Source organism: Lactuca sativa, chromosome 5 (assembly GCF_002870075.4).
Source record: "Lactuca sativa cultivar Salinas chromosome 5, Lsat_Salinas_v11, whole genome shotgun sequence".
Classification (NCBI taxonomy): Eukaryota; Viridiplantae; Streptophyta; class Magnoliopsida; order Asterales; family Asteraceae; genus Lactuca; species Lactuca sativa.
The window spans coordinates 341,171,462-341,314,605 of NC_056627.2; the positions used below are offsets into that span (position 1 = coordinate 341,171,462).

Consider the following 143,144-nt stretch of genomic DNA (forward strand, 5'->3'; position numbering starts at 1 on the left):
GGTTGATTGAATTATTCTGGTCTTTGTTGTTGGAAGTAGTTTGGTTGGTATGTAATGTTGGTAAATAGAGGTTGTTGTTGGATTAAGGATGTTAGCATTTGAATGTAGCTTTGATATTGATCATTTGGAGTGGTTGGGGTTGTCGGGGTGTTTGGAGTGGTTGGGGTATTTTGATTTTGCTTCATACTTTTGAGAAAAAATGAGAGAATAGAGAGATATGTGAATGATTTTGTGGTGTGAAATGTTGTAAAAATGTTTAGTATTTATATGAGTTTTAGTAAGGTTAAAAAGTTAATATATATATATATATATATATATATATATATATATATATATATATATATATATATATATATATCTAACAGGTCAAAAATTGACCGTTTGCCACAATTGAATTTGATTGGTCGTAACAACATGTAATTGGCCTCACTTCACCTCACGATTACGGACCCGGACCCGGACCATGGGGCGGAGTGGTTGGGGTTGTCGGGGTGTTTGGAGTGGTTGGGGTATTTTGATTTTGCTTCATACTTTTGAGAAAAAATGAGAGAATAGAGAGATATGTGAATGATTTTGTGGTGTGAAATGTTGTAAAAATGTTTAGTATTTATATGAGTTTTAGTAAGGTTAAAAAGTTAAAAAAAATTATTTCTAACAGGTCAAAAATTGACCGTTTGCCACAATTGAATTTGATTGGTCGCAACAACACATAATTGGCCTCACTTCACCTCACGATTACGGACCCGGACCATGGGGCAGTGTGCACGTGTAAACACCCCCACCACGTCACCCTTTATGTGTAATTAACCCTATCATACCCTTCGGCCTGATATGGTTTGCCTTATCTATTCTAATAAAAAAAATAGTTTTATTCTCATTTTGTAATGTGTCATCCTATTAAGGCTTCTAATTAATATCATAATACTTGTCAACCTATTGATTCTTCATTTTAGATTTCAAATTTTAAATTTTTCACTATAATTACATTAAATTAATAATATTAGAATAAAATTAAAACAAAACTAATTTAAATTATAAGATAACATAATTTCACGTATTTATTTAAATCAACGATTATAATATTATATAATTAAAAAATCTTTTAAATAATAATTTATTTAAAATAATCTATTTTAGTTTTAAATTTTTATTATGAAAATTTAACTAATTTTATAACCGTAGATTCCAAGGTTATAAACTAATTATAAGATAAATTCCTTTTCTACACAAATCTTCTGCATTGCTACCAACATTCTTTGTGCTTTTGTTTCCCATGGCAAAAGATGGTGTTTAAATACGTGTCACACACAACAAACATTATTCAGTAATTATTAAATCATAATATTATATATAATAGTATGTATCGTAATAAGAGAATAAAACATTAAAATTACATATTGTTAAAAATAATAAACAAGCCAAATTTTTACAATATTTTTTTACAAGGCTTTCATCTTATAAAAACTATTCTTTACAAAATTATAGAAAGAAAAAACAATATGAGAAGAAACAAAATAAACCTCATAGTACTTTATAGGATTATAACAAAAATTAACCTTATACAGTCTATTATAATTTAAAATGAAAAAAAAAAAAGCAAATAAAAAATTAAACAAATTGATTTTGCCGTACCAAACTACCAATTATAAACCAAAAAAAAAACATACTTTCTATTTCAGCTAAAAAAACAATAATATTTATCTTTAGCAAATCTAAAAAAAATAACAATATTAATCAATAAACATATAGAACGGATGAAATTTTCAAAGATAAATAAATAAATTGATACTTGCCGACCAAAATTTTAAATTACAGACGGATAAAAGTAATTTAGTTCATTCATATCAATATAATGATATTGGTCTTGTAAATACGTTAATCAATTTTTATAATTATATGTATATCAATACAATATAAACATTTTATTAAAAGTGTCTTTTATTGATCACACATTAATTATCACTTTATATTTTGTTAAACATATATATTTGATATTTATTGTTATATAAAATTAACATTGTTATAATACGTCATTACGACAAAATAATTGGAATAATTGGGGCATCTCGCTGTAAAATAAGATGATAAGAAGAAGATTTTTATTAACGATAATATCTTATATTCTTGAAATCGAGACGTGTGAGTTGTAATTTACAAGTCGGTTGCACATTCATAAGATGTAAACGCACCAGTAACTTGGTGTTATAAAACATATTGTTGTGTGTGATTTGATGAGTAGGTACAAGCGAGCATTTGAGTCGAATTTTATCCATTCATTTTACCCAAAGTGGGATAAAAGCGATATATGTGGGCCCCTCGATGATTTAGTGATGACACCCTAAGCGCTTGTCCAAGCCGAGACTAAGTTGATGTGTTCAATTGTAGTCTGTTGTCAGTCGTCATAAATCGGAAATCGGGAAACAACACATGAACAGAGAGTATGATTAAAATCCATGTCTCAGTTCATACAATATCTAAAATGGAGGAATATATGATCCTTTATCTAAAGGACGCGTTACTGATAAGATTAGAGTTGACAGCGGCTTTTGAAAGCTACGATTGCCAATCAGGTTCTAAAGTCGTACTTGCAAAATAGTTATTAGACTTATCCAAGTGGGAGACTGTTGGATTATGTAACACCCAGGATTTTGAAAGCCAAGAAAGTAAAGGAAACCCTAAATTTAAGAGGGACTCGACGAGTCAAAGGAAGGACTCGGCGAGTCGGAGCGGGATCCGGGTCGATAAGAAAGTGACCAACTCGACGAGTCGGCCAAGTGGACTCGGCGAGTCTGGTCTGTTGGAGGAAAACCCTAAATCCGGGGCTTGGAGCCTATTTAAGCATCTTAATCTTCTTCCTAGGGCTCCTTTACAGCCTCTTGCACCCAGAACGCCGCACCTTAAGCCCCCATTGTGTTCATTCAAGCTTTTAGCCATTTTTGAGTGGGCTTAAGGAAGAAGAAGGAGTGGGAATCCTTGAAGCATCAGGGAGGGGCTTTGAATCTGAAGTTTGGGAAGCATTTCAGAGCATTGGAAGGTATCAATTCGTTTCTCTCCTCCAGATTTTCCTTGGTTATGAGTTTTGGGGCTTTTAAGCCATGTTTAAGACCAATCTTGAGCTTGAGGTCCAGATCTGAGGTTGCTACCTCAGATCCATGTTTATTTTGGTATGTAATCCCATAAAGTATCAGCCATTGGGTGGAAATTGGAGTCTCTTGGTCCAAAACCCTAGCTATGGGTGTATTTTGCTTAGATCTCACTCTCTACACGTAAAGTTTGCAACTTTACGTGGGAAATAGGCTTGGGGAGGGTAGATCTATAGTTTGGAGCTCATGCATGACTCGGAAGTCCTCTGCATGTAAGTGGATCTTAGTGGACTCGACGAGTCCTTCGAGTGGACTCGGCGAGTACCTTGAAGATGAGGAGGAACTCGACGAGTGGGATGAACAGCTCGTCGAGTCGGATGAAGATGGGCATGAACTCGGCGAGTTGGATGAACAACTCGTCGAGTTGGATGAAGTTTGTCGTGTGCTCGGCGAGTCTGTTCTTAGACTCGGCGAGTCAGGTCGAGTGGTCCCAAACCCTTCGAGTTAAGACTCGAGTCAGCGAGTCGAGCCAGGACTCAGTGAGTTGGTCAGGACAGGAATCGGGAATCAGTAGACTCGGCGAGTCAGGGGCTGACTCGGCGAGTAGAGTCGCGAGTGGAAGGACTCTGGAATTATGAACTCGGCGAGTCAGTAGGGTGACTCGACGAGTAGGGTTGACCTGGAAGGTTGACTTTGACCAGGACGTTGACTTTGACCAGAGTTGACTTGGTTGACCTTAGAAGGTCAGTTAGACTAAGTGTTGGGTTGTTGATACTGGTAGCCCGGGGAGCTAGCGGAGCAGCAGTTCGGAGTCAGTGGTCAGGTAGCGGTCAAAGGGGTTAGCAGCAGCAGTTCAGCAGTATCAGGTGAGTTTCCCTTTGTATGAATGGGTCTACGGCCACAATGCCGGCCCATGTAGTTATGAGTAGAAGACCCGGGGGTTAGCCCTAGGCATAGTATGCTAGTATGATATTCGGACGAGGTCCAATGATAGAGGGCGGGTGCCCAAGGAGTAGTTTATGTGATAGTTTATACTTGTCGTCTGTGTGATACTTGTATGTGCCTGGTAGGGAGGTGAGTGTGGGCGAGGTCCTGTATCTCACCAATAGCAGAGTGTGGATGGTGTTCCACATCTCAGTAGCAGCAGAGCAGGGGCGAGGCCCAAGTTAGGAAAGGAGTGAGGGTGGGCTGGGCCCGTACCTCACTATCAGCAGGAGTATGGACGAGGTTCCATGACTCATCAGTAGCAGGACACGGGCGGGGCCCAGAGATAGGCGAGGCCTTAGAGCAAGAATTGTTAGTATATGTTTAGTTTATGTAATGTTATGTGATATGTTTATGTGCTATTATATGTTAGAGGGCGAGGCCCTGTGACAGGCGAGGCCTAAGTTAAACAGATCTGTATCCGAGCGGGGCTCGAAGCCAGGCGGGGCCTGGAGCGGCGGGGCCGTTGTAGCGGGCAAGGCCCGAAGTAGAGGGCGAGGCCCAGGATAGCGGGCGTGGCCCAGTATGTGCAGTATGTGGTTTGGCATGGTATGTGGTAAGGTGGGGAACTCACTAAGCTTCGTGCTTACGGTTTCAGTTTTGGTTTCAGGTACTTCCGGTAGCGGAGGGAGGAGCTCGGGGTGATCGCATGGCACACACCATAGATTAGTCAACCTCGGAATGTATACTCTGATAATAAGCATGTGTTTTGAAAACCTATACTCAGATTATGTTTTGGAATGATGTCTTTGGTTAAAGTAATATTTTATTAAAAAGAAATTTTGGTCTTAAATTTTGGGATGTTACAAGTTGGTATCAGAGCCTTGGTTTGAGGGATTCGGGCATACTCTCGGGTGTGCCTGAACTCAAACTGAGGGGTCGGATGAAAAGTTTTCAAAATGTGAAAAGACAGTTTTGTAAAAAGAATTTTGAGAATGAAAAACAGTTTTAGAAAAGCAAAAAGAATCCAGAAAGAAAAGAACTTTGAAAAGAGAAAAGAGGTGTGGTGCATGCAATCAACCGAGCTCAAGTAAGTACCCCAAAATACCCATACAAATTTATGTTATGATTATCAGTTGATAGAACAGCATGCTAGAATAGGACTAAGGATCTAGGGATGATGCCTTATGTGCCTGTTATTTGTGCCTTTGAGTTGCATGATAGTGCTGAATAGACAGTAGTAGGATAGCCTGTTTAGGTTATGCCTGAGTTTATGAGTTTGTGTTGCATGCTAGTTCAGATTCTTGCTATGTGGATATGATTGTTTGAGTATGTTGTGGTTAGATTTTCCCCTTGTCTGAATGCTGCTTGCTTTGTGCATTATGGGATTTTGAGTGATGGGAGTTAGCCATTAAGTGGATACGTCACGTCACATGTGATCAGGGTTGAATAATCTCAGAGTGCTGGATTTGGCCCTATTGCGCAGCTCTCGTTTGAGTCCAACCGTTGTAGGGACGAGTCTTTTACTTGAAGGATTATCTGAGCCTCGTCGCATGTGATGGTATCCAGGTGAGGGCTGATTGGCATCACGAGGAGACCTTCAGCAGCTGAGGACTGGTTTGAGTTGAGTTAGAGGTTTCCCTAGGGTAAGCCTAGGATGAGATAGAGTTGGGAGCAGTATTAGTGGATAAGGGACCTGGTGGAGTCAAAGCAACTCCTGAGGAAAGTACGGATAGATGTGGAAGGTAGTATGGGCCCGTACTACTGAAAGCAGAGGATCCGTACTTGATTCAGGAAGGGCTAAGACAAGACCGGGAACCTAGTAAGGGGTGTGTTTGGTCTCGCATCAGTGATGAGTATTCTGATTGTGGTTGTGGTATATTTTCAGCATGGTGACATTGCGAGAGAGACCAGCGGGCGGATCAGGCGCCGGAGAGGGATCAGGCTCGGGTTCAGGGACCGAGCAGCTCGAGGAGCGGATGAGGGAGTTGATATCAGCTGAGGTTACGCGCAGTATTCTAGCTCAGACTCCTGTGATCTTTGGCACGGTCAAGGAGGGCATACTGGAGATCTTGGAGGAGAGGCTGGGAGCCTTCCGTACTGAGATGATGGCATTGATGGGAGCGCGTACCTTGACATTTCGAGAGTTCAGAGCTTGCGGGGCACCAGATTATCATGGGGCTAGGGACCCCATTGCTAGTAGCAGATGGTTGGCTGATGTTGCCAACGCTTTTCGTTCGAGCAAGTGTCCCGAGGGGGACAAGGTTAGACTCGCCTCCTGTCTTCTGAAGGACAGAGCGAGGGATTGGTGGGAGGAGATCGGTCATGCATTGGGGGATGATGCCGCGTTGGACGCGATGACTTGGAGCGATTTCTCAGCCAGGTTCAGGGCGGAGTTTTCGCCGATTATTGAGGTGCAGCAGCTGGCACGAGAGTTTCAGGATTTGACGCAGACTACTGAGACTGTGGCGGAGATCACCGCCAAGTTCAGGGAGAGGGCTCTTCTTGTACCGCAGTATGTAGCGGATGAGGAGATGAAGAAGGCTCGGTACCATGAGATGTTGAGGGACGACATCAGGGAGTTCGTGAGCAGGTCCAGCTGTAAGACGTTGGAAGATATGATTTCTCGGGCTAGGGAAAGGGAAATTGATTTGGAGCAGATCCGGAAGAGGAAGCCGGATGAGGTTCAGGTATCAGCGGGTTCGGGCAAAAGGCCCAAGGGATCGGAGTCGAGATCGAGGGATCATCAGGACCGCAGCCGGTGCGGAAAGTGTGGCAGGGCGCACGGGGGCGTGTGCAGGAGTGGTAGCGGTGGTGATTCTGGCTGCTTCAAGTGCGGTCGGACTGGTCATTTTAGCAGGGATTGTACTGCTACCGCCGCGCAGGGATCAGACATGATATGTTTTCACTGCAACCAGCGGGGCCACAAGAAGGCCCAGTGCCCCAGTTTGTCTTCAGCAGGACGGGTGATGGCACCCGCCCCTACAACCTTGAGGATCGCAGATGGCCGTCAGGGCCGGGTAGAGGCACCTGCAGCAGGGAGCAGGGCTTTTCAGATGACGACCTTGGAGGCGCGAGCATCGCCGGACGTTGCAGGTATGCAATTTCCATTCTCAGTTCTTTTATTTTGTGCATGATTTCATTGTTATGGTTCTGCATCATTATCGGTATAAGTGTTTTATTTTGATTGGTTGATTGTGATCGAGTTATATGCCATTTGCATACCTTGGATAATTGTATGGGAGTTAGGGGGGGTGTGCTCTATTGAAGAAGGTTTCGAAGGATGCAGTAACTGTAGCATGCTTGGGAGGGATTTGGTTCGTTTCGCTAGTTCAGAGTGGTGCAGTGATTGTGATGGATTGTCTAAATCCCTAGCTATGGCAGGCTTGGGTTCCTCAGTAGATGGGCTATGGAATGGTAGCAAAGATCGGGATCTCTTTGAGTATTGAGCAGCAAGGGGTAAGCAGGATCGAAGTGGGGGAGAATTCTCCGGGTGTGCCCAGGGAGGAGCACACAGACCCAGAATGAGTGCGTGACCTCCGAGAGGGAAGAGAGAGGTAGTTCAGCGTTTGTTGGATTGAGGATTTCAGGGTTGGGAGTTTGAGAAACTCCACATCAGCTAGTGCGTGAGATGGTAATGGTTAGTTATGGTTGCGAATTCAGATTGTGGATCGCCTGAAGGACTCGCGGGAGTCGGAATAAGGATCTTGAGAAGCTGATGTCATGTGGGTGCCTTCGTATTAGCAGTCGGCAATGGTTGGTGATGTAAGACTACGGGTAAGCCGTAGCATTCCTTGGTAGCTCCGTTAGTGGAGTTGGGGCGAGGCCCTTATCTCCTAGTGATCAGGTAGGGATCCAAATTGGGTAGTGGATGAGAATGTTAGGGAGTTGCCTGTATAGCTCTAGAGAGGTGAGACCTTGGGAGAGGCCGCTCCAGGATATAGTGGGGTGAGACCCGTGGGCGAGGCCCGAGCGAGGGTGACTAGACTAGTGAGACTAGAAGGATAGAGGCGGGTGGGACCCGTGGGCGAGGCCCGTGAGTTTTAACAGCGCAGGTGGGACCTGGTAAGGACCTTAGTGTCAAGTTAGGGGATCGGGGATCCTGAGTTTGTAGTGCCTGGATGGCAGGATGGATTGAGCAGTTATAGATGGTCGAGGTTTCCTCGGTAGTCGCTGGGAACGACCAGGGATGGTGTTGGGTTTAGCTACCGGTGGAGCCGGTAATCCAGTCATTGATAGGTTGGTAAGGACCAGGGCGGTCCCGGTTTGTCAGGAAGTCAGTCGAGGAATAATTGAATTGCCAGTCGGTGGCAGTGTGAGTATGCAGCGTATGGTGGAGTTCAGTTAGTTGAGTCAAGGGGTGCTCGACACCAAGTGTTGGCAGGAAGGAGTGTCCGTGAGTGCTGGCGGTGATGACCCGTTCTGGGAATAGCAGGGGGGTGATGGAGTTAGTGAAGGATAGGACCTTCACAGTGTCAAGGGAAAAGTTGGTGATGAGGCTATGCCTTGGGAATGCAAGAGAGTTGTGCAAGGAAAGAAGTGGAGAACCTCTGCGGATTCAGTGCAGTATTGGTGGAAGACCAGCGCAGGTAGGCGGCTGGTGTTGAGTATTGGAGGCAGACCGTTGGCGGTGGGCCATGGTAAACTTCGAGGACGAAGTTCAGTTTAAGTGGGGGAGAGTTGTAACACCCAGGATTTTGAAAGCCAAGAAAGTAAAGGAAACCCTAAATTTAAGAGGGACTCGACGAGTCAAAGGAAGGACTCGGCGAGTCGGAGCGGGATCCGGGTCGATAAGAAAGTGACCAACTCGACGAGTCGGCCAAGTGGACTCGGCGAGTCTGGTCTGTTGGAGGAAAACCCTAAATCCGGGGCTTGGAGCCTATTTAAGCATCTTAATCTTCTTCCTAGGGCTCCTTTACAGCCTCTTGCACCCAGAACGCCGCACCTTAAGCCCCCATTGTGTTCATTCAAGCTTTTAGCCATTTTTGAGTGGGCTTAAGGAAGAAGAAGGAGTGGGAATCCTTGAAGCATCAGGGAGGGGCTTTGAATCTGAAGTTTGGGAAGCATTTCAGAGCATTGGAAGGTATCAATTCGTTTCTCTCCTCCAGATTTTCCTTGGTTATGAGTTTTGGGGCTTTTAAGCCATGTTTAAGACCAATCTTGAGCTTGAGGTCCAGATCTGAGGTTGCTACCTCAGATCCATGTTTATTTTGGTATGTAATCCCATAAAGTATCAGCCATTGGGTGGAAATTGGAGTCTCTTGGTCCAAAACCCTAGCTATGGGTGTATTTTGCTTAGATCTCACTCTCTACACGTAAAGTTTGCAACTTTACGTGGGAAATAGGCTTGGGGAGGGTAGATCTATAGTTTGGAGCTCATGCATGACTCGGAAGTCCTCTGCATGTAAGTGGATCTTAGTGGACTCGACGAGTCCTTCGAGTGGACTCGGCGAGTACCTTGAAGATGAGGAGGAACTCGACGAGTGGGATGAACAGCTCGTCGAGTCGGATGAAGATGGGCATGAACTCGGCGAGTTGGATGAACAACTCGTCGAGTTGGATGAAGTTTGTCGTGTGCTCGGCGAGTCTGTTCTTAGACTCGGCGAGTCAGGTCGAGTGGTCCCAAACCCTTCGAGTTAAGACTCGAGTCAGCGAGTCGAGCCAGGACTCAGTGAGTTGGTCAGGACAGGAATCGGGAATCAGTAGACTCGGCGAGTCAGGGGCTGACTCGGCGAGTAGAGTCGCGAGTGGAAGGACTCTGGAATTATGAACTCGGCGAGTCAGTAGGGTGACTCGACGAGTAGGGTTGACCTGGAAGGTTGACTTTGACCAGGACGTTGACTTTGACCAGAGTTGACTTGGTTGACCTTAGAAGGTCAGTTAGACTAAGTGTTGGGTTGTTGATACTGGTAGCCCGGGGAGCTAGCGGAGCAGCAGTTCGGAGTCAGTGGTCAGGTAGCGGTCAAAGGGGTTAGCAGCAGCAGTTCAGCAGTATCAGGTGAGTTTCCCTTTGTATGAATGGGTCTACGGCCACAATGCCGGCCCATGTAGTTATGAGTAGAAGACCCGGGGGTTAGCCCTAGGCATAGTATGCTAGTATGATATTCGGACGAGGTCCAATGATAGAGGGCGGGTGCCCAAGGAGTAGTTTATGTGATAGTTTATACTTGTCGTCTGTGTGATACTTGTATGTGCCTGGTAGGGAGGTGAGTGTGGGCGAGGTCCTGTATCTCACCAATAGCAGAGTGTGGATGGTGTTCCACATCTCAGTAGCAGCAGAGCAGGGGCGAGGCCCAAGTTAGGAAAGGAGTGAGGGTGGGCTGGGCCCGTACCTCACTATCAGCAGGAGTATGGACGAGGTTCCATGACTCATCAGTAGCAGGACACGGGCGGGGCCCAGAGATAGGCGAGGCCTTAGAGCAAGAATTGTTAGTATATGTTTAGTTTATGTAATGTTATGTGATATGTTTATGTGCTATTATATGTTAGAGGGCGAGGCCCTGTGACAGGCGAGGCCTAAGTTAAACAGATCTGTATCCGAGCGGGGCTCGAAGCCAGGCGGGGCCTGGAGCGGCGGGGCCGTTGTAGCGGGCGAGGCCCGAAGTAGAGGGCGAGGCCCAGGATAGCGGGCGTGGCCCAGTATGTGCAGTATGTGGTTTGGCATGGTATGTGGTAAGGTGGGGAACTCACTAAGCTTCGTGCTTACGGTTTCAGTTTTGGTTTCAGGTACTTCCGGTAGCGGAGGGAGGAGCTCGGGGTGATCGCATGGCACACACCATAGATTAGTCAACCTGGGAATGTATACTCTGATAATAAGCATGTGTTTTGAAAACCTATACTCAGATTATGTTTTGGAATGATGTCTTTGGTTAAAGTAATATTTTATTAAAAAGAAATTTTGGTCTTAAATTTTGGGATGTTACAGATTAGGTGTCTAAGCTCATAACTATGTCGGTATGTACTTGACCCGATTATGAGCATGGTCCTTTTGGGTTGTCATCATCATAACAACTGACAGGATGAATTATCGAGAGAAATAGTAGAATTTATTATATGAATAATAAATTGGTACTCGAAAGTGGTTTTATTAATATATTACAAGTTTTATATATTATTTGGAAATCATGTTATTTAATTAGTATTGATCAGAAATTAATTTGGTGATCAAAAGAGACTGATTAAATAAAGGGGACTGATATTGCAATTAACCGTTAATTGCTAGTTGGGTTGTTGGACTCCATAGAGTGGAGTGGACGAAATTTATGGGGAAGCCCATAAGATTTCGTCTATGGGCTCTAAGGAAGGAGTTCATGGGCTGCTTAAGGATTAAGTTGTCATATTAGGGTTTCCACCTGAAAACTCTAGCAGCCACAAGTATAAATAGACCTCCTAACATAAGGATTTTGGCCTCTATGCTTCCTGGTGTTGCCCTGGCCGATTTCCTCCCCTCTCCTAAGTCATCTTGTTGCTAGTGGTGTTTGTGACTCCATTAGAGGTGCAACATTTGAGGCACTAAGCTTTCAAAGGTCAAGGATATTCAAGGAGAACTTGTTATTACTACATAACAAGAAAGGTAAGATCTAATATGTCAATTTGATTGTTATATGCTAGTTCATAGGATCATTGCTTTGGTATTCAATGTTGTGTTCATAGTAGAAAAACCTAAATCAAAGCAATTAGGGTTGCATGAACACCATATGAATGATGTTATGCTCATAACCCATCAAAGTAGTGTTCTAAAAGGTGTGTCATGGTGTGCGCTAAGGCATGCCATGGCGTGAGGTGTGGTGTTGTCGTTACGAAAAGCCCCATAAGGTGGTTGTTAGGCGTGGCGTGTGGCAAGGTATGATATGGTCTTCCATGGCGCGTTATGGCGTGTTATGGTGCGTGTTTTTTTTGTTTAAGACACGGTTTTTTTGTTCTTTGTTATGTACTTTCTAATCGGGGATACAAGTATTATGTTTTTTGTTAACTTTTTGTTATTAGTTATTGATATAAGACTTCTAAAAAGTAGTTATATTTAATATAAATTTATATCTATGTCGTAATATAATTATAAATTAATACAAAATCATTGTCTTACATCACGCCTTGAAAAACATCATGGTTCGCCATGACTCATTAAGCTTAAGGCTTGCCTTGCCGCCACGCCACGTCTCACGCCATTTAGAACCTTGATAGTAAGATTGATAAATCTTGTCAGTTACCATTAATTATGTCATTAATTTCGAGATTTATCTAACTAATTTATAAGATTAAACCCTGATTTGTCATGCATATATATATATATATATATATATATATATAGGTTCAAATGTGGATTGAAATCTATTGTGTGGAAGTGTGGATAATGATATTCTGTGAGAATTACAAAGAAAATATGTTGTTTGATAATATGAATACGTTCAATCTTATATAATTATTTTAATTATTAAACATTTTCACTAATTAAATCGTCTATAAGGTTATTATACACTTTTTTTAATTATTCTTATTCTGTCAGAATGTTATCAGGATGTTTATTGAGTCGTATTCTGTAAGAATTAAAATAAATAAAAAACGATGAATGAATACAAAAATGAATTATAATTGGTGAGAATCCATTAAAATAACAACAGTTCTGTGAGATTGAACGTATTCACATTACTAAACAACATATTCTCTTAGTAATTTTTATAAAATAACATTATCCACACGTCCATGCAATAGTTGTACATCCACATTATAACATAGCCCATATATATATATATATATATATATATATATATATATATATATATATATATATATGTGTGTGTGTGTGTGTGTGTGTGTGTGTGTGTGTGTGTGTGTGTGTGTGGCTTCTCTTTGAGCCGTAGGGGAGCCCTTCTTAACTCTCATTCTTCTTGAACGAACTTAGAATTCTCTGGCGACTTGGCTTGTGTTTCTACGTATAGATACACAAGTTTCATTTTGGATTATCCTAGACTGGACATACCCAGGCATAGGGTGGAAATATCAGTTCGAAAAGTGAACATACACGATACATCAGGAATCCGGTATTCCACCAATACCCTACTCATATATCCCCCCAAAACCCTCTTTTGGCCAACACCTAGTTGAAACCTCCAAGACTTAAACACTATAAGAGGCAATTAACTTATACGGTAGGCCACTAGGTAGTTGGTTATAATTTTGATATGTATAACCTACTCATTATTATGTTAAAATTATGATTATTTAAAACTTATAATTAACTTAACCATATGAAAAAAAAAATAATAAATAACTTATATAAAAAAAAAATAAAAAAAAAAATAAAAAACTAATGTTAGAAAAACACATGTTATATAGATGTTTTCACTATCATTGGTTTATAATAGGTTGTATTTTTTTAATATTTTAACTTTTTTTTCCATTATAGCTTAATTGCATTTTTCCATTTATAACAACTTGCTTAAATTCTTAGGAAACAAATGTAATGATGCTTGATAGACAAGAAATTGGAAGTACTTATCATCTATAAATAAGTGTAAGTTTACTATTACGAATTACATATTGCTAACTTATTATTTGTACTTTGTTCTTAGGAGAAAAAATACATTTCTTAATTCTTACATCAATAAATTCGTATAAAGCACATAACTATGTCCCAACATTTGCCTATTTTCATAACAAACTGTGTCCCAAATTCCCCCCATGATTATTGCCGCATAATGCTTGCATCGAACACAAGATATTGAGATTCATGATATCATGTCAGAAACAATGGCAATGATATGGTTTGCCTTATATAGCATAAATTCCTAGCTTTTCTTCACAAGTCTTGCACAGTGCATGCAACATTCTTTGTGTTTTTGCTGCCCATGAAAAAGGCAAAAGATGGTGTTTAAATACGTGTCACACACAACAAACATTATTCAACAATTATTAAATCAGAATATTATATATAATAGTATGTATCGTAATAAGAGAATAAAACATTAAAATCACATATTGTTAAAAATAATAAACAAGCCAAATTTTTACAATATTTTTTTACAAGGCTTTCATCTTATAAAAACTATTCTTTACAAAATTATAGATAGAAAAACTAATATGAAAAGAAACAAAAAAAACCTCATAGTACTTTATAGGATTATAACAAAAATTAACCTTATACAGTTTATTATAATTACAAAAATAAATAAATAAATAAAAATAAAAATAAAAATAAAAAATTAAACAAATTGATTTTGCCGTACCAACCTATCGATTATAAACCAAAAAAAAAAAATCATACTTTCTATTTCAGCTAAAAAACAATAATATTTATCTTTAGCAAATCTAAAAAATATAATAATTTTAATCAATAAACATATACAACGGATTGACATATAAAAGATCAACAATTATTTACGCATAATTTATAAGATTTATCCGGATGAAATTTTCAAAAAAGTAAGTAGGAGGAAACCAGATAGATAACTACACGCCAGTTAATTTTATCTTTTGCAATGTTTTAAAAACCGGTTTGAACCGGCCGGTTGAACCGGTTGGACCGGGAACCGGAGGAGGAAGCGGTTCAATTATCACCTGTTTTATATTGATTTCTGAACCGGATTGAACCGACCGGTTTTTCGAAAAACCCGGTTGAACCGTTTAAATATTAAAACTTATGGTTATGTGTTATTTTAATGTATTTGGATTTATTTACAACTTATTTTTATGTGTATTTTTAATGTTTGAATTTATAAACATTAAATTCATATTTTATATATGTATATATGTGTAGCAAAAAAAAACATACAAACCGGTCTCAATCGGCGATCGAACCGGTTGAACCGGAAACCGGTCATCATACCGGTTCAATTAAAAAACCGGTTTTTAAAACATTGATCTTTTGTCACACACCCATAACCCTCCCACCTCCACCCCACCCCACCCCACCCCCCCCCCCCCCACAAAAAAAAAAACTAATAATAATAATAATAATGAGAATTAAATAAATTGATACTTACCGACCAAAATTTTAAATTAGAGACGGATAAAGGTAATTTAGTTCATTCATATCAATACAATGTTATTGGTCTTGTAAATACCTTGATCAATTTTTATAATTATATGTATATTAATACAATATAAACACTTTATTAAAAGTGTCTTTTATTGATCACACATTAATTATCACTTTATATTTTGTTAAAAATATATTTGATATTTATTATTATATAAAATTAACATTGTTATAATACGTCCTTACGACAAAATAATTGGAATAATTGGGGCATCTCGATGTAAAATAAGATGATAAGAAGAAGATTTTCATTAACAAAGAGCACTTGACAAAGTTAGAAGCCATAATGAAATCATTCTAGCAGGACTTTTAGGTTGATCTGAATAATATTAAACTTTTGTTTTTATTGAGTTTTATATACCAAACAGATCAGGATGATGGTGGTTGTATACGATTCATTACACATATGATTCACTTGATTCATCATAATTCATAAAATGCTTTGTTATGTATTCTAGATAGTAAAGTAATGCATAAGTTTGGTTAAATATGATTCATTCTACATGTGAATCATTATACATTTTGTTAGTAAAAAATGTATTACATTCTACATGATAGTGAATGACAAGTTTTTTATTACTCGTTGAAACATTGAAAAACTACAATTATTGAAAGTGTTTTAATTTTTTTTTCTTAAAAATCCGTTTTAGTCTACAGACTTTAAAAAATATAAAAATAAAAATAAAAATAAAAATAAAAATAAAAATAAAATAAAATAAATAACTTTGCCTCTTAAAAAACAAAGAGAACCTTAAATCACTAGATGCCAAAAACTATAGTCTAACGTTTTCCAAGCCTCGCTAGAGAAATTTGGTGTAATTTATAATCAGAAAGGGTGCCTTTCAAAAAAAATCACAGCATAAAATATCACATGATGATAAAAAAAAAAAATTCTTATGGGTTACATGTGAAACAAAATATATAAAACCCAAAACAATTTGAATGAAAATTTGTAAACAATCAACAACCATCTGAATCTAAATGATATTCTAATTTCTAAGCGATAACTACTATATAAATCAGTTTAAAATAGACAGCTTATATAAGTCAAATATATCGGTAGTGGTTAGACTTAGTGGTTGGACTTTGCTTAAACTCCCCTCAAATGTCTAGTAATATCCTATTATTTCTGACACAAAAAAGACCGAATCTTAACTTTAATCCATGGAGTCAACTAAACTTGTATCCAATCCATAGCTTCAGATCTGCTTCACCCCCATGTGCACAAAGTCTCCCCTTGTCATTTTATACCCACCCCATTTGGATCTTGAAGAACTCTTGATCCTCGTAAAAAAATCTTATCCTCAATTGTACAGAAATGATCAATACCGAAACTTGATCTTGATTAAAGATTGATCCATGGTTTCTGGTTTTCGAGGTTTCTGCTCCATTCTAGTCCTCCTCTCGGTTCTCTCAACTATCTCATTACTCTACCGTGCTTCCTTCTACTCTCATGAACAGAGTCTGGAACTCGGACTGGGATTGGGACTGGGACTAAGACAAAACCAGAACCGTCAAATCGATCTCCTAACCTTTCCATCGGCATGGAACCATCTTTCGTTCCCTCCAAACCCACCTCAAAAGCTCCTCAAAATTGCACTTTTTGTCAAGAAATGGCCCGACAGGCGCCACGCTGGCGGGCTGGAGCGTCACGCTCTGACGCTCCACCTCGCTCTGGCCAAACGTGGCCATGAGCTTCACATCTTCACCGCCTCCTCTCCCAACTTTTCATTCCCGAATTACCCTTTCGAAAATTTACATTTCCATCTCTCGAAACCTACCGATGCCGGGTACCTCAACCAAGCTCTCATTTGGAAACAATTCCAAGATCAAAACTCGTCCGGAAAACCATTTGACGTTGTCCACACCGAGAGTGTAAGCTTAATGCATACGCGGTCAAAATACGTTTCAAATTTAGCGGTTTCTTGGCACGGAATCGCGTATGAGACGTTACATTCCAACATCATTCAAGAACTCCTACGTGCACCCAATGAAAACCAGACGAATCACTTGACCGAAAGAGCGGGAAAAGTGGTCAACGAGATAAAATTCTTTCAAAATTACGCGCACCATGTTGCCACAAGTGATCATGTTGGGGACGTATTGAAAAGGATCTACATGATACCAGAAGATCGAGTTCATATCATACTCAACGGTGTAGACGAAGATGTTTTCAAACCGGATTACAACACCGGAATCGAATTTTGGTCGCATTTCGGTATTCCAGAGACGAAAACACTGATTCTAGGAATGGCGGGTAGGTTGGTTAAGGACAAAGGACACCCGTTAATGTTCGAAGCTCTAAAGCAAATCTTTACTGAAAACTCGACTTTCCGGGAAACTGTGGTGGTTTTGGTCGCCGGAGATGGTCCGTGGGGCGTTCGATATAAAGAACTCGGGGACAATTTACTTGCTTTGGGCCCACTACAACCGGTTCAAATGGCTAGATTTTACAATGCGATTGATATATTCGTGAACCCGACTCTTCGAGCTCAAGGTTTGGATCATACTTTGTTGGAAGCGGTTCTTTCCGGGAAGCCATTGATGGCTACAAAGCTTGCGAGCATTACCGGGTCGGTGATTATCGGGAAGGAATACGGGTACACGTTTTCACCAACTGTTGATTCGCTCAAGAAATGTCTTTATGAGGTTTGGGAAGATGGGAGAGGTGTGTTGGAAGAGAAAGGGAAGGTGGGTAGAGAAAGAGGCATCAAGCTTTTTACTGCAACAAAAATGGCTGCGGCATATGAAAGACTATTTCTATGCATCTCAAACGGGAAAAACAATCAAGAATATTGTAAATATTAGTCTACAAAATGTTACATGAGGAAGAAAGATAGTATCCGGGTTCAAGTCTCAAGATCCAAATCCATTGTGGATCGAGGTATTATTATGTCAGCCACCTAACAACAGGTATTTGTATCTGATTTACATCTTGTGGAAAAACAGTGTGTCATAGATTTGTTTGTACCATTTTTGCATAGACATGACAACATATCAGTATGATTATTTTTTTTTTTAACAAAGTAGCATAATATATTTTTGGCACAGGAATTGTACTATTTTTGATAAGATGTATAGCAAGAAAGCTTTTTATTTATACTGAAACCTCGAAAATATCATATATCTAAAGCAACAAAAATGTCGATATGCATTGAAAGGAGAAGAAACAAAGAAAAAGTTAAGGTAATAGAGGTGAGATGACGAAGTACATGACGCGACATCTTTCATATATATCAACAAAAACTTCAAACTTCTATAAAGGCTTCATGAATTTCCTGCACAATCACATCACAAAAAGTGCAATTTATACTGTACAAACATAAATGTAACTGTGATTTCAGATCTACTATATAAGAAAATGAGTCAAATTTGTAAAAGTTATGACTAAATAGGGAAAGTTCCCTTTCTCTACATTTCCCTATTAAGTCTCCATCTGAATTAGATAAGTAAAAAACGAAAAATCCACTAAAAGATACCTTGGTTAATAGGCGGAAAATCCATGTTGTTGCCTAAAAGGGACATGGTCTTAATAATAAAGGGACCCTGTATCAAAAACAATAATTACAATGTTATATCACGGTTTTCAATTTCAAACAGTGAAACATCACAATTCACAACTAACCTTGCCACCAATTTCCTCTAGAAGCACTATGCAAATGATTAGGATCATCTTTTCCATCGAATTTCTTGAACTAAAACACACAGAAGAAAGAAATTCATCAAACGGGAGCGTTTTAGATTTCTTGATAATAGCTAAATGGAAGATTATGCTTACTTTGGAATATGATTGTGATGTTGGATCACTTGAAGAACAGACATACATATCTTCTTGCCCACCATAGTATAAAGATGAACTTAATGGAGAAGGTTCCACTCGTTCTTGAAAGATTGACCTTCTCTCCATGTTCATTACGCCATTTGCAATTGCAGTATTCTTAGCTACAGCTGCTCAATTTACATTAACAATGGCGTTAATATGCATTTCAATTACCATATTGTTCATTGATTATAGTAATATGGGAAACTTGCTTTGCATTGAATTCTGTAGCAAATTACATTAAAAGGGATCAATCGTAATTAGTAAAACTACCATATAACATGCAGTTTTTGGATTCTGAAACTTAATAAAGAAAGAGATGCGAACCTGAAGTTCCATGGGTGGCTGTCCACAACTGGCTCTCCGAGGTCTTCTTTTGTGTAGCTCCGGTGAACTGTGGACAATTAGGGTTTCTTGCTAATACCTAAACAGATTGAACATTGTTGAACCTGATCAATTACAGTTTTGAGTTTTAACAGAGTAGCTAATTAGCAGTAATAAGATCAATAAACCTAGGTTAATGTATCTTAAAAACTAATAGGTAATACTCAGTCTTGGTGTTCGAGAAACTAATAAGAAAAAAAGCCCTACAAGGGTTTTAACTCGAACTTTAATCACTGCAACTTACTTTAAATTAGCCCTAAAAAATAACAAGATCAGGAAGAACAGACGAATAGATCAATAAGAAAAGTCCAGAGAAAGAACAAACGCTTTCCCTACGGAAGCTTAATTTCATAACATCAAATCGAAACGAATAAAAATCGTAATTCGTTTCATGATTGTAAGATAGAATCTACCCTTAATTTCAGACCCGAATTAAAATTAGCAATCACCCGAATAAATACTAAATAAAAAATTGATTTATAAGAATCGAACCGACTCACGAAAAAGGATAATACCGTGGACGGAGGAGGAAAAATTGAAGAGAAAACTCCGGCGGAGGACGGCTGTGAGTCATTGTTACCGAAAAGTTCAGCAGTGAATGAAGAGGAGGTGGATGACCGGGGCGGAGACGGAGGCGGCGGCGGCGGCGACGACGGGGAGGAAGTAGATTGATTCTTGTTTTCCATTAATGTGTGTAGATTTGTTGTTTGTTTGTTGAATCAAAATAGAGAAAAACAGAGGAATCGGTGGATAAGATTTGCATATAGAGCCAAAACAGAAGTACCAAAAGGAGTGAGAACAGAGCACGTGGATATGATTCACATGAAGAAATCGAGCTATCGACATATCTTTCATTTATCGACATTACATTCTCGTGCCCAGCACGTGTTACGTAAAAGTATGGATGGCCATTTTAACCGAAAATCCGAACCCAAAACCCGGATCGACCTGAACTAAATTAGGACAGAATAAGTTATACGGGTCGGTTTTCAGATATTTATTTTAGCCTTATTCGGTTTTTGGGTTATTCAGTTCATGTTACCCGAATAATGGTTTAATCAGACCAAAAAGACCAACCCGGAAAATGATGGATTTAGAATATGAATTATTAATATTTAATATATTTTTTTCTTGAACTAGATTATTCGGGTCAATTCGATTTATTTGGCTTATTCTGATCATTTAGTTCAAAAGCATAGTGTACATGTTATTTCGGTCTTTTCGGATTAATAACCGAACCGAAATTTGTATTACCCGAACTGAACCAGTCTCGTATTAGTATAATCGGTTCAGGTTTCAATTCCAACTTTTCATCCAATCTGGGTTTCGGATTACTCGGGTCCGGTCTGGTTCGGGTCGGTTCCAACCTGAAGCACATCCCTACATAAAAGCACTCTTGAAAAACATATATAAAGTAAAGACTAAGGGGTTGTTTGTTTTTTCCTACGGATCTGCAAAATCATTTTTGTCTGCGCCGCACAGATCAAGCGCAGACATATGTCATCGCGGTGTGTTTGTTTTTTCGAAGTGGGCAGATCTAAAAACGTTTGCGCGAGGTCTTCACCACACAGACATGAACTACCCTCCTCTCATATTTGTTAAGTGTTTAAACCTAAAAAACCACGCCCTTCTTTTCTTTCTATATGTCGCCTCCGTTCTTCCCAACATCCCACCCACCATCGACGCTCTCTGTCTCGCTCCAGCATCGTCTTCATCATCCATCATGTGAGATCAGTATGGTCGCCCTCTGCTTCGATCGCAAGCGAACAGGAAACACCTCTCCCATCGTAGCAACTCTTCTACGCATTAAGACGTTTTCTTTTTTCTTCGTTTTTTTTTTCAGTTCTAACATGAAATTGATGATTAATCTTGCTTGAAAACTCTATAATATACTGAAATATATGGTTTAATTTTGCTGAAACTGTTTCTTGTTGCTTGAATTTGTTGTTGGATGTTGGAAACCCGAAAATATGATTGAAAATAGTTTTTTGTTTAAAATTCTTGTTAAATGTTGCTAAAAATCAATATTCCTTATGTATTTTGCTGGAAATTTCATAATATTGCTGAAAATCAAGTTTTTTTTGCTGAAAATATGAAAATAGTGTTGAAAATGTAAAAAAAAATGTTGGAAATTCCATAACATTGCTGAAAATCAAGCTTTTTCTTGCTGAAAATATAAAACTAGTGCTGAAAATATGAAAATAATGCTGAAAATTCCATAATGTTGCTCAAAATAGTCATTATATGCTGATTTTTTTGCTAAAATGTGTATGATATGCATGTTGTTTCTTGCTGAAAATAGTCAAGATATTTTGCTTTTCTTGCTGAAATTAATTTTTTGTTGCAATACCTTATGAAACCAGATTTGTGAATAATGCAATACCTTATGAAATCTAATTTGTCTATGATATATTAGAAATGGGAGAGAAACAACCATGGACCAATAAGCATTTAAAATGCTTGTTGGATACTTGTATTAAAGAAATAGATAATGTGGGTAGAAAAGGATTGAGTTTACACAAAGATTCATGGATTAGGCTTGGAAGAGTTCTTAAGGAAAAATGTGACGTGGATTTGTCTCAAAAACAAATGAAAAATGCATATGACAATCCGAAAGCCAGACACACAGGATGGCTATATTTTAAAAACAAAACCGGCAATATATACAATTCTCAAACAAACACTTTTAACTTAACAACCGAGGAGTGGGATGATTTTAAGAAGGTACATATATATAGTTTAAACATTTATGTTTGACATTGTTGGTGATTTTAGTGTCACTATGTCATTTTATGTAACTGGAATTAACATGTAAGTTAAGGGGCTTCATAATTTGTATTCTAATATATGTTCGGGTTTGTGCAGAGTGTATGCATGTATAAAACCAAATTAGAAGTCAGTTCGACGACAAGTCGGGGGGTCTGGGGCAGCGCCCCTTTGGCGAGGTCTAGGGGCAGCGCCCCTAGCGGGGTCCAAGGGGCAGAGTCTCTGGCTTGGGTCCCACTATGCCTGGGTTGCAAGAAATTCAGTCTGGGAGAACACTTTCCGAACTTCATGAAAACACTTTCCGAACTTGGATCGTGAGAACACTTTCCGAACTGATATTTCTACCCTATGTCTGGGTTGCAAGAAATTTAGCCTAGGATAATCCTAGTGGACACTTACGATACTAGGCACAGAAAACGTAAGCCAAATTGCAAAAAAGATTTTGTGAAAGTTTGAAGAATATGAGAGCTACATTCTGCGTCCCTCTTCTAAGAATGAAGAACCTTTTACATAATAAACGAGATTAGGGTTTCATTAGGGTTGGGCCGTCATGAGTTGCTTTGTAAGCAAGTCACGGTAATCCAGATTTTAATGAGGATTTAGGGTTACCAAAACTAACGAGTTTCGTTAGTTTTACCATAATCACCCTCAAGAATCCTAATTTCCCACTATGATCCCATATATAAAATCCGGAAAGGTTGCCAAGGGCTCTGCCCCTTGGACCCCGCTTGGGGCACTGCCCCGTTGGAAACCCCAGACCCAGAGGCGTTGTCCCCGGACACCCGACTTGTCGTCGAACCGGCTTCTAATTTGATCGTATACATGCATGCACTCCGCACAAACCCGGACATATATTAGAATACAAAATATGAATCCCCTTAGCTCACATGTTAACTTCGATTACATAAAATGACATGGTGACACTAAAATCACCAACATTGCCAAATATCCTTATACTAGTTTTTGTTACATTTAGGTTTAGGGGCATCCGAAGGCTGCTTCACTGAAAACTATTCCATTACTCCTTCAATATCTAGTGCTTCACCCTCAAGTAATCCCAACAAAAGGGCTAAACCCTCAACTCCTAGAGCTCGTAGTGCCTCACCTGATGAACCTTCTATTACTGCTACCGATTTAGCATTTGAAATGAAAAAGATCTACAACATTTGACTAAAGGGTATATAATTCCTCAGTGTTTAAAAAAGTTAGAAGTTCTTGAGTTAGGCCCTACAAATCCTCTACGTTTTATTGCATATCACATTTTTGGAGGGGCGATGAATATGAGAGAGATGTGGATGAATTTTCCCGATGTTCCCGAGATATTACGAGGATGGATCGAGATGATGGGTACAAGTTTAGGAGTTTTAAAGTACGGGAAGATTGTTTGATTATTTTTTCTTGTGTTGAAACCATTGTTAAAGGTTTTTTTTGCTCACGTTGGAACTATTTGTTAGGTTGTTTTGCTTGTGTTGGAAATATTTGTTAGGGTTTTTTTGCTTTTGTTGGAACTATTTGGTTAATGTATTGTTTTTTTGCTAAATATGGTTAATATAATGTTTTTTTGCTACTTGGAATATGGTTATGTGTTGTTTTTTTTTTTGCTACTTGAAATTTGAAATATGGTTAATGTAATGTTTTTTTTGCTACTTGGGATATGGTTAAGTGTTGTTTTTTTGCTACTTGAAATTTGAAATATGGTTAATATAATTGTTTTTTGCTACTTGAAATATGGTTAAATGTTGTTTTTTGCTACGAGAATTTGGTTAATGTTGTTTTTTATGTAACATCTGGATTCTTGGAGGTATTTAAATTAATGTATTTTGGATTTTGGACGGTACCATGTCGTGGTGAAGGCATCCCACGACGTGGTGATGGTCAATGTGTAGCGAATTTTAAAACGACATGGTAGTTGTTTAATAAGAAACCATAATATTCAGGGCTTACGCCCTATTTAAGAGAATGTGATGGCTAGGGTTGCTCACCCTCCACCTCTATCACAATCTCTCAGCCTCCAAGCAAACCTTAAACTCCATTGTTGCTCACTAAGCTTTTTGTGTTGATTTTTGGGATTAGAAGAAGAAGGAGGTGACTTTTAGACTTGGATTCAGCAAGCAACTCTTCTTGCCATCTTATTGTGCATCTTCTGGACTCTTTTAAGTCCCCAAGTTCCATGTTTTTTTATTATAAAAACCTAGATCTTGTATTTTGTCTCATTTTTTTCTTGAACTTGTTAGATGGGATGGAGAGATTTCAAAAAGGTTGCAACTTTATGAGTGTCTGAATCATTTGGAGTAGTTCATGGTTTGGATATCATGAAGTTTGGTGGTTGGTTTGTGTCATGCATAAGATTTTGGTCATAAAATCCCATTTTGACATAAGTTGAGTCCAAGACTTACATTGGACATGCAAGTCTAAAAAGCATCGATCTTTAGGACGCTTTTGGTGTTATAAGCTCTTCTGGAGCAAATGAGATTGATACTTAAGGGATTAAATGTTTTTTGATTAAGTCCTTGCCATTTTTAGCCATGTTGGATCTAAGACTTGAGATCTAGACCTCTCGGTGGATTTCAAGGGATAAAGATGGAAACTTTACCCGTTTGGAAATTAGAAATGATCAGATCTGGACTTTTGAACCTTTGGAATTAGAGGATTCGACTTAACTCATTATGATGTTTTGGATCCAGTTCCCACGGCGTGGCCTAGACTGCCACCACGTGGCGACTAAGGGAAACGTGTATTTTGTCGTTTGAATGCCACGACATGGAGGGTCAACCTTGACCGTTAAATATGACTTTTGACTTTTATTTGACTAAGTTTTACCTGCGGGTATTTTGGGTATTTTGAACTATAGTCGATTTTGGTCAGTTTTCATTGAATATGTGTTCGGTTGAGCTGATTTTCGGAACAGAGTCTCGTCAGCTACTTTTTTTGTCTGTCTGAGAGGTGAGTCTTCTTACCACCTTAGTAGGTCGAAGGCACCAAGGTCGACCCATTATATTGTATGAGTAGAATGTATGTTATTATATGACTTTGACTGATGTGATTGCGTGATTTATGTATAGAGCTAATTTGGGATTGGAGTCATTATGGACTCAAGGTTGATATGGACCCGGGGTTGATACAGACCCAACACAACTAATTGGTGTATTTGGGGTTGATACGGACCTAACACAGCCACGTGCTATTATATTATGTATATGATGTATGTGGTATTTTGGGGAAGCTCACTAAGCTTTGTGTTTACAGTTATGTTTGTGGTTTCAGGTACTTCTGGTACAAATGGGAAGGGTCCGACATGATCGCAGCGTATCCACCCATGTTCCATATTTTCTCTAGGATTTAGATTTGTACTCTGATGATTTCTCTGATTTGACATACTTTGTTTGGGGTTGTTATGAACACTTGATGGTTTCCAATTAAATTATAAATGAAAATTTTATCCATGTTTTTGGGACGTTATATTTTAAAGTTCTGCTTTTTTTTATTAACAGGTGCATAATGGAGCACTATCAAAAGATACTTCACGTAATTCTTATGTATTTGTAAATACATTATTTTTGGAAGAGGGGTGTGAAACGAGTACGTGACAATGATTCGGAAATGATGGGACACAAATACACGTTAGAGTTAATGCAACGTAATCCTTTACAATGTGTTTAAGTACTACACGTATCTCTTGAATCTTTTGCCAGACTATGTACTCATTTTAGAGTAAACTACTCGTTAAGGGATATCAAACATGTATCATTTGAGGAAAAGATGGCTATGCTTTTGATGATGATCGGTCATAATCAACTTTACATGATTATCAAGCGGAGATTTCAACACTCAAAGCAAGCAATTCATAATTTTTTTTATGAAGTGTTGGACAAAATGATGTTTTTCGCAAAAGACATTATAGTTCCAACTTCTTTTAATCTGAATCCAAACATTCTAGGATATAAAGGAGGTTATGACGGGTTTCGAAAATAGCGGTTGGTGCACTTGATGACACTTTGATACATGTTGTTGTCCCTGCTAAGAAACAAGATTTATATAGAAGTAGGGGAAAGGGCGATTGTTACAAAAACGTATTGGAAATTTGTAACTTCAACATGATTTTTACGTTTGTTGTAGCCGATTGGAAAGAGGTAGCACATGATTCTAGAATAGGGAAAATGACTTAGGAGGGTAACTACCTCTTATCCGTGTTCACATATTAGCAACTTCTTCTTTTTTGTACATAATAAAGCAACCAACTTGTTTTAACTGTTTAAATTACACCAATATTATCGGCTAATACATGTTTTAACCGGTAACTCAAAGGGAAAATGACTTCGGAGGGTAACTACCTCTTATCCGTGTTCACATATTGGCAACTTCTTATTTTTTGTACATAAGAAAGGAACTAACTTGTTGTAACTGTGTAACCTCCCAAAAATCATGACCAAAAAAATTTGTTTTTAATTTAATACTAAAACCATAATTGTCAAACCATTAATTTAATACTCCGGCATCGGACCCCGATCGGCATTAGGCCCCGCCTGGCATCAAGCCCCGCTCGGTATACAAATCTGTCTCTTTTAGGCCCCGCCCGCTAAACACATACAATCATATAACATGCTAACACATAAAGAAACATACTCTATTGTATCATTGTCCTAAGAAACATACTCTGCTAATAATGAGATATGAAACATCGTCCGTACTCAGCTAGTGATGGGATACGGGATCTCGCCCACACTCACCTCTTTACCAAGCACATACAAGTATCACACAGACAACAAGTATAATCTAACATGCAAACATTCATCGGGCACCCGCCCGACATCAGACCTTGGTCTGGAATAACATACTAGCATACAATGCCTAGGGCTAACCCCCGAGTCTTCTTACTTATAGACTACATGGGCTGGCATTGTGACCTTAGACCCATTCACATAGTGAGGAGACTCACCCTGCACTACTGAAGCTCTGGCTAGAACTAGCTGAGTACGGACGAAGTTCTGTATCTCATTATTAGCAGAGTATGTTTCTTAGGACACGAATATAGTAGAGTATGTTTCTTTACATGTTAACATGTTATATGATTGTATGGGTTTAGCGGGCGGGGCCCGGAGACAGGCGGGGCCTAAGAGAGACATATATGTATACCGAGCGGGGCTCGATGTCAGGCGGGGCCTGATGCCGAGCGAGGCCCGATGCCGGAGTATTAAATTAATGGTTTGACAATTATGGTTTTAGTATTAAATTAAAAACGAAATTTTTGGTCATGATTTTTGGGATGTTACACAATTAAAACAAGTTAGTTGCTTTCTTATGTACAAAAAATAAGAAGTTACCAATATGTGAACACAGATAAGAGGTAGTTACTCTCCTAAGTCATTTTCCCTTTGAGTTACCGGTTAAAACAGGTATTAGCCGGTAATGGTGTAATTTAAACAGTTAAAACAAGTTAGTTGCTTTTTTATGTACAAAAAATAAGAAGTTGCCAATATGTGAACACGGCTAAAAGGTAGTTACCCTCCTAAGTCATTTTCCCTTCTAGGATATTATCAGAAGCATTAGTCGATCGACATGCATCATCCCCGTTTCCACCACCAAGTAAGTTTTTGGTTTCTTAAATATTTATATCTTAGTTAGAAAATTGATTAGTGTTTTGCATTTTTACAGAGAACTATTATCTTTGTGATGCCATGTATGCACATACTCGAGGATTTATGGTCGTGTAATGTAATTTGAGGTATTGGCTTGGGGATTTTCGTTAAAGACGTACATTAACCAATAAAGAAAAATTTAACCATCGACATGTAAAACTTTGAAACATTATTGAGTGTGTTTTTGGTGTTTTGAAAGCACGATTCCCTATATTAAAGAGGATGACATCATTCCTATTTGTTACAAAAAGAAACATTGTCTTGGCATATTTCGCGCTTCATAACTTAATAAGGAAAGAAAGAAAGAGTGATGAGTATTCTTCACGATACGATGAACCAACTGTCTTGTTTCGAAATAACAATGTGTTTGTTGATGATGATGATAAAGACGAGATTCCAACACATGGTACGACAGCAGACCGTGAATATATGACTAAGTTACGAGATGAAATTATTGAGCAGTAGATGCAAAATATGGAATGAATTATTTTAAATGAAATTGTTAGAATTTTATTTCATTGTTGTAAGACTATTATTATTAGAATTTTGGTGTTTAAAAACCATTTTAAGATTGTAAAATTAATTTATTTGAAATTCAGTTTATTTCATCAGCATGCAGACGTTAAAAAACAAACAAACTTTTTATTGCAGACGGCACACATTTGGTCTACATTTTCTGTTGCAAAGGCTTGCAGATGTGGTACGCCGACTGCAAATATTTTGGCATCAGAAAAACAAACATCACCTAAATTACATAATGGTCCTTTTTGTTTGTTAAATCGAACAGTTTGAGTCTGGCTTTTAATTTTTCCACCAGAAATCCTTAAGATGGGTTCTTTCTAGCAAAAATGGTATGTTAACCATCAACACATGGTCTGTATGTGAGGACATGGTTGTCCAATATTTTGTGATTATGGCTTTTGAAAGTTTGAATCAATGTATTTATAAATAGAACTATTCCCTCTTTTTATATTGTATTTCTTCTTCCGATACTCATACGTATTAGCTATCTATGATTGAAAAATGCAAAAGAAAAAAAAATGGCATTTTACACTTATGCCCAACCAAAGATGGTACTAACCTCATGGATGATCACCAATCATGGTATGGTCTTGTTCAAAACTCAAGTCGAGATGCCCCTTCCATCTTCATAAGTTGGATTGATCCACCCATATGCTCTAGGTTCATATTCCATGGTAATCATACAAAGTTTGTTGAGGGCAATAAATAAGGTATAAAGATTTTTGGAATGATATTAGTGGGAATGATATCAATCGTCTCTAATACAATGATAATATTTGTAAATCAACCCAATGTCTTGATGTTGCATTCAAAGCCCTATCTAACATAGAATATCCTACCCTAATAATAAGACTTCTCTAATAATATTTAATGTTAAATATAAACAAGAATGTAATAATAAAATATTCAATATAAACATATCAGATATAAAGGTTTAGTCGTATTTCCCATGTAGGGACCGGATATACACTTCAATGCTCATGATAAAATGTAGCTAAGGGTTGAGTAAGTTTGTAACAACCTCATGATGGTACTTTTTTGTCGTTATGGAGATAAAAGGTAGTGGGATTGTACCATACCCAACAAGCGGTAGGCCAAAGTTGATATGTATCGACTATAGTTGTCACTTGCGATAAAGTTGGCATTTATGCCTAATTCGAAGCTTTTAACAGTGGGATGAGATGTTTGGAATTCAATTTGGATAAATGGGACTTATTTTTCGGATCAATAGGTTATACGTGTATCGAGATCCCTTTTTTTGTTGCAATTTTTTTCTTTTAAGTGTTTTTAATCATTTATGAATACAATTCATGTGTTGTATTCATTACAATGTTCATTGTTTTATTGATACAACTAAAGCATTTCAATATTTTACGATTACAACTGTGTTGGATTTTTTTATTTCCAAATTTTGTTTTATTTATTTATGATTATAATTGTATTCATTTATGAATATAACTATATAAAAATAAAATTAAAAAAACATTGTATTCTTTTATGCTATAAACAAGGCTTTAAAAAATTTGTCATAGCACATCATGACTTCAAATCTTGTACTTTATGTCATGCTTTAACAAAATGTCGTCTTAAGTCGTATATGTATATAAAAAATGAATAATGGTATATATATATATATATATATATATATATATATATATATATATATATATATATATATATATATATATTGTCGCCTTAAGTTATGACTGACAAACGATGTGGTTCGACATCGGTCGTAAAAACTTGAGGTTTAACATTACCACCAAATACTCGTCTAGTGTTATTCAGAACTTTTGAGTATAAATATATTTTATTCATATATATGATTACAAATATTCTAATAAAATGATATATAAGAAAAATAACGTTGATTTTTTTTTTAATTTTGAGTGAAAAAATAATAAAAATTATTTATATTTACCATTAAAAAATATATGTTAATTTCTTTATATAGGTAAGTACATTTAGGAAATTTTAAATTAATTTTATTTTGTTATATTTTAAATTAAATACACAACTTCTTATATATCTTTATAAAATGATTAATCCAAAATTGTTTTTACTTCTTGATTTAACCTTTTATATATATATATATATATATATATATATATATATATATATATATATATATATATATATATATATATATATATATATATATATATATATATATATATATAATACAGAAACCAGAAAACAAACAAAAAAAGCTATGAGACAGTACACTTATATGCCTAAACAAATAAACCTTTTTTTACAAAACATATCAAATGAATGTACTCCTTATTGTATTTAAGTATATTTTATCACAATTTATTTCCTAAAAGTGCATGCTTCAAATTCCAAATACTCAAAATAGAACAGACAAATTTAATTGGCGACTTTAAAATTTGAGACAATGGCCAAGGGTCAAGATTCAAGAATAGTATGTCTCTTTATTATTGGGTCTGCTCTTAACTAGGTCCTTAATCGGTCCTGCACCCAACCAAAATATTCCTTAACTGGTTTGGACGTTAACCATGCATGATTCTACAAAAATAGAATGGAGTTTTTTTTGTTTGTATTCATTTTTTTTGTATTTTACTTAAATAACTTATAAGTTAGATATAAGACATTTGGTTGATCAAAATATAAAATATGTATTTTTTCCCCCTCATTTACAGGAAATGGTTTTCTAAAACCTCTCTGTTTATTTGTAAAATGACCATATCGAACAACTTCTTGAAATTCTAAAATTGTTTATTAGATGTCAAAGTTGTTTTCATATTCCGGAATACTTTTTTCTATCCGAAATGTTTTATTATTGTCATAAAAATATTTTTAATGTGACATAACTTTTGTCCAAAATGACTCTTTCATTCTAGGCAAAAGATCATTTTTTTCAAAACACACAAAAATTCAAAAAAAAAGTTCTTTGGATAAATCTTTCATTCCAAATGGTCATTTTTATGAATATCTCATATTCATTTAATGGTTTCTAGCTCTGGCTTTTTAACTGGTTTTTTCAAAATATAATTAATAAATTTATACACATCTAAAAAAAAGGTAAAATTGTTAAAAATAATGCCAAAAACTTATTAAAACGGCTACATTACCATTTTTCATTTCCAAATTCTATATCAAAAAAGCACTAAAAGACGAAAAACAGCTAGAAAGCACGACGGGCCTTCAACCGGGCCTTGCATTGGGCCCACACCTATAAACACAATGTACTAGTACTACTTCTGTGTTATTCAACAATTCATTATTTAGTATTTACAAGCACAATAACAATTACACATATAACCAAGATTCAAACAAACATATTGTTCCTATGTTTTTATGGATATGCAATTCCTAACACATGTCTTACAACTACAATAAAAAAACATCTGCCACTTTGGTCATAACTCCTTCCACCTACACACGTGCTGATTTTCACAAACCATCCTCAAGCATTCTTGATCTAACAACAATAACCAAAAAAAGTACAACAAGATTCACAAATACGTTGTCATGTCACAAATATTGTAGTTTTAGTAGAGGAAGGGAAGGGTACCCATGGTCAAGAACAAGATGCTTCCAATCAGGAGATTTGTCAAGTGTGCAGATAATTAGCAGCCATCATCAATTCCAGTGTCAATTCAGGTTCAATGTGGAATTCAGTCTCCTTCCCACTGCCATGTTACAAAAGGGTAGAAATGTCAATTGTCACGCTCACACCTACTAGATAAATCAAATGGCAAGTATGATAATACATTATCACATATACAAGTTTGCTCTCTGATGATGATCACATCCACCAATGTTTACCAAATATACAGTAAATTTATTCCTCGATAAAGGAACAAATGAATTTTAAGTTGGATGAAGGGATATATGATACTCAGTTTTGATCTTGTTTGTTGATAATGCCCTTTTCTTCATTATTTTCAATCTATTGGACGCTCATATATCTGTGTGCTTCGTATAATGGGTCTTAATTGTTAAATCAGAATCCCAATTCTGAATTCTATACCCTTTATGATTTACATGTTTTCAGAAAACAATAATGACACATGATAGATAGATACGAAGCGAACCTAGCATATTGAAGAGACCAGTAAAAGTACTGGCAAATTTTCTCCAGAATGGTGGTGCTTATTTCCGGAAAAGTCACTTCTTGATGCTCGGTTTCCGCAAAATCGCCTGAACAAGATATCAACAGATAATAAATCTCAGATTGAAATCAAGACATACACCAATCCAATTTAAGACTTAGACTTTTAATTAACATCGCTGATTTTAGAAACTGAAAATGATGGGATTAGGGTTAGGGTTAGGGTTAGGAAAAGGATATAACGAACCTGGAGAAGTGAGCATGTTACGGATGGTTTGAGAAACCATGGCGGCATTCTTATCGATGACGAATTCGAAACCCTCTGCACTGATGAGCTTTACGGTGTCTTCTTTCTTCATCTTTTCTATATCTTTCTCCCACAACTTTCCGATGCTTTTGCAATCGACAAAACCTCCTCGATGAGGAAATCATAAATGTTAGACAAAACTTCATAATGTCCTTGTGGTTTTTCAAAATGTGGGTTTTAGTCCTTAATTTTGTTTGTCTTTAAAGAAGGTCAATGTGGTTTAAAAAGATTTCATACACAGTCCTTTTTGTTTCCCTCTGTCACTTTTGGTTCGTTTAGTCGCAACAAATGCAAGGCTTGAGGAAAAAATGTCTTTTACAAACCACAGGATCCTTCATAAAGTTTTGTCTTTTTTAAATATAAAATGTTTTCCATTTGACCAAATTAGAGACCTAAACTGTAACTTGCTATTAAAATATACAAAACCAAAGATTTTCCCTTTCCTCATGGTCGCTTTCCTGAAAACCCTCATCCATCAACATCGTTCCCACCAAGAGAGTCTAACATCGATAGTTTCAACGTTGGTAGCTTCAATGCCATTCTTCGTTGCTAATCAGATCTTCACCAAAATGCATTCCTCGTATGTAGTATAATCATGACTCGAATCCCTAAAAATAGAGAGACCCCATTGTGTGTGGCACCTTCAACGGCGCCTTCGAGAACACCTAGTTGGACTCCACCCTTGGTTGTCGTTACACACTCCTTCCATGAAATCGTCTTCACTATCCCCATATATATTTGTGCGACCCCGTCTTTTCTATTAATTTGTCGTCGACAACTAGACCATCGTCCATGTACGACCACGTATTTGATGTTTTTTTTAGGTTATAAAAATTTCTTGTGGCGGAAAAACTATTAAACCTTTAAGTTCGCATGCAACCTAGGAAGGATTTGTGTTTCCCTTGTTGATTGCAACTAACTATGAACATCAAGAAACCCTAGTATAATCGAAATTACACGAAGGTTTAGGGATACATACCTTTTGATTAATGTATCAATTAATCAACCAAAATCTCATTTTACTTCCTCGTAAAGCAGACACCAAAATCTTGGATGCCTCTAATGGCTTGTACCCAAAACCCTAGCAACTAGAAGACTTTAAGAGGGGGGAGAGGAGAGCAAAATTTCGACTCTTTTATGAGGGAATAAAGGGACGAAAATAGAGAACCCCTAAAGGGGGTATTTACATGTGAATAATGAAGCTTAAGTAAGTCAGGTAGCCCTAGAGGTGAGATTAACATATTTGTCATGGATAGTTGAGAGTTATTGACCCGATGTGGTCGGGTCTAGGTCCCAATTTCTGGTGGGGTCATACAGATTGTGTTAGAAGAGGCTCATAAGTCTCGATTTTCTATACGCCCGGGAGCCACCAAGATGTATCAGGATTTGAGATTGAGCTATTGGTGGTCGTGTATGAAGAGGGAGATAGATTGGTATGTCGAGAGATACTTGACCTATAGGATGGTCAAGGTTGAGCATCATAGCCCGTATCTCTCCGAGGTTGGAGTGTGGGCTAGGCCCGTATCTCCCAGATAGCGAAGTGTGGGCAGGGCCCGTATCTTCACAAGTGTGGGCGAGGCCCGTATCTCCCGGCTAGCGAAGTGTGGGCAGGGCCCGTATCTTCCCGAGTGTGGGCAAGGCCCGTAACTCCTAACTGAACAATGGTTATTATATGTTGCATGGTATGTGGTATTATGGGGGAACTCACTAAGCTTTGTGCTTACAGTTTTCAGTTTTGGTTTCAGGTACCTCCTCAGCTAGGGGAAAGGGGCCGGCGCGGTAGCGACACGTCACACACACACTCTCCGGTTTCCGCATTTACGAGCTTCACTGGGATTTGTACTCTGATATTTTGATCGAATGTATGAGTTGGCTTTTAGACATGGTTCACTTGTGTGATAACTTGATCAGACAATGTTTTAGCTTTTAATATTTTCTAAAAGTAATGTTTTTAAAACGAAATTTTTGGTCATGAAAATTGGGTCGTTCCAAATTGGTATCAGAGCCCTGGTTTGAGGGATTCGGACACACCTTTGGGAGTGTCTGAACTCAAATCGAGGGATTAAAAGATTTTCTAAAAGAAAATGTTTTCTAAAATTTAGAAAAGAGTTTTGAGAAAGAACGAAGTGTGTGATGTGCGCGACCGGCCGAGCTCCAGTAAGTATCCCCAAAGTACCCATACAAGTTTATGTTATGTTTATAAGCTTTTGTAGAACAGCATGCTAGAATAGGACTAAGGATCTAGGAGTGATGCCTTATGTGCCTGCTTTATGTGTTCCAGTTGTATGAGAACTTGCATGCTAATTGTTGAATAAACAGTAAGTAGGATAGCCTGCTTAGGTTATGCCTGGTAGTATGAGTTAGTACTTTATGCTAGCTCAGTTCCTGAAAGTAGATAGAGTTAATTGAGATTGTTACCCTTATCTGAATGCTGCTTGCTTCGTGCTTCGTGGGACTCTGAATAATGGGAGTTAGCCATTAGGCGAATGCGTCACGTCATGTGTGACCAGGGTTGAATAATCTTAGAGTGCCGGATTTGATCCTACTGCGCAGCTCTTGTTTGAGTCCAACTGTCGTAGGGACGAGTCGGGTACTCGAAGGATTATTTGAGCCTCGTCACATGTGATGGTATTCGGCTAATGGCTAACTGGCATTACAAGGAGGCCTATAGCAGTTAAGGATTGGTTAGAGTGAAACTAGAGATTTCCCTAGGTCAAGCCTAGGATGAGTATAGCAGTGATCAGCAGTAGTGAAAGGGATCTGGTGGAGTCGAGGCAATCCTTGAAGAAGGTACGGATAGATGTGGAAGGTAGTATGGGCCCGTACTACTGAAAGCAGAGGATCCGTACCCGAACCAAGGATGGCCAAGATAAGACCAGGGAACTTGTAGTAGATGTGATCCCTCAGGGAGTATCAGTATCACTAATGATTGTTGTGATGTATCGCAGAATGGTGGTGCTTCGATCGAGGCCGGTAGATGGCGGTTCAGGAGAGGGGTCAGGTTCCGAGCCAATTGATGAGGGGCTACGCGAGTTCATCGCGTAAGAGATCACCAGGGGTATCCTTGAGTCGACTCCCATTATCTTTGGGTCGATCAAGGAAGGGATCATGGAGTTGATGAAGGATCTCCTTCGGGCATTCAGGAGTGATATGGCATCTAGCCAGTCAGGATCTCGCACGCTGTCCTTCAAGGACTTCAGGGGCAGCGGTGCACCGGATTTCCATGGGGTGAAAGACCCCATTGTTGCCAGGCGATGGATTGCAGACATCGAGTCTGCCCAGTTGACTAGCTTCTGCCCCGAGGGGTCGAAGGTGAGGTATGCAGCAGGATGTTTACAGGACCGAGCCCGGGATTGGTGGGAGTCAGTGGGTGACTCGTTGGGAGCCTCAGCTATCGAGGCTATGACCTGGTCGGACTTTGTGACCAGGTTCAGGGCAGAGTTCGCGCCGGCGGTCGAGCTTCAGCAGCTGGCCAGGGAGTTTCTTGACATGAGGCAGACGACGGAGACTGTGGCGAAGATCACCGCCAAGTTCCGGGAGAGGGCTTTGTTGGTGCCCCAGTATGCCGGTGACGAGGACATGAGGAGGACTCGTTACCATGATATGCTACGAGCTGACATCCGGGAGCATGTTAGCTTTTCGGCTTGCCCTACCCTGGACTCCATGATTTCCAGGGCGAGGGAAAGAGAGATAGATTTGGAGCACATCCGGAAACGGAAGCTAGAGGAGGGTCAGGCAGGAGGGGCTTCGGGGAAGAAGCCCAAGGGATCAGATGGTAGGCCGAAAGGCCAGTCAGGACCGAGCCGCTGCGGGAAATGCGGCAGGACGCATGTGGGGGCATGTAGGATGGGTTCAGTAGGCTGCTACAAGTGCGGCAAGGCAGGGCACTTTAGCAGGGATTGTACTGCTCCAGTTTCAGCTATTCAGACATCGGAGTTGCTGTGTTTTCACTGCAACCAGAGGGGCCACAAGAAGGCCAATTGCCCCCAGTTGACAGTTTCAGCGCCAGTGAAGGCGCCAGCTCCAGCGACCCTGCGGATCACGGATGGTCGGCAGGGCAAGGCAGAGGCTCCAGTGGTGAGGAGCCGGGCATTTCAGCTGACTACCGAGGAGGCACGCGCCGCACCCGATGTGGTGACGGGATCGTTCCATGTGAACGGCCTCCCAGTCCAGGTGTTATTCGATTCGGGTGCATCCCGATCATTCGTTTCCCTTGCGCTTAGCAGGAAGTTTCATGAGTCATCGGGCGAGTTAGATTGCCCTTTGGAGGTGGAGATTGCTGACGATCGATCGGTGCGAGCATCGACGGTATTTCGAGATTGCGTGCTGCGTTTGTTTGAGGACCGCTATTTGGTAGATTTGGTTCCCATTCCGTTGTGTGGGAACAAGGTGATTATAGGCATGGATTGGTTGAGCCCTAATGGGGCGGTGATAGATTGCGCGCAGCAGCTAGTGCGGGTCAGGACCCCAAGCGGGGGAGAGTTAGTAATTCATGGTGAGAGACCCCAGTATGGACCCGCCGTATGTTCAGCAGCGAGGGCTAGGCGCTACCTTCAGCAGGGATGCGCAGGTTACGTCGCGTATGTGATAGATACCCGGGAGACGGGTAAGGCGACAGTGAGCGAGGTTCCGGTGGTCCGAGACTTTGCAGACGTCTTCCCAGAGGAGCTTCCTGGGATACCTCCGGAGCGACAGGTGGAGTTCAGGATCGACCTTGTTCCTGGTGCGGCTCCGATAGCCAAGGCACCGTATCGGTTGGCTCCTCCCGAGATGCAGGAGTTGTCTACGCAGCTGCAGGAGCTGCTAGACAAGGGGTTCATTCGTCCGAGTAGTTCCCCATGGGGAGCCCCGATTCTGTTTTTGAAGAAGAAGGACGGGTCGCATCGGATGTGTATAGATTATCGGGAGCTGAACAAGGTGACAGTGAAGAACCGTTACCCGCTTCCGAGGATTGATGACCTCTTTGACCAGCTTCAGGGCGCATCTTGGTTCTCCAAGATTGATTTGCGTTCGGGTTATCATCAGATGAGGGTCAGGGAGGAGGATATGCAGAAGACCGCGTTTCGGACGCGCTATGACCAGTATGAGTTCGTGGTGATGTCGTTTGGGCTCACCAATGCTCCTGCCGCGTTCATGGACCTCATGAACCGCGTATGCAGACCGATGCTGGACCGGTCTGTGATAATCTTTATCGATGATATCTTGGTTTATTCCAAGACCCGGGAGGAACATGAGGAGCATCTGAAAGAGGTGTTAGAGACCCTGAGGAGGGAGAGCTTGTATGTCAAGTTCTCCAAGTGTGAGTTTTGGTTGCGCGAGGTGCAATTTCTGGGACACCTCGTCAACCAGAACGGGATTCTGGTCGATCCGGCCAAGTTCGAGGCCGTGATGAGATGGGAGGTTCCGAAGTCTCCATCTGAGATTCGGAGTTTCCTGGGATTGGCAGGCTACTATCAGAGATTTATCCAGGATTTCTCCAAGATAGCCGTGCCCCTGACGCGGCTGACGAAGAAAGCCGTGGTCTTTCGGTGGGGACCCGAGCAGCAGGTTGCATTTGAGGCGCTGAGACAGAGATTGTGTGAGGCGCCGATCTTAGCCCTGCCAAAGGGCGTAGAGGATTTTGTGGTTTATTGTGATGCGTCCATTTCTGGGTTGGGCGCGGTGCTGATGCAAAGGGGGCATGTCATTGCCTACGCTTCGAGGCAGCTCAAGCCTCACGAGGCGAATTACCCGACGCACGATTTGGAGTTGGGGGCGGTGGTCTTTGCCCTCAAGATTTGGCGGCATTACCTCTACGGGGTTCGATGTACCATCTACACGGACCACAAGAGTTTGAGGTACCTCATGGATCAGCCGAATCTGAACATGAGGCAGCGTCGATGGTTGGACGTGGTGAAGGATTATGATTGTGAGATCCTTTACCACCCGGGGAAGGCCAATGTGGTGGCCGATGCGCTTAGCCGCAAGGCGGCGCCTATCAGGGACGTTTGCATGAGGATGACCGTGGTGACTCCCCTGTTGGAGCAGATTCGGGAGGCTCAACAGGAGGCTATCAAGGAGGAGCATCGGAAGAGCGAGCGTGTGGTGGGTCAGGTTTCCTCCTTTGATTATGATAGCCGAGGACTTTTGACACTACACCGTAGGGTGTGGGTGCCGTATCACGGAGGCGTGCGCCAGATTTTGATGGAGGAGGCACACAAATCCCGATTCTCTATTCATCCCGGGGCGACGAAGATGTATAGGGATCTTCGTCTAGACTATTGGTGGCCCTGCATGAAGCGGGATGTGGCATGGTATGTCGAGCGATGTTTGACCTGCAGGAAGGTCAAGGCCGAACATCAGAGACCGCATGGCAAGATGCAGCCGTTGGATGTCCTACTGTGGAAATGGGAAGATATCACGATGGATTTTATCACGAAGCTTCCCAGGACCGCACGTGGAGTGGATTCGATTTGGGTCATCGTGGATAGATTGACCAAGAGTGCTCACTTTATCCCGATTCAGGAGAGCATACCGGCCGAAATTGGCCGACATCTACATCAGGGAGATTGTGGCACGACATGGGGTGCCAGTATCGGTGATCTCAGACAGGGATGTGCGTTTTACTTCCAGGTTTTGGAAGAGATTCCATGACGAGTTGGGCACTCGTCTGCATTTTAGCACTGCCTTTCACCCGCAGACGGATGGGCAGAGCGAGCGGACCATCCAGACTCTGGAGGATATGCTGCGGGCGTGCGTGCTAGATTTCGGTGGTAGCTGGGATACCTATCTTCCCCTGGCCGAGTTCTCCTACAACAACAGCTATCACACGAGTATCGACCGCCCTCCCTTCGAGATGTTGTACGGACGGAGGTGTAGGACCCCGATATGCTGGGGTGAGGTTGGCCAGAGAGTCATGGGGAGCACCGAAGTGGTGCTCAAGACGACTGAGAGGATCCAGCAGGTCCGGAGCAGGCTTCAGACTGCTCAGAGTCGACAGAATAGTTATGCCAACAAGCGTCGATCCGACTTGGAGTTTCAAGTCGGGGATATGGTTCTCCTGAAGGTGTCGCCTTGGAAAGGCGTCATCCGATTCAGGAAGCGGGGCAAGTTGGGCCAGCGATTCATTGGACCATTCAGGGTCGTAGCCCGGGTGGGCAGGGTAGCGTATAGGTTGGATCTGCCAACCGAGCTCAGCCAAATCCACAGCACTTTCCATGTCTCTCAGTTGCGAAAGTGCCTAGTGGACGATTCTGCGGTAATACCCTTGGAGGATATTCAGGTTGATGACAGCCTGAATTACATTGAGCGTCCAGTCGCAATCCTCGACAGGAAGTCGAAGGATTTGAGGAACAAGAATGTGGAGCTAGTGAAGGTGCAATGGCAGCACCGCAAGGGTTCGGAATGGACTTGGGAGCCGGTGGACGAGATGATGGAGCATTATCCCGAGCTGTTTCAGGATCGAGCAGCAGACTTCGAGGACGAAGTCTAAAATAAGTGGGGGAGATTTGTAGCACCCGGTTCCTGGTACGTAAATGTTATTTGAGTATTTCCTTTCTTTTAGCCTTTGACTCGGCGAGTCATAGGTCCGACTCGCCGAGTGGATGCGGGACCCGGGACACGTTTAAGTTAGTGACTCGGCGAGTCACAGCTGTTGGATGAAACCCTAAGTTTCAGGGGTTTGCACCCTATTTAAAGGACTTATCAGCCCCAAGCCGGCCCCCATTGACCCTTAAAGCCCTGTATCTCTCGTTCTAAGCTATTCTTTGAGAGTTTGAGGTTAGTGGGTGTGTTTTTGCAGGCTTTGAAAGAGGAAGGAAGTAGATCCAGAAGAAGGGAAGCCATCCAAGCATTATTTGTGTTCTTCCAGCAGTTCCTTTGAGGTATAACCCGTTTTCCCCTTGATTCTATGCTTAAAACTTCATTTGGGTCCTTCTTGATCAAATCCCCAAGCTTGTATGTGCATTGTATGTTGTAATAAGGCGTTTGGCCTTTGGATCTAGGCAAGATTGAGCTCCAGGGGCTCAGATATGTTAGCTTTTTGGCCCCATGTTGCTTGTTAGTCCTAGATCTACCCTTTTGAGACATTTTGAGCCCTAAAATCCATATTGGTGAATATCCACACGTAAAGTTGGAAACTTTACGTGTGATTCGTGTCCTAGAGGTCCAGATCTATGAATGGCATAGATTGGAATCGAGCAAATCCGTGTATTCAGTAGGTGCATGGCAACGACTCGGCGAGTCGTTCATATGACTCGGCGAGTCTATTCGCGAGTCTCCGAGTTTGTCCCCTTTTTGTAGTGTCGAGTGACCAGTGAGTCACGGGGTGTGGCTCAGTGAGTCGGAAGCTTAACTCATCTATGGAGGTACTCGGCGAGTCAATGCCCTGACTCGGCGAGTTCAAGGCAATCTCCTTAGATCAAGATCAGACTCGACGAGTTGTTCATACAACTCGGCGGGTCGCTGCATGAGTGTTCTTCGGATGAAGATGGACTCGACGAGTTGTTCATACAACTCGGCGAGTCTTCGCATAAGTGTTCATCGGATGAAGATGAACTCGGCGAGTTGTTCATACAACTCGGCGAGTAGGATGAAGGACTTAAATATTGGTTAAGAAGGTGAACCCGTCGAGTCGTCGCCGAACTCGACGAGTAGGACCAGGATTCAGGGCAGTCGTTCGCGTAGGGACTCGGCGAGTTGGAAAGCCAACTCGGCGAGTCGAGGTCAACTGAAAGTTGACTCTGACTTTGACTTAGGGCAAGGTCAGGGGTAAAATGGTCATTTTACCCAAAGGTCAGTGAGCAGTGTTTGATTGAGTATATTGTGGGAATTGCAGCCGGAAGGTTTCCGGAGCAGCAGCAGCAGTAGTAGGTGATCAATTCCCACACAGACCAGCAGCTATTTCGAGGTGAGTTTCCTTTCCAGTAGGAACGGGTCCAACGCACCAAGGTCGACCCGTGTAGACGAGATGCTAGTACTAGAGTGTGGGCCGAGCCCGTATCTCTGGGTTTAGTCAAGTATGATATATGTGTTAATATGATAGAATTGCTTATACTTGTTGTCTGCGTGATACTTGTATGTTATGGGTTGGCGGTTGAGTGTGGGCAGGGCCCGTATCTTCACAAGTGTAGGCGAGGCCCGTATCTCCCGGCTAGCGAAGTGTGGGCAGGGCCCGTATCTTCCCGAGTGTGGGCAAGGCCCGTAACTCCTAGCTGAACAATGGTTATTATATGTTGCATGGTATGTGGTATTATGGGGGAACTCACTAAGCTTTGTGCTTACAGTTTTCAGTTTTGGTTTCAGGTACCTCCTCAGCTAGGGGAAAGGGGTCGGCACAGTAGCGACACGTCACACACACACTCTCCGGTTTCCGCATTTACGAGCTTCACTGGGATTTGTACTATGATATTTTGATCGAATGTATAAGTTGGCTTTTAGACATGGTTCACTTGTGTGATAACTTGATCAGACAATGTTTTAGCTTTTAATATTTTCTAAAAGTAATGTTTTTAAAACGAAATTTTTGGTCATGAAAATTGGGTCGTTACATTCAAAGTCATAAAGTTGGAAAGTTTATGGCTCTTGAGTGTATTTTAGCCATGGATATGAAATATGGACGTAATTGTTTAAGCCATTAAGCACTTAATGAGTTTTGAAGTTCCTGGGAGTACGCCCGCATACTCGGAGTACACCCTACGTACGAGGTCAACCACCCCGATGGTGGTCAACATGTAAGGACTCAATTACGCCCATCGTACCTTCTGTGTACTCCCCACGTACTCGCACTTTGGGTTGACTCGGCTGGGTTGACTTAGTTGGTTTGACCAAATTGACTTGGACTTTGACCAAGTTTGACCTTAAGGGTATTTTAGGATTTTGATTTTGATTGGTCATTTGGGTGGATAGGTGACAATTTGAGCCGAGATTCAGAGTCGGAACCTCATGAGCTACTATTTAGTATGTGAGATGAGTTTTCCTCACTATACTTGCGGGTTGAAGGCACTAAGGCCAACCCATAAGTTGATATTCACTAATATGTTGAGTATGGAATAGATATGCATGATTATGCTAGTTACTAATATGTCAGTCTGGTAGATATGTAGGACTACGTGTGATTCTGTTTGCATGATTATTTGTGTATGTTTATTATCTAGTATATGTCGACATATTGTGTTGGGTTGAGGTTGTACTGCTCCGTACGGTAGCCAACAAACCTTGGAGCATTTCATATATGAGCCGATGGCCGAGTATGGCATGCCAGACTCATACTAAGGGCTCATGAGCATTCTAGATACAAGTTGAGGACCAGGTGGTATGCTAGACTCGTACTAAGGGCTTAATGATATTTTAGTTTGATGACTGATCTAGTCAGTGAGCAAGCCAAACATAAGTTGTGGGCCCCGAGGGTAAGTTGGACTTATGGTGAGGGCTCATGAGTAATCCATTCTTTTAGTTGTGGACCCATTGCATGTTGTTATTGTATATGTTATTTGGTTATGTGTTGGTACTTTCGGAGAACTCACCGAGCATTGGCTTATAATTTTGGGTTATGTTTCAGGTACTTTAAATGACCGCGGGAAGGAGAAGGCGTGACCGTACACATCCTTTGTTTATGATCTATGATTTTGGGAAACTCTGATGACAGAAATGTTTTGAAAACTATTTTGTAAGCACTTTATGGTTTTGGGGTTGTATTTAAAAAGTTTAAATTTATCATGATTTTTATGGATGTTACAAAATAGGGGGTGAATGTAGGTTGCACCTGACCCCACATCAGCTTGGAAGGAGAACTAAGCATTTCCTTATAAGGGGTGTAGATATCTTCCTTCACACAATGTTTTTTTAAGGCCGTGAGGGCAGCAGATCCCATAAGAAGTATGCAGTTAAGCGTGCCCGTGAGAGAGCAATTTAGGAATGGGTGACCCATTGGGAAGTTTTTGTGCCGGGAGCCTAAAGCGGACAATATTGTGATACGTGCCAGAGGGGGTGTTACAATTGGTATCAAAGCTAGGGTAGGGGTCGATGTGTTCAATAGGGACATCGAACCCTATAATGGAGGGTGAAGGTAGGTTGCACCTGATCCCACATCGGGTTGGAAGGAGAACTAAGTATTTCTTATAAGGTGTTTGTATACCTTCCTCGACACAACGCGTTTTAAAGTGGTGAGGGCAATAGATCCCATAAAAACTCTCATAAAAACTCTGCAGTTAAACGTGCTTGGGCGAGAGCAATTCAGGGATGGGTGACCCCCTGTGAAGATTTCGTGTCGGGAACCTAAAACGGACAATATTGTGATACGTGTCAGAATGGTGTGTTACATACAACCGTATGTTCACAACAGGAATTAGTTGGTGTGTGAAAGGTGACCCAGAAACTCACGTTAGAGAAGTTCCTTTAAAAAAAATCCAAAAAATACAAATAACAAAGTTTCATCAATCCTCATAAAATGTCTTAGGCGGTGTTTGAGATTGCTTTTCAAAACATTTGGCTTTTTGAAAAGCCAATAAGTCAAAAAAAAAATGTTTGGCAAACTCAAAAGCACTTTTAAGAATAAATTTTCTATTAGCTTCAAAAAGTTGTTTTTGAAAAACATGTAAAACTTAGCCTTTTGAAACTGCTTATGGTTTTTTAGCAAAAATAACTTCAGAAATGAGTTTTTAAGCCAAACATTTTTTTAACTTATTGACTTATTGGTTTTTTCACCGTAAAAATTAATCTAACACTTTTTTTAAAACTTATTTACCATCACTATAAACCGATAATCACTTTTGTCTAAAAATGCTTTTAGAGTTTAAAAAACACTACAAAGACCCCTCAAAAATATGAAAACGCATGAACCTAACAACTAAATGCAACGCAGCTAAATGACATAAACATGTTAAACAATGGTACTTAAAATAATAAATAATAATAATGGACTTTTATGATTTAACTATTTAAGGGCATTCGTGTATTTCTATTTATACAGGATAAAAGAATTTAAATTTCTTTCATCTCTCTTTATATTAATAAATAAAATCAAGAAGGATTTATTTCCTTTTTGCCTGACAACAAAAACATATGACATCTAATACTCAGTTGTTTTGGTTTGCACTAAAATACGCAAACCAACCACGTCTTAAAAAGTCATTATCATTATCAAATTAAGTTTCCCTTAAAATATTGTTATTTCTCGTAACAAATCATTTTTAATTTTGGAATTGATGAAAATAATTTGTTTCCACATTTTTATATACTATTAGGACGGTGCCAAGATACAGTCCTTGTCTAACAACACATCACACGTATTCTCCCACGCATGACTCGTAGATATTCCCATTGTCGTTTCAAGCCCCCCTCTCCATTGTTTCTTCCGTTCTCTTCAACCCCATTTCCCCCAAAATTCTCCCTATTTCAACTTCTTCCAATTGCTGCCTTCACGTTCCCGGTATGATTTCCAACACATTACTGTTACACACCCTGTTTATGTAATGATTGCTTAATTTGATTTTGATTACTAATTTTCGATCACTGTGGGGTTTTTTTGAAAGTAATTTGTGGGTTTTGTTCGAAACTAAACTTGTGAATAGGGTTTATCTGGGATCTTACTAGATCTCGATACTGTCATTTTGATGTTGGTGTAGGTCTACAAGGTAACGAGCGAAGAAAATGGCGAGTAGGGTAGACCATGAATACGATTACTTATTCAAGATCGTGTTGATAGGTGATTCAGGTGTTGGGAAATCCAACATTTTATCGAGGTTTACGAGGAATGAGTTCTGTTTGGAGTCCAAATCCACCATTGGAGTTGAGTTTGCTACGAGAACTATAGAGGTTTGTGTTCTTTCTTTCTTTCTTTTCTTTCATCCCAAAATTGATGTCAAATGAGTTGATTTTTGGTCATAATGGCGTTATAATCAAATGATTTTAAATGAATTGGAAGTTTGTGGAGATTCACCAATGATATGAGATATGAACACAGGTCGACGGAAAGACGATAAAGGCTCAAATTTGGGACACGGCGGGGCAAGAGAGGTACAGGGCAATCACGAGTGCCTACTACCGAGGCGCCGTCGGAGCTCTTCTGGTGTACGACATAACAAAAAGACCAACCTTCGGCAACCTCCAAAGGTGGTTGCGTGAGCTCAGGGAACACGCCGACGGTAATATTGTTCTGATGTTGGCCGGAAACAAGTCGGATCTGAACCATCTGAGATCGGTGGCTGAGGAAGATGGTCAATGTCTTGCTGAAAAAGAAGGGCTTTCGTTTCTGGAAACATCGGCACTTGAATCGTATAATATTGAGAAAGCTTTTCATACGCTTTTGACGGATGTATATCGGATTGTTAGTAAGAAAGCGTTGGCGGCGAAAGAAGCGGCGATGGGCTTACCGGGAAATGGAACCACCATTGATGTTGGTGATGCGTTGGGGAACACAAAGAGAGGTTGTTGCTCTTCTTGAGCGCCATGTTTGGTGAAGTAAAGATTTGGTAGCAAAGCACATATGTGATTTGTATTGCATTTTTTTTAATCTTTGATGAGGTCTTTATAGAATAATGTTTTTGAAGAAATGTTATTGTGAGATTATTGACATGCAATTACGCACCTAAAATATCTGTGCTCGTTGTCCCGGTTTGTACATGTAATTTACACTCAACTTGTTTATCAAACCAAGATCTTGTTATATTAGTAATCATTTTATTTTCTAAAAAGCTTATTTTAATGATTATTATAAAGCTGCATCCACAAACTATTAGCTATCCCAATCAAAATGGATTAATATCTAGCTAGAGAGCCTAATCATTATACATTTATGAGTGATTTAGTTACTTAAACTTTTACTATTCTATATATATTTATATTTTATTTGTAATATTATAATTGTTTATAGGAAGAAAAATGTTGTATTTTAACTACTTTATATGTTGTTGTGTTATCAATCAAAGTATTGTGTTTATTGTTAATTTGTTACCAAGCTTCAGTGTTTGAGGATGATCTTTGTGGGATTAATAAAGAAGTGAAGGTCTAGGCAGTAGACCACATGGTCTCATATATAAGCATATAGAGGAACATCGAGGAAGAAGATTAAAATGTTACATAACAATGTGTTAACCACAAGAGTAGGAAGATTACCAGGAGGTTTAGGATGTGGAAGGATGCTAAGAAGGATTAGGTGAAGACAACCATAGAAAACATAGTTCTAACAATTATAATGCTTACGGAGGAAGCGAAGAAGCATGCCATCAAATCCATCGAAATATTTGCTTAGAAAAATGTATGATTCCATGAGAATACTTCATTGTGTGTCTAAACTATAGTGTATTGAAAACTGTATTGTCCTGTATTCAGTACATTTACAAGATGTTTGATGAAATGCAAGTCCATGATTGATTAATCCAGTGGAATATTGTTTATGTCTTGGTCCTTTTGTAGAGAGTTAACTATCTTAAAGAGGTCAGGTTACCATGGATTTTTGGTATTCTTTCAACAAGGAAGGAGATAATCAGAAATGTCCAAATAGTGAAGATGGGTGAAATTACATAGGTATAAATGAAGAGAACTAGATAAATTATAATAACTAAAGTTAATAAATCTAAGATGCTTCAAGCTAAGTTTTGGTCTTATATAAACTTGTATAAATGTATAAAGTAATTAGACAAATTGAGCATCTAAATGATTGTTAGATTGCAATGAACCTCAACCCATGCATAAAGGTGTTGGGTATTCTCTAGGGATGAAAGTGGGTCTAAACCCAGCTCGGATGGATCTGGACCCGGAACAGGTTAACGGGATTTTATAGAATCAGAAATCGGACCGGTATATAGGAACCAGTTGCGATTCGGTTCCAAGTAAAGTGAGTCTAGAACCGGAAAACCTAGAAATATCAAAGTGGGTGGGGTGGAACCGGGTAAAGTGGGTTTAGAATCGGAAAAACCAGAATTTTTTGGTAATTACTCGCTACTTAGTGGGTTGAACTTTGAAAATTTTCATATTGATATCCCGAGTTCGGGGGAATGTAAGTCATTGAATATGAACCCAAAATTGACAAAATTATAGTCTAAAATCATGTACAAACTCTAAACTACACTCTAGAAAAAAAAACATATGTCAATCCGACTTTAAACAAATGAGATATGTATGTTTTAACATTTTCATAGAATACATAGTACAAAAACAAATAGCTGAAAAGTTGATAATTTTCAGCTTTGTTATCCCGATTTTGGGGGATTGTAATTTATTGAATATTAAACCGAAAATGACAAAATTATAGTCTAAACTTATATACAAACTCTAAACTACAAGTTGGAAAAAACCGTATGTCAATCTAATTTCGAACAAAATCGATATGCTTGTTTTGAAATTTTTACAGAATACAAAAAAGCTGAAAAACTAAAAACTACTAGCTTTGATATCTCGACTTCAAGGGACTGTAAGTCATTGAATATAAACCCAAATGTAACGACCGAAAAATTCCAACCAATTTAAACTTTTCAAAAACAACCCGATTTCATTAAATCATTACAAAAAGGTTTTCAATACAATTAAATTAAAGTATTCCCAGAATCACAACATAAACATGAGGAGCGGTACGATCACGCCTTCGCCTTGCCACGGTCTCCTGAAGAAACTGAAAAACATAAAACCACAACTGTAAGCCTAAAAGCTTAGTGAGATATCCCCAAAATACCAACCACATATACCATACACGCATAACATGCCATATCATATCCGATCACAGAACAGCCATACACTTCGAGTCTACTGTATAACTGGTCCGCCGCACCGGCCAACAGTCCACCTGGTCCACCCTCCGAGTCTAGCCATATACATCGAGTCTGCAGTGTGATTGGTCCGCCCGCACCGAACCTTCAATCCACTTGGTCCACTCTCTGAGTCTACAGTATGACTGGTCCGCCCACATCGGGCGTTCAGTCGGCCTGGTCCACTCTCCGAGCCTCGACACGTCTGGTCCGCCCTCTTGGGGCCTACAGCCTATTCGGACCGCTCGCTGGGCCTTCGGGACAACCGGTCCGCCCTGGGTATCTTGGCCTACAACACAAAGCAGGACCCGCCTCAACCCAACTCCAGTCCAAACAACCATGTGCACATAAACATACAATCATATAACAATTCACAGTCAACAAGCCGATCTAGCAGATCATCTAATATATCATCATCCTAACCAGGATACCGACCTATCCGGTCACTAGCATAGCATCATCCTACATAACAGGATACCGACCTTAACCAGGTCTCTAACATATACCATCCTAGCTACCAGGATGCAAACATATCAAAGCAATAACATAACAACAAATACCCGAATCTCAATCCAATAAAAGGGCCGACCTTGGTGCCTTAGACCCTATTGATATAGTGAGGACAACTCACCTCGAAATTGCCGACTGAACAGATAAACCCAAGCTACTCCAACCACTGATACGATCTCCAACACTGGCCAACACCAAGACACTGAACTCAAAACAATATTCAACAATTACCAAAATGCCTCTGGAAAATAACTGGTCAACCCTTGGCCAAAGCCAACCCCTGACTGACTCTACTCGCCGAGTCATCCTAATGACTCGTCGAGTCCACATACACAAAATCTCCCCCATCCGCGACTTAACTCGCCGAGTCACCCCAAGACTCGCCGAGTCCAGCAACTCTGAGTCCTTTCTCACTCGACTCACCGAGTCATCCCTTGACTCATCGAGTCACAGCTCAACCAGAAGAAACTTGGACCTCACGACCAGACTCGCCGAGTCCAAGAACAGACTTGCCGAGTCTAAGGCTATCTTCTACCTACTCACCGAGTTGTTCTTCCAACTCGCCGAGTTCCAGACCATCTTCAAGCAACTCGCCGAGTACACCTTTGTGACTCGCCGAGTGCCTCTAGATCTCATCCCAAACAGAACCTTCCAGGCCATGCAATTGATCCAAAACGTAGATCTAGCCTCCTACAACCCATCCATCACGTAAAGTGGCAAACTTTACGTGAATCCAAAGAGATCTAGGCATTTTACACTTTAGGGCTAGGGTTTGGGACATGATGGCTTCACTAATCACTCAAGAACAGGGACTTTAATGCACTTAAGACCTCCTCCACTCCAGATCTGAGGTAGCAACCTCGGATCTACTCTTCAAACTCAAGATACCACAAGCTAAACCTCCCATACATTCCAAGAATCATGAATCTAACAGAATAACAGCCCAAGAACGAGATTATACCTCAAAAGGAAGCCCCAACAACAATGAAATCTGAATCTAAGCAAAGCCCCTTGCTCCAAGCCTCCTAACTCTCCAAGATCTTCCTCCAAATCTCTTTTCCAAGGTTCAATTGCACTCCAATCCTTCACAATCGCGTTTCTAGGGTTTTTTGGACTTAAGGGAAAGTAAGGAGGTTGGGGAGAGGATATAATGTCCTTTATATAGGGCTCATCCTCCGAAATTTGGGTTTTCTCCACTCAGCGCCTACTTGCCGAGTCCAACCGCCGACTTGCCGAGTCGGCCACTTAACACGCGACCAAAATCGCGACCTTACTCGCCGAGTCCACGAGTGGACTTGCCGAGTTGCCCTTTCCAATTTACTCTTTTATCCCTTCAACTTTACTCTTGATATTCCGAGATGTTACACCAAATTTGACAAAATTATAGTTTAAAATCATGTACAAACTCTAAAATACACTCTGGAAAAAACCATATGTCAATCCGTCATTAAACGAGTAATATATGCACGTTTTAATATTTTCACGAAATACAAAGTACAAAAACAAATAGCTAAAAAGTTGAAAATTTTCAGCTTTGATATCCCGACTTCGAGGAACTGTAATTCATTGAATATTAAACCAAAAATGACAAAATTATAGTCTAAACTAATGTACAAACTCCAAACTACAAGTTGGAAAAAACAGCATGTTAATTTGACTTCAAACGAATCAGATATGCATGTTTTAAAACTTTCACAGAATATAAAAAAGTTGAAAAACTAAAAACTTCTAGCTTTGTTATCTCGATTTTGGGGGATTGTAAGTTAATGAATATAAAATTAAAAATGACAAATGTATAGTCTAAAATCATGTACAAATTATAAACTAAACGTTGGAAAAAATCACATGTCAATACGACTTAAAAGGAACGAGATATGCATGTTTTAAACTTTTCAAAGAAACCAGTTCCGACCCCTAAAAATGGTTCTGGTTCCTAACATTGGTTTCGGTTCTTAAACCCGGTTTACCTGGACCCGATGGACCCAAACCTAGATTACCGGGAACAGGGATAAAGCCATTCTTTAAACTCAGAATCGGAACTGATTCTATATAATCCAGTTCTAACGGTTTCGGTTCCGGTCCAATTCCGGTTCCGATCGGGTTTTCCTGTTTTAAATCTCATCCCTAGTATTCTCTCATATTGTTTCTTGATGATAGCCAAAGATGACAATGCGAATGTGTTTTAGTTTAGGGAGGAAGGAGAATGTGAGGGGGTTCCAAACCAATTAAATTTATAATTAGCAAATAAGCTACATGAACCATTTGTGCAAGAAGTCCAACATAAAGGATGCAAATTTAGAAATAGAAAACTTGGATTGAAAAATACAACTTTCTACCAAACATATCGATTATTTAGGTAATTTACTCATCAAACCAATCTTTGGTTTTATAGATCAAATGATTTATTGGATGACTATCAAGATATATTACATCAATTGGATCATTCACGACAAACATAATATAATTTAAAAGAAATCTTAAATAATGAACTCTAATAATGGTACATATATGTATGTGTATGCATGAGGTCCATAGATATACATACACACATATGTCTCATCATTATGGTTTTTTAGCGTCATTATCTTGTGAAAACGAGAAGCCACAATCTTATTGTTTATTAAATTATTATACTCCACCAACGGGTTTGTAGCCCAACGGTATCAGGTGGTGCTCTCTCTTTTTGATGTTGAGGGTTCAAGTCTTGTTGTGGACATACATAGAATAGATGTTGTTAGCTTAGAAGTAAATTAGTTTTGACGGTTTAAAAAACCATTATACTCAGAAAAAAAAATCTAGAACAAAGAATGTGGTATCTAGTTCAGGTTATGATTTTATTTATGAATTCTCTCATACCTTTATAGCTAATACTATGCAAAAATACCAAGTGCTGAACACGTCAATCAAAATAAATGAAAACATTGACATATAAATTATTAAATCTTTATTATAAACTAAATACTTATATAAAACAAAACATAACAATCAATTGAATTTCTTTCAAAAAATTATTTTTACGATGGAAAGTAGAACTTGTTTTTGACTTGAAAGCAAATTGTCAAACTATTAGATTATTGTGTACTAGTGAAGATATTTTTTCATAATGAATCTCCATTAGGTATGCCAAATAAATACACAGAGAAATACAAACAATAAAATTACAAAGGCCTTGGGCCAAATACCGATGGGCCAAATCCTAACATTATTATTTTTATTTATTTATTTATTTATTTATTTTTTTGCAAATGACAAGGAAATTATGCTACAGTAGTATTTGTGAAAGTATATAAATATTTTGATTAATTTTTATTTTAAAAGATTTAGTTTCGGAGTCAACACTAAAAAATCATTAAAATATGAATTTAAATTTTGCCATAATCAAAACCCTAGATTTCATTCCAAAATTGAGCCATTTCTAATTAGTTAAATCGAAAGGTAAAGTTTAATTGGGGGAATATTCATGGCAGAACACTGAAACAACACGACCGCCACGGATTCATCGTCCTCGGCTCAAAGAAATTTGATTTTAGAAGGTGGGATTCGGCATCTCCGCCCCCATCAGGGTTGCAGTCGCTGTCTCTATATTCCCCCTCCTCACCATTTTATCTCTTTCTGTCAAAAACAATTTTATCATTTCGTTTGTTATTTATTGATCCATCGCCGCTTGTCCATGCGCTCACAACCCTATATAAATCGCCTGGGAACATTGTTTCTATCGTTTTCTTGATGTTTTCTATAACAAACACCATCAACGATTACCTAATAAGTTTTTGTTTTCTCGGTTCATTTTGAAAACCCTGGTATTTGGGGATTCTTTTGTGAGAATAAGAAAGAGATAATGGCTCAAAATGGTCAGGGGATAGAGCCTGCTTTACTTGATGATATAATCAATCGGCTATTGGAGTTCCGGCAGGCGAGAACGGTTCGCCAGGTTCAGCTGTCGGAATCGGAGATCCGTCAACTTTGCACCGCTTCTCGAGAAATATTTCTTCAACAGCCTAATCTTTTAGAGCTCGAGGCTCCGATTAAGCTATGCGGTAAACAAAACGAAATAAATCCTTCTCTGTTTGCATATCTGTACACATCATGTGGTTCTTTTTGCAATTTTCGTTTCATTATTATGTCTGTCATCTGTTTGTTGTTTTGACTTTTCATTGGAAATCTCTTGTTTCTTCTGTCTTCATTGTTCATGCGTAATATGGGATGAATATGTGTTTTCTCTTAGGAGTATATCCACTCAAATATAGTAATGTCAAATATGATGATCTTGAGCGATAACGTTTACATTTTTAGGTGACATTCATGGGCAATATGGTGATCTTTTGAGGTTATTTGAATACGGAGGATTCCCACCAGAGTCAAATTACTTATTCCTAGGGGACTATGTGGATCGTGGCAAACAAAGTCTAGAAACAATCTGCCTTCTACTCGCGTACAAAATCAAATACCCTGAAAACTTCTTCCTTTTAAGAGGCAACCATGAATGTGCTTCTATCAACAGAATATACGGATTCTATGATGAATGCAAACGCCGTTTCAATGTTAGACTTTGGAAAACTTTTACCGATTGTTTCAACTGTCTCCCAGCAGCCGCTTTGATTGATGACAAGATCCTATGTATGCATGGCGGGTTGTCTCCGGATCTAACAAATCTGGATCAAATAAGGAATCTGACCCGCCCGACTGACGTCCCGGATTCGGGTTTGCTTTGTGATTTGCTTTGGTCGGATCCAAGTAGGGATGTGAAAGGGTGGGGGATGAGTGATAGAGGGGTTTCTTATACTTTTGGATCTGATAAAGTGGCTGAGTTTTTGATGCAACATGATATGGATCTTGTCTGTCGTGCACATCAGGTGATTTGAATGTTTTTTTTTTTTTATGAGTTTTGATTGATTTTGTAATTAATAATAGTTATTGGGTAGGTTGTGGAAGATGGGTATGAGTTTTTTGCGGATAGGCAGCTTGTGACGATATTTTCTGCTCCAAATTATTGTGGGGAATTTGATAATGCGGGTGCAATGATGAGTGTTGATGAAAGTTTGATGTGTTCTTTTCAAATCTTGAAGCCGGCTGATAGGAAACCAAGATTCTTATGACAGAAAAGCTTTTAAGGTTAGCATCAACAATTCTTATAACATGCTTTTCTATTAGACTATTAGTATATGTATATCATTTTGTTTTTCGAAACTTTGATTTTGCTGAGTCACATTTATCATTTTTACCAAATCTTTACTAAGTAGTACTAATCTTTCTGTATCAAATATATATATTTTTTTATTACAAGTATTTTGATATTTTCTAAATTTCTATATCAAATATATTTATCGTTATGTATATATTATAATATTAACTGTCAAACTATTATATTATAAAGACAAAACTGCAAATTCGTTCCCTGTGGTTTGATGTTTTTTGTGGTTTTGGTCTTTGTAGTTCCAAAATTGCAAATTTCGTCCTTTTCAGCAGGTTTCATTAATTTTTAATAGATAATTAAAATAAATTATTTTATATATAAAAAGAGGGTAAAATCGTCATTTCATAATATTTAACAGACAGTTTAAACGGGTGTTAAAACCAGGGACCAAAACCATAATGAACCCTGCTGAAAAGGACAAAATTTGCAATTTTGGAACCACAGGGACCAAATTTGTAGTTTTCTATTATAATTTTATAAAAGTCAAAAATGCGGTTGAACAATTGTTGTTTAGTATTATTCTTTTTGCATTTTCCAACCTCATTCTGCATTCTTTTTGTTGTGAGTTGCTGTAAAATCTTGTTATATTTTTTCTAATCATTTTTGCATATGTGATTTTTTTTTTTCACATTTTTGCACATGCAGAATCCCCCCAATGCTGGCTGCTGTTTTAGTTTTTTTTATTTTTCTGTACTTTTTTTTTTTTTTAATTGAAGTGTTGCTGTTTTAAATGGGAGTTCCAAGCTGGTGCTATGGAGATATATTCAGATGATCAAGTGCCAAATTTTCAATTTGTCATGATTATCGAATCACTTTTGTTTGTGTGTGGGTTGTTGCCTAATTTTACGACACTGTAAATACATTTGGCGTTGTAAATTTTGTCAACGCGGTAGTTCATTGTTGTTGACTCATGAAATTTCTCAATAGACCATTCTAATTGACCCCTTTGTAGTTTGCTTGTGGACTTGGGCATTATTATCCTAATGGCATGAATCATATAAATCTTGTGTCGTTTTTAATTTGTCTTTGCATCCTATAATTGTGTGTGTGTGTGTGTGCGTGTTGTTCTAGCCCTAACTAAAGTGCAACTTATTTAAAGTTTATCAAATGTAATTTATTCATGGAGATTTTTTGAAAGTTGTATTGTGACCCTTTGATGTGTTGTGCCACGAAATCAAATATGAGAATCTAATTGGATGCAACTTCGATTTTTGTAACAAAGCAAGTGATCTACTAGATTCATGTAATGGGCTAGATTGAAATCATTGAAAATGTTATAATGGATAAATGCCATAAATTAAAGTTGTGAGACGGTCGTAAATAGTTTTAAACATTGGCAGTCGGTCTTGGGATCTCGTATCTATGCCCCCTTGACTTCCACCACCCACTACGTTTGGAGGAACGTCGCCTCATATACTAAATCCTAGACAATCTTAAGAAAACGTTGGTGGCTAGTAAGAGAAAAAAGCTTGATTTTGTATAATAACTATATTTCCTTTCTAGTAATAAAAGTATGGAAATTTGCCACCGTTTCATGTATCATTTTATAAAAAAAATACCAATTACATGTCATTTAAGTGTAATTACTGGATAGATTTTGATTTAGTTAAGTGTAATTAGCACGGTAGAAAACACCTAGAGAGAATTGGAAAAAGATTAGATGATTATAGTACATTAAATAAAGTCCATAAATACAAGATCCAATGGATATAGGCATGGGGAGTGGAGACTATATATTAGGCATCAAAATGTAAATGTCATATCTTTTAAAAAAGCTATTGGGTTAAATGGGGTCAACCCCAAAGAAATTATTAGGCAAGTTATGAATGCTAGCAAGGGAAAAAAAATAGAGGTAAAAACTTGGTCCAACAATGAAGGTGAGCTATTGGGATCCATTATGAGAAACAAAAATTATATAAAAAGAAAATCAAATAATTTCCCATGATGAACTAAACAAATTAGTTCAAAACCATTTTTTTTTAAATAGGTTTCTCTCTAGATTATGATGATAACATGTCTTTATGAGGATATTTTAATAACTAAGATATGGATGGAACATAACTCAATTCAAAAGAACGAAGAAAACTTCAAATATCAACTCCGAAGAAGATGCAACCAGCAAGAGAAACAATTACTAAAACTTCAAATCAAGCCAAATTAAATGGAATATCTGTAGAACTTTTCAGAAAAATCTGACTTCAAAATAAAAACAACGAATTTTCTGCAAATAGAAGATAAAAACTACACACTGCGAGGATGAATGCAATTTGATATACTGATTGGAAGTTCGACTCTTATCTATAAATAGAGTGTTACTCAGATGAAGAGGGTAACCGAAAAATTACATCTTTTTTCAAGAGACCATTTAAAAGAAAATTTGAAGATTATATTTGTAAAATTTCTAATTTTCTAAAAATATAAACTCTCAATTTCAGTGATTAAAATTTAAAATAAGTTCGGATGGTTATGTTTGAGCTATTTTATCACTTTTTTTTTTCTTGTATTTAAATAAATACAGAATATAAGTTGGTTTAAATACTATCTAAAACTAAAAAACATGTGCTATTTGAGCGCCACGGTTGTTCCCCATTTATCTTCTTCTTGGTTTGGTATAGAAGAAGCGACTTCTATCAACGACGAATTTCACCACCGTTGATCGGAACTTCTACAATTCATCTCCGACGAATTCACTCTCATGTGGTTGTTTTGCCAGTCTCCTCAAACCATCCAGCAATCACACTTTCCACTCCGCACGCGCCACCACCCATCTCGACTTCACTCACACACGCGCCACCAGACATCCGTCACTCTCCCTCCTTCCACCACCAACACCAACCACCTAATCCAGACTCTCTGTCAGAAAGGACTCGTCAAACAAGCCATCCAAGCTCTCACTCAAGAGCCTAATCCAACTCAACGCACTTACGAACTCTTAATTCTTTCCTGCGCCGTTGCAAATTCTCTCCACGATGCCATTACAATTCACCGTCGGCTTGTCGAAGATGGGTTTGACCAAGACCCGTTCTTGGCAACTAAGCTTATTAACACATATTCGGAGCTGGGTTCAATGGAACACGCACGCCAAGTGTTTGATGAAATTCCCAACAGAACTATATACGTCTGGAACGCCTTTTTTCAGGCTCTAACACTTGCTGGTCATGGGATAAACGTGTTTGATCTCTTATGCTCAATGAGCACAGACGGGATTAAACCAGATAGATTCACTTACACTTACGTCCTCAAAGCCTGTGTTGCATCCGACACTTCAGTTTCATTGTTACCCTATGGAAAAGAGATACACGCCCACATCTTGAGACATGGGTTCGAGACCAATGTTCATGTTACAACGACGTTAGTCGACATGTATGCTAGATTCGGGTGCATATCAGAAGCCAGTCACGTTTTCAACAAAATCCTTTCAAAAAACGTTGTTTCTTGGAGTGCTATGATTGCTTGTTATGCCAAAAACGGGAGACCCTTAGATGCACTCCAACTATTCAGTGAAATGATGCTTGAAGTTCACGAATCAACACCAAATTCAGTGACAATGGTTAGTGTTCTTCAAGCATGTGCAGCACTTGGAGCCTTAGAGCAAGGTAAGCTATTGCACGCGTATATCCTACGAAAACGTTTAGATTCGGTGTTACCAGTTATCGCATCCCTCATTGCCATGTACACAAGATGTGGTGATCTTGAAATGGGAAAACGGGTTTTCGACCAAATGGTTAGGAGAGATGTTGTGTCATGGAATGCAATGATTTCAGGGTATGGAATGCATGGATTTGGTGAAAAAGCAATTGAAGTTTACAATGAAATGTTGCGTAACAAGATCGATCCTAGTCCTATCACGTTTGTGAGTGTTTTAGGAGCTTGTAGTCACGCAGGGCTGGTGGAAGATGGAAAGAGATTATTTGAATCTATAAGAAAACCTATCATTGAGCACTACGCGTGTATGGTGGATCTTCTTGGTCGAGCCAATAGATTAGAAGAAGCAGCCAAGATTATACAAGAAATGAGAAGCGAACCTGGGCCTAAAGTTTGGGGTTCGCTTCTCGGATCGTGTAGGATTCATGGCAACATTGAGCTTGCTGAGAGGGCAAGCAAGCGGCTTTTTGAGCTTGAACCTACAAACGCGGGAAATTACGTACTTTTGGCTGAGATATATGCGGAATTAGGGTTATGGGATGAAGTGCAAAGAGTGAAGAAGCTTTTGCAAAGTAGAGGACTTGAAAAGAAATCCGGGTGTAGTTGGATTGAAGTGAAACGGAAAGTTTACTCGTTTGTTTCGGTTGATGAATTCAATCCACATGTTGCGCAACTTCATGCTTTTCTCCTGAAATTATCAATGGAGATGAAGGAGAAAGGGTATAAGCCCAAGACTAAAGTTGTGTTGTATGATGTTGAAGAGGAAGAAAAGGAGAGGATTTTATTGGGTCATAGTGAGAAACTAGCGGTTGCATTTGGATTGATTAATAGTTGTAGAGGACAAACGATTAGGATCACCAAGAACTTACGGTTATGTGAAGACTGTCATTCGGTTACAAAGTTTGTGTCTAAGTTTGCTAATAGAGAGATTTTGGTTCGCGATGTGAATCGCATACACCATTTTAAAGATGGGGTTTGTTCGTGTGGAGATTATTGGTGATGTTTGTAAGCATACTTGATACTCAACTCCTAATCTTTCATATGAACATGTAAAAAAGTTTTTATAAATGAAAATATGATGGTTTTTGAATGTCGGTTTACAAGAACAAGTTTGTGTTGATTGTTGAACTTGAACCTCCTTCAGTTTACTGCACAATCAAAGAGCCCTCTTGCTTCATTTTCAGTAAATTAGTCTCAATGTTGCGTAACACAGGTTTGTAGCTGCAATTATCAATCGCGTATTAACATCAGTCTAATTCATGTCAAATACAGTATAACCTGTTCAACAAACGGGATAGAGTAAAAAAAGAAAACGTACAGGCGAGCAAGACCGTTGTAAGCTTGAATGGCTTGTTGGAGCTGAGCTGAGAGTTGCAAAACCTCAGCAGACAGTGTCTCCGCCTTGCTCTGTTCTTTAGCAAGTTGACCCTGCGTCCATAATTCCATTTGGAAGCATAAATTAATTTAAAAAAAAAAAAAAAAGCTGATTTAAAGATGTATAATTATATGTGTAACCTTTAGGGATACAAGTTCAGTAGTATGAGCTTCCCCCTCTTTGTTGGATTCTGATATACCACTGTGAATGTGATTCTCATTATTCATAATAGATTCTGCTCTTAATTTATCTAACATGCTACGGAGTTCCTCGTTCTGTTTGAGACAATCTTTTACCTGCATACATCACATGTAAGTTAAAGGAAATGTTAAATTTAAAGGAAAACATAAAAGCGTTTTATTAAGAGCATTTGACCTGATTTTCCCAGTGTGACATAATGTCTGTTGCCTCTTGATAAGCTGATGACAAGTTAGAATTCTCCTCAAAGAGCCTTTCTATCTCAGAAGATTGGGAATCAATCTGTATAAAAAATGTTACATTATTTATTATAAATGTTTACATTAATAATAGCGTAAATGAATTTTAACCCAAAAGTTTGAACCTCACCTCCATCAGTAGCTTTTGTCTGCTACTTTCCAGCCTCTCAACAGCTACAGCCATATCATGCAACTGTGTCTCATATCTCTCTTTCTCTTCCTACAATCATCACATACCCTCTATAACAACAACTAAAAGAAAATAATAATTCACATGAAAATTTAAATTCAGTTTTCAACAAAATCTTCAACATTCAAGAGTAAATTCTAATAGTAATTTTATCAGCTTCTGCTTTTCACTTACCATTGTGAACTGTGCTTCTCTGTCACTAACTCCTGCAAAACAAACAAAAAAAATTAAATGTAAACATTATAACAAGTTTCAGTCTTAGTTTTGTATAAACAATATATAATTAATTATTTGAATTTAAACTGTTACCTGAGACCTCTCTTGACATGGCTGCTAGCTTTTCTTCCAACTCTTTTTTCTCAGAAATGATGGCAGATATCCTTCTTTGCTCCTCCACTAGTTGTTGTTGTTCTTGCCTCCTCATCATTCCCTCTTGACGCCTCAGCATCGACTCTTGCTATTTATTGAAATGAATATTAATTATTTATTATCACACTCCTATTTTTTCTTCAAATAAAAAAAAAACAACAGATAAAAACTCTCAATCTAACCTCCAGCTGGGTCTTCAAATCAGCAAGCTCCTTCTCCATAGCTTGCAAGTCATCTGGTGGGCTTCCTATGGAAGTTATGGCACCACTGATTGCTTGTTGTTGTAATAAATTTAGTTCTGATCTTAGTGCAGCTGCATCTTCCTCAGCCTATTTCAACAAGATTATAAACAATTAACATGCTTTGAATTTCGTTGCTATTTCTTGCATTTAGCTGTATGTAATATGAAATAACAGCTGAGAATGATTACTCGATATTGCTCTTCTTCTGCTTCCTTTAGACGCTTCTTAAGTGCTCGTACCTGAGCTGAGAAGTCCTCCTACTTTAAAACATTTATTAGTTGTGAAATCTTCAATGAAACAAAACAGAAAATGATATGATGTTCATACCCTTGCAACAACTGCTGCATCCTTTTCCATTGCAACATCCTTAAGAGCTCTTCTCAATGAGGGTACAGTATTTTGTTCCTACAATGAATAGCATGTATCATGTATATGAATCTATATATATTCAATATCACATCCAAATTATTACACAACACCAGGTATAGATGGAAGATTGTACATCCATGAAAGGATTGCAATTTTCAAACATCTGCAAGGCCATGGAGGTGATTATCTTGTCTTCTTAAACACTAGGGAAGAATCATAAAATCAAACACTCATGGACATTTTGGATTGTAATAGAAAGCACATCAAAACTTTGTCCATATTGATGTTTTAGAACTAGAGAATTAACTTCATGATCCAACAAGAGAGCATATATTTTCTCAAAGGAACATACCAGGTCATTCACACGCTTCCGAAGCATGTCATTCTCCACTTCATTAGAATGAAGCTGAATCACAAAAATCAAAAGTTGAGTTACCATCATTGATCACAAAGTAAAGAGTAGGATTCAAGAACAAGGGTGTATGAAGCAAAAAGTTATAAACCTCTGAGCTCAGTTTTTTGTTCTCTTCATCTAGTTCTAAGTTCTTTTTCTGCAACTCTTGTAACTGTGATACCAAGCCACTAATATCACTCTGCAACAAAATTCTCTAGTAAGAATTACAATTTAAACTTTCTAATGACCTGCATCATCTTATTTGAACAAAATCTTTCCCCAATGGCATATACCCAAAATTCAAAACGTTTTTTACTATTGCTAACGAAACTAGATCAAATGAGAAGAATTAAGCAAGAAGCAACCTCAGAGATTCCACTTCCGCTTGATGATTTCTTGATTCCAAAAATCTCTGACACCAGAACACAACGCAGATCCAATTAACACGATGCACGATGTACAAATTGATCTGTAAGTAAGAGATAGAATACATAACCATATATTTAACAGAAATGTTACCGCTAGGGTTAGGAGGTCTTGTAAGATCAGGTCCAGATGAGGTTTTGCTTAATTTCTGAGCTGCCCTCTTTTGACGAATATCTTCCAACTGTAATGTAAATGTACAAGTTCCAAAATTAATCAATTAAACACATGGTGTACGTTGATTGATAATAGAAACTGAGACAGATCGCTTGAATACCGTCCGTCGGCCGAGAGATGCATGATGCGACGCCATTGCGGAGAAAGAAAGCTGGTTGAAGTTTTAAGTTTTGACTTGCCGTCGTCGACAGCTACGGCGGTGAAAGGAGACTGAACTTTCGTAGAATTAGAAATCTGTTGATCTGATCAACAAATTGTCTGGGTGGTGTAGTCGGTTATCACGCTAGTCTCACACACTAGAGGTCCCCGGTTCGAACCCGGGCTCAGACACAATTTTTGTTTCAACTTCTCACGTCAAATGGTCTAGTTAACTTGAATGGAATCAAGTTGCTAAATGTTACTTTTTAAAAAAACTTGTACATTTCAATTTTCTTATGCTTTTCACGGTATTCTTATAATTCTTTACCAATAATTAAATTTTATAAAACACTTTATAGATAGGTATTCTTATAATTCTTTACCAATAATTAAATTTTATAAAACACTTTATAGATACTGCCAAGTGGATTCAAGTCGGGATAAGACTACAATGACCGGTCCAAACTGAAGCAAGAATAAAGCTACTGGTTCACAAGATCCATTGTACTTTGATCCATACCATACATACAAACTATAACATAATGTTCCCTTGCCACACTATCAAAATATTAAACTCAATACCTCGACAATCAATTCCCAAAAATTCCAACAAAATGTTCTTATAACTAATTCTTATAAAGTGTGCTACAAAGCCGCTTACAGTGATTTCCAAATCTTGCAAACTCCATCACAAGTAACCTACAATGATTTTTGACTCCCATCGGACACACAAAACCCGAACCTAATCTACCGTCAATCCCTAACTCAAGATTCTATGAAGACTGATGAAACCCAATCCAACACACAGTTTCACGAAGGATCCGACGAGTCACCAGAAGACCCACACCCCCATGGAGTTCTTCTAATCTGAAGTCAACAGTGAGATATCCAAGAAGAAGTCATGCTTGCAAACGCTTAGGCTTACGTTTCAGAAAACCCGAAAACTGAGAATCAACAACGATTTGATTCATTTTGTTCTCAACCTCCTTAACAAAAGATGCAACTTTCAAATCGATCTCGTCATCATTTATGTTCTTGTACCTAAATAAAATTTTCAAAAAAATGTTCGATAAATGAGGATTTCATTGTCGGGTCCAACAAAATCGTAAAATAAATAAAGACATTAAGTTTCTCAAAATCCTCACAATACTTGTCATATTTGTTACATATTTTCGTACTTGTGCACAAAATTGCATTTTTACTTGCCACCCCCATAGATGTTCTAATAGTTCTCTAGAAAACAAATGTATCAATGGTTTTAAAATTCTTGATACATGCTCAGTTTTACTTTATAATTTCTCAAGAAAATCGACTAATTCTTTGCATACAATAAATGGTTATTAACACAAAAGCCCCCAATTTTACTCAAAAAATGGTTATGCCCAAATTAATTTTTGTTTTTGCCATAGATGCCTCACATTTTCCCCTCTTGTTTCATTTAATGATTTTCATCGTTTTTCCCTTTACTAACTGGTTACATCTATCTCAAATTAACCCCCAACACACATTTGTTAACATCGACCCCAAATTAACACCCCTTATTCTTTTACCCCCCCCCCCCCCTCTTTGTCTCTCTCTTTCTCTCTATCTCTCTGTAAAATGTAAACTTTTTTCTGCCAAATCGAGCTTTCAAGGTGGTTCAAGATCGAGAAACAAAAGAGTAGTTAGATGTGGTTGTGGAGATATGTGTAAGGTAGTTGTTGCTCGAACACCTGAGAACTATGGAAAAAATTTAGGGTTTCCCTAATTACCAGGTAAACAATTTGCCTTAATGTTTAAATTTCTTTAGAAACCCTAAAAAAGGTATGTAATTTATCTCCATTGTTGTTTTTTCTAGGTGGAATGAAAGGACTGTGGTTTTTTCAAATGGTACAATGAAGAAGATGGTCACATCATTATCGACCCATCTCACACAGAGCAGTGGCAGAGACAGATGAAGACATTGGTAGAATTAATTGTAGGGATTTTATTTCTTATTTTTGTCATGCTGACAATAGTAGTTTTGAAGGTGTAAATCATTTGGGAATGTTTGGGTTTACTTTTGGATTGACAATGTAAAAGTGTTTATGCTTATGTAACTGTTGTTTTGGTATGAAGTTGTTACTTGTAGTTATTTGTGAAGTATTTATGAAATTATTATGTTTATAGTATAGATGATTACTCTAATGGTAAAGTATAATGCTGAAATTGGTTAAATGTATTAATAAATTGTAACGACCCGTCTCCGGTATGATAATTCATTGGTATTTATTTTGAATTTTTGCAAGAGGGACTCAGCGAGTTCATAGCCTGACTCGCCGAGTAGGGTCGGGATTTCGAGCACGTGTTAGCTGGCGACTCGGCGAGTCCATATTCTGGACTCGGCGAGTCTGTCCGTCTGGGAGAAACCCTAAATCCCCGGGTTGCCCACCATTTAAGCCACCTTATAGCCCCCAATATCGCCTCCTTCACCCTCTAAAGCTGTGAGAAAACCCTAATTCGATCTTGAGTGTTTTTTTTGGTGATCTTGTGTGCATTTGTGAAGGCTTGAAGAAGGAGAAGAAGAAAGGAGCAAGGAGAAGGATTTCACAGCAGAGATTCAAGGGAAAGCAAGAGCTCTTTGAGGTATTCTTCAGTTTTCCCTCTCTTTTATGCCTTAAAACCCTTTCTAGATCTTGTTAATGCCTTTCTCAAAGCTTTATGTTGATATGGAAGCTCTCTTATGCCGAGATAACCTTAGATCTGTTCATTTAGGAGTTGTAGAGACCAGATCTACTGCCTTTATGGAGCTATTTTGCATATTAACCCTAGATCTACCCCTTTTAAGCATCTTTTAGCCTTTATTCCCTTGTTCATGCGTTTGTACACGTAAAGTTGTAAACTTTACGTGGTAAATCAGCTTATTGGACTTAGATCTATCTTTTGGATGTATTGGATTCGAGCAGAGTCGAGTGTAGAATAGTTGCATGGCGGTGACTCGACGAGTTGGAAGAACGACTCGGCGAGTCGAGTCGCGAGTCCCCGATTTCTTCCTTTTTGAGCGGTGTCGAGTGGGACCAGTGAGTAGTGGAGTGGACTCGGCGAGTTTGAGGGTAGACTCAGTAATGGGGGGACTCGGCGAGTTGTTCATACAACTCGGCGAGTCCAAGGCAATCTTCTTAAGCTCAAGAACAACTCGTCGAGTTGTTCATATGACTCGGCGAGTCGGATGAAGATTGTCTGAGTTCCTGGATCGAAGGGGTACTCGTCGAGTCGATGCCATACTCGACGAGTAGCAGCGAGTAGGGTCGAAGAGTGAGAATAGGGACTCAGCGAGTTGGCGGCCCAACTCGGCGAGTCAGGTCAACTGTGGGTTGACTTTGACCGAGAGTTGACTTTGTCTAAGAGTTGACTTTGACCAAGGGTAAAAGAGTCATTTTACCCAATGCAGTGTTTAGTATTTGATTGAGTGTGTTTGTGGACTTGTAGCCGGGGAGATACCGGAGCAGCAGCAGTTAGCCCTCAGAGCTATTCACTCAGCAGCCAGTTCACGAGGTGAGTTCCCTTTCAGTAGGAACGAGTCTAAGGCCACAACGCCGGCCCGTTTAGCTAGCAGTAGTATCCGGATTTTATCCGATGCAGTAGTTAGCGTGTTTGATGCCTTCGTGGTTCAGACAGGATTATGTGTGTTCATGTTAAATGATACGTTTATGTTATGATCAGTCAGCTTCGGACTTCGGTCCGATGTCAGCTTCGAACTTCGGTTCGATGTAGGGGACACGGTCCCAGTCAGCTTCGGACTTCGGTCCGATGTCAGCTTCGAACTTCAGTTCGATGTAGGGGACACGGTCCCAGTCAGCTTCGGACTTCGGTCCGATGTCAGCTTCGGTCTTCGGTCCGATGTAGGGGACAAGGTCCCAGTCAGTTAGCTTCGGACTCCGGTCCGATGTAGGGGACAAGGTCCCAGTCAGTCAGCTTCGGACTTCGGTCCGATGGAGGGGGCAAGGCCCCAGAATGTGCTTGATATATTATTGTGTGTATGTGGTAATTTGGGGGAGCTCACTAAGCTTCGTGCTTACAGTTTCAGTTTTGGTTTCAGGTACTTCCGCAAGCAGAGGGAAGAGCTCGGGATGATGGCATCGCACACACCACAGCTTCAGCTTTTATCCTGGGAGTTGATTTAGTTCTTGATTTTTATATGACATGGATATGATACAGTTTTCCGCACAGTGTTTTATTATTATTTTGAGATACATCATGTATGGTTTTATGATATGACACTCAGATTATGGTTTTTAGTTATGTTGAAAAACGAAATTTTTGGGTCGTTACATAAATGGTATAGTTGATTACTCTAATGGTAAAGTACAATGTTAAAAATGGTCAAATGTATTAACAAATGGTATAGTTGACTACTTTAATGGTAAAGTGAAATGTTGAAATTGGTTAAATGTAAATGCAAATGGTCTAATGCAAAGTATAATGTTGTAATGATAAAGGCAAATGGTCCATAATATAAACATAACAAACATACCATAATGTAAAGATAACATAACATAATGGGGGATTCATTACATCAGATTTATTACATCATCCAAGGTCCATTACTGTAACATCCCAAAATTCAAGACCAAAAATTTCTTTCTAACAAATCATTACTTTAAACAAAGACATCATTCCAAAACATAATCTGAGTATAAGTTTTCAAAACACATGTTTATTATCAGAGTAAACATTCCCAGGCTGACTAATCTATGGTGTGTGCCATACGATCACCCCGAGCTCCTCCCTCCGCTACTGGAAGTACCTGAAAACAAAACTGAAAACCGTAAGCACGAAGCTTAGTGAGTTCCCCACCTTACCACATACCATGCAAAACCACGTACCGCACATACTGGGCCACGCCCGCTATCTGGGCCTCGCCCTCTACCCCGGGCCTCGCCCGATACAACGGCCCTGCCGCTCCAGGCCCCGCCTGGCTTCGAGCCCCGCTCGGATACATATATGTTTCACTCAGGCCTCGCCTGTCACAGGGCCTCGCCCACTAACATATAATAGCACATAAACACATCACATAACATTACATAAACTAAACATATACTAACAACTCTTGCTCTAAGGCCTCGCCTATCTCTGGGCCCCGCCCGTGTCCTGCTACTGGTGAGTCATGGAACCTCGTCCATACTCCTGCTAATAGTGAGATACGGGCCCAGCCCACCCTCACTCCTTTCCTAACTTGGGCCTTGCCCCTGCTCTGCTGCTACTAAGATGTGGAACGCCATCCACACTCTGCTATTGGTGAGATACGATACCTCGCCCTCACTCACCTCCCTACCAGGCACATACAAGTATCACACAAACAACAAGTATAAACTATCACATAAACCATTCCTTAGGCACCCGCCCTCTATCATTGGACCTCGTCCGAATATCATACTAGCATACTGTGCCTAGGGCTAACCCCCGGGTCTTCTACTTATAACTACATGGGCCGGCATTGTGGCCGTAGACCCATTCATACAAAGGGAAACTCACCTGATATTGCTGAACTGTTGCTGCTAACCCTTTTTGACCGCTACTTGACCACTGACTCCGAACTGCTGCTCCGCTAGCTCCCCGAGCTACCAATATCAACATAACACTTAGTCTAACTGACCTTCAAAGGTCAACCAAGTCAACTCTGGTCAAAGTCAACCTTCCAGGTCAACCTTACTCGTCGAGTCACCCTACTGACTCGCCGAGTTCATAATTCCAGAGTCTTTCCACTTGCGACTCTACTCGCCGAGTCAGCCCCTGACTCGCCGGGTCTACTGATTCCCGATTCCTGTCTGTCCAACTCACTGAGTCCTGGCTCGACTCGCTGACTCGAGACTTAACTCGAAGGGTTTGGGACCACGCGACCTGACTCGCCGAGTCTAAGAACAGACTCGCCGAGCACACGGCAATCTTCATCCAACTCGCCGAGTTGTTCATCCAACTCGTCGAGTTCATGCCTATCTTCATCTGACTCGACGAGCTGTTCATCCCACTCGTCGAGTTCCTCCTCATCTTCAAGCTACTCACCGAGTCCACTCGAAGGACTCACTGAGTCCATTAAGATCCACTTACATGCAGAGGACTTCCGAGTCATGCATGAACTCCAAACTGTAGATCTACCCTTCCCAAGCCTATTTCCCACGTAAAGTTGCAAACTTTACGTGTAGAGAGGGAGATCTAGGCAAAATACACTAATAACTAGGGTTTACGACCAAGAGGCTCCAATTTCCACCCAATGGCTGATACTTTACGGGATTCTAAACCAAAACAAACATAGATCTGAGGTAGCAACCTCAGATCTGGACCTCAAGCTCAAGATTGATCTTAAACATGGCTTAAAAGCCCCAAAACTCATAACCAAGGAAAATCTGGAGGAGAGGAACGACTTAATACCTTCAAATGCTCTGAAATGCTCCCCAAACTTCGGATCCAAGACCACTCCTTGATGCTTCAAAGATTCCCACTCCTTCTTCTTCCTTAAAACCACTCAAAAATGGCTAAAAGCTTGAATGAACACAATGGGGGCTTAAGGTGCGGCGTTCTGGGTGTGAGAGGCTGTAAAGGAGCCCTAGGAAGAATATTGAGACGTTTAAATAGGCTCCAAGCCCCGGATTTAGGGTTTTCCTCGCACAGACCAGACTCGCCGAGTCCACTTGGCCGACTCGCCGAGTTGGTCACTTACTCCTTGACCCGGACCCCGCTCCGACTCGCCGAGTCCCTCCTAAATTTAGGGTTTCCTTTACTTTCTTGGCTTTCAAAATCTTGGGTGTTACAACTCTCCCCCACTTTACATTTTCCTAAAGTAACTAAGATTGAAAATTTATAGATAACGTTTAGTTACTTTATTAATTTCATTATACTTATTAATGAGAATTAAGTGTCCTATCAAATCCGTTCGGCTAACGACCCTCCACCAATCAAGGGAGCGGTGGGTAACAGTGGATACCCAATGGTGGTCATTTTAGAGGCTGCTTCCTTAACCTACCTTTATAGATCGGCTTCATGAATGAGGCGTACTAGCGGTTCGACTGACTTGTCTTATATATATATATATATATATATATATATATATATATATATATATATATATATATATATATATATATATAGTAATATTAGACTTTTAATGTTACATACAATATAAGGGTGTATTTTTAAAATTTTTCAAAAATACTAAGGTTTTAATAATCTTTTAATTTTTTAATTAAACCATTTAATTTTCAAAGATTAAATTCCAAATATTTGGCATTTAATTATTAAGTACAATTAATATTCAAATTAATTATTTTACACATAAAACTGATTAATTATATTAATCACAAAATAATTAACTTATACAAATATTTAACTCCTAATTTCTTGGCAATCAATTTATGATCAAAACATATTTGGAAGATAAACATGGCAAGTAATTATTACTATTAGATTAGAATATCAAATTATAATCAAAATATTTAGGTTTACACAAGTAAACAATATTATAGAAGGTAATTATCCTAATAAATATTAAACCTTTCAAAAACCGAAATTTTTGCACCTGATAGCTTACCACGTCGTGGCAAAGCGAAAAAACGAAGGCACCACATCGTGGTGTCGAAACATAATGTGAATTCTAAAAAATTTCACTTGTTTAAGTTCATGTTAGTATCAATTCAATAGAAGACTAAACCTACACTATGATACCACTGATGGGTTTTAGCATAAACATATAATCCTATGTGTGCATGCAACCCTAATTTGATCTACGTCTTCTCTAATTGAACATACCATATAAACAACAACATGCAAACCCTAGATCTATGTGTTATAATCGAAAATCACATAATAAGGATTAAGATACATACCTTTGATTGTTATGTAGTAATAACAATCCAAAACCTTGTAGATCTTGAAGCTTAAGAGCAAGTATCACAAGTGTAATACCTCTAATGGCTCACAAACACACTTAGCAAGAAGATGAGTTATGAGAAGGAGGAAGAAGCTCTAAATTTCAGTTATAACTCTCTAGGGTTTCATGGTGGCCGAAAATCATAGGTGAAAGGGTCTTTATATAGTGACTTGACTTAGAGAAAAAGCTAGGGTTAGGATAAGGAAACCCTAATTGCTTTGCTTAAGGACCAAGCAAACCTTAAACTTTCATAAGATAGCCTTTGGCTGAAAATTCTAGAGCCTCTCTAGAAGATTTTCGTCCAAGCCTCTTAGGAGGGTTCTAGGGATTCTTCCTTAACTATCAATAAATTACCAAACAACCCTTACACTTTTAATTAATACAATTAATCCCAAAATTAATTCCAAATTAATTTCTGATTAACTTTTAATTAATAATATGATTTCTAAATAATATATTATTTTCATAATATTAATAAATCATTTATTTCAATTTATTAATCAAATTAATAAATTCTTTCTCTTTCTCAATTAATCATCCTGTCTAGTTGCTAATGTGAAGGCAACCTAAAAGGACTATGCTACTATTAATTCAAATACATAGTAAATATAGTTATGGGCTTAGACACCTAATTCAACTCCAACAAGGCCCAAACCAAAAAACCCAAAATTTAACATATTGGGGAGTACGTCCAACGTACCAGAAGTGTACGCCCCATGTACTCACCCTCTAAGCACAAAGTACAAGTCCTTAAAGATTGAAACTCCATTTACGTTGAGCGTACTTCTGAGTATGCCCAGCGTACTTATCAGGGGCCAAAAATTCGCATTAATCTCTTATTGGGTTAAGTCAAAGGCATCCAACCACTCCTCTTAACCCTAAATGATGTCTTAAACCATAAAGTTGAAACCTTCAAACCTTTGCATGGCTAAAGAGGGCTAAATCTCCAAAATCCTTCCTTTTACAACATTCAAAACCACTTAACTCTTACATGGTGCTAAGGAAATGATTAAGCAAGCATTTTCATGGCTCAATACACTTCAAGACCTCAAAAGGGACAATTAATTTGCTTTGGAGTACTCCATACTCACAAAGATCCAAACTTTGGGACAAAAGCTCATGAAATTATGCCATAACAAGATCTATGAATAAAAGTCATCAAGTTTGAAGCTTTATACCTTGAGAAGATAGATCATGATGCACAAAGCCTGGATCCACATGCTCCAAGCAATCCCACACTTCTCCAAGAATCTCCTTCTTCTTCCATGAGCATCAAAAAGCATGAAATACCACCAAGAACTCAAGAACCACACCAATGGAGGCTAGGGTTTCATTTCTAGGGTTTAGGGGGATGGAGGCTGAAGATAATAGGGTTTCGTGGTGAGTTAAGGTACTTAAATAGGGTCCAAGACCCTAGATTAGGGTTTTGGTCTGACTGTAGTACACTCAAAGTACTTCTGGTGTGCCCAACGTACTTTCTTAAGGCCCCACGATCATTTCCATTAGTACGACCAATGTACACCAATGTACGCCCCGCATACTGGCCTTTACACTAGTACACCATGTGTACACTTATGTACTCCCCGTGTACTCGGTTAACCCTAAATTCCCTAAACTTACGAAGACTATAACTTATTCGTTATAAGTCCGTTTTTGATGATCCTTATATATACGAAAAGGTAACGAGAAGCTCTACACTTCTATCAACTCATCCTCGCCTTAAAACTTTTCGAACAAAAATCCAAAATTCATAAAAGGCCCGACTACCTCTTTACGGTTATATCCTTGGGCTCCAACTCATAAACCGAATTTCCATATCATCTATCCTGCCTTATCCACACCCAACTGTGTATAAATCCCCTTTTTTTCAAAGGCCCTAAGCTTTATGATAATCGGTCTTCGGGTCGTGACCCCGCATTAGGAAATGATTCGGAACAGGGTGTTACAATTCATAAGATACAAAATATTTTGAAAATAAACCATTTGTAAGAGACCAAAATGAATAACAAGTGACACCGTTGAAATAATAGCCTTTTGATCCTCCATCAAATCAATGGTATTCGATTACCTGAGGTTGAGGATGTATAAATCTTCAATTCAATAGTGAAAGTTCATACTTTCTTAATATCTTGTAACAAAATATTAGGTCTTTTACGTTGTGGCCTTGTAGCTTGTGAATATGGAGTTTCAGAGACTTGATTTCATTTAATAGAAATTCTCTCTCAGCATCCCACCGTTGTTCCTCCCCATTCGACCGATGCTCAACCCTCATCAATCGTTGTTCTTCCCAAAGCCATCTGGTTTCTTCCCCTTCGTATTCTGAATAAACCGTTAATGATTTATGCCGTGAAGGAAGATAAGTAAAGCTAAGATAAAACTGGGCATCCAATATCTGTAATGGAGCACACAATCTACGACGATGGTCAACTGATTTGCATACAAGACTAGAGATGAAGGCGTAGGCGATTGAAATCAATATTAGGGATTTTGTTGGGCACCACCGGTAGTGGTAGAAGATACCCAAAATAGATACGACACACAAAACCTAAATAGGAGATGATATTAGTGTTTACAGTGGGAAGCACAACATGTGGAAGAGACAAATTGGAGAATAATGACGATGAGTGAAAAAAATTTCGGCTCAAAACCAGACAGTATTCGAGCCACAGCTAAACTGGAAAAGTCGTGGCTCCAAACTTGTATTGTTCATAAGCCAAATACTCAGTAAGACTATATGTAATATATGAATCATGCACCATCATACATATTTGGCGATTTTTTTAGTAAAAATTCAATTGTTGTATCGTTTGAAGATGCACTGTCAACCGTCATATGCTAATAACGTTCTTAATTTATATCCATGTATGCAACCTAATAACTCAAGGGCTATATCCTCACCCTTTTTAATTGGTCTAAAATCAATAAGTTTTTTATATATACCCCACTCATCATCTACAAAATATGTCGTGACAGTCATGTAAATCACTCGTTGACACGAGGATGTGAAAATGTGTGGTTAAATGATCCACGTGGGATTATTTAAGTAAGCAGACAATCTGTTTCTTTCTTCAATGTAGTACTTTGAAACGTGTCTACTAACTTTAGGCTATCCAAAATGGAGCCTCAAGTCACACGTGAGTTCCTATGTGGCACACTAAGCCACTCGTGAACATCGCCCCAGGCTCCGATGGGTTGGATGTGGAGTGGTCATGGAGACAAAGGAAGATGTTGCATTTGATTTGCTAAACCATTTTGACCGTTTCTTCTTATTTTGTGATTGGCTAAGCATTATTATTTTTATTTAATCTCATGAAAAAACAAAAATAATAAATAAATAAATAATGTGGAGTGCTAATTATTTTCAACGACTACCGATTTGATAGTGAGCTTGTTGTGACACTGAATTGACAACACTTTTCTGATGGGTTGGTGGTGACCACTCCCTTAACCTTATGTAATGAAAGCAAACTAACATTCACATTTAAAGCATTTATATACTAAATAATAAATAAATAAATAATGTGGAGTGCTAATTATTTTCAATGACTACCGATTTGATAGTGAGCTTGTTGTGACACTGAATTGACAACACTTTTCTGATGGGTTGGTGGTGACCACTCCCTTAACCTTATGTAAGGAAAGCAAACTAACATTCACATTTAAAGCATTTATATACTAAATACAAATTTCTTTCTCAGCAAATTAATATATATATATATATATATATATATATATATATATATATATATATATATATATATATATATATATATATATATATATATTAAAGATATGAATGTTAGGAATAGTAAAGTTATCATTTTTTGGCAGAATTGGTCCCTGCACTTTGCTCCTCATTCTTTACCTATTTTGACATTTTTGGTCCTTGCAATCAATATTTTTACACTTTTTAGGAACCTTTTAATATTTAAAGTTTGACCACAAAACTTTAACGGTTTGACAACTTTGATCCCTTTTCTAAAAATTTGCTAATTCACACCCCTTCAATTCTTTAGCCGTTTTGACACTTTTGATCCTTGCAGCTAAAACTTTTACATTTTTTCATAAAAAAATGAAAAAAACGGTCTGGAACAAAGTCCGGGCTTTTCATCCTTTCACTTTCTACGTCTGTTATATTTATCGATTCGGAAACAACATTGAAAGCTTCTGGCCCCCGCGTAGCGGGGGTGACCTTTCTAGTTTAAATGATACTTTACCCACAATAAACAAGTTTAATAAAACATTTTGATTGTATTTTCATCACCTCCATATGCTTACATTTCCCTTTCCATTAGCTTTTTTCCTAAATTGTAACGTAGTGTGTTTTTCATAGCTATTTTGTTTTCCTAATTTTTATCACAAATAGCAAAATATTTTTTTTAAGCTTGAAGTTCCGTTTTTTACTAGATTGGCTTTATAAACCACATAGCAAACTTGCATTTTTCATTATTTCACGTAACTCCATCCTTTTTATTGTGTAAAACGTCAAAGCATATCCATCTTTTTTTGTTCGTTTGTTCAACCAACAAAGATATCATCATCCTAAACAACATACTTCCATTAAACTTAAATGTTACAACTTATTACAAAACAAATTATAAACTTTATCTACATTCTACAATAGCATGAATTATGTACCGTAGCCCAATAAATATATACAAAATAACATCATCATCTTGATGTATAGTAGCCCAAAAATTATATATAAACAACACCAAAAATCCGTACATATCCGAGAAAATATGACATAAATGCCTAAATGGATTCACAATGGAAAGTAGTCAAGTAGCCCAAAAATCAATAATGTCCATAGCCCAAAGGGAATATACAAATAACGCCGAAAACTAATGTATTTGAACAATTGGTATACAACAAGTATCTAATACTACGTATATTATTTTGCATAACAAGTTTATTATACACTTAGCAGAACTTTGTATACTAAAGTAATAGAACATATCATCCATAGGGAACCATTTTTCCATGGATTTTCGGTTTTCTTCTTAATCATTAAGAATGGGTGAAGGCTTAATTGTTTGTTGAAGACACTTGATTTTTGAGTGATATTTTGATGCAGATTAATTGTGATTTTTTTTTGTGTGTGTGGGGGTGATTAGCCTTGGATCAATTGTCGACATCAAAAAGAATAAAGGAATGGAGGTTTTTTTTTCACGATCAGTAGAAGGATGGCCGGGATTAACTGATTTTTTTGGAGTCCCACCGGGTTACCCGGTTCGGTTCGGTTAAAAACCAAAAATGAGTTTAATCCTCATATTTGTAGCTAAGGGTACTACTGAAGATGCACAATGTATAAATATCTTAATGCGTAAAGTACAACTTTAATCCCCAAACTTTGTATAATCCGTTACTTGCAACCATTGTATTTTGTAAAATGATATTTATCATCCGTTTACTTTTTAAAATATCATTTTTATCTTTCAAACTTAATCTTTTTAAAATTTTACTTTTATCCATTTGTTTTTCATTTATAATAAGTAACAAAAACACATAAAATAATCGCGTATTAAATTACTAGTTAAACCCATATAGTGGTCCCGGTTTGGTTCCAATGGGTTTGATTTTTCAAGCTCACTCCTAATTATCACGTTGCTAATCGGGTGTACATATAGAATCGCCATTAAAAAGTATAAAAATTCAAAATAATTTACTATAATAAATGAAGATCAATTTTGCCACATGTCAATCTCTCATAAGTTTTGACATTTGTTATTTTGTGATATTTTTAAAATAAAATAAAATCCACATGTCAATTTCTAGATTTTTTAATTTTTAAAATTATAATATTTACATGTATATATGTAAAGTATTAAATATAATAAATATGATAATAAATTGCAATTAATATGTTTTTTATTCCTTATTTCAAAATTTTATTTTAAAAAATATTTATTATTTACATTTTGATTTTTTTTTAATCAATCCATGTATTACACGGTTTTACACCTAATAATAATAATAATTTGTTACGTGCATTTTTGGGTTGGAACTCGATTTGATTCGATGCTAAAAACCAGCCATCATTATGACTAGTATAAAGTGTCTACGTCAACGTGGATGTATATCAGGTCATGACCCCACGAGCTCAGATTCCTTTTGACTGTCTGTTATCTTCCTCCTCTCATGTTAATTTGTCATCTCTCTAACCTTCACCGCTCCTAAATCTCATCGCCGGCTGGATTCCATGGCTTCCGTCATTGAAGCTGGTTGGACGGTATATTCACTCCTCTTAACCTTCAACTAATTCTCTGCCTTTTGATTTATGTTTACTTGTTTTTTTGCCCTAATTTGATCTCATTGACGGATGATTCTTATTACTTTTTCCCGATGCATTACTTCATACGACATTCTATTGCTAGGATACACGATTCTCTTAATTCAATGGAGCATCGAGTTTTAGGTTTACGAGTTAGAACCTGTGATATTGTTTAACTGATAAAACGATGCATTGGTTTCGATTGGTACATTGTAGAGAAAGAAATTTTGGATTATCGATTTCAATTTCATGTTAATGAACTGTTCTTCGCAAATGCATTGTGAATTTACTATTCCTATGGCGTACGTACTCCAGATTCTGTACACGATGCGTTGTTATGTGTACTGATTCAAATCGGTGTATGGAAGATTATACCGTGATGTGAACTTTAACATAGAACACACAGGTCAATGAACGGATGCAATCATGCAAGGCAGATGACCTGAAATTGATCTACATTATAGAGAAACGGGTTTAAAGTAGTAGCCGATTAAAATTATGATCAAACTGAAGGGATATAGTCCCTCCATTTGCAAATTTTGGTGTACAAGTGGTTTATGATAATCACATAGTCTGGACATGAGAATTTTAGCAGATCATCATGGAATGGAAGATAGTTATATTTGTTGACTTATCCTTTTTTTTTTGCAGTACTTGATTACTCATTTCAGTGACTTTCAGCTGGCTTGTGTTGGTAGCTTTATTCTTCATGAACTTGTCTTCTTCTTGTCGGGACTTCCTTTCATATACATAGAAAGGGCAGGATGGCTCAGAAAGTACAAAATTCAGGTTAATTTCACCATGGATTACTTTAAGTTTTTGCTATAACTTATAAGTGAAAGTTGCTTCTATTTATTTGTACATGTTACCTACATGATTCAATGGTGACTTGACATTTTTGTTTGAAGGCCAAGAATAACAGCAGTGAAGCTCAAGAGAAATGTATTACTCGGCTACTGTTTTATCACTTTTGTGTGAACCTTCCTGTGATGCTTGCTTCCTATCCTGTATTCAGATTCATGGGAATGAGAAGTAGTCTTCCTCTGCCGTCCTGGTATTTACAGGTTCTTTATATTATATATACCACTTTATTTGTAGATCAATAGTGGTATGGTATGCAGTATGCACCCCAGATCAACTACATCCCCTATGTTTCAAAAATAATCCAATTTTACCCTTCCTTTTTGAATTTTTCATCTACTGTGCAGGAAAGTTATGTCGACTCAGATTCTATTCTACTTCATTGTGGAAGATTTCATATTTTACTGGGGACATAGAATTTTACACACGAAATGGCTCTACAAGCACATCCACAGTGTCCATCATGAGTACGTGACGTGAGATTCTGTTTTTTTACATTTTTTATGGTGGAAATGAGGAGTGGGCATTCACGTCATTTTCACAAATGAGAGATCAAAACGAGTCCTTGCAGTACATTCTGTTTTGCTGTGTTGTTATTAATTAATTAATAGATTTGTGTAATTTGACAGGTATGCAACACCTTTTGGATTGACATCTGAATATGCACATCCAGCTGAAATATTATTCCTTGGATTTGCTACAATTTTCGGTCCTGCCATCACAGGGCCTCATTTGATAACTCTTTGGTTATGGATGGTAGTGAGAGTTCTTGAGACAGTTGAAGCACATTGTGGTTACCATTTCCCATGGAGCCCTTCAAACTTTCTCCCTTTATATGGAGGGTTAGCACTTCCCACTCAACTTAAAATTCACCATTTTGCTTTCTCAAGTTATCTAATTTTTTTTTTCTCAGTTCTGATTTTCATGATTATCATCACCGACTGATTTACACCAAGTCAGGCAACTACTCGTCTACTTTTGTTTACATGGACTGGTAAAGATATTATTAAAATTATTTTAACTTTAAAAGTATTTATGTATGTTTAAATTATTTTGTAATTTTATTTCTCAAAAAAAAAAAAATTGTCAGGATATTTGGTACAGACCATGGGTACAGAAAACTCAAGGCTTTGAAAACTGAAGAAGAGGTAGCTGAGTTTAAAGAGAATTAAATTAAAATAAAGGTAATCCCTTTTATATTGTCTGTGATTTCTTCGTTACTGATGTAGAATCAGTTTAAACTTTTTCTATGATGAGTGTACTAGTTTCTTTAATTTCGTATGTAATGTTCTTAATATGGCTATGAGGTTTTTTGTTAATTGCTTAGACTATTAGACGTGACACATTGGTTCATTTGATTTGATTAGATTCTGGATGATTGGGTCAAATAAATAAAACGCTAATGAACATAAGGTCATTAATATAATTTTAAAAACTGTCTCAAATCCAAGTTGATAATATCCCTAATCAAGTCAGATAAATCAAAATAAAAATGAAGGTTAATTTTGGTTGAACTTTAAACAAAATATAAAATCCCCCCCCCCCCAAAAAAAAAAAAAAAAAAAAAAAAAAGATTAAAAAAAATCACCAAGTCATTTCATATTTCATGCAAGGCCTAAGCTTGATCGTTGTAGAATTCTCTTTCTCCACTTGTATTATGTCACAGCATTCTCTTCTGCTTCCCTCCTGTAAACAAACATAAAAAAAAATAATAATCAACAAGAAAATTAAAAAAACATATATACCACATTTCTTTTTGTAATAAAATCTAAATATCAAACTCACAGTAACAAGTCTCTTCACTGGTGAGATCACGAGAATCTTATCCACATAATCCGCTGAGTGATTTCCATTAACCAAGCAAGGCAGCAACCGCCGTGGCAACCTCCGAACATAGGTTGTCACCACCTCCCTCCGCCATCCTCCACCGCCGGATTCTTCCACGGAATAAAAGTAAAAAACATGAGGGATTTCACAAGGGTCCTGGCTAAGACCTCTAGTATTCACCATGAAAGCAGGCCAACCTCCTTTCTCCCACTCCTCAAACGTTTGAAGGGGTAACTGCAAAAAACACGACGGGAGAGTTTTTTCATAAATATGCACCGAGTATCCCCACGACAAAGAAAAGGTCCAGTTTTTCGGGTGGTGGTAGCAAATGCTTTGTTGGAGTAGCCTTGACTGGTCGGTTTTTGCTGATGTCATCAAATGGTTTAACGATTGTTGGCGGTCTGTGGCGGGGAAGAGCGGCTCTACGGCGTCAAGGTGGTGGAGGGACACCAAAGGAGTTTGTGGGTGTGCTGAAAGAAGACCTGAAATGTCCCCACGTAGATCAATCTGCAAATACAACAATCCTTTATTTGTTCCTTTAATTTTCTCAAACATGCTGTCATGTTTGCAAATATTTTTTAACATCAATGTGTGAAGATTTTATTAAATTTTATAAGGAAGTTTACCTGATGAAAACCCTTTTCTTGAGTAAGTGAAACCCCGAAATCAGCTATACAAGATCGCAAAATATGGTCACTAGTATGAAGATATTGATATTTGTTTAAACAAACATCTAAGTTCTTAGCCAAAGCCTCAGCGAGAGGGTAACTCAAAGCAAATCCGGCCCCACCAAAACCCATATCAAACGAAAACCAAGTATTAGATAAGATACTTTCCGAATTCGTGCCTATATAATAGTAACCCTCGTGATCATATTTCTTTAACACGTTCAACAAATTCTCCAAAAAGAAAATGGTGTCGTCATCTGTCATCACATACCATCTTACATTTTTGTTCTCTGCCTTAAATGTCCCCTGGATCACTCGTGCCATTCTGATAGTGTATGGCGTGCCCTTGTGATCACCGGAGACACGTACAGGCGGAGAGGTGGGAGGCCAGGGGAGGTGTTCGATAGGGGTTTCATCTAGGAAGAGGAAGCCACGGGTTACATTTGGGCGCCACCAGGATTCGATATAGTGTTTCTTCGTGTGCCAAGTTTTTACGGTACCCGTAATACCGAATACAACATGGGAGATGTTAGTAGGGGTAGTTTGGGTATTCTTGAAATAATTGAGATTGAAATTGGGTATCAAGATTTGGGTCGTTTGGGAACAAGGATTGATGGAGAAAATCAAGATCAAGATTATGGAGAGGAATAGTGAGATTATGACCATGGATTTGCATACTCTTCTTGTTCTTGATAACTTATGGATTTGTGTCAACATTTCAAATTATTTCAAAGTGGATTGGATCTTGAAGTAAATTGTGTGTATAAGGCTGTTGAGAATTTTTTATTAACACTTTAAGGTGTTGATTTTTCATGAAAAATGTGCAATGCTTTTTTCTTTTAACATGTTTTTATGGCAACATTTTCCATGCCCATGGTTATTTATTTATGTGTTCATGTCATGAAAAGCTAGTAAAGACGATTGTTTTGGAAGGATTTGAATCAAATACTAAACTGGTCCATGACAATTGACAGAAATAAAATTTGGTTATTAATAATGCCTTTAATCGAAGTAGATAACTAAACATATATAAACATGAAGATGAATTTTGGTTGAATTTTAACAAAATATAAAAGTCAATAAATTCAACCAATCAGTTCATATTTCATGCAAGGTCTAAGCTTGATCGTTGTAGAATTCCCTTTTTCCACTTGTATTATGTCACAACATTCTCTTCTGCTTCCTTCCTGTAATTAAACAAACATAAAATCAATTAATGAAAAAGAAAATGAAAAAACTTTTTTTAACCAATTATTACTTTTGTAATAAATCCAAAATACCAAACTCAGTAACTCACTGTAACATGTCTCTTCACTGGCGAGATCACGTGAATCATATCCAAATAATCCGCAGAGTGATTCCCATTCGCCAAGCAAGGCGACAACCGCCGAGGCAGTCTCCTAACATAGGTTTTCACCACCTCCCTCCGCCATCCTCCACCAGATTCCTCCACGGAATGAAAGTAAAAAACATGAGGGATTTCACACGGGTCACTGCTAAGACCTCTAGTGTTCATCATGAAAGCAGGCTTAGCTCCTTTTTGCCACTCCCCAAATGTCTGAAGTGGTACCTGTAAAAAACTTGATGGGAGGGTTTTCTCGTAAATATGCACAGAGTAGCCCCACGACAAAGAGAAGCTCCAATTTTTTGGGTGATGGTAACCAATGCTTTGTTGGAGTATCCTTGACTGGTCGATTTTTGCTGATGTCATCAAATGGTTTAGGGATTGTTGGCGGTTCATGGCGGGGAAGAGCGGCTCTACGGCATCAAGGTGGTGGAGGGACACCAATGGAGTTTGTGGGTGTGCCGAAAGAAGGCCTGATATGTCCCCATGCATATCGATCTGCACAAAAAAACAATTTAATAAAATTAGATAAATGAGTTTTCCATTAACCCTTTAACTTTTTACAGATTTGGCTTCTTTTTTTAATTTACTTCCATTTCTCCAAGTAAAAATGTCTTTTTCTCAAATATTTTTTGTAAGAGGAGGAAATAATAAATAATCAAGGTTTTAGGCTATCTTTGGTAAACTCACATTATAGTTGAAACTAGTTGATATAAATGTTGGTTGGTAAAAGCTAACAGAGAACATAAAATGACATGTAGAAAAATAATTTTTTTATAATTAATAAATATATATATTTAAAGGATTTAAAAAAGTCTCGAGAAACTGTTGAAACATTAGTAGTTTTTTCAAAAACTAATTTATAAGATGCTTTTTGGTTTGTCAAATATTATAATTAAAAAAATCCTGAAAATTAAATTAGTTTATAAGACAATGTGACGTGCTAAATATCACTTTAGTTTGTGTCTTCTTTTTTTCTTTGTAAATAATAGTGGGTCCAAACTTGATACACGGAATTCATTTATGAAGAAATTTACCTGATGAAAACCTTTTTCTTGAGTAAGTGAAACCCCAAAATCAGACACACAAGATTGCAAAATATGATCACTCCCATGAAGTTTTCCGTACTTATTTAAACAAACATCTAAGTTCTTAGCCAACGCCTCAGCTAGAGGGTAACTTAAAGCAAATCCCGCACCACCAAAACCCATATTGAACGAAAATAAACTATTAGATATGATACTTTCTGAATTCACACCGATATAATAGTAACCCTCATAATCATATTTCTTTAACATATTCACCAAGTTCTCCAAAAAGAAAATGGTATCATCATCTGCCATCACATACCACCTGACACTACTGTTCTTTGCATTAAATGTTTCACGGATCAATCGTGCCATTCTTATAGTGTATGGGATGCCTTTGTGATTACTAGATACACGTACAGGCGGAGAAGTGGGAGGCCAGGGGAGGTGTTGGATAGGGGCTTCATCTAGGAAGAGGAAGCCACGGGTTACATTTGGGTGCCACCATGATTCGACATAGTGCTTCCTTGTCTGCCACATTTTTATTGTGCCCCCGATACCAAATACAATATCGGAGATGTTGGTAGGGGTAGTTTGGGAATTTTTATAATAATTTAGGTTGAAATTGGGTACCAAGATTTGGGTTGTGTGGTAACAAGGATTAATGGAGAAGATCAAGATGAAGATTATGGAGAGGGATAATGAAATTATGACAATGGATTTGCATACTCTTCTTGTTCTTGATTTCTTATGGATTTGTGTCGACATTTTAAATGAAAAATAATGAACAAGTGAATTGGATCTTGGTGTAATTTGTGTTTATAAGTTTCTTGAAATGCTTTTTATTAACACTTTAAGGTGTTGATTAATCATGTGAATGTGCAAACGCTTCTTTCTTTTTAACATATTTATATGGAAACATTTTCCATGCCATGGTTAATTATTTGTGTTCATGACTTCATGTCATGAAAAGCCATAAATCGGCATAAATTTTGGGTATCTGTCATTGTAGCTAATGTCTTAACGTGTGTGCTTTCTTGGGTTTTATACTTTTTTGTATTCTAACTCCATACAGCAAGTTCACTTTTTAGTCGTGATCTTTAATTTAAAAAACAATACCAAGTGAGCGGTTATGATCATCTTGTGTGTTTGTTTGTTTTCTTAATGTTACCTTAATATCAGATGTAAATGAATATGGTTACATTGTTTACTCACAATTCAAGGTTTTTTTTTTTTTTTTTTTTTTTTTTTTTTTTTTTTTTTTAATTAAAGTAAATCTCTTGTAATTAATTCCATTACGTTTTAAAATAATTCTTTAAAATAATATTATGGCAAAAAGGTACAAGATTAATCAATCAAATCATGATGCTTTAGCAGCAGATGAAATCATGAAAATGTGGTATGCAGACATACAAGTCATGCTTAAAGGAGGCACCGTAGAATGGTTGGTGTGAACATTTGATACCAAGTCACGTTATCCACAAGGTTATGTAATTATTCTTCTGTTTAAAAATAAATATAAGATTTTTACTTGGAAATTGGGAAAAGTTTCTTAAATTTTGGTTTTTATTTTTTTGGAAAAAGCTTAAGCACAATTGTTATATTTGTCCTTTTCTGTACATATTGTAAGTTTGTACTCAATTTGCATTTTGGCCGCTCATCTTTTAAATTACTCAAAAGATCAACAAACAAATTTTTAGGTTCTTTTTACACAATTATGATGAATTTCAACCGGGTAAAATTAGACGACATCCTATATGGCGTCTTAAAAAAAAGAAGTCACATATTAAACAAAGTATCAATACTGTTAACAATTAACCTTGAGAGCTGAATGACTAATATATTGGTATTTTCCGTCTTAAAACTGAATAAATATATATTGGTACTCTGAAAAAAAAAATATACGAGATGAACAAAAACAAAACAAAAGGATACAAGTGAATAAGTTGATGCTCGAGCTAGTTAATTAAACCAGCATTCGACCATCGAAGATTCAACTACAATTCACATATACATTTAACATAAAGAAATGGTCTCAGTCATCAACATAAATGGTCTCCTGCTGAAACACGCCCCCAAAGATCTTCCTTTTTTCAGCTTTCGGCTCTTTAGGCTGCACCCGTGGCTCCTTTCTAGCCGCAGCTTTCTTAACCACGGCTTGTTTTGGAGCCAAAGCCCGAGCCTTGGCTTGTCCTCTAACTGTTGCAATCTGCACTTTTGGTAGCTGAATGTTGTTCTTCTTAACCGCTGATGCGAACCCTGAGCTCAGTTTATCCCATGACATGGCTAACCCTGGTGCACCATTTTGATCCTCCGAGGTTTCTTCTTCTTTTTCTTCTTTTTCAGGTTCCTGGGTCACGGATTTGAATCGATCCATGAGTTCTGTGAATGATTTTCGGGCTGCTGTTGTCGCCTTCTCTTGAACATCTTCTGCTAAACTCGGTGTTGCAGTTGCAGCCTCCTCTTTTGCTTCCAATTTTTTCACCTCTTTTTCTTCAACTTCCTCCGCTTTTGCTTTTGCTTCTGCATAAGCTTTTCGTCTACCATCCTCCGGAATTGCACTAAAAGTAAAAGGGCCAAATATGTAAATACACAACTCGTACTTTAAATTATATAATACTTGACTTATTATATTCACAGCATTACCTGAAAAGTTCACTCACCGACTTCGCAGCTGCATTGGGACTTGTAGCCACTTCCACAACCTAACACCAAAAATAACTCAATCTTTTCACATAAAGACTTAATAACTAAGTTTGAATAACTTTTTTCACCTTATTTTCTGCTACTTCTGTGTTGGAAAAGACATCTGCTATCAACGATGCAATCCGTGACTTCGATACCTACAGTTTCCAGGAAAAAAATCCAGTCAGATATGAACAAATCCGACCTGAATCGAATGTGATTTCAACTCTCCCAAATTGTTTTCTAACTAATCTTTCCAAACATCTAAGACTACTCAAATCAAAGAAACAATGGCATACATTACATTACATTACTTTGTAGTCGTTTTCTGCAGTGATCCCTTCGGCATTCACAACAACATTGTATGAACTCTCCAAACTATAATCATCGGTTAGTTTGGTCTTGATCAGGGTGTACTTCACATCGGTTGCAATCAAACCATCTAGAAACTCTTTCAATGTCAACGGCTGTGATTTTGTGAAAAGATTGTTGAAAAAGGATGAGATCCCGTCTAATACGTTGTTTGTTGAGGTGGATTCAGGGGCAGTGTCGTAAATTATGGCCACATGGCTGACACCGGCTAATTGTGCAGCTTGAATGAATTCAAGAGCTTCTGATGTGGTGACCTCTGTTGTTGGACCGTTTTCAAATGGACCGATTGTGACTACAGCTTTGCTGGCGTTCCCAATTGCCTTTGCTATGGCTTCAGGGTCTTGGAAGGTGGATTCGACTGCATTCAGACGTTTGGATTCTTCTAAGGAGATGACCTGAGTTTGTAAATATCCCAAGAAGAAAGTTATATACTAAGCCAATAACTTCGTATCTCATGACCATCTTATTATCTGGTTTTGGTTTTCAAGGTGGTTATTGCAATTAGAAGAGATTAGAACAGATAATTGGTTGCTTAGAGAAGTAATTTTACATTTACCCAATCGATTTCTTCAAATCTAACTAGTTTACATTGAAAACTGACTATTTCTGCTTCAAAATGGGATCAAGATGAAGCTAACCTTGTAATTTACGGCCAAACGAGCCAAATCCTGGGCAGCGCTGAGCTCCGGCACGCCAGCCCTAACACTAAAACCTTCCCGGAGCAGAGTCTGAGCAATGCTAATTCCGGCCTGTCCAGTAGCTCCAGCAACAAACACCGTATTCGGATCCTTACGTCTACCAAACAAAGAACCCGAGGATGACGGATTACTCACAACTGGAATCAACGATTTCATATCGGAAACCTTCCCGAAGTCGAAATTGAACCGAAATCGATTCTCGGTTTCACCTTCTCCGGCAGAAGATACATCGGATTTCTTCGCACATACGATTAATCTCCTAGGGTTTTTGAGTGAAGCGAGACTGGTGTGAGGTGTAGTGGCAAGGAGAAATGAGTTAGAGCTAAGAGCCGGAGCCATGATTGAAAGCAAATGTCGGTTGACTCTCTACCTCTGACTCTTTTGAGTGGGATTTGGGGGTGTGATTGAATCCATTCAGTGTGTGAAAACCGCCATTAGAGGCAGAGCTTTGACACTGCGTGTATGTGTGTGGACATATTGGGTGGGTGGATGATCTTGTTTGAATGTTATCTGGATGATGAGGTATAAATGAGGTATCCAATCGTATTGTGCCACGTCTCAGATATTATCGGTTTATCCATTTTAGGTGACCAGTCGTTATGACTAGAAATACTCCCGCGAAAAAACGCCACTAACGCATGATCATTGTTCGAGATGACTCTACTTGTGGAACAAATGATTTTGAGGGTTTAAACGTTTTAGTTGGTTTTCTAATTTTATTAATAATGAATTAATATGACTTAACTAGAAAACGCAACATGGACCATCAAAGTTCCAAACTACAACCAATTTTGATTTATGAAATTTGATCCAACTAGGTCTGGGGGAGGGGTTGAGTTCGGAATAGAGAGCACCATGTGAAGGAAATTCTCGTGAATGGCAAAGATCATATGGTATTTCGATCGCAACGAAAATCTAGGGTTAAATGTGATCTAGGGTTGGGACCAAGATTACATTATGACGTCCGAGTTAGAGGGTGCAAACTCAAGAGAGTAATAAGAGTGATTTAAGAGTGAGAATGAGAGAACAAGATTGCTTGCTAATACCTCTAATGGGTGGTATTTATAATGTTGTTGTGGAAGACAATGTCTTTCCATTCACACAAGATACAATATGTTTTTGAAGGTTTTGCTTGATATGCCTTTCTCTTCATAATGGTTGGAGCACGATTCGGTAATGGTAAAAGTTGGCATTACGATAAAGATTGTGAGTCTGGAGTTGAGTTCTTGCAGCCGGTCCTAGGTCAATAATTTGAATTGTGTTACAACTCGATTGGTCGGTGAGATACACTATTAGGTCCCCCTAATATGGGGTTTGTAGAAGAGCATGCTCGGCTACAGGTTTCGAACTTATTAGATCCGGTTGTGGATACTAGCGTGTATGTCATGATGGTAGTTTGTAACATCCTAAAATTTAAATGTACACTTGTACAAATAAATGTATGAGAATGGATTAATAAGCACATAATGAAATAAAGGGAATACAAGTGGATGTTAAAACTCAAAATGGTCAAACGGACCATGTTTTATATTGAGTGGATGTGCTTCAATGAGTTATACACTGAGCATTTAAGACGCACCATGTTTCATATAATGAGGGTGTGCTTCAATGAGTTATCCACTAATCACTAAAGGAAGTTCAAGTGGAGGTTAATGTTGGATTAGTGTCTAAGCCCGTAACTATATTTGGTATGTACTTGACCCGGTTGTGCATGGTCCTTTTGGGTTGCCTTCACCAAAGCAATTTGACAAGGTAATTTGATGAGAAAGAGAGAGAGAGAGAGAGAGAGAGAGAGAGAGAGAGAGAGAGAGGATAATATGATTTATTAATATATTATAAGAATAATATATTAAAGGAGAAATCATATTTATTTAGTTAGTATTAGTCATAAATTAATTAGGAATTAATTTGGTGACTAAAAGAGATTAATTAAATAAAGGGGCATAAACTATCAAATGTATGATAGTTGAGTTTTGGGCTGGGAAACCTAATGGACTAAGGGGGAACGAAATTATGATGAAGGATCATCATATTTTCGTCCAAGGCCCTGTTCCAGAAGGTTCCTTGGGCTACTTGGTGACTAAGTTGTCCATTAGGGTTTAGACTGAAACCCTAGCAGCCTAAATTATCAATAAGACCCCTAGCCTTCAATTTTCATCCACTTGCTTCCCAAGAGAAACCGTAGGCTGAAATTAAGCATCGTCCCTCCTCTCTCATAGTTGCCTTGTTGCTTGTGGTGTTTGTAAGCCATTAAAGGAGATACAATTGTGAATCTAAGCTGTAAGAAAGAAGATTCAAGCTTCCATTGAAGAGGTAAACATCTAGATCTGATTCTATATGTTAAATTATGAAATATGTATGCTGGTTTAGGGTTTGTAAGTCTTGGACTCATTACATGTACAATAGAGAAACATAGATCCAAGCATTAGGGTTTGTATGAGCACATAGGATTGTTCTTATGCATAAACCCATCAGTGGTATCAGAGCCATGATTGGTTTCTGTTGTATGGATGCTTTGTATGATTAACATGCTGAAAATAGTTTTTATGGCTTCTGTTCGACATGACTCGGCGAGTCACTTCATGAACTCGGTGAGTCAGCCCAACTCGGCGAGTCCATGAGTGACTCGGTGAGTCGGATCGTCAAACAGAGGCATTCTCGGGATTTCTTGCTATTTTTGCTAAGGGATAGTTGCCTAATCTGCTTTTACTGATAAAATTCAAAATTTAATGTCATTGTAACACTATCCTTGCCAAAAACAAAAGATAATTACCAATTCATTAAATAATAAATTCCTTATGTGATTAAAATTGATTATTTGAATTAATTGGGTAACTTATCTTGCAAGAATACGGATTAGGTCAAATATAGATAATCATTGAATTAATTGTGTGATTTATATTATTTGTTATTTGATCCCTTATGTTTTGAAAAAGTTCAAAACTTGCCATCAAGTTTTGAAATTTAAATTTTGATTAAGAGTTTAATTTTGAAAAATTTAAATTTCAACCCTTAGATTTTTACAAGTTTAAAAATCAACCTTATACTTTATTATTACAAGATTAATATATATATATATATATATATATATATATATATATATATATATATATATATATATATATGTATAAGAATAAGCTAGTCTTATCGCTAGTAGGCCTCATTCACGAAGCCAATCTATAAGGTGGGTATAAGGTTGCTGCCTATAAAATGGCGCTTAATGGGTGTACACTCACACCCACCGCTTGCTTGACTGGTGGAGGGTCGTTAGCCGAACGGATAGGATAGGGCACTTAATTCCTCATTACAAGTATAATGAATTTACAAAGTAACTATAATGTTTTACAAATTCCCAATCTTAGTTACTTTAGGATAAAATGTGAAAAGATGCTATTCCATGGAATTACACTTTGCACCCTTGTCAAACGTTAGTGGAGCGTGCGTGGTTAACCGGTATGCTAATTTGGGATTGACATTGGTGGCGAAGGGTGGCTCGATGTTTATCATAGATCAATGGAGCGTGCGTGGCTAACCGGCACTTTGATTGGGTGATAGAGACATTGAGTGCACCATGTTGGTTCGCATGGTTATTCACAACTTGTCTGCGATCCTTGGTATCCCAGTCACAAATTTGAAGTGCATATCGAGATTTAAACATGCCATTGAAAAGTTCAATGAATCTCAAGGATCTAGGAGTTTTCAAATATATTTAAAACTTAATCTTCTTTTCGTTTTTCATGGTGAAAATTAGTGAATCGTCATTCACTTACCTTCAAATTATTTACTTTTAGATTACGACATCCCCTTTCTAAGTTGTAAATAATGTTGTTGGATCCTATCCCTAATTTCTCATTTAGGTGTTTAATTGGGGATTCATTTCTAATCAAACTTTGTTCCTTTCTATTTCAGATGTCTAACTCAAACGCAAACAACAACGCTTTTGGGTCATTCTCACTAATGAACCTATGCCAAAAGGTGACATTTGATGGGTCGAATTTCAATGAGTGGATGAGATACATTCGTATGATCACTCGCTACGAGGACAAAGAATATGTCCTCGATGAGAAACTTGAAAAAATCAACCCAGATGTTGCTACTCCTGAAGAGTTGGCTGCCTTTGAGGCCCACGAGCGTGATGCTACAAAAGTTCATTGCATCATGATGGCCACCATGAAACTCGAACTCCAAAAGTCCTATGAGGACATGTATCCATATGAGATGCATCAAGATTTGTTGGACAGATACCACCAAAGCACGAGGCAAGAGCGCTATGAGATCATTACTAACATGATCACCGCTAAGATGGGGAGTGGAGAATCCCTAACCTCGCATTTGCAGAAAATACAGAGGTATGTTGATCGTCTTCTCAAACTTAATGTTAAGTTTGATGAGGATTTGGCTATCAACATCATCCTCCACTCCTTGCCTTCCTGCTACAACCAGTTCAGAATGACCTACCACATGAATAAGGAGGAGGTCTCCTTGAGTAAGCTTCAAGGACTGCTGAGAGCAACCTCAAGGACAAATTTGTTGCATCATCCCGTGCTGTGGCTGCTCATGTGTTGGCAATTGGCCAAGGGAAGGGAAAGAAGAGGAAGGCTCCTTCAAAGAGCCACCAAAAGGGAAAATACCGTGATGGCTCATCCTCTAGTGGGACCAAAGCAGGTTCTGCTAAACCCTCTTCTGAACCTAAGGAAGCAAAGTGCTTCTATTGCCACGAGAAGGGCAACTAGAAACGTAGCTGCCCAAAATATATGCAGGACATTAGAGATGGGAAGATAAAGCCCACCTATGCAGGTATGTATTCTATTAAATCTAACAACTCATCACTTGCTACTTCATGGGTTCTTGATACAGGATGTGGTTTCCACATTTGTTTTGATTTGTAGGGCCTAAGAAGAAGTAAGGAGGTGGAACATGGGAAGATAAACTTGATTATGGGAAATAGAAGATCGTCGCCTATGACCAGAGTCGGAGTTTATTCTTTAGTGTTGAGTAATGAGTTAGGATTAGATTTAAATAATTGTTGCTATTCGCTAGATATGGCAAGGAACATCATTTCTTTTCATGGATTATATAAACAAGGTTTCAGATATTCATTTGATGATAGTAATGGTTCTATTAATTTTTATTTGAATGGTGTTTTTTATTTCAATGCATTGCCTTGGAATCGGATTTATGAATTTGTGTTAATTGTTGATAATTTGGGAAATGATGTGTTGAATATTGATTCGTCCAATAGTTTGGACAAAGCATGCTTGTGGCATTGTCGCCTTGGCCATGTAAACAAGAAACGCATAGCCCAACTCCAAAAGGATGGAGTCTTGGAGTCATTCGACCTTAGGGACGATGACGTGTGTGAATCTTGTTTACTTGGGAAGATGACAAAGTCACCCTTTATTAGCACTTGTGAAAGGGGTGAGGGTCTATTGGATCTCATACACACCGATGTGTCTGGGCCCTTTAGATCCACCACAAGGGATGCTTGTCGCTTCTACGTGACTTTTATGGATGATTATAGCAGATATGGATATATCTACTTGATCAAGCAAAAGTCAGAAACCTTTGAAAAGTTCAAAGAGTTTAAGAAAGAAGTAGAGAATCAGCTGGGCGGGAAAATCAAGATGCTTTGGTCAGACCGAGGAGGAGAGTACCTAAGTCTTGAGTTTCACGACTATCTAAAGGAATGCAGAATCGTTTCACAATTGACGCCTCCGAGAACGCCACAATTGAATGGTGTGGTTGAGAGACGTAATCGGACCTTGTTGGAAATGGTTCATTCTATGATGAGTCGGTCTTCGTTACCAATAGCTTTCTGGGGGTACGCCTTAGAGACGACCACCCATATCCTTAATTTAGTTCCCACCAAGAAGGTTGCCAAAACACATCACGAGATGTGGACAGGGAAAGCTCCCACGTTGGTTTATATCAAGGTTTGGGGTTGCGAGGCTTTTGTAAGATGAGAGACTCACGACAAGCTAGAACCTCGTAGTGAGAAGTGTTATTTCATTGTCTATCCACAGAGGTCTTTTGGCTATCTCTTCTACAGACCAAGTGAAAATGTTGTCTTTGTTGCGAGGAGAGGGGTTTTCTGAGAAAGAGAACTTATAAGCCAAGAGGACAGTGGGAGGCAAATTGATCTTGAAGGGATTCAAGAGCAAAGCGATGAAGGAACTTCTAACATTGACACTCAAGCTGAGGAGGAAACTCCTGTTGAACCTGTTGACGAGTCCTTTCCTCTTGGATGTTCCAGTAGGGCTAGTGTTCCACCCCAGTTGTATGGATTCCATATTACTACTGAAGGGGATACATTTATTAGTGATAGTACACTAGTAAATTTGGACGAACCTAGCAGCTACAAGGAAGCCATGGCAGGCCCGGAGTCTGCTAAGTGGAAAGAGGCAACGGACAACAAGATTCAGTCCATGTACGACAACCAAGTTTGGAATTTGGTTGATAATATGTCGGGTTTGTAAGACAGTCGGGTGCAAGTGGATCTTCAAGAAGAAGACAGACATGAATGGGAATGTGCACACTTATAAAGCGTGATAGTTTGCGAAGGGCTTTACTTAAACTCCTGGAGTTGACTATGATGAGACCTTCTCTCCAGTTGCCAAGACAAAGTCTATTAGAGCAATGCTCGCAATAGCTGCGTTTCATGATTATGAAATATGGCAAATGGACGTGAAAACTGCTTTTCTTAATGGAAAGTTGGCTGAGGATGTTTACATGAATCAGCCAAAGGGTTTTGTTAATGCAAAGCATCCAAATAGAGTGTGTAAGCTTGAGAAATCCATTTATAGATTGAAGCAAGCATCTCGCAGATGGAATCTTTGTTTTGTATGTCGATGACATACTACTCATAGGAAACGACATCCCAACCTTGCAGGAGGTCAAGTCCTGGCTTGGGAAGTGTTTCGCTATGAAGGACCTCTGAGAGGCTGTGTATATTCTGGGAATAAGGATAATAAGAAATAGAAGTAAGAGACTGATAGGACTCAGTCAAGATACATACTTAGATATGGTACTAAAGCGTTTTAGTATGGAAAATTCCAAGAAATGGGAGTTGCCAATCCAAAGCAATACCAAGTTGAGTAAGACTCAATGCCTGAGTACAGAGGCAGAAATAGCTGATATGAGCTGATTACCTTACGCTTCCGCAGTTGGCTCTATCATGTATGCTATGACTTGTACTCGCCCTGATGTGGCTTTCGCCTTGAGCATGGGCAGCAGATATCAGGGTAACCTTGGTAGAGCCCGTTGGACTGCAGTTAAGAACATTCTTAAATACCTACGAAGGACCAAGGAATGGTTTCTAGTCCTCGGTGGGAGTGATGATTTAAGGTTACGAGGGTATAGTGATGCCAAAGCAACTTGACAAGGTATGTACTTGACCCGGTTGTGCATGGTCCTTTTAGGTTGCCTTCACCAAAGCAACTTGACAAGGTAATTTGATGAGAGAGAGAGAGGATAATATGATTTATTAATATACTATAAGAATAATATATTAAAGGAGAAATCATGTTTATTTAGTTAGTATTAGTCATAAATTAATTAGGAATTAATTTGGTGACTAAAAGAGATTAATTAAATAAAGGGGCATAAACTGTCAAATACATGATAGTTGAATTTTGGGCTGGGAAACCTAATCGACTAAGGGGGAGCGAAATTATGATGAAGGATCATCATATTTTCGTCCAAGGCCCTATTCCAAAAGGTTCCTTGGGCTGCTTGGTGACTAAGTTGTCCCTTAGGGTTTAGACTGAAACCTTAGCAGCCTACAATATAAATAAGACCGCTAGCCTTCAATTTTCGGCCACTTGCTTCCCAAGAGAAACCCTAGGCCGAAATTAAGCATCCTCCCTCCTCTCTCATAGTTGCTTTCTTGATTGTGATGTTTGTAATCCATTAGAGGAGTTACAATTGTGACTCTAAGCTCCAAGAAAGAATATTCAAGCTTCCATTGAGGAGGTAAACATATAGATCTAATTCTATATGTTAAATTATGAAATATGTATGCTAGTTTAGGGTTTGTAAGTCTTGGATTCATTGCATGTACAATAGAGAAACATAGATCCAAGCATTAGGGTTTGTATGACCACATAGGATTGTTCTTATGCATAAAACCCATCAGTTAAAACTTAAAATTTAGTCCATAGGTATTTATAATGTTTTAAAATGAGTTTGAACATTTTTGAACCATGTTAGATTAATGGGTGAAGCTTTAGTAGTGAAATTGAAACATGGTTCCTTTGACCATTTATGTAAAGTATATTGCCTAAGTCGGATAAGTTGGTGGAAGAAGTATTTGAAATATCAAATTTAGTTACAGTTTTTCAAAATTGAAATTAAGGTTACAAAGTGTGCACATGAAGCCAATGATTTGAATATAAAATGTTATAATACTTTAAGTAGCCGTATTGCACACATGATGTTTTTGAGTGATCTGTTAAGATGTTTGGAAAATTACAAAAGAACCATAACAAAGAAGTAAAACAAGATCATCATGTTATCCTAGTTGTGGTTTATGGTCCCAATGTCATCGGATGAAAAAGTAATGAGATAATAGCAAGATCAATTTTGACCATGTTGACTAACAGTGATAAGGTTCTGCGGTTCTATCCATTCTTTTTATTTTCTTAGGATAGTTCATCCCGAGTCCATTATAGTCTTGTCTTACTTGAGGACAAGTAAGGTTTAAGCTTGGGGTGATTTGATAGCTTCATTGTAACATCCCGTTTTGAATAGAGTAATTAAATAATAAATCAGGAACCCTGGGAAATAATTATTTTGATTATTTTATATTATTAGAGCTTAAAATTTAATAATAATTATTGGAATGTAGATTCAGGGGTTAAAGAATGATATTGGACTTAATTTGAAAGGATCTTGAATGACTGGGGTTAAAAGAGTAAATTCTGGACCTATGTTGAAAGGAATTGTTGAATGAGGGGCTGTGGTGTAAATTACGGACTAGATTTGAAAAGATTCTTGAAGCCAAGGTAGAAATGGTAACATTTGGATTTAAATTGAAAGAAAGAATGATGGAGGGGATGATCTTGTAATTATGGGAAAATGTCTATAAGGGGCGGGGTATTTAGCCGTTACCCATCCGGTAACCCTAACCCTAGTCATGACTTGTGCAGCCGCCACCCCACTCCCTCTCCACTATCTGTCTCCAACCTCCGCCATCTGAAGAATCGTCGGACGTCGGGGTCGCCGAAAGAAGCCGCCACAACCGTTGTTGTTTCGGGAAGGATCGATCGAGGGTGCTGGTCGAGCCTCGTCGCTGCCACGGCCGCCATATGGTTGTTTCACCGAGTTGTTGCTTCCGCTGCTGTTTCCTGTGTTGCTACCACCGCCACCCACGGTGTTGGGTTTATTCTCCGGGCATGACACGTGCACTGCTGCTGTACTCGGTGGTTCGAACCACCTTATCCTCTCCTCTCCGTTTTGTTTATTGATACGTCGCCACCACCACTGTTGGAGCCTTAAGACCACCGGGATAGTCGGGGACGTCTCTCTGTCGTCAAAGATGAAACGCCGCCGCTGCGGACGTTAGTGCGGCTACTGTCGTTATTTTTCCGCCACGGGTGGGTGCCACATCTGTTATGGGTATGTAAGTCGGGTACTGCTGTGATTATTGTTTTTGGAGCATTTCTGTTGGCCGGAAATTCGAGGAAAACCCCGCTGCCGCCATGCACCACCGTAGGTGGGTGTGTTTTAGTGGGTGTGTGTATGTATTAGTGTGTGTATATTATTAGTATGTGTGTGTGTGTTCTTGGATGGTATTGTAATTATACAAATGGAATAAAGGAAAGAAAGTCAAAGCCACCACCGGCCGCCGTGTCGAGTGGCGGTGTGCCTCGTTGATGTTGTGATTTGGTTTGGATGTTTGGACAAGGGACTAAAACCCTAATGGGCCCAAAGAAGCCTTAATGGGCTTAGTGACACCTTATTGGGCCTAATGAAGCCCTAATTGACATTAAAGCCCAAACATGTGTCTAATGGGTCTAATGGACCCTAATTAACCTTAGGAAACCCTAATGGGCTTAAGGACCTAGCTATTGGGCCTATTCGGCTTAGATGGGCTGGAAACCCTAAATAGGGTTTAGAAAACCCTAATATTGGATTTATGAGCTTGGAATTTGGGACCCACTTTTGGGCCATTGGAATGGAATTGTGTGATTAAGCCCAATCACACCATATGACTTATTTAGAAGAATGATGGACTTAATGGATTAAGTCCTTAATGGGTTAAGTGAGAAACACTTAACCCTAATTGTCATTTTATGAGAAAACCCTAATTTTCGCTTGGGTTTATTTTTGGGCCTTTTATTGGGCCTTGATGACTGGGTTATTAATGGGCCATCCAAGATCAAGCAAATGGACTAGAATAATTAATGGGCTTTGTGGTAAGGCCCAAATGAAGAGTTGGGCCCAATTTGGAAAATTGGGCCATAGATGGGCCATAGTTTGGGCCTTTATGATTATGTGATATTGAGTCATGGGAATTGGATGGGAATAATTGGATGGGCCTTAAGGAAAAACCATGAAGAGGTCTGGGCCCAATTTGGAAAATTTGGCCATATGTTGGGCTTTAGCCCATTACTTGACTATTGAGCCTTTAGTGTGTGAGTTGGACTTTGGGCTTGGAACCCAATTATTAATTGGGTGTTGTTTGATGTTAACAGTTCGGGAATCTGTCAACCAGCAGTTGGAGTATTATCGGTGGGACTTCAGCAGTGCCAGGTGAGTTCTCCTCACTATATCAACAGGGTCTAAGGTACCAAGGCCGGCCCTTTATGGATTGTATTCGGATTATTGCATGTTATGCTTACTGATTTATATCCTGGTAGTTAGGATTGTGAGATGCTATGTTAGTGACCTGTTAGGTCGATATCCTGGTTACAGGATTGTTGTTATGATTTGTGATCTGTTAGATCAGTTTGACTGTTATATATATATATATATATATATATATATATATATATATATACATGCTAGTGTTATATGATGTCTATGTGCACATGATTGTCCTGGTTATAGGATGATGCTATGTTAGTGGCCGGTTAGGTCTGTATCCCGGTTATTGGGATGTTTCTATGATTGGTGATTTTTTAGATCGGTTTGACTGTTATATGAAATGAGCTAGCATATGGAATTTATGTGCACGTGTTTGTTTGATTGGGGGTTGGGTTGAGGCGGTCCTACTTTATGCTGTAGGCCAACATACCCGTCGAGCGGTCCAGATAGGCTGTAGGCCCTGCGTGGCGGTCCAGACGTGCCGAAGGCTCGAAGAGCAGTACAGATAGACTGAAGGCCTGTGAAGCGGTCCAGTCAGGCTGATGACTCCTTATGCATGCTGTTCTGTATTAGTTATATGATATGGTTATGAGGCTTATTGGTTATGTTTGTATGGCGTTGGTATTTCGGGGAAACTCACTAAGCTTCGGGCTTACAGTTGTTGATTTTGTTTCAGGCACTTCTGATGATTGCTGGAAGGCGAAGGCGTGATCGTGCACCTCCTCATATTTTCATGATTGATTCTGGGAATACTCTGATGTCTAAACTATTTTGAAAACAACCTGTAATAACTTAATGGTTTTAAACGTTGTAAAAAGTTTTAAATTTGGCATGATTTTTTTATGGGTGTTCCATTTATTTTATTTACTTCTTTTTATAGTTTATTTTAGCACATTTCATTCGCATTTTAGTTAATTTCCATGCGTATTTTCGTTTTTGTTATTTTATGACCATTTCGGGTACTTTCTAGTTTCTTGAGCATTATTGCAGTTTTTTGGAGACTAGCGGAGCGGGATTTTTGGGTGGCGATTGGACTCGAAGGGCAATGGGGATTTCGATCTTGGTGGCTATGGAGTTGATGCTTGGAGCGGGCTTGCTTATTAATTGAAAACTTGAGAGAAATAAATTATAAATTTGCAAGGTGCGAGAGAATATTAGAGTGTGCGGCGATTGATGATCGGGCGATTTCAGAATCTATGTATCATTTGGAGAAGGCATATTGGACTCAAATTGAGGAAATCTTGAAGAAAAATGGGCTAGAAGCTGATTAGATTCGAACTGTGCCAATGGAATAGCTGTGGGGGCCTAAGACTTGAAGAAACCCAAATTCTGTCACCCTTATGCGGCCCGCGTAAGGTTTCCACGCGGCCCGCATGGATTCCTGAAAGGGCAAATTCAGGATTTTGTTGAGAGCTCTATATTGGGAAGGCTAGTGTGCCTCTTTAGCCTTATCTTGGACATCCGATTTTGACTCATTCTCTCTGGAGTTTTGGAGAACTTTGAAGGCCAAGAACCCTCAAGAACTTCATCATTTCTCCTCTTGTTTCTTGTTAAATGTTGGGTACAATCTTTATTAACTGTGTTTTCCTAAGTTTAGCCATGCTTGGCTAGACTAATTGTGGCTGACTTTGGTGGAATCTTTTGACTAATTGTTGAATGTTGAAGACTCCATGAACTTGTGTTTGAATCTTTATGAAAATGTTTTATGTTTTATCATCTTATCATTACTTGTATGTTTTTATTCATGAGTTTAAATGTGTTTGTGGTGATTAGTTGGCTAATTTCTTGATTAAGTAAAGGTCTAAAGGATCTTCAAATTAACAAGAAACCAGTGATTTTTGTGTTAGTTTTACTTCACACAATCATAAAAACATTTTCTCCAACATGGTAGTGGAAGCTTTTGACTCCTCTTGGATTTGGTGACTTTTTAATTCTTAATGCTAGTTGACTTTCACTAATTACATGCTTAATGGAATTAGTGACTTTGACTAAGGAAATTGTTATGATCTTCTCTAACCATTTCAACAACTAAGAAAAGTCTAGGTAATCTCAAGCTCCTTGGATTACTATAGCCAAATTAAGGATTTAAAACAAGTATTGCACTATTGGATTCTAATGATATGTTCATTAAAAGTCAAAGTGAAGAAACCTCAAGTCAACCATCTTTATCTTATTCATTTTACATCAAAACTCTTGTTTTTGTTGAAATTATTTATTTAAATCTTAGTTTAATTCTAGTTTGTTTCAAGTATTTCAAAACACCAAACCCCCCATTTTTATTTTTATTGTTTTTTTTTCTTTACAAGTATTTTTACAAGAGATTTTTCATAAAGTTATAAAATTGAACCAATCTCCGTGGATTTAACCCCTTTACCACTATACACTATTTTAGTGTGAAAGATTTAGGGTTATTAATTTTGTTGGCCTTGACAACCACTAAATTTTGGTGCCGTTGCCGGGGATTGGTTTATGTTTAATCAATTTGTTTCTCTATGCCCAGATTTCAACATACAGGTGACTTGATTTATAACCCGGAAATTGAAAAAGAAGCAAGACATTTGGCGAAGGAAAAGATAATAGAACGTGGTCAAACTTCTAATCCTCACGGGGATCCGGAGGTTGAACCCGCTTCATCAAGTGACACGGAACCCGATTCTAGTCCTGACCCTCGCCAAGAAATTCTCGAAACACCACCTCTACAATGAAATCCACCCATTATTGAACCAATTGCAATGACGGACGGAGGAGAAGCTCCCGAAAGAACTTTGAGGCAATTGATGGAAACCAATGATACACAAACTTAAAACGGTATCAATTATCCCGTTTTGGAAGGAGGTTCGGAATTGAAGTCAAGTTTAGTCCATCATCTTCCAACTTTTCATGGATTAGAGAATGAAGACCCTCATAAGCACTGGAAGATGTTTCACATTATTTGCACTAGTATGAAGCCACAAGGGTCAACCGATGACCAAATCAAGCTAAGGGCATTCCCCTTTTCATTGGCTGATAGAGCAAAGGATTGGTTATTCTATCTTCCCCCGGGATCAATCAACTCATGGACCGACATGGCAAGAGATTTTCTTGATAAGTTCTATCCTGCTTCAAGAGTCTCAAGTCTTAGAAATGAGATTTATGGAATCCGCCAAGGTCAAAATGAGAGGTTCAACAACTTGTGCTATAGTTGTCCACAATATCAAATTCCGGAACAACTCCTCATTCAACACTTCTATGAATGATTGTTACTAATGGAGAGAAGACTAGTTGATGCCTCAAGTGGTGGTGATGTCTTTAGTAAAACTCCACAACAAACAAGAAAACTTTTCAACACCATAGCCGCAAATTCCCAACATTTTGGCCCACGCCAAGATATGAAGAGAGAGACACAACACAAAGTCAATGAAGTGGGAACATCAAATCTCGAGTATCAAATCAAAGATTTAACCTCCGTTGTCCAAAAGTTAGCTGTGGGACAAACTCCACAAGTGATGGTTTGTGGAATATGTGCAACAATGGGACATCCTACGGATATGTGTCTCATTCTTCAAGAAGATGCGGAACATGTAAACGCCACGAGAGAGTTCCAAAATTACCACAACAAGCCATTCGGTTACTAAAATGCTTACAATTCAAGTTGGAAGCCAAATCCCAATATGAGCTACAGCCCAAAACCATTGCCTCAAAATGCATCGGTAAGACCTTCCTACTCACCACAACAATCTCATTACCAACATTCGCAACCACACTATCAACACACACCGTACCATTCACATCATCATCAACAACCTCCTCAATCCCAACTGAGTAGCTCTGGAATGTCTCTTGAAGACATTGTCAAATCCTTAGCCACTAGTACCCAACAATTCCAAAAGCAAATAAGGACTAGTATCTCCAACCTTGAAGCACAAATGGGAGATATAGTTACATCCATAAGCAAGTTGGATTCCCGTGAAAAGTTGCCTTCTCAAACTGAAAATAACCCAAATGTTAATTTGGTGACCTTGAGAAGTGGAAAACAAATCGGAAAGAGTAGTTCAAAGAAGAAGCCAAGGGATGAAGAGGAAGAAATAGAAGTCATTCCCATTTAATAACCTATAGTCAAGAACGATGCACAAGTCGGAGTTCCAAAGAATACTATTCCCCTCGTAACACCAATATCCACTCAACCGCCATTCCCCTCCCGAATTGCAACTTCGAAAAAGAACATGGAGGAGAAAAAGATTTTGGACACCTTTCGAAAGGTTGAAGTAAACATCACTCTACTTGATGCAATCAAGCAAATCCCTAGATATGCAAAGTTTTTGAAAGAACTTTGTACCAACAAGAGGAAATCGAAGGGGAATGAGAAAATCTCAATGAATGAAAATGCATCTACGGTTTTACAAAGGAAACTTACACCCAAGTGCAAAGATCCGGGAATGTTCACGGTTCCTTGTAAGATTGGAGATGTCACTTTTAGTAGTGCTACGCTTGATCTTGGTGTCTCTATCAATTTCATGCCCTATTCGGTGTATGAATCATTGAATGTCAGACCCTTAAGTGAAACCGGTGTCATAATCTCTCTTGCGGATAAATTGAGTGTCTTTCCTAGAGGTGTTCTAGAGGATGTTTTGGTACAAGTGAACTAATTGGTCTTTCCGGCGGATTTCTATGTGATTGATCTATATGAGCAAGTGTCCTCCAAATCGGCTCTAATCTTGCTTAGGAGACCATTTTTGAAGACGGCTAGGACGAAGATCGATGTGTATGCGGGAAGTTTGACAATGGAGTTTGATGGTGAAACAATAAGTTTTAATATTTATGATGCCATGAGATATCCTATTGATGTTTCATCTTTGTACCTTGTTGATGTTGTTGAGCCAATAACCCAAGAATTGTTCGAGTTGTCTAATAGTGATGTGTTGGAAATGATCTTAAGCAAGGGTTTTGATTGTGGGAAGCTTGCCGATAAATTAAAGCTTTATTCTTTGGACCCGGAGGTTGAGAGGTTGGTCAATAATTTAGAGGTGAAGAAATCTACGAGATTTGATGTCAAGAAAATTGAGTTGCCCCCAACCCACACGAAGTTGTCGCCATCCCTTGTTCAACCACCCGAATTAGAATTGAAGGTCCTACCTCAACACTTAAAGTATGCTTATTTAGGAAAGAATGAAACCCTCCCGATTATTATTTCAACTCATTTAACCGAATGTGAAGAAGAGCAACTCCTTAAGGTGTTGAAGGAGCACAAAGAAGCCATGGGTTGGACAATCGCGGATATTAAGGGATTAAGCCCCTCCACTTGTATGCACAAGATCTTGATGGAGGATGAATGCAAGACAAGTCGGGACGTACAAAGAGGATTGAACTCGCCTATGATGGAAGTTGTGAAGAAAGAGATTTTGAAGCTTCTTGATGTGGGGATGATCTATCCAATCTCAGATAGCAAGTGGGTGATCCTGCTGCAAGTGGTACCAAAGAAGACGAGAATCATGGTGGTCGAGAACAACAAAGGTATGATGGTCCCCACCCGCATGCAAAACGGGTGGAGAGTATGTATTGACTACCGCAGACTCGATGCAAGCACAAGAAAAAATCATTTTCCATTACCTTTCATCGACCAAATGTTAGAAAGGTTGGCCGGGAAATCTCATTGTTGTTGTCTCGACGGGTACTCTGGTTTCCACCAAATCCTGGTGGCACCGGAAGACCAAGAAAAGACAACATTTACATGTCCATTCGACACTTTTGCATACCGGAGAATGCCATTTGGATTGTGTAACGCCCCGACCACTTTCCAATGTTGTATGGTTAGTATCTTTTCAGAATATGTCAAGAATATAATTGAGGTTTTTATGGATAATTTTACGGTATATGGCAACTCCTTCCAAGAATGTTTGACCAATCTCACCAAGATTTTAAAAATACGCATTGAAACGAATTTGGTTTTAAATTTTGAGAAATGTCATTTTATGGTGAGTCAAGGTCTTATTTTGGGTCACATTGTGTCTAAGAAAGGAATAGAGGTAGATAAGGTCAAAATTGATGTTATTCAAAGCTTACCTTACCCGACTTGTGTTCGGGAAGTTCGTTCTTTTTTGGGCCATGCATGTTTCTACTGAAGATTCATTAAGGACTTTTCAAAGATAACAAGACCAATGTGCCAACTCTTGCAAAAAGAAGTTGATTTCGAGTTTAATGAGGCGTGCAAAGAAGATTTCGACAAGCTCAAAGAGTTGCTTATATCCGCTCCCATCATACAAGCGCCAAATTAGGATCTCCCCTTCGAGATCATATGTGATGAAAGCAATTATGCTATTGGCGCCGTTTTGGGTCAAAAGAATGGAAGAGCCTCCCATGTGATCTACTATGCATCGAGGACACTAAACAATGCTCAAAGCAACTACTCTACCACGGAGAAGAAGCTATTGGCCATAGTGTTCGCTTTGGAGAAGTTTAGGCAATATCTACTTGGCACTAAAGTTATAGTGTATTCGGATCATGCGGCTCTCAAGTACTTGACAACAAAGAAAGATGCAAATCTAAGACTCATCCGGTGGATCTTATTGTTACAAGAATTTGATTTGGAAATCCAGGACAAGAGTGGATGCGAGAACCTTGTTGCCGATCACCTAAGTCAGATCACTTGAAATGAAACTTCCCTCCCATTGCGGGAAAAGTTTCCAAATGAGCATCTCTTTTCCCTTACTCAGTCTACTCCTTGGTATGCCGATATCGTTAACTTTTTGGTCACAAAAAGGTATCTCAATGCATTCTCACATGCTCAAAAAGACAAATTAAAAAGTGATGCAAAGTATTACGTGTGGGATGAACCTTATTTGTTGAAACATTGTCCCGATCAAATCATTAGGCAATGTGTGCCCTAACAAGAACATCAATCAATTTTGTAACTTTGTCATGAATTTGCTTGTGGGGGACACTTCGGGCCTAGCCGAACTTTGAGAAAAGTTCTTGAGTGTGGACTATTTTGGCCAACCATGTCACACGATTGTTATATGTTTTGTAAAAGTTGTGAGCGGTGCCAAAGAACGGGAAACATTTCACAAAAGAACCAAATGCCACAAAATCTCATCCTTGTTTGTGAAGTTATTGACGTATGGGGGATTGATTTCATGGGCCCATTTCCTGTTTCGTTTGGCAACATTTACATCTTGCTCGCGGTTGATTATGTTTCTAAGTGGGTTGAAGTCAAAGCCACAAGATCGGATGATGCCAAAATGGTTATCGAGTTTTTAAAGTCTAATGTTTTTGTGATATTTGGTGTGCCTAGGGAGTTGATCAGTGATCGAGGGACGCATTTCTGCAACAAGATGATGGAGGCTTTATTGAAGAAGTATAATTTGACCCATCGTGTCTCAACCGCCTACCACCCTCAAACAAACGGTCAAGCAGAAGTTTCAAATCGTGAGGTGAAGAGTATTCTAGAGAAAAAGTGAATCCGACAAGTAAGGATTGGAGTTTGAGGCTTGATGATGCCTTATGGGCCTATTGGACAGCTTACAAGACCCCGATAGGAATGTCGCCCTTTAGGTTGGTTTTTGGAAAGCCATGTCATCTACCCGTCGAATTAGAGCACCATGCATTTTGGGTAATCAAGCAATGCAATTACGATATTTATGAGGCGGGAAGACATAGAAAGCTTCAACTCCAAGAGCTAAAAGAATTGAGAAATGACTCTTATGAAAACTCGAGGATTTATAAGGAGAAAACGAAGCTCTTCCAAGTCCATCACCCGTAAGCATTTTGAGCCGGGGCATAGGGTCTTACTTTACCATTCACGATTGAAGTTATTTTCGGGCAAGGTAAGGTCAAGATGGATTGGATCTTTTGTTGTGATAAAGACCTTTGACCATGGGTCGGTGGAAGTTCAAAGTGAAAAGACGAGACAAATTTTCAAAGTCAATGGGCACCGTTTGAAGCCATTCTATGAAGGTTTCAATGCTTATGCTCTTGAAATCATCCATTTGGATGTCCTGAGGTGTTGAAGCAAGCAAGGAAGACGTCTCGCCAAAGACGTTAAAAAGGGGCATTTTTGGAAAGCATTGTGTTTTCACCTTTTCCAAATCCAAATAAATCATTTTAAAAAGTGTTTTCAGGAATTTGAAAATAAAATTTTCAAAGGTTTCACCCTTCATTCCCCGTTTTATTCCAACTTTTGTCGAAAATTTTGAAACCGGACCTTACAGGATCATTTTGAGCTAAAAATCAAGTTTTTGAAAAATGTCATTTTTTGAAGTGCAGCAAAGGCCCGCGGCCCACGTAAGAAATGGGAAGAAAGCCCACGGTCCGCGTAGATCAAAGGTACAAATCTTGTTCAGCAAGCACGGCCAGCACGCGGCCTGCACCCAACCCGCGTGTATGAACATAGCCTTTTCTCGCAACTAGACGCGACCTCAGTGCAGCCCGCGCCTAGCCCACATGGGGGGGGGGGTCGAACACTTAGCTTTTTTTTTCAATCGCATCATATCCCGCGGCCTCTACGGGAGCCTAGCTAAACCCGCGTATATGATCAGAACTTTTCGAATGAACTAGACGCGGCCAGCACGCGGCCCGCGCCTAGCCCGTGTGTTGATTGTTGACTGGATTTCTTAAGTTGTTGACTCGTTTGACTTTCTTTGACCAGGAGTGTTAAATGGTTTGAATAACAATGACCGGGTTTGACTTTTCTTGACCAAAGATTAAAACACTTCAGCCTCATTCTTCTCCATTCTAACCCTACACAAAACCACCATTTTTTCTCTAGAACTCAAGAACACTACCACCCACTTCTCACAAAAATCCAATTTCTCGGAGTTATACCGGTCAAAATCTCGTGAAACCACCGCCATTCTCTCCCATATTTTGAGCCCTACAAACCCCACCCAAAATCCGGTTCGATCCGTGGCCGAAATTTCGGGCGCCACCACCATCCACCACCACCTTCTTTCGCATTTTCCGGCCAACTCCAGCCACCATTGGAGATTCCGAGCACATGGTTTTGCTTCTCTCATCAAGGCCTTTCTATCCATACTAATTTTTTGCCAAAAACTCACCAAAAAATTTCGCCCGATTCCAAGTGCCGCCACTCTAGTCGTCAGAAAATCACGTTGAAGCTCGTTTATGGGGGTCATTCTAGAAATTTAAGGGTGAATCGCGGAGAAAAATCATTAGCTTGGGGTGTGTCTTGGAGAATCTCTTCGGTGGCTCTAATTCTGCTACCGCCATTCGTCCCGAGTTTGAGCTAATTGAGTATCCTCGTTCCTTTAACTTGATTATTTGTTTGCTAAATACTCGTTTGTTGTTGGAATTGTGTCATCACTCGTGTGGTATTTGGTGTGATTTGAATATTAATATTGTTGTCAAACTTTTGTCCCGAGTCAATGTCTAAGCGTGCCAAAACCGGACCTAGTTCATCTAAGGGTGGGTCAAAAGGAAAATCCAATGACCCCCTATTTCGTTTGTTGAATCGTGAACACCGCAAAACATATGATTTTCTTGTTTCCAACAAGCACAAGTTCAAATCAACAAAGTTCCTCCACTAAGAGTCTTTTGAAACTCTCGAAGTGCTTGAGCGAGTTCAACCACTTTTTGACAACATTGGTTGGGGTCAGTTTCTTCATAATCGTGCAAGCACCTACGTTGAGCCGACTTTGGAATTCCTCTCTACATTCCACATTGATGATGATGCAAACACCATCACCTTCCAAATGCTAGGCGAGAGTAGTACATTGCTATTTCGGGTCGTTAATGCTTTAATTGGTACCCTGGTGGACCACACTTACTCCCAATAGGATCCTTGGCCCGCCACCTTTAACGAACACCACTTTTAGCAACAAATCACTCACGAGCCACGATACTCATCATATTCCTCCAAGGCTTCCTCAATCATTCATCCATGTTTACGCCCGACCCTCCGATTTAGGTCATTTCCGTCATTTCCTTAAGCATTGATGACAATGCTTGTTCTTAAGCTTTGGGTGGGGCATTTCGTTTTACTTTTAATTTTTTCATGCATTTTTTTTAGTTAGGTTGCATTTTTTTAGTTAGGTTGCATTTCATTTTAGTTTTAAGCTTATTTGCATTCATTTTTTTATTTTTATAAATTCCAAAAAGATTTTATTTTCTTCTTTTCTACTTTCTATTTTTGCATAACACTTAGCTTAGGGCATTAGCATTCATGCATTTTTGTTATATGTTTATTCTCACCCCCTTGGATACCATGGAACAGGTTCGCAGTTATTGTATCATTATTGGTCCAAGATCTTGATACTATCTCACCCATCGAACCGGGACCACTAGTTGCAGCTTGGGACTTCAGACTTGGGATCAGATGTTGGAAGCTTAAAGGGGTAAGTAATCATGGTCAGGTAGTTTCACGAATAATTATGCATGCGATACTAACAACTGTAGGATATACTATAGCAATGGATATTCTTAGCCTTGCGGTCCATACCGCCGAGAGGATCACACTTGATCATGTTTGAACCGTTTGGATGAAGTACTGGTGCTTGTCCCCGAGTTGAATCCATATCCGGTCTCTTTACATCACCATATTCTTTTTGTGATTTCCTTAGGATTTTAGAGAGTCTTTTAGCCCACATTAGGGCATTTTCTTTATTTATGAAAAATCAAAAGTTTGAAAAGGAGCTTGCATATTTACACTCCACACATGGTCAATTTTACACTTAGACCATTCTGATTATTATTGTTACTCCCTCGGTTCCACTTACATAACTTTGGGAACCAAATTTTGAGTCAAAAAAGTTTTCTTGATAAAAAAATGGCTGCAATAAACTTAGATAGGTGACCGGTTCATTTACTGAACAAATTTCCCTACATTTTGGTCACCCGATGTTTGATATTCATTTATTTAGGATTGTCTTATTGTATATAGATCGAGTTGTTTCTTTTTGCAAATTGGTGATGTTAGAGAGACTGTTGAGTCGGATACTACGGGAGGTTCGGGTCAACGCTAAGTGAACTGATTCCTATAACGGTGCCCGAACGATAAAACCCAATCACACTTGAGAGTGGCCGACAAACGTGAGACCACGCAACTTTCATGATAAGAGTGTACAGTTAAAAAGAAGAGCTCCATACGAGCCCGTCCATTTGCTTTCTCCCTACTACAAATGTTCTTCATTGTATGCATGTTCCATTGGGGCTGCGACTGACCATCCTTCCTTACTCACCTAGAGGAGTTGTCCTAACTGTGGTTTATGGTCCCATTGTCATCGGATGAAAAAGTAATCAGATAATAGCAAGATCAATTATGACCATGTTGACTAACGGTGATCAGGTTCTGCGGTTATATCCATTCTTTTTATTTTCTTAGGATAGTTCATCCCGAGTTCATTTTAGTCTTGTCTTACATGAGGACAAGTAAGGTTTAAGCTTGGGGTGATTTGATAGCTTTATTTTATTTACTTCTTTTTATGGTTTATTTTAGCACATTTCATTCGTATTTTAGTAAATTTCCATGCATATTTTCCTTTTTGTTATTTTATGACCATTTCGGGTACTCACCTTTTTGATTTAACCATTTCAGCAATTCATGACTCCTCTTCTTAGCCATAAGAATGCACTAAGATATCCTTAGAGGATAATTGTGATATGGTCTCACAATCATTAAGATGGTCATAAAACATGATACTAAAGTACCCTCCCTTCCTTTCACATTTGAGAAACTTCTATCTTTCTTCCAAATTTGATTCTCCTCATTCGTTCTGCCATACTCGAAACTTTTCCAATGCTTCAGAATTATACTTAAACTTGTAAGTAAAACCATATTTACTAAACTTTAGTAAATCATGACGAATAGTCTTATCGATCTTTTGTGGTGACTTGATCAATGCACAAGAATGTGTACTCAATTCCTTAGTCCTTAACTTCACTCACATATACATGTGAACAAGGAATTAGTCTTGATTTTCCAAAGATGGAAATTCTCATTCATCATACTATATACAACTTGCATGATTCCAAGTTTCGGTCCAATTGAAACTTGGGAGATGAGAATCTTTCCTTATTTGGTAAATTTAGACATTGCCACAAAAGAAAGAATCAAATTCATATTTCCATTATTGCTAGAAACATACAAACATCAATTTTCCATAAATGTCATTGCAAGGAGATATGAAATAAAACAAAATTTTATTTATTTATTAAAATGCGGAAAAAAAACTTTTTCCTTACAATGCAAATTTAAATGAAAACAATGCTATTACATATTTCCTAGCATTCTATCATAACTCCTAAGTAGTAGCTCAAGAATCCGATCTTTAAACCATGCGATGAAATCCATCTTCGCGATCAGATTCAACATACTCTTCCTTTAAGTTTCCTTCCCTTTGCTTGATCCTGCCAAACATCAAAATGTAACTGAGTCACATTTTGTATTAAGAATCATCAATTAGGAACTTAACAGAGTTAGATAGTAGACTTACCTGAACCAGATTCAAACTTTTTGATTCTTCCTTCTCTCAGATCTTTCGGGTAGTTAGGGCAGTTTCGCAACCAATGCCCCTTCTCTCGATAATGAAAACATATAGACTCTTTGGGAATGGTACACGGGGCTATCACAGACTTAGCCTTTCCCTTTACCTTTTGATCAACCGGGTTGACCAAGGCCGATCCCTTTCCATTGGGAAAAGAAAGCTTTTCTGGACTTCTAATGTTACCATTGTCAATGTCCATGGAAGTTGGAGAAATAAACCTTCCACCCACATTTGCTTGACCATTGCGCCAAATCACTTCTGATTCAGCAACAACAAGCAAATAAGATAGATCTATTAGGGTCATGTCGTGATCTGTCACATAGTAGTTTCTTAATGAACTCACTATACGACTCATGAAGTTACTAAAGAACCCAGTCAATAGCCAACTTCCTTGGGACAACGACACCTAAAATTCTCAACCTGTCAATGTGTGACTTCATTCCTAAGACATGAGTGCACACATGTCTTCCATCTTTATGATTCATTGCAAGCAGGGCTTAAGTGATCTTGAACTTTTCAAGTCTTCGAGCTTGTGGGTTAGGGAGAATAATTGGAGGAGGTGGAGGAAGAGAAGTATGATTTCCATGAGATTTGGGAAGATCATAGTTGTCTAAACCATACATCTATAATGGGAGAAATTCAAGTTAGTTGATTTAAGTCCTTAATAGAACACCCAATATGAAATATTAAGGCTAGGACCCAACACAATATTTTCACTACTAGAAAAACAGCCTTTTACGACGCGCAATGTGTGTCATAAAATGCTCAGACGATGCGCAAATGCGCGTAAAGGAAGGCCATGTCATAACGAGAGACGACGCGCATTTATGACACACAATGCGTATCATTAAAACCCCTGTCAAGAAAGGCCATGTCATAAATGAAGATGACACACATTTTTGCGTATCGTAAATTTAAATGTTTAAAAAAATATTTTTATATATTTATTAAATTTTAAATTAAATTTGCATTTAATGTCTCATAATAGAAATAAAATACCATTTACAAAAAATACAATCCATTGCATAATATAAAATAAAATTTCATACACAAAAAATAAAATAAACTGCACAAATTATAATATGTCATACAAATAATCATTCAAATGTTAAACAAAAATAATACATTGCTAACATGGGTTATACATTCCTATAAAACTAACAAATAATCATCCAACTCTGTTTCTTACTGGAATATGTGTGAAATTGTCTCCTTCATCAGCCTCCATGTCCAAAGTCGGATCTACCTTTCTAATCTCTATGTATAACAAAGACACATAAATATATTGTGAATTTGTGATCTGGTCTGAAGTAAGAATCTTGAATGTTGGTTGTACCTTGTGCTTAATTTTTAGTAGCCAAAATAGCATATTGCCTTAAGAAAACTGCTAGACCATAATTTTTAGAAATGTAATTCTTTAAAAGTAAAAAAGCTGAAACTACCAGACCATAAAAGAAATGTACAATTGTTTCAATATATTACTAAAGGGGCAGAATAATCTTTTTGTCGATGAGACTGCTGAAAAGTTAAAAGTGATAAGGGAAAGAATGTTAGCTGCTCAAGATCGACAAAAGAGTTATGCTGACAAGAAAAGACAACCGATAAACTTTAAAGTTGGAGATTCGGTTTTACTTAAAGTCTCATCGTGGAAGGGACTTATAAGATTTGGCAAAAGGGGAAAGTTGAGTCCAAGGTTTATTGGACCATTTAAAGTTCTTCAGAGGATCGGGAATCAAGCTTACAAGCTAGAGTTACCGGAAGAACTAGAGGGTATTCATAACACCTTTCATGTGTGTTATTTGAGAAAGTTCAAAGGAGATGTGCCCGACATAATTCCGATTTCTGAGTTAAGGTTGGATGAAAACAAGAGGTTGATCGAAGAACCTGAGGCAATCGTTGACCGTAAGACTATGAAGTTGCGACGCAAGATGGCCGATTTAGTGCTTGTGCGTTGGAAACATACGAATGGACCAAATCTCACTTGGGAAACGGAGAGCGACATGATGAGTCGCTACACGCAGTTGTTTGGTGATATGTGATTCCTAGGGCGGAATCATCCTAAGGGGGAGAGAATTGTAACACTCGTGTTTCTAGCCTAGGCATTTATATTGAGGTGATAGTCTAGTTTAACCTTTTTAACTCATTTTGAAGAAATGAAAAGGAATTATGTGAATATTATGTGAATTATGTGTTTTATGCTTAATTATTAGGGCTTAATTAATTAAGAATAAAAATAAGCGTCAAAATTAAAGTGTGAGATAAGACCGATATCTTTACATAAAGTTGTAGTGGTCGAAACAAGGATTTCGGGGATATAAAGAATACCAAAATCCGAGTTATAACGAAGAAGTTATGACCTGTCGAGGTTTCGCGACAAAACCGGCACGGTGCTGAATGTCGTAAAAAGTGAGTTTTTGATAAACTACTTTTTAGCCTTAGTAATCTAAATGAAAGTCTTAGTATTCGTTAAACCGAGAAGTTCGATAAAAAGAACGCCCAAATTTGACTTCGTATAAGGAAGTTATGATTTTTCGAAGTTTCAGCTTAGCAGTAGACAGCTAAAAACTCGAATTTTAGATCGAGCAATTTTTAGCCGACACAACCTAAACGAGAATTGAAGGTCTCGTCATTAGTAGCACAAAGGTAAAAAGTCTGATGAAAACGGAAGTCAGATGAAGAAGTTATGAATTTTTAACGGATTTCCTGTCCCGGTCTATTAAAAATAATAATATAAAAATTAAAGTCAAAATTAGCCAACGAAGTCTAAACGGAAGTTGTAGAGCGTAATTTTAGCTACGCGTGCATATAAAGAACGTCAAAAACGGAGCTCGTATGCGAAAGTTATGGATTTTAGAAGTTTTGTCGCGAAAATCGAGAAAATTCGCATAGTCACATTTTGCCACGTCACCTTCGTTGAAAGAGTGCCACGTGTCCTGCTGAGTAACCCGAGCAGCTGAGTCATCCGAGCACATGGACTTATCCAAAGTGGTCCACTGAGAAGGCGACACGTACCCTCTTGCACGAGACCGAGCCCTCGCAACATGCCACGAACCCTCTACTTCGGACCCTAGACCTCGGTCCAATCACAAGCTGCCAGCGAGCCCCTCGTAGGTGCGAGCCATGTGCGAGCCATGCGTAGCCACGTGCAAGCCTTCCCTACGAGCCCTCGGATCTGCGAGGCGTGGCTTCCTCTCAGCCGTCCGATCAGAAGCTCTCCCCTATAAATACAAGGGTGCGAGACCTCCCGGGTATATTTTGGAAATTTGTCAATTTTAGCCCCTAAACCCATATTTCTTTCATCTTAATGTCCCGCGAAGCCCCGGTATCGATTGTAAACCCCGGAATACTCCACGAGGTGCCCGTGAAGCCCGAAAAATTTATCTTTTCAGTTTCGAAGCCCGACTTTTGCAGAGCCCGGTTTCTCAATAAAACTCCCGGTTTTTTTTAGAAACGATCGTTTTAAGAAACGAATTGCTGCCCGATTTTCATCAAAACATGTGAGTGTGTAGTTACTTTCAATTTACACATAGATATGAAGTATTTACCTTGAAATACGTGTTATGCATAAATATGTTAATTGTTTATTTGAGGTGACTGTTGAATTGATGTTTTATACAAGTTTTAAACTGTATATGCTTTTTATCTAGAAAATATGTTGGGTATAACATGGGTAGATAAAATAGTTGATGTGTGTTCAAATGGTGAGAGGCCTCGATGTTGTTGTTGTTGCTGTAGTCATCTAGCGGATTATAGATGACGACCACAGACTTTTCTAGACAGTCTAGTGGAACACTAGCAGGTTCACAACTTGTAGGTGTTGATGAATTAAATGTTCATTGGCGTACTCCATCCCCCTTGTGGTTGCCTTTAGGACATGTATGGCTGAGGAAACCCCTTAGCAGTAGTATTGTCCATCTCGATGATAATCCTTAGGCTAAGTCCCTTGTGATAGGTGCTTAGGGACGTAAAGTGAGGACAACGGGAATGGGTAATCAGGGTTATTGTTGATTGGTGAACTTAATAAGTATATTATTATTGTGGGTTCAAAACCCTATATACTCACCAGGCTCCCAAGCCTGACCCACTCAGTTTTTATGATTACATGTAGTGGACCCCGAGCATAGTCGGAGGACGACGAGAGATTTTTGGATTATAGGCCAGTAGTTGTAAATAACTGTTGAAAGACTTATAATGTCTTGTTTATGCTTTTGATCTGTATCGGAACATGACATCCTGAGGTTTTGATATATATGGAAAATATATATCTTCTTAATGAAGGGTTTTGATAAACTTTTATCATATGTTGTTTGGGGACCAATTCCGTAACATCTTTTAAAAAAGATTTCTCTGATTTTATTTTAAAAAGCATAAATTAAATTGGTCTTTTTTGGCCGAGAAATTAGGGGATGTCACAAGTTAGTGAGTTACAAGTGGGCCTCTGAGTTTATTGGTGGAACAACATTTCTAGAAGCCTGAGTTCAGGAATAAAAGCTACATCATGTGTTCCAGAAAATGGGGTTTCTGCCAAAACAATTGGAGTGGATGTTTGTGTTACAGTGATTGTAGTGCCTTGTTGAACTACATTAGAAAAAATAGTCCCAACAACTGGAGGAGTATGTATAGACACAGGAGAAGTTTGAGTGTGTGTCTGAATTGATGGGGTCAAAACTGTAGACACAGGGGTGGTTTGAGTGGTGTCAGTGGGTGGTTGAGTTGGTATTTGTGGATTGATTAAGGATGGTGAATAAGTTGCAAGTGTAGACACTGGGATACTTGGTGGCTGAGTTGGTATTTGTGGATTGATTAATAACTTATATTTCACAAGTTCTACAGTCTTCAACCTGTTAAGTGATTTTTTCTGGATATATAGAAGGAAGGTTGAAAGGAAAGCTTGGCCATATCTAGGGGCATTTCTTGTAAAAAATCGTCACCATAGTGAATTTTACTTTAAGACCATCATGCTACACCATATTCCTAGTCATGGCCATTTCCACTTTACTCCATGAGGGTATTCCTGTAATTTTGTGCAACAACATTAAAAGTGGACACTCTACTTAATTTAAAGAACATTTAACAGAAGCCCACCACCGTCGCTCTGTTTTTGTTTTTTTTACTCTATAAGTTAATATTTGTTTTTGTTTTTTTTTTCATTTGTTTAGGGATTTCATATCTGCTTCTGAACATAACAACACTTTCCTCTCGTTGCTGCTGTTGCAAATCAAATTTAGGATAACCAACAAACAACATTATTATTATTATTATTATTATTATTATTATTATTATTATTATTATTATTATTATTATTATTATTATTATTATTTGTTGAGAGAAAAACTTTGAGACACACTTGAACAAATTGTTAGAACAAGTATATGGCGGAATAATTAATCTCGAAGGATCTGTTAGCTCAACAATATTATTAAGAGTTAGAAGTTAGTGAGTTAGATGCGGAAAATGTAACACTCGTGTTTCTAGCCTAGGCATTTATATTGAGTTGATAGTCTAGGTTAACCTTTGTAACTCATTTTGAAGAAATGAAAAGGAATTATGTGAATATTATGTGAATTATGTGTTTTATGCTTAATTATTAGGGCTTAATTAATTAAGAATAAAAATAAGCGTCAAAATTAAAGTGTGAGATAAGCCCGATATCTTTACATAAAGTTGTAGTTGTCGAAACAAGGATTTCAGGGATATAAAGAATACCAAAATCCGAGCTATAACGAAGAAGTTATGACCTGTCGAAGTTTCGCGACAAAACCGGCACAGTGCTGAATGTCGTAAAAAGTGAGTTTTTGATAAACTACTTTTTAGCCTTAGTAATCTAAATGAAAGTCTTAGTATTCGTTAAACCGAGAAGTTCGATAAAAAGAACGCCCAAATCTGACTTCGTATAAGGAAGTTATGATTTTTCGAAGTTTCAGCGTAGCAGTAGACAGCTAAAAACTCGAATTTTAGATCGAGCGATTTTTAGCCGACACAACCTAAACGAGAATTGAAGGTCTCGTTATTAGGAGCACAACGGTAAAAAGTCTGACGAAAACGGACGTCGGATGAAGAAGTTATGAATTTTTAACGGATTTCCTGTCCCAGTCTGTTAAAAATAATAATATAAAATTTAAATTTAAAATTAGCCGACGAAGTCTAAACGGAAGTTGTAGATCGTAATTTTAGCTACGCGTGCATATAAAGAACGTCAAAAACGGAGCTCGTATGCGAAAGTTATGGATTTTAGAAGTTTTGGCGCGAAAACCGAGAAATTTCGCATAGTCACACTTTGCCACGTCACCCTCGCCTCGCATGTGACACGTGTCCTGCTGAGTCACCGAAGCTGCTTAGTCACCAGGCTGCTGAGTCACGAAGCCACCTGGCGAGGCGTGTCATGTCCTTCCGAGTCCGAGCTGCGGTCCAATCTGCTGACTACACGTAGAAGCCTCGGTGGCGAGCCTCGCATCCGACGTGTGTGTAGTGACTCATGAGTCCGAACCCTCACAGGTGCCACAAACCCCCTCATCGGATCCGGACTTCGGTCCAATCGCAGGCCGCCAGCAGCTCCTTCGCACGCGCAGCCCTCGTGCGAGACACCCCTCTGCGAGCCTTCTCAGCCGTCGGATCAGAAGACTTCTGACCGTCCGATCAGAAGCTTCCCCCTATAAATAGGAGGGTGTGAGACCTCCCGGGTATTTTTGGAATTTTGCCATATTTAGCCCCTAAACCCATATTTTCTTCAAATTAACATCCCGCAAAGCCCCGGTATTGATTGTAAAGCCCGGAATACCCCACGAAGTGCCCGAGAAGCCCGAAAAATTTATCTTTTCGGTTTCGAAGCCCGACTTTTACAAAGCCCGGTTTCTCAATAAAACTCCCGGTTTTATTAGAAACGGTCGTTTTAGGAAACGAATTGCTGCCCGATTATCATCAAATCATGTGAGTGTATAGTCACTTTCATTTTACACATAGATATGAAGTATTTACCTTATAATACGTGCTATGTGTAAATATATTAATTATTTATTTGAGGTGATTGTTGTGTTGATGTTTTATACAAGTTTTAAACTGTATAAGTATTTTTATATACAAATATGTTGGGTAGAACATGGGTTGATTGTGATGTGTGATAAAATAAAATTGATGAGAGGCCTCGATGTGTTTTGAGATCCAGTCATCTAGCGGAGTTTGGATAACGACCACGGACTTTCTAGACAGTCCAGTGGGAAACTGATATGTGCATAATTAGTTAATTATTTAACATATATTCTTAGTTATTTTTGGTTAATTATGAGAATAATTTGGACAAAAGGTACTTAAAATGCTTTGAATTGTGTTTTCAGCCCGAAAGATATGCTTGGATGTAAAAAGGAGAAAAGGAAAGCAAGAGAAGATTAAAGGGTGCCAAGAATGACCTACTCGGCGAGTAGTTCGGCATTACTCGGCGAGTACACGCGATTGTTCCAGAAGATAGCTACGATTCCTGATCCAAGACGGATAACTATACACCTACTCGGCGAGTTTATTCTGCTACTCGCCGAGTACCCTCTGTTTTGAGATATCTTTATAAGACGAATCCTGATCACTTGGGATAGAAGCCCTGGCGATTTTTGAAGGATTAACTGCGACTAAAAGGTTCAGAAGGCGCTAAGGAACCCTAGGCTTCAAGAGTTGGAAGAATTCAAGCAATTAGGTTAATTCTACCACTTAGACTTAGGAATTAAACATGTTTGCTTTCTTAAACTTTGTTTCTTTGTTTGTTTCTACTGCAACTATGAGCTAAACTCGTTTTTGTTTCTGTTTGGGGAATACCAAAGAACTCCCATGGTTTAATTATTGATTTTTGCTTAATTGTCTATTGGTGATTTGTTAAATTAAGTTTGTTAAAGAACCTTATGTGTTAATCACTACTATTTTCTGTTAATTGGAAGGCAATTAGGTTGCATGAACATCACTTAATTGTTAACCTCATATGTCTATGTGAATGCTAAAACGTATGCTTGGAAGTAATGATTATGAAACTAAGATTAATAAGAAAATAGGAAGATTAATGTGTGAGCTTGTTGAGAAACCACCAACAAGAGGTTAATTGAATTAATAACTTAATTGACCATTACAAATCTTATTTAACCCAAATAATTAATCTAGGGAATTAATTAGTTTAAACACTTGATCAACGCTTAAATTAGTTAATTGTCTAAGGGTTAGGAGTAATGAACATGAACCTAACTATTATCATTGGTAACCAATAGCAATTAATCTATCTTAACTTAAATAACCATAGGAGTGAATTGGTTGAACCTAAATAGAAACATCTTTATCAAATTTGGTGAATAGTTGTTGCTTTAGTTAATTAGTCAAATTTAATTTGTTAAGTTTCTAGTCTTGCAAAACTAGAGAAAAACCATTTACTTTTATTATTTGTTTTAGTTAAAATTAGCTATTAGTTTAATTTCCGTTCCCTGAGTTCGATACCTTACTTATCAATCTATACCACTTAAAGACAGGTTCACTGCCTTTGTGTGCTCAAATTATTAATAAAAAGTAGGGATAAAACTAGTTGAATTTACACACATCAAGTTTTTGGCGCCGTTGCCGGGGAACGGTTCTAAATAATTAAGCTAATTCCTAATTTTTTCGATCCTTTGTGTGAGATTACTTGCATAAAGTTCAGTTATTGCAGTTTAGTAAATAGCAATTAGGTTTTAGTATCTGTTTTAGTTAGATTTAAAACTTAGAAAATTTTTTTTGAAAAATCACTGCTACTCGCCGAGTGCACTCGCGACTACTCGGCGAGTAATAGCTCATTTAGATTTTTTTTTCTTTTAGTTGTTTGCAATTTTTTTTGTTCTTTTTACGCTTTTATTTGATTAATTTCAGGACTTTCATGACCAGAGGAGCAAACACGCCACTGGTACCCCCGTTTGAAGACCCCGAATCCGAATTGAAAAGAAACAAAGGGAAGGACGTGGAGAGTTCAAGCACACCAAAGAAATCACCATTGTCCAACTTGAAGACTGTTTTTGGGAAAAAGAAGAGCAGTAAATCAGGAGCTTCTAGCGCTTCCTTGACAATTGAGGAGCCAATCCAAGAAGATATTGGATACGAGACCGAGGAAGAAGAGGAGGCAACGTACAAACAAGAAACCGGATCGGAGGAAGAGTTAGCATTCACTATGGCTAACATTGATGAAATTCCCATGGGGGAATGGAAGAAGAGGATGCGCGACGACCATGGCCCGGGACTTGTGCAACCCGCAATTCCCGCAACTGCTACCTTCGAACTAAAAGGTCATATCCTAGCTGCGCTTAAGGAAATACCTTTCTATGGGAAAGATCATGAAGATGCCTACAAACATTTGGATGAAGTAAATGATGTTGCTGACTATTTCAACATTCCAAATGTAACCCGCGAAACTCAACTACTTCGGATGCTTCCGGTAACTTTCAAGGGTGTTGCTAAAGACTGGCTCAAATCACTTCCTCCCGGGTCAGTCACTACTTGGGCCAAAATGAAGGAAGAATTTATAGATCACTTTTGCCCACCATCAAAAATATCCAAGCTCAAGAAGGCCATTGCAAATTTTGAACAACAAGCTGGAGAATCTTTATATGAAGCATGGGAGAGGTACAAAAGTTTACTACGAAATTGCCCACACCATGATCTAAACAGCCAGCAAGAAGTTTCCATCTTTTATGATGGAGTTAATGTCACAACCCGGCAGTTGCTAGACTCACAAGGCCCACTTACAAAGAAGCCACCCCCGGTGATTAAAGAATTAATTGAAGAATTCTCTAAACACTCTAGAGAATACCACAACCCAAGGAATGATGTCACGAGGGGAGCCGCATATGCTGCTACTGAAGATTTATCCGCGGTCATGGCCATGTTAAAAACCATGGATAGAAGAATGGATAAAATGGATCAAACGATCCATGCCATACGGGTGGGTTGCGAGAATTGCAATGGACCTCACCTCACTAGAGATTGTGATTTGGATGAGCACGGCAACAAAAAGGCACAAGCATGCTATTCGAGCGGTGACCGATATGAAGAAGACTGGCGAAAACCGAAGAAGGAGTGGTTACCTTATGAAGAGTACAAGAAGGCCAAGGAGGAGAAGTATAGGCAAAAAGGGAGAGGATTCTACCAAAAAGAGGAGCCGGTGCAAGAGAAGAAGCCAAGCTTAGAAGAGATGCTAACTAAATTTGTGGCTGCTTCCGAGAAAAGACACAGTGACCACGATGCTGCTATCCAAGAAACAAGAACAATGCTCAGGAATCAGCAAGCATCCATCCATAATATAGAAACTCAGCTTGGGCAACTCGCTCAACAATTAAACCAAAGGTCACCGGGTGAACTTCCTAGCAAAACCGAGAACAACCCACGAGGCGCGCAAGTGAACATTATTACCACAAGAAGTGGGAAGGTTATTACTCCCCTGGCCCCCATTCGTACTGAAGAGAATAAGGACTCACAGAAGGAAGAAACGGAAGCACAAGCTGAGAACCAACATTCACAATCTGACAGATCTACTCGCCGAGTAGGACCGATGTACTCGGCGAGTACATCTGAAAAACCACATGATCAGCCACCCGTCAAACCTTACCAGCCTCCAATGCCGTACCCAGCCCGAGCCAAGAAGGAGAAGCAGGAAGAGGAGTATCAGAAATTCCTTGATCATATTAAAACTCTTCAAATAAACATTCCTTTCATCGAAGCCGTCGTGCAAATGCCCAAGTACGCAAAGTTCCTTAAGGAACTCCTCACTAATAGAAGAAAGATGGAAGAGGTGCAGAAAGTAGTATTGAATGAGAATTGCTCCGCAGCCATGCTAAACAAACTACCAAAGAAGAAGGGTGATCCGGGGAGCTTAACTTTACCTTGCCAATTTGGCAACTTGGCAGCAATTCATGCTTTAGCTGATTCGGGAGCGAGTGTAAACCTTATGCCATACTCGTTCTTCAAAAAGCTGGACCTCCCAGAGCCAAAGCCAATTCGGATGGCAATTCATTTAGCAAACAAGACGGTTACTTTCCCAAGAGGCATATGTGAAGATCTATTAGTGAAAGTAGACAAGTTTGTCTTCCCGGCTGACTTCATCATTCTTGACATGGAGGCGGATCCGCAAGTACCAATCATCCTTGGAAGACCCTTCCTCAACACCGCTAGCGCCATCGTAGACATGAGAGACTCAAAGCTCACATTGCGAGTTGGGGATGACTCAGTAACATTCGGGGTAGACCAAGCCATGAAGTACTCAAGGAGTAGTGACGACACGGCGTTCTCAATCGACATGCTTGACGAGATATTGAAAGGAGACATACCTGAAGATTCCAGCAAGGTTGCAGCTTTTGAAGAAGTATTTGATCCAGAGAAAGATTTACTAGAGATTGAAAGACTGTTGGAGGAAGCAGAGTATGAAGAACTCAAAAACCAAGCTGACAGCCCTACTCGCCGAGTAGACCCGATCTACTCGCCGAGTACACCTGAAGAAAAGTCAGCAGTCGCAAATGCCGCCATGAACTCGCCGAGTACCATACCTGCACTCGGCGAGTACTCCACTATAAACACTAAATTGGAGCTCAAAACACTGCCTAACCATCTGGAATACGCCTTTCTGGAAGAAGGAAATCAGAAGCCAGTAATTATAGCCTCAGATCTCTCCAAGACAGAAAAGGAAGAGCTTGTACGGGTACTGAAGAAAAGAAAGAAAGCCATCGCGTGGAGCATCTCCGACATAAAGGGAATAAGTCCATCCTACTGCTCTCACAAAATAAACTTAGAAGAAGGAGCCAGACCGGTGGTGCAACATCAAAGAAGATTAAACCCGAACATGCAAGAAGTCGTCAAGAAGGAGGTGGTAAAGCTTTTGGATGCAGGAATCATCTACTCCATCTCCGATAGCCCATGGGTGAGTCCGGTCCAGGTGGTGCCCAAGAAAGGAGGAATGACGGTCATTACCAACGAGAAGAATGAATTAATTCCAACGCGAACGGTAATCGGTTGGCGAGTGTGTATCGATTATCGCAAGCTAAACGATGCCACTCGCAAAGACCATTTCCCCCTTCCTTTCATAGACCAAATGTTAGAGAGACTTTCGGGCCATAGCTATTATTGCTTCTTAGACGGGTTTTCCGGGTATTTCCAAATACCCATAGACCCAATGGACCAAGAAAAGACCACCTTTACATGCCCCAGTGGGACCTTCGCCTATAGACGCATGCCATTTGGCTTATGCAACGCACCTGCGACATTTCAAAGGTGCATGACCGCCATATTCCATGATATGGTGGAGAAATTCATGGAGGTATTTATGGATGATTTCTCTGTATTTGGATCTTCTTTTAATGACTGCCTTACAAATCTTGACTCGATGCTTGCTAGATGTGAGAAAACCGACTTGGTCCTAAATTGGGAAAAGTGTCATTTCATGGTCAAGGAGGGTATAGTATTGGGACATAAAGTCTCTAAAAAGGGGATTGAGGTGGATCGGGCAAAGATAGACACCATCGCTAAATTACCCCCGCCAACTAATGTGAAGGGCATTAGAAGCTTTTTGGGACACGCAGGCTTTTACCGGCGTTTTATTAAAGATTTTTCTAAAATTACGAAACCTCTAACACAATTATTGTTAAAAGATGCACCCTTTAATTTCACTAAAGAGTGTTTAGAGGCATTTGACTTTTTAAAAGAAAAATTAACTAATGCCCCAATCATTATAGCACCAAATTGGAACTTACCCTTCGAGATCATGTGTGATGCGAGTGACTATGCACTAGGAGCCGTCCTTGGACAAAGGGTTGACAAGCATTTTCAACCCATTTATTATGCAAGCAAGACCTTGAATCCTGCCCAAGAGAATTATACCACCACTGAAAAAGAACTGTTAGCCGTAGTTTATGCTTTCGATAAATTTCGCCCTTATTTGGTTTTATCTAAAACCACTGTTTTTACTGACCACTCGGCTATCAAGTATTTGTTTTCCAAACAGGATGCCAAACCAAGACTAATACGATGGGTGCTGCTTCTTCAAGAATTCGATATAGAGATACGAGATAAGAAGGGAATGGAGAACGTAGCTGCCGATCATTTATCTAGGCTCGAGAACCCGGCATTGCAAGAAGATAAAGATGGAGATGACTTCCCGGATGAATACATTATGGTGTCCGTGGGAGAGGAACCATGGTTCGCGGATATAGCTAACTACTTAGCTACAAATTACGTCCCGAAGGAGTATAGTAGTCAGCAAAAGAAGAAATTCTTTTCGGAAATCAAATATTACTTTTGGGACGATCCATACCTCTTCCGAAGTTGCGCGGACGGGATTATAAGAAGATGTGTGTTCGGAAAGGAGAGTCGAAAAATACTAGAGCAATGCCATAGCGGACCCACGGGAGGACATCATGGCGCACACTATACCGCGAAGAAGATCTTTGACATTGGGTTTTATTGGCCAACAATCTTCAAAGATGCAGCCCAATATGTCAAAGAATGTGATGCTTGCCAAAGGGTGGGAAACATTTCCTCCCGTAATGAAATGCCACAACATAGCATTCAAGTGTGCGAGGTGTTCGACGTGTGGGGCATAGACTTCATGGGGCCATTCCCCACATCCAAAGGAAACAAGTACATTCTCGTGGCGGTGGATTATGTGTCAAAATGGGCGGAGGCGCAGGCCTTACCTACAAATGACGGACGGGTAGTGGTACGGTTCTTGAAAAGACTATTCTCCCGGTTTGGTGTTCCAAAGGCCTTAATTAGTGACCGTGGTACACACTTTGCCAATGATCAATTGGACAAGGTGCTCAAGAAATATGGGGTGACCCATAAGTTCTCCACATCATACCATCCGCAAACGAGTGGGCAAACGGAAGTTACCAATCGAGCTTTGAAGCGTATCTTGGAGAAGTCGGTGGGAAGCAATCGCAAGGAATGGTCGGATAAATTGGATGACGCGCTATGGGCGTTCCGTACCGCTTTCAAAACACCTATTGGTACTACACCATATAGGTTAGTTTATGGAAAGCAATGCCATTTACCGGTTGAAATCGAGCACAAGGCATATTGGGCGCTAAAAAGATGCAACTTTGACATGGAAGAATTGAAGACCAACCGTTTAATGCAAATGAATGCCCTTGAAGAACTCCGGAATGAGGCCTATTCTAGTTCATGGCTCTATAAAGAAAAGACCAAGAGATGGCACGACCAACGAATCCAAAGCAAAGACATCCATGAAGGCCAAAAAGTACTACTCTTCAATTCCCGTCTAAAACTCTTCTCGGGCAAACTCAAATCAAGGTGGGATGGTCCATTTGTGGTTAAGACGGTGTTTCCTCATGGGGCTATTGAATTGATCTCAAGAGATGGCACGCCATTTAAAGTCAATGGCCATCGAGTGAAGAAATATGAAGGAGTCCCCCGCAATGAAGGAATGGAGGAACTCCTGCTGTGCGGAATTGCAAAAACATAGAAGGGGCGGAGTCCAGCTAATGACTCCATCAAAAGAAGCGCTTCTCGGGAGGCAACCCGAGTTTCACGTTTGCATTTTCTTTCACTTTCTTTATTTTTCGTATTATTTTTTTCATTTCTCTTCATTCATTCTACTTCTCTAAGTGCTTGAGGACAAGCTCTACTGAAAGTGTGGGGTGGAAAGGCTAAAATAAAGGAAATCACATAGTAAAATTGGCAAAAACTTAAATTTTTTCAATCTGAGACATATACTCGGCGAGTATATCGGTTATACTCGGCGAGTAGATGCTCGTATACAGCTAAAACTTCACAACACGCGTCCGTACTCGGCGAGTATATCCATTATACTCGGCGAGTATACGGTTTAAACCCAGTAAAATAAATTCTGTAAAAAAACTGCTTTTGTTCAACACTTCACCCCCATACTCGCCGAGCAGTTTCTCTCAAGCCATCTCTCAAGAGTTCTTCAAGATTTAGTCAATTTCCTTTCTCTTTCTCTTAATTCAACCACCAAGGTAACATTTTTACTCTTTAATTTCATGAAAGGTCCAGTCTTTGTCACCTATTTCCCCACATTTGGTATATTTTCGGATTTGGGGAGTTTTTCACAATTTCTAGGGCTTTGATTTACTCATGAATTAGGGGATATTTGGTGTAATTTCTTCAACATGTGTGGTTAGAAACACAATTACGACAAACCCCTATGGATAAATTGGACTAATTCAAAGATTACACAGCTTCGATTTCGAATCTGTCCGAGTGTTCATACCACTCGGCGAGTATGCTCGCGTACTCGGCGAGTAGGTCTCGCAAAGATGAAAAATTTTCTGTTTTATTTATGGGGTGTTGTTTGTTGTTGTGTTTTTGTTATGTTTTTACAGGGAGCATGGCAAGGAGAGGACAATCATCAAGAGGAGGAGGCCATGGTGATATACCATGGTTAGCCTTTCAACAAATTACCTCTAAATCCTCCAAAACTCGAGCCCTAAACAGGTTGGAAGCGCTGCGACAGAAAGAAATTCACTTGCCCACTGCAGTGGATTGGGGATGGATGGGTAATGTCGGCTTGGAAGAGGAACTTACTCCATATTTGGTAAAAGATTGTAACTTGGGTTATGCCAACATCACTTGTGATGGTTGGCTGCAATTATTTAAAATACAAGAGCCAGTATATGCGGAGTTGTGCTGGGAATTCTTTGCTACTATTTCATTCCGAGGTGGGAGTGAATATTACAATCCAAACACGATCTCATTTTCTTTGGGAGGGGAGATGCGACAATGCAGCATGGTTGAGCTCTCTTGGCGGTTGGGCATCTACGATCAAGATATGACGATGACGGACTACTTTGAAGCCTTCTTGGAAAATACCTACAAAGAACTTCCCGAGGGGGTGGTGGCATCAACATGGTGGAGTACAATTGCTAACCGAGTCTATATACCTTCTACTGCTCAGGAAGGTCATATTCGTTCGCCAATCCATAGACTTATTCACCGGTTCGTCGCGAGTACAATCAACATGCGAAAGGATGGGGATAAGGTCCCCACCCTTGATCTTTTTTATATGTGGAGTATCATTACCCCCGATGTTTTCTGCGATCTCCCATTTTGCATTGCTAAATTTCTTGCGGAGGGAGCAGTTAAGGAAAAAATCAACTCGAAGATCAATGGGGGTATGTTCATCACGAGGCTCGCGCGATCATTTGGGATTTTGGAATTACCGCAAGCCCGAATGCTAACGGTTATCCACCCTCCTCCATTCAACACTGCACTTTATAGGAGGGCTCGGATAGTGGAGAAATTTGGTGATTCCTTTACTATTCCAAATGAAGATGAGCCGGCGGTCCCCGAGGAGCCGGGAAGGCGGGTTAGGCCAAGAAACGAGCGGGTACATGAAGACCCACCGGTGATTCCGGTGGAGGATAACGAAGGGTGGAATCAAGTGGAGTATCGACGATACTTGGATGATATAGGGCGAGGGGTTAATTACACCAATCAATCTTTCGACTATCTTTTCCAACAAATGCACATTGCCCCGCGGCCGGGACCCGGTTATCCGTACATAATGAATTGGGACGAACGGATGCAACGAAGGAGTGGAGAAGGTGGAAGTGGAGCTGGAGGAGCCGGGATGGATGAGGAGGAATGAAGATTTTATTTTGTTTGATTATGATGTTTGTTTTAAAGACAATTGTGGACATGTAGCCTTGGTTAAGTGGTTTGAATTTTAGTATTACTTTTAGTTTTCTTTTCAGGTGTTGAAGCTAGGATGCATGCTATTTAGGAATGGTCAAGCAAGGAATGAGGGCCTTTAGGAGTGCTTATAGAGTTTTGTTCCTAGGATCGAGTCCGTACTAATCGAGAATTTATTAGAGTGCTGCTGTTTAGAGAGTTCTTGGAGAGTGCATTTATATTTGCATGACAACACTAGAGTAAAGAAAGCCAGCAATTAGACAATTTCTGGAATTATATGCTCTACTCGCCGAGTGCACTAATACTACTCGGCGAGTACATCTGTTTCTGTGCGATCTGCTTGTCCGATACATCCTACTCGCCGAGTTTACTCGCATACTCGCCGAGTAGCCTGCTGCAGGAGGAATTTTTCTTTGTTCTGGTTATTGTTCATGTGCCATTCATACATTCTTTGTGCACTAGTACTGCGACTTGTGCAACAACCAATTTTCCTTGGAGTTTTCGAGCTATCAACCACACGAGACATATGACACCCATGCCATGGATGAGCTGTTCCCATGGTTAAAGTCACTAGAAGATGGAGTTGAAGACGAGAGTGTCAACCTAGCGACTGCTACCCCAGGGGAGTTTGTTCCAACTTTCTCTCTATTTGCATTTTTAGTTGTTATAATATGCAATGAGGGCATTGCAAAAATTAAGTGTGGGGTAGGGGGTTAGTCACATCTTAGAACACTTAGAATCTTAATTTTTAATGCTTAGGGCTTAAATTAGAAAATTTTGGTAAAAATTAGGATTCCATATTAAAGTTGTGTTAATAATTGCATGAGAACCCAAATGTTTAGTTGAGCCTATACACGTTCTAGTGCATTTGTGGCTTCCTTATTCCAGTGAAATCATGAGACAAAAACACGACCTTGCTCAGCCTGAGGGATGCAATATGTTTTGCAGCCTAAACCTGAAATGTATCCAGGAAGATTTTTATCATTAGCCAATAAAGGTTGAGATTGAGCGCCCCTGCTTAAGCATGTAGGGATTTGAGTGGAAAAAATGAGGAATACATGTAAAAAAAAAAAAGAAAAAAAAAAAAGTTTGAAGAATTTTTGGAGCATCAAAGTCAAATGTCAAATATGAAGATCGGAAATTCGAAGAAATTCAAAAAAATTGAAGATACCAAAAATCAAACAATAAGGTGGTGAATTCAAAGAAATTAAAGATCAAATGTCAAAGGAATTCCAAAGAGCTCCAATGTGGTATCATTAATTGTAATTATCTAGATTATGTATGCTTGGGTTGCTCAATTAAAAATACCTTGAGGGTAAAGAGGTTTTCTGAGGATGGATTCGGAGGGTTGCATAAAATGAGCATAGTTCGGGGTGAGTGGGCGAATGTTTATGAGGATTGTGAGTATTTGGAGTATGGGGGGTTTTTAGGAATTAGACACAAATGCATGCGTTGCGGTCTTGGCATAATGGCTGGGAAGGATTGGAGTTATTAATGTGATTTTAATGTGTTTAAAACATAATTTTGCTTGGGGGCAAGCAAAAGTCAAGTGTGGGGTATTTTGATATGTGCATAATTAGTTAATTATTTAACATATATTCTTAGTTATTTTTGGTTAATTATGAGAATAATTTGGACAAAAGGTACTTAAAATGCTTTGAATTGTGTTTTCAGCCCGAAAGATATGCTTGGATGTAAAAAGGAGAAAAGGAAAGCAAGAGAAGATTAAAGGGTGCCAAGAATGACCTACTCGGCGAGTAGTTCGGCATTACTCGGCGAGTACACGCGATTGTTCCAGAAGATAGCTACGATTCCTGATCCAAGACGGATAACTATACACCTACTCGGCGAGTTTATTCTGCTACTCGCCGAGTACCCTCTGTTTTGAGATATCTTTATAAGACGAATCCTGATCACTTGGGATAGAAGCCCTGGCGATTTTTGAAGGATTAACTGCGACTAAAAGGTTCAGAAGGCGCTAAGGAACCCTAGGCTTCAAGAGTTGGAAGAATTCAAGCAATTAGGTTAATTCTACCACTTAGACTTAGGAATTAAACATGTTTGCTTTCTTAAACTTTGTTTCTTTGTTTGTTTCTACTGCAACTATGAGCTAAACTCGTTTTTGTTTCTGTTTGGGGAATACCAAAGAACTCCCATGGTTTAATTATTGATTTTTGCTTAATTGTCTATTGGTGATTTGTTAAATTAAGTTTGTTAAAGAACCTTATGTGTTAATCACTACTATTTTCTGTTAATTGGAAGGCAATTAGGTTGCATGAACATCACTTAATTGTTAACCTCATATGTCTATGTGAATGCTAAAACGTATGCTTGGAAGTAATGATTATGAAACTAAGATTAATAAGAAAATAGGAAGATTAATGTGTGAGCTTGTTGAGAAACCACCAACAAGAGGTTAATTGAATTAATAACTTAATTGACCATTACAAATCTTATTTAACCCAAATAATTAATCTAGGGAATTAATTAGTTTAAACACTTGATCAACGCTTAAATTAGTTAATTGTCTAAGGGTTAGGAGTAATGAACATGAACCTAACTATTATCATTGGTAACCAATAGCAATTAATCTATCTTAACTTAAATAACCATAGGAGTGAATTGGTTGAACCTAAATAGAAACATCTTTATCAAATTTGGTGAATAGTTGTTGCTTTAGTTAATTAGTCAAATTTAATTTGTTAAGTTTCTAGTCTTGCAAAACTAGAGAAAAACCATTTACTTTTATTATTTGTTTTAGTTAAAATTAGCTATTAGTTTAATTTCCGTTCCCTGAGTTCGATACCTTACTTATCAATCTATACCACTTAAAGACAGGTTCACTGCCTTTGTGTGCTCAAATTATTAATAAAAAGTAGGGATAAAACTAGTTGAATTTACACACATCAGAAACATTAGCAGGTCCGCAACCTGTAGGTGTTAATGAACTAAGAGTGTTCATTCGTTGTACTCCATCCCCCTCATGGTTGCCTTTAGGACATGTATGGCTGAGGAAACCCCTTAGCAGTAGTGTCCATCCCGATGATATTCTTTAGGCTAGGTCCCTTGTGACAAGTGTTTAGGGACATAAAGTGAGGATAACGGGAACGGGTAATCAGGGTTATTGTTGATTGATGAACTTAGTAAGTTTAATATTATTGTGGGTTGAAAACCATATATGCTCACCAGGCTCCCAAGCCTGACCCACTCAGCTTTTTATGTTACAGGTAGTGGACCCCGAGCATAGTCGGAGGACAATGAGAGATTTTTGGATTATAGGCCAGTAGTTGTAAATAACTGTTAAAAGGCTTATAATGTCTTGTTTATGCTTTTGATCTGTATCGGAACATGACATCCCGAGGTTTTGATATATATATATGGAAAACATATACCTTCTTAATGAAGGGTTTTGATAAACTTTTATCATATTTTGTTTGGGGACCAATTCCGCAACATCTTTTAAAAAGATTTCTCTGATTTTATTTTAAAAAGCATAAAGTAAATCGGTCTTTTCTGGCCGAGAAATTAGGGGATGTCACAGAAAAGTAAAGGAATGTAAATGAAAACAATTATTATATCAAGTATACACATAAGCAGATTCATAACAAGGAATGCATTCAAACCAAGTTAGTAAATGAGATCTAGCTTAGTGATTAAGTCACAAGTGACTTGATCTTTAAAAGATATGATAATTGATTATGAGAGTAAGAAGGTTTGATAAGTAACATAGAATGAGAACTGATGTGTATTCGAATTTGATGAGAGATTCACACCGGTACCGATTACATGAGAAATGAACTCTATTTATAGAGACAAGTTTACAACTCTAAAAGTAGCCATGCAAGGCATACTGGACATTAGAGTGTTTTACAGAAAAGACAAAATAAACTAAGTAAAGATAAAGACTGCGGTGCTGAGGACTTCGGATGGCTATAGTTGATGAGATTGCTTGATTGCGGTTGCTTGGAGGCTGCGGTAGCTGAAGTTCAAGAGGGTCACTTTTTGATTCAACATTATTATTATTATTATTATTATTATTATTATTATTATTATTATTATTAATAATGTTATTATTATTATTATTATTATTATTATTATTATTATTATTATTATTATTATTATTATTATTATATGATTTGATTTTCAGGCCAAGGGTCTTAAACTACACAAGCAAGCATAATATTATTGATATCCCTTACCTAGTTGTGGGGATCCCCTGGGTAACTTGTTCACATCTTTAATCATCTTCTCTTGCCTGCTGCTGCTAAATCTCTGGTTATAATGTGACGGATTTCTAGGACTAGGATTATAATTAGACCTTCCCACTAACAATCATAAATTTCTCCTCCATCTTAATTTTGCACATGATATCCGTCTTAATTTGCCTTATGACCTTCTCGATGAACAGTGCTTTCACCTAATGAGTAACTGAAATTTTGTGATTTTCTCACATATGATTCATCTACAAGTTTATACAAAAAAAGAAAAAGTAAATGATATGTTATATGATTAAAGAAATGTGTGAGTTTTGATAAATGAAACATGTTATTCACCTGAAAGTATTGAGGGTTTAATGGACAAATCCCACCGAATGTTGTTACTATTTTCACTTGGTTTTTTACACAATCTTTGTGGTCAAAGTTTGACAAATTTTTGAAGTTGCTGAAAGGATCTTCTAGAATGTTGTCATCATTTGCCTATTGACATGTGATGAAATTACAAATCTGTTGTAGAAAAATGTAAAAACTGAGTTTATAATGCAAGAGAGACTTTACCTCTGTGATATGTATCCTTCCATGTAAACTAGAGCCAAATTTCAGTTTAAAGTTCAAGAGTAAATTGTCAGCTGTTAAAGAATCTGGAAGAGACATGATAGATGCAATCACCCTACAAAAAAAAAAGAATATATTTATCATAAATCAAAAAGTATAACCTTATTAAAAAGTCAAAAATCTTTCATTTTGATCTTTTTACCTTTGTCCACTGACAAACTGTTTTGGTTGGAATGCTTGGGTGTTGTAGTCACTTACAAATGGATATCCCAATGCAAACTTAGCATCTGGAATAGATAAAACCTGAGCCAAATATATACAAAAAATGGGTATTTGTGAAATTGAGATTTCTTAAATAGAGATGAATAAAAATACTTGCCAAATAATTCTCCTTCACAATTTCCTCTACTGCATTTACAGTTTGATTCACTTCCAAATCCTTGTAAGCTGACTATTTGCGCATCTGAAAGACAAAAGGAAACCAAGGATTATAGAAAAAGAAGAGTAAAATTTACAAAAACGCCACTTAAGAATTAATAAGAATAAGGATAAGCTTTTGTGATTGAACCGTATTGACTTAAACCAGTTCTCGATCGAGACAATTCATTAAAGCATTAAACAATAACCAATTAACTCAAAGCCTCAATCAACGTAAACATATTCATAAAAAAGAAACAAAAATTATCAACGATCTAAGCATAGTAAGTTCTTTAATGGAAGAATAACCTAAAAAAAATTACGAACCTGAGACAGAGACTAGGCTGATTGACCATGGTCGATCTAGTAGCCACCAACAACGCGTTTCTGAGTTTGCTTCTCGATCGCGACCATGACGATTTAGTACCCACCATTGCTCCCACATTGCAGGTTGGGGGAGTTTCATCATAGAGGGAAGGAAGAATGGGAGAAGGAGTTGTGGTCGGAGGTGGGTGGTGTAAGGGTCTACCCAGCGGTGGATGGCCTTGCTCGGTCCACAAACAATGTCTCAATCTTTGGTCGTCGAACAAGAATCGGGCGTACAGAGAAAGCTGACAAGAAGTTGAAGACAAGTTGTGGATAAGTTATGGGAACAAGTGACGCAGATGCGAAGGTGTGGGAGGATCGTGCTGGAGATGTGAAATTGGAGAGCTGATGTGGAGAAGTGAAGCGGTGGAGGTTTGATAATCGAGAGAGAAGAAAGAAAGAAAGAAAGAAAGGGGGTTTTCGACAGGGACGAGCTAGGGTTTTCAGCCGGTGGAAACAAAGCGGGGTTTTTAATTTTGGGGATTTCATTTTCCCCCCTTGAGATGAAACACGCCTTTCATTAAAATTTATAAAGCGACATGGTTAGACGACACACATTTTATTCGAGGTGCCCTCCATGTTTTTCTTTTTTTTATTAGACACTAATTTACTAATTTTAGGGCATGCAAAAATACGTGTCCTCTATGCATCATATTTTGGGAAACTGACATCAATTTTTAGGGCACGCACAAATGCGTGTCCTCTATCAGTGCGTGTCATTGATTGCGCATCGTAAAAGGCTGTTTTTCTAGTAGTGTTTATAACTTGGAAGAGGGGTGCCGTAATCCAAGCTATAAAATATTTGAAGATAGCGAATGACGATTCACCAATTTCCACCATGAAAAACGAAATAAATATTAGGTTTTAATTGCATTTGAAACTCCTATGTCTTTTGAGATTCATTGAAATTTTCAATGGCATGTTTCAATCTCGATTGTGCCCTCTCAGGTTTGTGACTGGGATGTCGAGGATCACAAACAAGGTGTGAATAACCATGCAAATTAACTTGGCAACCTTAATTTTAACACCTAATCGATGTGTTGGTTAACCACACGCGCTCCACCGAACTATGATAAACCTTAAGCCACCATTTTCCAACCTTGTTAAATCCAAGTTAGTGTGCCGGTTAACCACACGCGCTCCACTAACGACTTAAGCAAGGTGCAAAGTGTAATTTCATGGGTTAGCACCAAATTCACATTTTCCTAAAGTAACTAAGATTGGGAATTTATAAAATGTTTAGTTAGTTTATATTTATCATTATACTTATAATGAGAGTTATAGTCCTTATCCTACCCATTCGGCTAATGACCCTCTACCAGTCAAGGAAGTGGTGGGTGAGAGTGGACACCCATTAAGCTGCCATTTTATAAGCAACAACCTTATACCCCTTTATAGACCGACTTCATGAATAAGGCCTACTAACGGTAAGACTGACTTGATCTTTATAGCAATATTAAAAGTTAAAATTCCAAACCCTAGAGTTTTAAAAGTTAAAATTCAACCCTTATACTTTATAGTAATATTATAAGTTTATATATATATATATATATATAAACTTATAATATTACTATAAAGTATAAGGGTTGAATTTTAACTTTTAAAACTCTAGGGTTTGGAATTAAAGTGTGTGTGAGACTTTACAAATTCCAAAACTTGAGGGCAAGTTTTAAAACTATTCAAAAACTTTTCATTTCTATAACATATGAGTTTAATATGGCTTTTAATGGCAAGACCCTTGGACATCCATAACTTGAGGACAAGTTGTGGATCTCATAAAACAATTTATTAGAAAAGACTCTTCAACTTCATAACCTAAGATTCTTTAATAATTCTTTTAAAGAAAAACTTTTGGTTTTCCATAACTTAAGGACAAGTTATGGAATCCATTAAAGGCCATTTAGATCATCTAATAGGCGTACAAACATGTCAAGCAAAACTATTGTCTAGATTAAACTCATATGAACAAGACAATTCAAATCAAAAAAATTTCATGTAATTAGCTTAACCATTAAACTAATACAAAACATGAATCTATTGACAATTATCTTTGAAATTGGATTAGCATGAGCATTACCACATCAAAAATAGGTTTACAAGTTCAAAAACAGCTTAGGGTAATGTTCCTAGTCCAATTCCAGCCAAAAAAACTCGAAAATATGATGTCTAGGGGTCCAAATCGTCGAGTGCATGAACCAACTCGACGATTTGGATGATTTTATGCACGGACTTGGCGAGTCCACTGTCTAGAACAACAAAAAATCGATTTTTTCAACATTTTTCAGCAATTTGCATCAAGTATAATTGAAAACAAGCCTAGGCTTTGATACCACTGAAGGGTTATGAGCATTCTAACACTCCTATGGGGTACATGCAACCCTATAAACCTTGGATCTATGTTTCCTCTATTATACATGCAAATATTCAATATTCCAAGGTTTCATCCTAACTAGCATAATATGAAGCAATTATACTACAAGAAACTAGTAGAATGCCATACCTTTTGATGGAGCTTGAAATCTTGATCTTTAAGAGCTTAGCCCCAATAGTGTGGAAGCCTCAAGTGGAATCACAAATCACTAAAAACACCTTGGAAATATTGAGAGAATAGAATGCACACTAGAAATCGCCCCACTCTTGTATACTCACAAACTAGTGTCATTTCATGTGCCAAAGACCTCTTTATATTGTATGGAGGATTAGGGTTACATTCATGTAAACCCTAATACTCATGACCTTTCATTTACATAGGATCCATGGGTTAAAAACTCCATGGACTATCCATGAAAGCTTAGTCCAACCTTAATGAACTTGGACCATGCTATATATATAAGAGTCCATATTTAATTAGTTCCTTTTTATCACAAAATTAATTCTTGATCAATACTAATTAAATAATATGATTCTATATTAATATATTAGAACTTATAATATATTAATATAAATCTTAAACATACTATTCTCAAAAGACTATCCATATAAATTGTTCCGGTGAAGTGCAACCCAAATGGACCATGCTACTCTCGGGTCGAATACATACCAATAATAGTTATGGGCTTAGACATCTAATCCAACATCTTTAAGGGCTGATGGGGGCTGAGGGTGAAGAAACCCTAGCCACCTCATTCCTTTAAATAAGGAGCAAACCCGAAAGATTAGGGTTTCATTTCCAGCGACCAACACGTCGTGTTCCATGAGGCATCATGTCGTGTTGCTCTTAATGGGACTCGTGTCTTTTTTTATCTCGACATGCTATGTGGTGCCTCCAACACGCCGTGTCCAATCCAAAAAGGTGATTTATACCCAAAGTTGATCCTCAAATTCTGGGTGTTATAACTCTCCCCCACTTAAATTAGATTTCGTCCTCGAAATCATTCCTCGTTGTCTCCTTTACCGAACTAACAATCCTGACAGGATTTCCCGAATCCCAAATGAGACAACCCGACACTTTTCCAGTCAACAAAAGTCAATTCTGTTAAATAATATTTCGAATTTTATTTATTTCGTTAAGTTCTTGAGGGTTAGAAAATGATTTACTATATATAAATAAAATTTATATAAGTTTCGGAACCAAAAACACTGGAAAAACCAAGATTTTTCCCTCGAAACCGCAAACCTCGTTCAACCATATGTTTTCGGCCGAAAACCCTCGGACCGAAAATGGATCTCGGCCGAAAACCCGACCGGATATATTGATTTCATCCGAACACTTAGTCATTTTCTCATCTTTTCAATCGAAAATACTCTCAATTCTCTCTCAAGTATCATCCAAGAACACCCCCATCTTCAAGTAGAAAACTTTGAATCTTCATATTTTCACCAAGAACACCAAGAACAACCTTCATATCTTTAAGGGCCGAAAACACCAGTAGATCGAACACTTGATTTCGGCCGAAAACCAGTTTTCGGGCGTGAACACCCTTGGAACCGAAAACCCCTTTGACACTTACATCATTTTCGATAATTATTCCTAACATAAAGACCAGTGTTTTCTAACACTTTAAATTAATGATTTCACAAATATAAATACAATTATGTGTTTAATCATCATTATGATTCCGTTAATTCCGCATACAACGACTCGAGGGTCATCTTTTCAGTCCGCTGTCTAGCTACAAGCACACACTATCAGTGAGTTCATACCTCTACATTTTCACTGTTTGTAATGTTTTCAGGGGGAATACAAGTAAAAACACAAGGATTTTTGTGTTTTTATACAAACGGTTTCAAACAGATTTAAAAACTTTTTCAATTAATACAAACCAAGAAATCACTACATTTTATAAAAAATATTCAGATATTTTTAACCCTTATGTAACATGTTGAGCATGTGGGTAGTTTTCAACATACAAAGATAATTGCAAGGTTTTCAGTACACTACATATTATACAATCAAACTATGGTCGACATAGTTTGGGATCAGTACAAAACTTTTCCAGAATTTAATACATGCAACGAGTACATACATACAAAACTATAATAAGTATAGTTTGGGATTCAATACACAGTTTTACTAATTCAAGAGCCTTATACAGTAACGAACATATAAACTATGGTATGATATAGTTTATGGTATACAACACTATTTTCTGAATACAAGAGTACAATACTAAATAATTATTTAAGTATAATTATTTTTACTCTACAAGTCATACATACAGTTTCAAGTACAAGAGAACGCGACAATACTACACGTAAACTAGTTACTACAGGGTTGTGAGGCACTACTTCAATTGTACCCTCCAGGGGTACAAAACTAAATCCTACCACAGTATAACTAGAGTCTCCTGGAGGGAGAGTGTGAGATTTGTGTATAGATCTATACAGGATTGACAATCCCACACCTAAACTACTAGCTATAGTTAGGCAAGCATGACTAGGGTGACAAATATCATAACGTCCGACGCCTGAAGAACGTCGTAGAGGTCACTAGGTCACATCAAGAATGGTTATACCAAACTTACAAAAGTATAAACTAACCATTTATTTATGGGATTTCAATTCTTCAAATAGTTTTATTTTCATTAATAGAACTATTATACACTACAACTGGAGGATTTCAGGGATTACAACTCATGGTTTTATTCTATGTAATAAAACTACTATACATACTGGTAGCAGTCAGGGTTTTCATACAGAACATACTATACATACTGGTGACAGCCAGGGTTTATGCTTGTAGTATGATAATGAGGTGAGTTTTCTTCACTGTATTTGTGGGTCGAAGGCACCAATGCCGACCCACTAGTTTATGTTTGTAGTATGATGATTGTCTTCGTGATAATTGTTTGTTATGCATGTATTTACTTTATGTCTTTGTGACTCTTTCATTATGATATTATGTGGTAGTGGTAGGGGAGAAATAAACCCGATACTGGTTGAAAGAGACCGAAGGGGTTGAAATATACCCAATATCGGTTGAAAGAGACCGAAGGGGTTAAAAGCACCCATATATTCTTGATTCTTATATATGGTATGGGGTATTTTGGGGGAACGCACTAAGCTTTTTGCTTATGGTTTTTCAGTTTATGTTTTGGGTACTTCCAGTTCGAAAGGGAAGGGTCCGACCTGATCGCACTGCATCCACCAATGTTTTTCCGCATCACGTGATTTTGGAATTTTGGTACTCTGATAATATTTGATTATGATACACTCTTTACTATTTTAGTATGATTATCGTATGATTGAAATGAATTTAAAAATGGAAATTTTATCTAAATTTTTTTGGGATGTTACATGTCATCTCTGATGTTGATGTTGCACCTTGTGATCACAATGTTGTTTAAATCGTCTATATCGATTCCATCATTGTTTGGGGGTATTTAAATCTCCATAGACTGACACTTCATGAATGTATGTGTTATCAAATTGCAACGAATGTAAACTACAATAAAAACCATAAAAATTCCAATTGTACACTTAATTTTGACAATTTTTCGGTAATACATAAATTTTGACTTCTTAAATGTGTGTTTTAGCTCTACAATATGTTTGTGTGTGTTAATTGGAGGTTTATAGAGAGACATAATGTAACGTCCCAAAATTTAAGACCAAAAATTTCATTTTAATAATGATAAAACCATCATCCAAAGCGTTTATAAACCATAAAAAATCAGAGTGTGTTAATAATTATCCAAGTACATGAAATCAACAAAATGTGGAACAACGTAGTGTGTGCGATGTGATCATCCCGAGCCCTTCCCCTTCAATCCAGAAGTACCTGAAACATAAACTGAAAACCGTGAGCACGATGCTTATTGAGTTCCTTAAAATACCTCATACCATACATATCAAACATACGATGGGTCATGCCCAACAACCATCAGGCCCCGCTCAGCATCGAGCCCTGCTCGGAACAGATCTGTCGATAATATGAGATGGGTCCTGCCTCATCACATTCATCAGGCCTCGCCTGGCATCAGGCCCCGCTCGACATTCATACAGACACATAAAACACATGCAAGAATCACTAAGACAAATAGCATACAGTACATTCATCAGGCCCCACCCGATATACATATCACATACTACACATGCAAGATTCACACAAACAACTAATATCCTAATCATAATAAATCATGGGCCGACATTGGTACCTTTGACCCACTAAACACTGTGATGAGACTCATCTCAAACTACTGAAAATCAGATAAATGCTCAGACTGCTGATCCAGAAAAATCCCCGCACTAATCAATAAAAAAATCCCAATTAATAATTGGGCCATAAACCATAACCATGAATCTCATTCATTTGTCCAACTCCCAGGGTAAAAGACCATTTTACTCTTTCCTCACTTAGCCCAATAACCGAGCCCCAACCTAATGGCTCCAAAAGCCTAATATGGCCCAAATTCCTAAATGAGGCCCAAATCCCATTATGGGCCTAAATCCAAAAAGGCTCGAAGCCTAATAATGTCCCAAAGTTAGAAAGACTATTGGACCAGCAAGGCCTAAAACCCTACTAGTCCAAATATGGCCCAAATCACAAAAGTCAACAAAAGTCAAAGTTGCTGAGTACATCCGACACACGCAGACTTACGCCCTATGTACGCTTCTTTTGGCCAGTACCCTGTAACATCTCGAGCTTTTAGTTATTTTCAAATCCTTCATTTGGTATTTTTAATTTCTCATTTTGGCCCTTGAATTGGTTGGAATTAGCCATAGTGGCAAATTGGTAATTTATTGGGAGCTTGAGTTGTACGCCGAGCGTACATGTGAATATGCTAAGCGTACTAGGGAACGCCCTAGTGCACTGGGCGTACACATATGTATGTTGGGCGTATGTCTGTCCGGGTGAAAACCCTAAATTTTAGGGCTTATGGAGTATTTAAGCATCTTTATGGACCCTTTACCCCCATGTTCTCAGCCTCCAAGTTTTGGAATCGTTTTTGGAAAACCCTACCTTCTATAGTGTATGTGTGTATGTGTGAGTTAAGAGTGTGTTTCTTGTGTGGTTGAAGAAGAAGAAGTTGCATCAAGGTGATTGGAGAGTGAAGCAAGTTAGTAGATCTTGGATCATCACTTCATTAAGAAACTCTAGAAGGTAAAAAGCTTCTACCTTTATGCTTGGATTGTTTAGATCTTGTTTTAGTAGCTTTTTGGTGTTCTTCTTGTCCCAAAATTCCCATTGATGTGCATGCTTTGTTTTGGATGTGTTAGGCTGTCCTTTCAGACCCTAGGATGGGTCCTAAGGCATAAAAATGAGGTTCGTTTAGCTAGTTTGGTTCCTTGTTCTTTGTAGGAGGTCTTAATGGATTAAGACCATGTATTAAGGACTTTTTGGTCGTCTAAAGTCTTAAAGTTTGAGACTTTATGATTCTAGAGTACTTTTGAGTCATGGATCTGAAGTTTGGACTTAAGTGCTTAATCCATTAAGAACTTATAAGGATTTTAAGACCTGCGAGGGTACACCCCGAGTAAGGCGATGTACGCCCCGCGTACTGAGTCAACCACCCAATGGTGGTCAATGCGAGGTGAGCGTACCGAAGGGTTACACCTCGCGTCCACCTTCTGTTTGGGCTTCGGACTTTAGGCTTTGAGTTTTGGGCCACCTTTTTGGGCTTGAATGCTTGGGTCCTCTTTGAACTTCTAGATATGAGTGTTTTTTGGGCTAATCGGAGAGTTGGACCTTAGGATAAGGCCCAATAAGGAGTTGGGCTCAATTTGGAAAAGTGGGCCAAGTGTGGGCCTTGATGTAATCTGGGCCTTTTTTGGATCAAAGATTCGAACTTGGGCCTTGGACAATTAGGGAAAGGGTAAAATGGACATTTATCCTAAGTATGGATCCTTAGTCAAGAATGGTATTCCGATTGTTAATTGAATATTTGTTTATTGTGATAGTTCGGGATTTTCCATGAGTTAGCGGTCAGAGGTTTCAGTACAGTTTGACATTGTGAGGTGAGTTTTCCTCACTATACTTAGGGGTTGACGACACCAAGGCCGACCCATTGGTTTGATAACCTAGTATTGATATGCTGAGTATGTATTCGATATGCATGCTAGTTGGATATGCTAGTCTGGTAGATCTGTAGGAGTACCTGTGATACTGTCTGCTTATCTGTATATGATATTATTTGTTATATGTCGACATATTGTGTGGGTTGGGTTGAGGTTGTACTACTCCGTGTTGTAGCCAACAAACCCTAGAGTATGTCGGATATGAGCTGAGGGCCAGGGAGGGCATGCCAGACTCATACTGAGGACTCATGAGCATTCCATATACGAGCTGAGGGTCGGGAATGGCATGCCAGACTCGTACTGAGGGCTTAGCGGTATTCAGTCCACGGACTAACCAGGCTAGGGATCAAGCCAGACATAAGTTGTGGGCCGAGGGCAAGCCAAACTTAAGCTCAGGGGTAATCCAGTCTGTTAAGTTGTGGACCTATTACATGTTGTTATTATATTTGTGCTATCTGTTATGTATTAGTATTTTGGGGAAAACTCACTAAGCTTTAGGCTTATAGTTTTGGATTATGTTTTAGGTACCTTATAGGATCTCGGGAAGGCGAAGGCGTGATCGTGCACCTCCTCATGCTTTTTGTTTTACGATTTTGGGATTTCTCTGATGTGAAACTTATTTTGAAAACAATTTGTAAACAATGATGGTTTTAAGTTTGATTAAAAAGTTTAAAGTTTTCAAGAATTTTATGAATGTTACATACGCGTTGCGTACGAGCTGGGTACGTCTCGTGTACTCACAACATGCACAACTTCGTAATTAAGAGATTAATTGGTTAAGCCACTATGTCCAATTCTCAGATCTGGTCCTAAATGATGTCTTAACATGTAAAATTGTCACCTTCACACCCTTTCATAACTTAATGGGGCCCAAAACTCAAAAAAAAAAAAAACATAACAATAACCCTAACTGATGCATGAGCCAAGATTACTCATCAAGATTGCATTTTTATGAACAAGGGACCTCAAAAATGCCAACATCTACCATCCCTAGCTTCTGGAGTAGATCATACTCTCAAGCATGGCTTAAAGGCCCATAAAAAGCATAAAAACAAGCCTTAACTAGATCTAACCAAATGATTCATCAAGTTAAGAGCTTTATACCTCAAATAGCTTACTAAACTGATGAAGATCATGGATCTTCAAGCTCCAAGTCCACCAAAGCTTCACCTCCTTCAAAGGATACAAAAACACCACAAGATCACAACAATGGCTCACAAACACTCAAATTAAGGCTAGGGTTTTGTTCTTAGGGTTTGGAGAGATGAAGGCTATTCATAAGAAACTCCCAAGGCAACTTAAGGTGTTTAAATAGGGCACAAACCCTAAAAATTAAGGTTTGTCCCAACCGAGTGTACGCCTCGCGTACGTGGGCACCTTCGTGGCCAACTTAGGAGCCAATACGCACATCGCACTCGTAGGGTACACCCAACATACTCAGTAGGGACCAATTTGCAAAGATATTTAAATGAAGGGCTTAAAGGGAAAAACCTGAAATACAGTGTTACACATAAGAGGACAAACCATTAATAAGCATACTTGATTAAATGAGCATCCCAAACCCCTAACATTTTTGGATCTGATGAAACCAACTAAGCTTAGCTTATATTTATCATCAGAACATGCTCCAGTTTTATTCCAACTCACCATGACATTCTCTCTATCTTATCAAACCTCACCACGAACTCCAACCCATTGACCATTGATCTAACCGCCGCCGGTGATTCCAACGTTCTCTGCATCCTCCACCAACACCATATACCATCTGCTTTGCTCCATCGGATATCCTCCGGCATAGTCCCTCTCAACATCGTGTTTTCTATACCTTCAACACCACTCTGGATTTCAGGAACATTGTCGCGGACAAGTAATTCCCCACCAAAAGAAGACGGGGTGTTATTTATTTTATTTTTTCTCAAAAAAATTTATTTATAGAAAAAGATTAAAGAAATTCTAAAAAATAAAAGTCTTTTCATATATTGGTGAGATACTAACCACAATAGAAATCGAAACTATAAGGATCTTCCATAAGATCCAAAAAAAACTAAGGGCTAAATATGGTATTCTAAAAAATCATAGGGACTATTTGTGAAGATTTGTCTTTTTTTAGGAGACTACAAGGGCTTACTCGAAAATATTGGATGAAAAGAAGTAGCTTTGGGCAAGTAGTTTGAATGGGAGGATGGGAAACAGGCGTACGAGTGACGGAGTATCAAGACACGTAGACCCTTCGCACATATAAACGGATGCAAACCTATTTATATTCCCCTCTTTATTCCCTTTTCTGTTCCGCACCCCCAATCTCTCCCATCGTTTCACCGCCGTTCTCCTCCACCGTTTCCAAGCCCTAAACCTTCCCCAATCTCCAATTCATCATCTCCAAATCCAATTTTCACTACCTAGGGTTTTTCTGTAAGCCGGGGGTTTCAAGGATCCGGGAAATGGCAAGCTCGACGACCAGCACTGTCTATATCCAAGTCATCGAGGACGTCATCAACAAAGTCCGAGAAGAATTCATCAACAATGGTGGTCCTGGCGAAGGCGTCCTCAGCGAACTTCAAGGAGTGAGTGTTTTTTTTCCGATGTCGACCAAATCGGGCGGATTTTTTCTAGTATAGATCTAGTTTTACGGGGTTTTGATTTCGTTGCTGTGATGTTTATTTGGATCTGTTTTTGTGAAACTCATACCGTTTGTTTACTGTTTTGGTGGTTCTGGTATTTTGGTTAGTTATGGGAGTTGAAGATGATGCAAGCTGGGGCTATAGTGGGTCCGATTGACAGATCTGCTGTCGCCAAGTCGATGGTCCCTGGGGCTACATCGAACACTGTTCATGATCTTAATGTTCCATATGAAGGGCCAGAAGAGTATGAAACTCCCACCGCTGATTTACTTTTCCCTCCGGTAAGTATCTGTTAGCTCATAACTTATGCGAACAATTATACCTACATGTACCGGATGCTTGGACTTCTTTATAAGTGGATACAGATGCAATTGTTCATGCTAATTCATTTCTCTGAGAAAATTGCAGCATATAGAAGTTAGGCCTTTGTTGTTTTTAGATTCACCTAGGGTAGATGAGTATATAAAGAATCTCCGAATGAGTGTACATTTCCTGTTCATAATTGTGTAGCTTAGTTATGCGAAAGAGAACAACTTTGTTGAGAGTAAAGAAGGAAACTTGGTTATGCATCCGAAATATCGGGGGTCAACCAAGTGTATTTATGATGAAATATTGGGCTGTCTTTATTTCATTTATTGTTCATACTTTCATGGTTTGTTTCCTTAAGTTTGTTGTTATCTGCAGACACCATTGCAGACTCCAATGCAAACACCTTTGCCTGTTCAAACACCATTACCAGGAACAGCTCCAACACCTTTACCAGGGACCATGGACAATTACAATATACCTACTGGAGGTACCCCCATTACCCCAAGTGACTATCCTTCCATAAATGAGAATGGAGTTTCAGATGGCAAATCTGGGAGGCCTAACACATACATGGCAAGTGCATCTTTCTTATCCCCTTCATTGCTTTATGTAGAATCATTCCATTAGTATATTACATTGGTATCTTAATTTTCATTTGAGATGATTATATGGGTACTCTACATGCCCCCATTCAAAACAAAAATTTATCGGATGTAATTTGTTTTGTGATTGAAGTTGTAGAGGTTATTGTTATACATTAAAGTTTTATTTTTTGTGCAGCAACCACCATCTCCTTGGTTGAACCAAAGGCCCCCTCTTGATGTGAATGTTGGTAATGTCTCTCTCTCAATGGTGATATTAAACATGTATAAATTTTTAAACGTATGCATGTATTG

General features: G+C 38.6%; 12 protein-coding genes and 2 non-coding genes across 16 annotated transcripts in view; 7 read left to right on the plus strand and 7 right to left on the minus strand.

Moving 5' to 3' along the window:
• The first annotated feature begins 15,909 nt into the window (after positions 1–15,909).
• On the plus strand, positions 15,910–17,896 carry LOC111907250 (uncharacterized). Its single transcript, XM_023903033.3, has one exon. It carries the CDS (start codon positions 16,402–16,404, stop codon positions 17,848–17,850), a length of 1,449 nt encoding a protein of 482 aa, XP_023758801.1. The 5' UTR covers positions 15,910–16,401; the 3' UTR covers positions 17,851–17,896.
• A 222-nt stretch (positions 17,897–18,118) lies between these two features.
• Positions 18,119–20,072, minus strand: LOC111907252 (uncharacterized). The gene is made up of 6 exons (XM_042895489.2): positions 19,762–20,072; positions 19,190–19,286; positions 18,821–18,990; positions 18,668–18,737; positions 18,522–18,588; positions 18,119–18,320 (listed from the first exon to the last, which is right to left on the minus strand). Exons 1-5 carry the CDS (start codon positions 19,930–19,932, stop codon positions 18,572–18,574), a joined length of 525 nt encoding a protein of 174 aa, XP_042751423.1. The 5' UTR covers positions 19,933–20,072; the 3' UTR covers positions 18,119–18,320; positions 18,522–18,571.
• An 11,308-nt stretch (positions 20,073–31,380) lies between these two features.
• LOC111907254 (uncharacterized) lies at positions 31,381–32,672 on the minus strand. The gene is made up of 4 exons (XM_023903036.3): positions 32,496–32,672; positions 32,232–32,337; positions 31,709–31,826; positions 31,381–31,615 (listed from the first exon to the last, which is right to left on the minus strand). Exons 1-3 carry the CDS (start codon positions 32,605–32,607, stop codon positions 31,748–31,750), a joined length of 297 nt encoding a protein of 98 aa, XP_023758804.1. The 5' UTR covers positions 32,608–32,672; the 3' UTR covers positions 31,381–31,615; positions 31,709–31,747.
• A 12,128-nt stretch (positions 32,673–44,800) lies between these two features.
• On the plus strand, positions 44,801–46,202 carry LOC111907255 (ras-related protein Rab2BV). The gene is made up of 3 exons (XM_023903037.3): positions 44,801–44,961; positions 45,158–45,347; positions 45,496–46,202. Exons 2-3 carry the CDS (start codon positions 45,183–45,185, stop codon positions 45,973–45,975), a joined length of 645 nt encoding a protein of 214 aa, XP_023758805.1. The 5' UTR covers positions 44,801–44,961; positions 45,158–45,182; the 3' UTR covers positions 45,976–46,202.
• A 5,971-nt stretch (positions 46,203–52,173) lies between these two features.
• Positions 52,174–54,923, plus strand: LOC111907258 (serine/threonine-protein phosphatase PP1 isozyme 2). Of its 2 annotated transcripts, none has more exons than XM_023903042.3 (4): positions 52,174–52,821; positions 53,078–53,637; positions 53,707–53,896; positions 54,695–54,923. In XM_023903042.3, the coding sequence occupies exons 1-3, from the start codon at positions 52,623–52,625 to the stop codon at positions 53,878–53,880; spliced, it is 933 nt and encodes a 310-aa protein (XP_023758810.1). In that variant the 5' UTR covers positions 52,174–52,622; the 3' UTR covers positions 53,881–53,896; positions 54,695–54,923. The 2 variants fall into 2 exon arrangements, with proteins under 2 accessions (XP_023758810.1, XP_023758809.1); XM_023903041.3 differs by having other exon boundaries at positions 52,177–52,821; positions 54,624–54,923.
• A 1,474-nt stretch (positions 54,924–56,397) lies between these two features.
• LOC111907256 (pentatricopeptide repeat-containing protein At3g46790, chloroplastic) lies at positions 56,398–58,713 on the plus strand. The gene has a single exon (XM_023903038.3). It carries the CDS (start codon positions 56,674–56,676, stop codon positions 58,621–58,623), a length of 1,950 nt encoding a protein of 649 aa, XP_023758806.1. The 5' UTR covers positions 56,398–56,673; the 3' UTR covers positions 58,624–58,713.
• Positions 58,659–61,852, minus strand: LOC111907257 (uncharacterized). The gene is made up of 15 exons (XM_023903040.2): positions 61,700–61,852; positions 61,519–61,606; positions 61,365–61,411; positions 61,109–61,198; positions 60,958–61,011; positions 60,564–60,641; positions 60,425–60,493; positions 60,177–60,323; positions 59,935–60,082; positions 59,800–59,831; positions 59,566–59,655; positions 59,374–59,478; positions 59,139–59,294; positions 58,942–59,051; positions 58,659–58,844 (listed from the first exon to the last, which is right to left on the minus strand). Exons 1-15 carry the CDS (start codon positions 61,733–61,735, stop codon positions 58,769–58,771), a joined length of 1,326 nt encoding a protein of 441 aa, XP_023758808.1. The 5' UTR covers positions 61,736–61,852; the 3' UTR covers positions 58,659–58,768.
• Positions 61,853–61,855: 3 nt separating this feature from the next.
• TRNAV-CAC (transfer RNA valine (anticodon CAC)) lies at positions 61,856–61,929 on the plus strand. Its single transcript has one exon. It is a non-coding gene; the product is annotated as a tRNA-Val (tRNA).
• A 13,672-nt stretch (positions 61,930–75,601) lies between these two features.
• On the plus strand, positions 75,602–78,073 carry LOC111907260 (methylsterol monooxygenase 2-2). Its single transcript, XM_023903045.3, has 7 exons — positions 75,602–75,851; positions 76,545–76,682; positions 76,802–76,947; positions 77,102–77,221; positions 77,384–77,596; positions 77,668–77,748; positions 77,845–78,073. The coding sequence occupies exons 1-7, from the start codon at positions 75,822–75,824 to the stop codon at positions 77,924–77,926; spliced, it is 810 nt and encodes a 269-aa protein (XP_023758813.1). The 5' UTR covers positions 75,602–75,821; the 3' UTR covers positions 77,927–78,073.
• Positions 78,074–78,300: 227 nt separating this feature from the next.
• On the minus strand, positions 78,301–79,983 carry LOC111907259 (uncharacterized). Of its 2 annotated transcripts, XM_023903044.3 has the most exons (3): positions 79,208–79,983; positions 78,540–79,088; positions 78,301–78,440 (listed from the first exon to the last, which is right to left on the minus strand). In XM_023903044.3, exons 1-3 carry the CDS (start codon positions 79,964–79,966, stop codon positions 78,339–78,341), a joined length of 1,410 nt encoding a protein of 469 aa, XP_023758812.1. In that variant the 5' UTR covers positions 79,967–79,983; the 3' UTR covers positions 78,301–78,338. The 2 variants fall into 2 exon arrangements, with proteins under 2 accessions (XP_023758812.1, XP_023758811.1); XM_023903043.3 differs by having other exon boundaries at positions 78,301–79,088.
• Positions 79,984–80,231: 248 nt separating this feature from the next.
• Positions 80,232–81,997, minus strand: LOC111907231 (uncharacterized). Its single transcript, XM_023903015.3, has 3 exons — positions 81,632–81,997; positions 80,547–81,092; positions 80,232–80,436 (listed from the first exon to the last, which is right to left on the minus strand). Exons 1-3 carry the CDS (start codon positions 81,995–81,997, stop codon positions 80,335–80,337), a joined length of 1,014 nt encoding a protein of 337 aa, XP_023758783.3. The 3' UTR covers positions 80,232–80,334.
• Positions 81,998–83,480: 1,483 nt separating this feature from the next.
• Positions 83,481–85,870, minus strand: LOC111907261 (protein PLASTID TRANSCRIPTIONALLY ACTIVE 16, chloroplastic). Its single transcript, XM_023903046.3, has 5 exons — positions 85,318–85,870; positions 84,622–85,074; positions 84,397–84,465; positions 84,269–84,327; positions 83,481–84,183 (listed from the first exon to the last, which is right to left on the minus strand). The coding sequence occupies exons 1-5, from the start codon at positions 85,714–85,716 to the stop codon at positions 83,658–83,660; spliced, it is 1,506 nt and encodes a 501-aa protein (XP_023758814.1). The 5' UTR covers positions 85,717–85,870; the 3' UTR covers positions 83,481–83,657.
• A 32,333-nt stretch (positions 85,871–118,203) lies between these two features.
• LOC128126481 (small nucleolar RNA R71) lies at positions 118,204–118,310 on the minus strand. The gene has a single exon (XR_008224477.1). It is a non-coding gene; the product is annotated as a small nucleolar RNA R71 (small nucleolar RNA).
• A 23,199-nt stretch (positions 118,311–141,509) lies between these two features.
• The window catches only part of LOC111907262 (transcription initiation factor IIA large subunit), a 3,969-nt gene continuing 2,334 nt past the window's right edge, over positions 141,510–143,144 (plus strand). Inside the window, exons 1-4 of the mRNA XM_023903048.3 lie at positions 141,510–141,882; positions 142,047–142,220; positions 142,624–142,821; positions 143,029–143,080. Coding sequence (XP_023758816.1) covers positions 141,760–141,882; positions 142,047–142,220; positions 142,624–142,821; positions 143,029–143,080 — 547 coding nt within the window. The 5' untranslated portion in view covers positions 141,510–141,759. The remainder of the gene's footprint in view (positions 141,883–142,046; positions 142,221–142,623; positions 142,822–143,028; positions 143,081–143,144) is intronic.

Excerpts from the sequence above, each read along its gene's own strand:
- LOC111907231 (XM_023903015.3), bottom strand. The coding sequence starts at position 81,997 with ATGGCACGATTGATCCGTGAAACATTTAATGCAAAGAACAGTAGTGTC. Across the intron at positions 81,093-81,631 it reads AAGAAAAAGGTTTTCATCAG|ATCGATATGCATGGGGACAT; the intron begins GTAAATTTCTTC and ends TTTTTTGTGCAG. Across the intron at positions 80,437-80,546 it reads CAGTGAAGAGACATGTTACA|GAAGGAAGCAGAAGAGAATG; the intron begins GTGAGTTACTGA and ends GTTTAATTACAG.
- LOC111907252 (XM_042895489.2), bottom strand. The coding sequence starts at position 19,932 with ATGGAAAACAAGAATCAATCTACTTCCTCCCCGTCGTCGCCGCCGCCG. Across the intron at positions 18,991-19,189 it reads AGCCACCCATGGAACTTCAG|CTGTAGCTAAGAATACTGCA; the intron begins GTTCGCATCTCT and ends TAAATTGAGCAG. Across the intron at positions 18,738-18,820 it reads CATCACAATCATATTCCAAA|TTCAAGAAATTCGATGGAAA; the intron begins GTAAGCATAATC and ends TGTGTGTTTTAG.
- LOC111907258 (XM_023903042.3), top strand. The coding sequence starts at position 52,623 with ATGGCTCAAAATGGTCAGGGGATAGAGCCTGCTTTACTTGATGATATA. Across the intron at positions 52,822-53,077 it reads GGCTCCGATTAAGCTATGCG|GTGACATTCATGGGCAATAT; the intron begins GTAAACAAAACG and ends TTACATTTTTAG. Across the intron at positions 53,638-53,706 it reads TTGTCTGTCGTGCACATCAG|GTTGTGGAAGATGGGTATGA; the intron begins GTGATTTGAATG and ends GTTATTGGGTAG.
- LOC111907254 (XM_023903036.3), bottom strand. The coding sequence starts at position 32,607 with ATGAAGAAAGAAGACACCGTAAAGCTCATCAGTGCAGAGGGTTTCGAA. Across the intron at positions 32,338-32,495 it reads TAACATGCTCACTTCTCCAG|GCGATTTTGCGGAAACCGAG; the intron begins GTTCGTTATATC and ends TATCTTGTTCAG. Across the intron at positions 31,827-32,231 it reads TGGTCTCTTCAATATGCTAG|TGGGAAGGAGACTGAATTCC; the intron begins GTTCGCTTCGTA and ends GTAACATGGCAG.
- LOC111907261 (XM_023903046.3), bottom strand. The coding sequence starts at position 85,716 with ATGGCTCCGGCTCTTAGCTCTAACTCATTTCTCCTTGCCACTACACCT. Across the intron at positions 84,328-84,396 it reads CAGAAGTAGCAGAAAATAAG|GTTGTGGAAGTGGCTACAAG; the intron begins GTGAAAAAAGTT and ends TTTTGGTGTTAG. Across the intron at positions 84,184-84,268 it reads TCGGTGAGTGAACTTTTCAG|TGCAATTCCGGAGGATGGTA; the intron begins GTAATGCTGTGA and ends TTTTACTTTTAG.
- LOC111907259 (XM_023903043.3), bottom strand. The coding sequence starts at position 79,966 with ATGTTGACACAAATCCATAAGTTATCAAGAACAAGAAGAGTATGCAAA. Across the intron at positions 79,089-79,207 it reads AAGAAAAGGGTTTTCATCAG|ATTGATCTACGTGGGGACAT; the intron begins GTAAACTTCCTT and ends TTGTATTTGCAG.
- LOC111907255 (XM_023903037.3), top strand. The coding sequence starts at position 45,183 with ATGGCGAGTAGGGTAGACCATGAATACGATTACTTATTCAAGATCGTG. Across the intron at positions 45,348-45,495 it reads TTGCTACGAGAACTATAGAG|GTCGACGGAAAGACGATAAA; the intron begins GTTTGTGTTCTT and ends ATATGAACACAG.
- LOC111907250 (XM_023903033.3), top strand. The coding sequence starts at position 16,402 with ATGGTTTCTGGTTTTCGAGGTTTCTGCTCCATTCTAGTCCTCCTCTCG.
- LOC111907256 (XM_023903038.3), top strand. The coding sequence starts at position 56,674 with ATGTGGTTGTTTTGCCAGTCTCCTCAAACCATCCAGCAATCACACTTT.
- LOC111907257 (XM_023903040.2), bottom strand. The coding sequence starts at position 61,735 with ATGGCGTCGCATCATGCATCTCTCGGCCGACGGACG. Across the intron at positions 61,199-61,364 it reads GCGGAAGTGGAATCTCTGAG|AGTGATATTAGTGGCTTGGT; the intron begins GTTGCTTCTTGC and ends ATTTTGTTGCAG. Across the intron at positions 58,845-58,941 it reads TACAACGGTCTTGCTCGCCT|CTACAAACCTGTGTTACGCA; the intron begins GTACGTTTTCTT and ends TGATAATTGCAG.
- LOC111907260 (XM_023903045.3), top strand. The coding sequence starts at position 75,822 with ATGGCTTCCGTCATTGAAGCTGGTTGGACG. Across the intron at positions 76,948-77,101 it reads AGTCTTCCTCTGCCGTCCTG|GAAAGTTATGTCGACTCAGA; the intron begins GTATTTACAGGT and ends TCTACTGTGCAG. Across the intron at positions 77,597-77,667 it reads TTTCTCCCTTTATATGGAGG|TTCTGATTTTCATGATTATC; the intron begins GTTAGCACTTCC and ends TTTTTTTCTCAG.